This window comes from Odontesthes bonariensis, chromosome 5 (assembly GCF_027942865.1).
Source record: "Odontesthes bonariensis isolate fOdoBon6 chromosome 5, fOdoBon6.hap1, whole genome shotgun sequence".
NCBI classification, from domain to species: Eukaryota; Metazoa; Chordata; class Actinopteri; order Atheriniformes; family Atherinopsidae; genus Odontesthes; species Odontesthes bonariensis.
In genome coordinates, this window is record NC_134510.1 from 37,060,834 (window position 1) to 37,204,300 (window position 143,467).

The window sequence follows — 143,467 nt, forward strand, 5'->3', positions numbered from 1 at the left end:
CCTTTGTGGACCAGTGAATACGACATAGACTCCAACAGCAAAGCTGATAAGACTGAGGAGGGGGGAGAGATTTATTTCAGTATCACTTGTTTGCCTCACTGTGTGAAGCAACTTGTTTAGGTCAAGTTTTAAGCAGTTTTAATGTTAATTCAAGACAATGACACGTAAAAACTAGGGCTGGGCAACGATTAAAATTTTTAATCTAATTCATCACACGATTTCCCTGATTAATCACAATTAATCGCATTTGTACGCAAAATCCAAAAAATGAATCCAAAAGTAGTGTATAGCCTTTAGCATTTAGTTTTATTTTAAATGTGCTGCCATATGAATGAAAGTGCCATAACATTTGTTGTGCAAACACACTTTTAACATCAGCATCTTTCTGTAGTTTTTATGTAGAAGCCTCGCTCCACTGTCTGTTTCCTTGAATGACTTGCTGCTATCAGTTGTGTGTTTTGCCTTTAAGTGATATTTTAGACTGGAACTACTACGCTGAGAAGACAATTCAACTTGGCAGTGTTTACAGATGACTTTGGTTCTGTCGACTCCGCCGTCTGGAAGAACTTTAAAATGAAAATGGCCGAGTAAAAGTTCCATACCCTTCCGTACTCTTTTCTTGTCTTTTTTTTAACTTTCCAATCCATTAAAGGCACAAAAGCTCTCCAAAAATTAAGTTTTTTTTTTTTTTAAATAAAAAAACATGCGTTAATGCGCGATTAAATATTTATCAGCGTTAAAAAATCAATGCGTTAAAGCTGCAGTCTGCAAGATTTGTTGTTGTCATACGTAAAGTCCTAATTTTTGGCATTTTAAGAGTTTACATGATCTATCAGAACACTTGAAGTTGAAAACGGTGACCTCCGTAGTCGCAAAATGCAAGAAATGCTTATTTTTTAACCGAAAAATAAAAAGTTATTCAACTTCCTGTCCCGCCCCATCAAAACACATGAGAACTCGTACACGTAGACGTGCACGCCAGATGCGCCTACACGACTCCTCATTCATCAACTCACCTGTCATTTGCGATCATGGAAGACACAGTAAGTAGACTAGCCCGTAATGAAGTTCAATAGTCCAGATAAATAAGCGTGGGGACGAGCCTACCTTGTATCGCGCGTGCACAATCGGTGATTGACAGGCAGCAGAGCCCAGCTCGTAAACCTGATTGGTTACCTTTTACCGGTCCGGTCTGCAATTTTGTAAACAAACCTGCTGGCTTTGGAGGGACCTAGCGGGACATATAGGGGACCTAGAGAACTCTTTTTTTTTTTTTATTGGGGTATTTAATGTACTACTTTCAAGATCCCCGGACAGTTCCAGGCATTATGCTTGAAAAGGAGTTGCAGACTGCAGCTTTAACGCGATAATAACGAGTTAAAGCGATACTCCGGAGTAGATTCAACCTGGGGTCATTTGAACCGTGATATCCAGCCAAGTAGCCCACCCGCAGTTTTTTCGATATTGGCTGAACATCAGCTGAGTTACTGAGTTATTCCGAATAGCTTAGTACAAGCGCTAACAGAACCTGGCAGTGTCTCCAAAATGACCACACTAAAATCACATGCCATGACACCAAACTTCTACAGTAGTACAAATATGGTCTGTACTCACCAAACGATGCATTTGGAAGTTTGAAAATAGTCCAGGAGTTTATTATTATCAACACAAGCCTGATAGCTTCTCTGCTGCTAAAGCTGCGTCGACTTCACTTCTTTGATCTGGGAGCTTCAAAGTAAGATGAGGGTTGATCTACTACTGTAGACAACAAAGCAAGGCTGCTCAATTTCTCCATTGATAAAATAAATTCACAACTCTACAACATAAAAATTCATAAAAAGAATATGTAGAATATAGCATATACTTTGTTGTCTACAGTAGTAGATCAACCCTCATCTTACTTTGAAGCTCCCAGCTCCCTGAAGTGACGTCAACGCAGCTTTAGCAGCAGAAAAGCTATCAGGCTTGTGTTGATAATAATAAACTCCTGGACTATTTTCAAACTTCCAAATGCATCGTTTTGTGAGTACAGACCATATTTGTACTACTGTAGAAGTTTGGTGTCATGGCATGTGATTTTAGTGTGGTAATTTTGGAGATACGGACCAGGATCCATTAACCCTTGTACGAAGCTATTCGGGATAACTCAGTAACTCAGCTGATGTTCAGCCAATATCGGAAAAACTGCGGGTGGGCTACTTGGCTGGATATCACGGTTCAAATGACCCCAGGTTGAATCTACTCCGGAGTATCGCTTTAACTCGCCCAGCCCTAAAAAAAAACACACAAAAAATATCCCAAAGACATTAGAATAAAAAGAGAAAGGGGCACTGTAGAAAAAGAGAGAAATACACCACCACACATGTCTAAAGAGTCAGAAGATTCGACTCCGCCATCTGGAAGAACTTTAAAATGAAAATGGCCGAGTAAAAGTTCCGTACCCTTCTCCATGTTTGGTGGATCCGTCGATTACTTTCTTTTCCGGTTCCACAGCAGCAGACTTTTACAATAATAAAATAAATAATAAAATTTAAAAAAAACCACGTTAATGTGCGATAAAATATTTATCGGCGTTAAATAATTACGCGATAATAACGAGTTAACTTGCCCAGCCCTAATAAATACACTGTTGAACTTCAGTATCATTGAAAAATAGACACATTTACTCCTACTAAGCCCTTTAAGATGACTATTTTCTATATTGTGGAACAGTAAATACCTTTTTCATGATGTCTTTGCACACACAGATATTCCCCTGGAATGATTATCCAGGAGTCTCTGAGGAGTCCCGGGCATGAGCACTTGTTGAGTACTTGTTGGCTACTTTTTATTCAGCCTGCTGTCCAACTAATTTCAAATCATCTCAGTTCGGTTTGGGTTTAATGACTATGGAGGCAAAGTCAACATATCTGGAATATTTAATTGACCCAGCATGTCGAAGGCCGACACTTGAGGCTACCTTCATCCGTGGTGACGCTAAGGAGTCCTGACAAAAAGGCAGTATGTGATGCGTCAGAGTGAGGACGAACTGAACGGACGTAATTTGCCCTTTCCAGGCGAACAATAGGGGCTGACAGAAGAACTGACTCTTAGAGTAAATGGATTCTCACAGACATGTCTGCAGCAAACAGCAACTGTAAGATACCAAAGAGTTTTAAATGTCTACCTTTTTGACATTTTGTTCCTGCACACTGGAAAAAAATCTAAGTCTTACCAAGTATATTTGTCTCGTTTCTAGTCAAAATATCTCATTACACTTAATATAAGACACGACTGCCTAACAAGTACTATTTCAGCCAGATATAGGGACTTGTTTTAATACAATACATCTGGAATATCTTGTTAAATGAAAAAGTCTTGAAAACAAATTGTTTTGAGTCGGATTTCATATGAAACAAGCTTTTTTTTACATTTGAAGAGGTTTTTAAGCTAATTTCAAGATCACTTTTAACTCAAAAGTCCCAAATATCACATCTTATTTCAAGAAATCTTGACAAGCCGATTTTCACTAGTTCCATTGGCAGATTTTTTTGCTTATTTTAAGCAAAAACGTCTTGTATTTGTTGTTTTTCTTACTTATTTTTGGAGGAGCATTTTTTCCAGTGTAACAAGCCATGCACTGGAAAAAATCCAAGTCTTACCAAGTATATTTGTGTCATTTCTTGTCAAAATATCTCATTACACTTAATATAAGACACAACTGCCTAACAAGTACTATTTCAGCCAGATATAGGGACTTGTTCGAAGACAATACATCTGGAATATCTTGTTAAATGAAAAAGTCTTGAAAACAAATTGTTTTGAGTCGGATTTCATATAAAACAAAGTTTTTTGTTCACATTTGAAGAGGTTTTTAAGCTAATTTCAAGATCACTTTTATCTCAAAAGTCCTAAATATCACATCTTATTTCAAGAAATCTTGACAAGCCGATTTTCACTAGTTCCATTGGCAGATTTTTTTTGCTTATTTCAAGCAAAAACATCTTTTATTTGTTGTTTTTCTTACTTCTTTTTGGAGGGGCATTTTTTCCAGTGCACATGTCTAACAGTTAAAGTTGGGTTTACTCAAAGTTTCTGAGTATTGTGGGAAAAGCCTGCAGATTAGCACCTATGACCCCCCCCCCCCCCCCCCCCCCCCCCCAGTCTCCTTCCTTTAAAATCAACGGCATCAAACATCAACAAAAAAATACAGCGAGTGTAAATGTCACAGTAGAGAAACTGCAGATTTTTCTGTATATATTGCTTATATGATGATGTTTTCGTTGTTTTCTTTTGAGACTTTCTTCTTTTGTTTGTCTTATTGTTGGAATTTGAATCCTTTTTGCGTGGCATCCACCCGCGCTTTGAGGTAGAAGGAAACCCGGGACATTATTTCCCCTTCCAGAGCAGCTCTGCCTCGGAGAAGTGTTTGTGTAACGAAGATGCCCATCTGCCCATCGGCCGCCGCAGTTGAGACGCCCTTGACCCTCAGCCGCTTGGCTGGAGCTGCTCGGCAGCCCGCTCTGACAGACATTGCTTGTTCTGAACAACTCCCTGGAGTGATTGTGTGTAAATGTACAACCATGAGGTATGGGGTTGCTAAAAATAAGTGTTCGGGGGGGGGGGGGGGCACTCTCTGGATAAAGCTTGGAAAAAATATTTAACTGTAGGCCTACTCTGACAACTGACTTACCATTTCCTTTTAAGGTCCATTTGTCTAAGTACAAAACTCCACTTTCTTTTCCCCGCGTTGAACCTGTGGGATATAAATAAATCAGCTGGCAGCTGAATGTAAAAACAGCTTGCCTCCGATTTCAAAGAAGAAGGTGACGGATATTTTTGTCTTCTAAGAGAGCCGTCTAATGCATTTCTGCAGCAACAAAATCTTACTTTTGCTTATCAAACAAAAGAGAGAGCACGTACAACCGGAAGGGAGTTTGTTAATATAAATATCCAGGATTAAAAACACTTTAAACTTAAGTTGCACATAAAAATCTTTCAAATGGTAATTGCAAAGAATTTGTGTGGTGTTTAGTAAATACTTATTTAGCATGTTTAGCATATTTATGACGATCCAAACTGTTCACAAAGAGCATGAGCAGATGCAGAAGAAGAAAAAAAATCCCATTTCTCCTTCCAGTTGCTTCCAATAAGATTAGGGATGGGAGCTTACTGTAATTTCTTTTTTTTTTTTTTACAGGTGACAAAAACACAAATGTAAGTCGGGGCTCGGACGCACAGAGTGGATCGGACGTGTAATTGTTGTTATGCCATTTTACGAGCTTATCCAGTCCTAAAGCAGACCTCGCTTTGAGGGATTGGCCCGAAAGGACGTTAAACCAGATTTAAAACAAGCAAGATCCATTTAAATGCTACCGACGGGTTTTAAAGCTCCAGCCATCACCCTGCATTGCTGTCTGTCTGTCCGTCTGCCTGCCGAGCACAAGACCGAACCAGAACATTATATGTTGTGGTGACCTGTTCATGACCCCAGAGTGCATTCTGCGGTGCCCCCACGGGTGTGCCAACGGGGGGGTGGGGGTGGGGGGGTGTTTAAAGAGGTATTGCAACCTCAGACGTGTCTACTGGAGTGTTGTTATATTCACAAAATTGTTGTGTGTGTGCGTGCTTGTGCATCGGTGTGTGTGTGCAGGGCATTCCTTTAGGTCGTGTGTGTTATTTTTCTACATGATTGCAAAACCCGGTGGATTAGCATGTATCTGCTAAAAAAAAAAAAAAAAAAGCAGGGTGAAAAGGAAGGTTAGAATGCATGTTCGGAGGAATCGATGTGTGTGTGTGTGGGTGTTTTGGCGCTATTTTGTATGTGCAAATTTCACACCAGTGGAATTGTTTTAAGTGGATTTGTTTACGCTACAGTGATGATGATGGAATTATCTTTGTGTAACACGGGCAAAGTGCGCGTGCATATTGTTAGCTGTGTGTGTGTGTGTGTGTGGGCGTGCGTGTGCGTGTGTGTCGAGCATCATTTTGTGGCTAGCTGCCACAGTTTGTAGCTCCCAGGGAGATCTGTGACCGTGATCCTCAAGTTTAGGGTTCATCTTCAGTTCAGCGAGAGGTTCAACCGCCGGTCAGCAGGCCACTGTTAGAGCAGCTTCATTCTCTCCCTCTCTCTAGTCTGATTCTCTAATACCCCCCCCCCCCCCCCCCCCCCCTCCACATACACACACACACACTCATGCTCTCTCTCTCTCTCCCTTCCTTTACATACAGCTCTCTATTTTATTCACAATTTTCCCTCAGCTGATCTTTTGCCCTCGGTTTGACCCAGGTTGTGGTGCAATCAGCTGGCAAACTGAGAGTACAAAAACAAGATGCTTCCTTTCATGTTTGGTACCATCTTATCTCAGAGCAAACAAACACCCAGATAAAAACTTCATTGTTCATCAGAAGGTGATGGAAGTTAATCTGGATGTGGCCCACAATAAGATAAATGAAATAAAAAAGACCTCTGTGTTTAAATAAGTGTGAATGTTGCTGCATAAACGCAAACTTCTTGCGAGTGTCAGCCTAAATTAACTCGGCTTTAATCCTTTTTTTTTTTTTTCAGGTCATTTATCTACATCATTTGAATGAACCTGAATGCTTCTGTTTTGGTTTTATCATTGGAATTTTGATGAGGACATACAGCCTTTTTTCTGCTTCACTAGCAGGTGCCGTGAGCCCGGTGACCATTATGTCTGCGAAATCTAATCAGAAAGCCCTTTGTCTCCCATTGCAGCAGCTGACCTCGGAACAAAGTGCTGCCCGAGACTGTCAGGACTTGATTTGAGAACCTTGTTTGTGGGCAGAGACACGTGAAAGCAGCCGACCTGAGCCGCCTGTCGAGCTCCAAACCAAATGCAGCAAAAATACGATCAAATGTTGAGATGCGGCGACTTCGTTTGAGCTCGAAAACACGGATTCTGTTGCGTTTAACTGGATTTTTAATGGATTATTTGCTGTAACATTAATGTTGCTGTTGCAGAATTAAATCAAAGGCTGACTTTATGCTGAATATTTTTCAGAGTCTGGTTTCCACTTATCCAGTTAGAGAACAACTGAATTATTTTGTAAATGTTTTACACAGCCCCACACCAAGTCTGGCAAATGCAGTAAACTAATTGCTTTACGTGCAATAACACGCTTTATTGTTTCAAAGTAGCTGTTTCCTGTCTGACCTGGAACCTTTCAATAAGTCCTGTAATTTAAGAACAAAACATAGAATAAACTAGACTTTATTAAGGAGTTTTTGCTCCACCTTAAAAGAGGCTTAAATCTGATGGACGGGATCCAGTTCAATCACGTTAATTGATCAGATAAATGAGCTAACTCTGTTGGTTTGCAAAGCCGTTTGGGGATTAAGTTCTTGACATTTAACATTTTCTCCTCCACAGTTTTCTCTCAAATGGTTTTCAGCGGAAGAACTGCTCGTTAAAGAACAACCACACCTGTTACAGTACAGGAAACTTTTGTTCTGGCTTCAACCAAATCACTGCAAAGGTCACAGCCGGCTATGTCATAACCCACAGTGCATGTTTGCTTGCTGTGCTCACCCCTAACCTCACCTCCTCACTCCCCTGCCTGTCTGCTCTGATGTGGCCCAGCTTGTTAAGCCAGTCCGTTGGCTTTGATCCAAGAGGGATAATGCCAGATTGAAGGGGTGAGAGGCAGGGTAAGAGTTTACCACATGATACAGGCAGGACGTGACAATGGACAAGACAAACCAGTCGCACTTTATTGGCTTAGTTAAGATGAGAAGCCTTGACTGCTGAAGTCCAGCAATGTGCGAAAGGTTTGAGCCGCCTCTCATTTCTTCCTATGTTACCACAACAAATGGAAAAAGGTGCAGTTATTTATTGAAACATGCAAATATAACTGGAAATACAGTGTATATAAGGCAGTTTTTACAACTCTAACGAGCCTCTCAGACGAGCTTTCTGTCCTTTCTTTAAGGAGTCTTCAGGAATAGTTCTCCAGGCTTCTTGAAGGACATCCCAAAGCTCTTCTTTGGATGTGGGCTGCCTTTTGTTCCGTTCTCTGCCAACATGATCCCACACTGCTTCAGTAATGTTGAGCTCCGGGCTCTGGGGAGGATTCATCCCTCCATCAGACCTGCTGCCACTGATTTTCAGTCCACTTCTTGTGTCATTTCAACCCAGTCTCACAGCAAAATGTGTAATAGCTACGTTGGTCCACAAGTGAAAACGTGGTATTGTCACAATTTGGCCCCCCAAAATTGTGACAATACCACGTTTTATTTGGCCTATTCATTTACATTGCTCCATAGCAACCACCCCAACAACGGTATAAAACGCTTTATTGTTACATTTTTCAAGGAGATACTAAAATCTTTGGCGAAACTAATAAACAAAAGATCGTCTACATTCTTATGAAAATATTATGCATAGTTCTCGCTAGAAATGCCATTGAAATGCATACAAATGTAGATGCTTTCTTAAAATGTTGTTTTTCACAGAAAAAAGGCCAACAGTTGGCCATTTTCTTTTTTAGCTGAGGGAAACTTGATAGTTACGTGACCTGGTTGCGAAACAATGTAAATGAATCGGCCAAATAAAACAGTATTGTCACAATTTTAGGGGCCAAATTGTGACAATACCACGTTTTCCCTTGTGGACCAACGTAGCTGTTACACGTTTTTCTGTGAGACTGGGTTGGTCAATTGGCACAGCTCAGCCTTTACTCCGTTTCCTGTCATGCCCATGGGGTTTCTCCCCATGTTTTTGGTTTTGGTGTTGGTCATGTCTTGGTTTTGTAGTCCATGTTTAGTTTTTAGTTTTGCCATGTTTTAGTTTCCCTTCATTCAGTTCATTAGTTTCACTCACTCCACCTGTGTTTTTCCCCTCAGCTGCACTCACTCTCCAATCACTCCCAGCCCTCTATTTAGTTTCCAGTCTCCCATGTCACTTGGTTGGATCTTTGCTTGTCTTCCCTACATGCCTTCTTATCCATGCTACCGCTGTTTCCCATGTTACTCATCACCACCTTTAAGCTAAGTATTTATTCTATGCCATGCCAAGTCTTTTTGTTTGTGTTTCACAGTTAAATTTTTGAATCTGGCTCAGCCGTGCCTTTTGTTTGTACTTTGTTTTTTGATTCTTGTGGAAATAAACCCAGTTTTCTTTTATAAGTCCGCATCCGTGTCCTCCCTTCCCCACACCAACCTGACATTTCCCTTCCTTAAGAACGGCTTCTTGACAGCCACCCTTCCATGGAGCCCATTTCTGATGAGTCTTGGGCCAACAGCAGATGGATCAGCTGAAGGTCCAGATGCATCTCTCAGCTCCTGTGTCAGGTCTTTGCTGGATGTTTTCCTCTTTCTTAAGGACATCACTTTCAGATCCTGTTCATCTGCTGTAGATAGTTCTTTAGGCCTGACACTTCTTCTTTTGTCCTCCACTTGTCCAGTTTCCTCAAATGTTTTAAGGACACACTGCACACCATGCTGAGATATGCCAAGTTTTCAGCTAACAGCTCTTTGGGAATCCGCTTGTAGCTGCAGAAATCCTGTTTTCTGTCTGTCAAACTGTGTCATCTTGACAGAGTTGGGTGCCTCGTTTAAGCTTGAATGATTCATAGGTCAGTGTTAAGTGATTTTACAACAAAAAACATGCACAGGAACAAGGACTGGACTGATAAAGAGTGAAAAAGCAGCCAATGTCCAAAGAAAAACTTCACAAAACCTGGAGCAATATTGCTCAAGACCAGAGTAAAATATTACCAGACACAAAACATGAAGAAGTCTGGGGTGGCTGAAGATTTCTGCATCGTATTGCCATCAAAAATGTAAAGAAATAACACACATTGGATGCATTTCTTTGCATTCAGACAGAGAAGTGAAGCAATAAGTCGGGCACAAGTCCAAGTTTACCAACTAATTCAATAACATAGATTTTTGCAGCATTATTCAGTATATAGTCATTCTTTTTAATCAAGAAAACATGCATTTATATTTTTGGGGGGGATAACTTCTTGAACTACATGCTCATATAAAAACATTAGTGTGTCCACAGAGAGAGTTGTTGGAGTGACTTTATGCACAGGCAGATTAGACTTAAACTATTGGCTCAGCAAGGGCACCTGCCGATGGCATTGAAACATCTTATCAGAACCCCAGCTATGCTGCCTCTGCTCTTTGGCTTCCACTGCGATATCGTATTGCTGAGTCTCACTTTGCATGAGAAATCGAAGTGCCGTCCCGTTCTTTATGGCCACTGCCTGCGACCTTTGTCAACCCAGCGAATTAACCTAGAGGCGTATCAGCTGCGCTGGTCTTTTTCTCCCAAAGCCTGTCCTATTAACTGAGTGAGCAGCAGAGTGAGGGTCACACTTAAGTAACCTTATCTTGTAATTGGGTTCAAGGTTAAGTGACCCTAGAGCATGGAGGTCCAGGGGTTAAGGTCACAATGTCAGGCAGACGGGGGGGGAGCTTTTAATCACTGATGGGGTCCCAAATCAAGGTCTGGCTTGGGCCAGACCCTCCCATCCCCATCTCCATCACCTTCAGCCCTCAACCTCATTCACCCACATCCACATGAAGCTGTCCGTGTCAACTCGAACAAGGTCGGGTTTAGGGGGTCGGGTAAAGTAGTTGCCAAGCAACGCGTGTTCAACCAAGGTCTCGCAAGCTTTTAACCTTAGTGCAAATCGATACGGACAGCAATTGGGCTAATATTCATCGAGCAGATGGGAAAATTAGCTGTGAGTCTGCCTGCAGGAGATGCAGGGAGGCATGCTGTCGGCCTTACTCGTAGCATCACTCAGACGACTCGTACTACACAGTGTTGGAAAAGCTCGGCATTGCATCAACGGGGAAATGGCTAAGACAACTGAAGGAATGCCTTGTTGTTCCTCTTGTTGTCGTCTTTTTCTTTCATCCCGTCTTTTTGTGAGATTTCCAAAATGTTCTTTTAATCTAAAGTGCCAACCTGCATCAGTATCACATCATGTACTCATAACAAATTATTAAAATTAGCTTTTTTTTTGTCATTGAAAGTGCCACAATGGTCCCGTTGTTTGGTGAATATCAGTCCAGTTTCACACAGATCAAACCGTTAAAAAAACTAACGTTCAATACGCCGGTGAAAAAGAAACGGCAGTCTTTTAGTTCCTCTCATCTCCTTGCTTCTCTGGCTCCCTGTCTTTAAGAGAGGGAGATGGATGACCACTGGTGAAGGGGTTCAGGCAGCATGACCCACAGACCTATCCATTGCCAAGGGCGAGGAAATAGCCTAGATTAAAGAGCTTGTAAATAATGGCCCATAAACATCTGCCTGTTTGTCCGGCCAATCCATCTCAGTCTCCCATCTGGTCCTCTCTTTCTCTCACACTCCCGCTTTTGATTTCCTCGCTGCGTATGGTCCACAGGGCAAATGCATCATCAGACCAAAGTCAGTCATATTCCAGTACAAACAAACACTGAGACTGACCCGGGGGTCAGATACAGTTCAAATCCCCACCAGTCATTGCACCCATGACTCAACCCAAAGACAACAATGGAGAGCATTAGCTGTATTTTCTTTCCCTTGCTTTCCTTCCATTTATTAAGACTGTGCATTCTGTTTTGCTAGATTATTGCATATGGTAAATGCCAGTGTATGTGCGACTAATTAATTTTTAATGATTGAAGTTGTTTTTCTGTCCAGCCTCCTCTTGACCGAAGTCAAACCTTCTTTCTCCTATTAGCGGAGGCTCATTAGAACCGGGCCTGATTAGTGATTAGACGTGGCTAATGTTGGGCACACAACATCTGCTGCGAGCTCTGACCACTTGCCCTTTCTCACATCTCTGCTCACAATGTAGTCTGGCTCGAGCTGTGTGAATCAAATGCTGGCACCACTAATAACCACCTCAGATGTGGCCCGACTGCAGGTGGCAAATTAGACCAAACAAAGAGCCAACTGCGAGCAGACTGAGGCTGCTGCCAAAAAGCCTGATGCACAGAAAATGCTTTTGCTTTTATGTCGGATCCTAGCTGAAACGAGCCTCTCTGCTGGATAAAGTGTGATTCCACACTGGAAAAAATCAAAGTCTTACCAAGTATATTTGTCTCATTTCTAGTCAAAATATCTCATTACATTTAAAATAAGACACAGCTGCCTAACAAGTACTATTTCAGCCAGATATAGGGACTTGTTTTAATACAATACATCTGGAATATCTTGTTAAATGAAAAAGTCTTGAAAACAAATTGTTTTGAGTCACATATCATATGAAACAAGCTTTTTTTTTTTACATTTGAAGAGGTTTTTAAGCTAGTTTCAGGATCACATCTCAAAAGTCCTAAATATCAGTGCAGTGGACTTTGCACTGGAAAAAATGCCCCTCCTAAAATAAGTAAAAAAAACAACAAATACAAGACGTTTTGCTTGAAATAAGCAAAAAAAATCTGCCAATGGAACGAGTGAAAATCGGCATGTCAAGATTTCTTGAAATAAAATGTGATATTTAGGACTTTTGAGATAAAAGTGATCTTGAAATTAGCTTAAAAACCTCTTGTTTCATATGATATGTGACTCAAAACAATTTGTTTTCAGGACTTTTTCATTTAACAAGATATTCCAGATGTATTGTGTTCAAACAAGTCCCTATATCTGGCTGAAATAGTGCTTGTTAGGCAGTTGTGTCTTATATTAAGTGTAATGAGATATTTTGACTATAAATGACACAAATATACTTGGTAAGACTTTGATTTTTTTTCTAGTGTGATGACTTCCAGACAGACTCCCGAACAACGAAACCATTCGAATTATTTTCTCTTTCATGACAGCTGGACTGGAAATGGGTTGCTTGTGGCTCAGAGATATTCTGTAGGTCTGAGCAGACAGTGGTTGCAACCTTAAAGACATACAGTGTGAGCTGTCAACTGCAGTTACATCACAAAGAGCCATTTGATCCAGTCTACTGCCCTGCTAACGGTTGCCGAGGCCTAAATGATAACATCAGTAGCTAACATGCTCATGGGGAATTGGTTATGTTTTAAATTGGATGCACAAACTTGGAAAGATTCATCATTAACTAAAGGTCCTGGGGTCTCTCCTCAGGAAGAAAAAAATGTAATTTAAAACAAATTTCCTGCATTTATTTTTACAACATCTGACCTCTTGGAGAAGACATGTAATGAAATATGAGAAAGTTAACCTGGTATTTACAGGGGGGTCCGTTAAAAAACAAAGAATGCAACAAGAAAACAGTATAAACCTGTTTGCATTGGACCGTATTCCAACCTTTTTGCTGACGGACTGGCTACCTTCCCAGGATTTGCGCTGCTTTTTGTCTAATGGCAGCTGGGATGAAATCCAGCCCCTGAATAGAATGAAATTGAATGAACAAATTAATGAATTCGTGTTTGGTGTCTAGATGTCTGTGCATCGCGAGTTATCAATTCTAAATTTTAGTTTAAGTCCATTACTTATTAAGGCATTGGTAAGGGGTGCTGGAAAAGAGCTGATACACGGAGGCAAAGGCAGGCAATTACTGATAACATTCATCAGTGGGTATCAACTCATACGCATAAGCAAGGAGTTTTGTTCCTATTTTCGTTCCCATGGCTGAGGAAGGAAATGGAAAAAGTTCTGGGTTATCGGTAGAAAAGCTAACACGAGTAATAAATTTGTCCAAGTGCCCTCAACAATGGAATTAGATTAACTGAAAGAACACAAAACTGGATATTAAACACTCGACCAGAGCTTGAAAGTCTTTTCCAACGTCTGAGCTCATCTCTACATCAGAACGCTGTCAGTCTAACGTTAGAAGTTAGCTCGTTAGCTCGTTAGCATGGGCTGATAGTGTTAGCTAACAACAACGAATTGTTTGGGAGTCAGTAGGCCATGTCATTTCAGCAGTTAAACAAAATCTCACGTTCCTTCTCCGTACACAAACTCCACGAGGAGTTGGACTGAAACAACTGATAGTGGTTTGAATATGCTAATTAAAAATGTATAATCATAGGCTGCCTACACATAAGTCACCCGTCTCTGGAACGATGATGAAATTTGTTCCCTCTGACATCCGTGCGGCTGCCACGTGCGCGCCCTCGATGCGCACGGTTATTGTGCTTACCTTCGCAGGGCAGCTCCAGAGTGGTGTGAAAGCAACTGCTACCTGCAGCGCATGCAAAATTGAAAATGAGTGAAATGCAAGCTTGGAGAATCACTAAATAATGTATTGATCTCACGGAACTTCTTGATTGTGAAAGTAGACCTCTTCTTTTCTCAATAGCTCAGCAAACGGTGACCACTGAGATGCAACTTTGTGAGACATGTCATACAGGCGTAGGACTGACTTAGTTATTGGAAATGCACAAATATCAGCTGATCAACCTGTTTAATGTCATAGAGTTCACAGTCATAGGTCATACACTGTAGTTTTCTCTTCTATTTTCTATTTCAGTTTCTATTTCTTTCAGATTTCAAAGCTTCACAAGCACATCTTAAAGGAGAACTTTGTTTTTTTTTCATTCATTCTGGCATAAAATACGTTCATCTACTCACCGATAACAGTTTGGTGAAAGTCGGCGTCCTTCGGAAGATATTTAGATCACTGGAGATCTGCGTATATCTATATAACGGGAGAGAACAGAGACAATACAGCCTCTAAATAAGGCATTATCTGTCTTACAATAATTTCTGGAGACATCCAGACGTGTGCCTTCTGGCCTCAAATCCCACTCGGACCAACAAAGGCCTTCCCCCTCTGTTGGCATAAGACGCATTCCCACTGTAGGAACCTTCTGCAGTTCCTTTAACCTTTTCAGGAACGGGGACGTTTTTTCCCTCATTCGCGCATACAGGAACTCGGGACCACGGCCCTCAGTTCCTGGAACCATTTCAGCTCCTTCTCCTCAGCTGGGTCTGTTCTGGTTCCCATAGCAACACATCTGACGGAGGTGTTTGGTGGTCGGTAGCTCCGCTCATGTTGTCACGGCTGAAATGTTTCCTCATACGACACGGACACAACCGGCGCGTGTTTAATAAGTTAAACTTACACATCAGCCGCTTTCGGACAGAGCCGTTCTAAGAACGGTCCTCCTCGAATTTCGTTCTAATAGCTGTCCTTCCCCAGTGGAACTGTTTCAGTCTGCATTCCCACATGAGTCGGACCTTAATAGGGACTGATGCGACGCAGCCGTCTGCGACAGCGACGTGTTACTTTAGCGCCACATTCAACAACAGAACAAAACAAAACCTGGTAAAAGTAAGGAGAGAAGAAAAAAACACCACCAAGAACACTTCAAAAAGCCAGCTTTCAAAAACAAGAAAAAAAAAGGTGTATTTTGCTTTAAAAAAGCAAAATTATCTGCCAATGGAACAAGAAAATGTGGCTTGTCAAGATTTTTCAAAACAAGTAAAAATAGTTAATCTCAATTAATCCACAAATACCTTAGAATTAGTGTATTTTAACTAATAACAAGTACATTTTTTTTTATTCTAATTAAATACACGTGGCCTATTTTCTCAATATATTGAAAAATATTCTTGAATTAAGTAAATGCTAGAGCCATTATCTTGACATAGTGGTATGCAGTAGGCCTTATATTTCTTGAAACCAGCTTGGAAACTGTTGATATTCTAGCTTCAAGCATGTACTTACTCAAAACAGGTCCTAACATCTCAGTAACAAGCTGTAATATCTTATTTAGATAATTAAGGACAGAAACACTTAAAACAAGTGAAACAGTCTAACATAAAAACTGCTTACTAAGAAGAACTATCTTATCGGATATATCCCTTTGATCTAAGATATTTCTTTTTACTTAGATTTCACTTTTTGCAGTGAAGCTAACATGGAGAGCGGGGAGGCCACCGTGTTCATGGTCTGCATGATGGTGATATTAATCATGGACGATCACATCGGGCGTCTAACATGGAGGCTGGAAGAGCTCACAGAGAGAGTCAGGAGACGAAGGATGGAGCGCAGGCCATACTTATTGGTTTCATGAAGGAAGGAAGGAAGGAAGGAGCAATTAATCTTTTCAAACAGATAACTTCAGTTATGCTCAGTACAAATGTAAAGTTACCCTAACCGCCAACTTCTGCCTTAGGAAGGGGGGATTGTGGGTAACGTAGCTGTGATTGTTCTTCCGAAGGACGCCGACTTTCACCAAACTGTTATCGGTGAGTAGATGAACGTATTTTATGTCCAGGAAATAAGGTCCAGGTTTGAATAACCCAACTTCCCCTTTAACTACTGATGGCACACATTTCCCTCGGATGACTTATGTGTTTGAATGAGAGGCAGAATGTACCACGCCATCAGTAGATTTTCCAGGCAGGTGAGCTGCAACTAAAGCTTCATGATCTCGCATCACTGAGAGCGACACTGGCCTTCACGTCTTAAATGAGCCCTCTAACCTCCCGCTGTCACATTGAGTGATCTACCACCTCAGCTCTGAATCTCACTCAAGGTAAGGCGTCCAATGATGGCGTCTTCGGCGTCTTGCTTTCATGCAGCTCGAAGCCAGATTGTTTCGCTTTTTTTTTTTTAAAAAAAGTCGTCCAATTTTCACTCCTTTACCCCAAAATCCCCCTTCTCATCTCTTCTCTTTTTAGAGCTTAGCTTCAATTTATGATCTGCCATTTCTGACCTAGTGAGTGACCCCACACCTTAAATGCATTCCAATGGATCCAACAAATTTATTTGGCAGATAAATCATTGCTTACCAAATGCGTGTAGGGTCCAAGGTCACAGTTGGGGAAGAGGATAAAAATGAAATTATTGAGGCAGTGGGTCAGGCTGAGTGCTAACATTAATGCCCCCCAACCCTCCAAGCTGGTGCTTGAATATAGTTCAAACAAATTTGACACACACACCCTTTGCACTGGAAAAAATGCCCCTCCAAAATTAAGTTAAAAAGCAGCAAATACAAGACGTTTTTGCTTGAAATAAGCAAAAAATCTGCCAATGGAACTAGTGAAAATCGTCTTGTCAAGATTTCTTGAAATAAGATGTGATATTTAGGACTTTTGAGATAAAAGTGATCTTGAAATTAGCTTAAAAACCTCTTCAAATGTAAAAAAAAAAAGCTTGTTTCATATGATATGCGACTCAAAACGATTTGTTTTCAAGACTTTTTCATTTAACAAGATATTCAAGATGTATTGTCTTCAAACAAGTCCCTATATCTGGCTGAAATGGTACTTGTTAGGCAGTTGTGTCTTATATTAAGTGTAATGAGATACTCAATGAGACAAATATACTTGGTAAGACTTTGATTTTTTCCAGTGTGTATACATTTAACTAAACAAGGTGCACATTGAGCGTGTTTCCTCTTAGAATAAGAACATCAACCCCAATCTTCGTTTTAGTGCAGGAAAATATTTTGACTCAACAGATCTGGATGTTGGTGGAATAATCCTCTCATGGTTCCTGTCTTGTTTTATCAGTATTCTTTTGTTCCAAAGTAGCGCTTAATCATCACAGAAACTAATATGTGTGTTAACCCTCTGGCCCTTTTTTTTTTACACTACGTCTAAATGTGGCTGTAAATGTAAGCAGAAGTAATAAAATGTGAGCAACAGATACAGATGCGTTTAAATCTATAACTGCACTGATAATTAAGGTTGTATGCACAGTAATTATCATGCAGACCCTCTTAAAGTGTTTAATTCTCCTTGAAAAATAATGGCAGTGCTCCCAAACTGTGGTTCATATTCACCAAAGGCTAAATTCTTTCCAGCAATTTTATATTTCCGGAGCAGTCCTTTTGAAGAACTCTATGATTATGACACATTTGGTAGTAGTTGAGGGCTCGAGTACAGACTCAGGGGGTCAAAAAAAAAAAGAAAAAGGAGGCGTTCCTCTTTGGCTCCAGCCTGGACAGCCCTTCTCTTAAAAGAAATGCTCGTGTTATCCTGGCCTTCACCTCTTTATTAGCCTTCTTTCTTGGAAAGCACAAAATCCTCCCAGCTTTAGATGGATCAGAGATATTACACACTTTTTAAAAGGTGAAAAAATAAGAATATTTATATTCAATAAGGGACCCCTTCCTCGAATACTTTGACAGCTTGCAGGTGATGCTTAATAGAGCAAATAATGTTCCCTCTCATCATTTTAGCCTTGCCTCGTTTCTCTTAATAACTTTGAATATACTATTATAATATTCTTCATGTTGTATCTCCCAGGGTTAAGAGTGGTAAACTAATTGTGTGCGCTGTGCAAATACAACTGCAAGATCCGGACTTGAGGGATAAGGTGAAGGTTTGGGTGGGATGATCATGGGGGAAGCAATGGGAACCCTTTATGTAGACAGTTCTATGGTTTTGTGTATATTTTGCATGCTGCAGACAAGTTCTGTCAGGGTGTAATTAATGTGAAAAAGGAGGCAAGAAGAGGATGAAGTAGAATAAAAGAATGCATTAAACGCAGAGGTGGGTCGAGTAACCAAAAATTGTACTCAAGTAAAAGTACCGTTACTTCAGAATAATATCACTCAAGTAAAAGTAAAAAGTAGTCTTTTACTCTTACTTGAGTAATTATTTGAATAAGTGCTTGGTGAAAAAACTACTCAAGTACTGAGTAGCGTCTGATTTATTTGTTAACACAAGCATTCAATCAGACAGACAAAAATACTAAATAATCATCTTTAGGCCAATTAGAGTTCATGCAATTGATAAAATAAATTAAAATGAATTAATTAATTACAAAATAGCTTAAATTAAAATAATCCAGGTAAATTCAAGAACTTCAATAAAAAATAAAAGAGACTTAGGAAATGTTTAAAACATATGTAACCCATATGTAACCTAAAAAACAAACATTCACCTATCCATGGGGGGAAAAACGAGTTTAGGAAACTTACCGCTACATGTTTCCTCAAGTTAGATGTTGAGTTTCTGCTGAAATGTGCGTTTGTTTTGGTTGACACAGAAGACACATAATGTAGCTGCTGTTTCTCACTCTTTGTAAGGTAAACATGCTTTCAGTATGAGGCCTCGTCTGCGTCTTCATTTCCCACCGTTGGTTCTGACATTTTTCATCTGTTTCTTTGTTTGTTTGCTACGACTGCTAATGCTAAAGCTAACCCGTCCCGCCGCTGAGATTGAGTATGGTCACGTGACCAGACTGCACGGCTGCGTCTGATTGGTGGAACACAGTCAGGTGGTAGAGTCTTTGGCGGAAGTCTCTCTCTCTGTCAGAATAAAACATTAAAATGAGGCGTACGCGGGGGGATAAAAATAATGAGGCGTAGAATACCAAAGAGGTAAGAAGAAAAGTAACCAGCTCATTGTAGCCTAATGTAGCGGAGTAAGAGGACAGTTTCTGCTGCACACATCTACTCAAGGAAAAGTAAAAAGTATAGAGATTTAAAACTACTCTGAGAAGTATAATTTTTTTTTAAAACTTACTCAAGTAAATGTAACTCGTTACTACCCACCTCTGCTTAAACGCATGACACTAAATACTAAGATAACATAAAACAATATAAGACAAAGGAAACCAAGACTAAACCTAACAAAAACAGGGGGAAACCTAAGAAAAGGTAACATAACATAACATTCCTCACAGCTTCATTCATACATACCTACGACAGCCACAGACAAGAGGGAGCCTAATCATTTGATCAAATACCTGAAAGGATCTGAGTTTCCTCACAACATATTTTTATTATAAGATCATTGAACTATCTTCCATTAGGAACACAGCTGTCTTCCATGTGCTGCAAACTGGAGCTGAACATTTAAAATAAAACTAAATGCTAAAACCTCTACACTACTTTTGGATTTATTTTTGATTTTGCGTACAAATGCGATTAATCGTGATTAATCAGGGAAATCATGCGATTAATTAGATTAAACATTTTAATCGTTGCCCAGCCCTAGTTAGCATACACACAATAGCAAACAACAGGCCACTTAAATCATCTTCTGGGGCCGGACTGAGGTGAATAGTAATGCCTCGGGGTGCTTAACACACTGTACAGGTGGACAGCTTGAACATAAACTTCAATGTGATTTCTGAGCTGTAAGCCATGTTTTATACCTTCTCCTGAGTCGGAGAGATCAAATTCTACAAGGATGAGCGTTTATAATCCATCTCTTCATGGGTGGCGGTTTAAAAGGGGATCACCTGTGATTGTTAATTTGATTTGTCTGACCAGTCCCCCACCAGGGTGGCTTATCCGTGACCTCTGAACCTGCCAGTTTTCCAGTTGGCTGATCAGGACGAGAACCTTCACTTGACCCCCCTCAGCCTGTATGGTAATGTCATGTGTCAGGGGGGGGGTGGGGCGCTGATCAGACTGTGATGCTACAGAAGGAGCTCAAACTCAAAGCCACCCCCTCTGCGTCTCGTCATGTCCGAATGAAATCACGCCCAAGGAAACGCATTGATCAAAAATAGATGTGCATTAATTAAATTAAATCCACAGAGCAACAATTTATCAATGTACACGTTACTCGCCGTGCGTGGATGAATCCTTTGAAGGTGCTTTTACACTAAAGGGGGGGGGGGGCAGGTTGTGTTTCTGTGGGCCACAGATGCATATCTTACAGTTTATTTTGTCAACATTTTTGTTTCTTGAGACAAACTGGCAAAATGATTGAGTGTGAGCCTGAAGGTGCCTGTTGGATTTCAGCAAGACATGAACCTGATGAACGTGGCTATAACATCATGTTTTAATGTACTGTTTGTGAATTAGAATTAAATTAGGGCTAATTTAATCTAATTAATCACATGATTTCCCTGATTAATCACGATTAATCGCATTTGTACGCAAAATCCAAAAATGAATCCAAAAGTAGTGTATAGCTTTTAGCATTTAGCTTTATTTTAAATGTGCTGCCATATGAATAAAAGTGCCATAACATTTGTTGTGCAAACACACTTTTAACATCAGCATCTTTCTGTAGTTTTTATGTAGAAGCCTCGCTCCACTGTCTGTTTCCTTGAATGACTTGCTGCTATCAGTTGTGTGTTTTGCCTTTAAGTGATATTTTAGACTGGAACTACTACGCTGAGAAGACAATTCAACTTGGCAGTGTTTACAGATGACTTTGGTTCTGTCGACTCCGCCGTCTGGAAGAACTTTAAAATGAAAATGGCCGAGTAAAAGTTCCGTACCCTTCTCCATGTTTGGTGGATCCGCCGATTACTTTCTTTTCCGGTTCCACAGCAGACAGCAACAGACTTTTACAGAATAAAAGCCTGTGAGCAACAGACTTTTACAAAATAAAAGCCTGTGAGCAACAGACTTTTACAAAATAAAAGCCTGTGAGCGACAGACTTTTACAGAATAAAAGCCTGTGAGCAACAGGGGTGGTCCGTGGCGTAGTGGGTTGAGCAGGCGCCCCATGTACAAGACCTCTTGGATGTAGGAGACCTGTAACAAAATATAAGAAAGTTAACCTGGTATTACAGGGGGGTCCACTAAAAAAACAAAGAATGCAACAAGAAAACAGTATAAACATGTTTGCATTGGACCATATTCCAACCTTTTTGCTGCCTGGCTACCTTCCCAGGATTTGCGCTGCTTTTTGTCCGATGGGAGCTGGGATGAAATCCAGCCCCTGAATAGAATGAAATTGAATGAACAAATGAATGAATTCGTGTTTGGTATCTAAATAACAGTGCATCCCGAGTTATCAATTCTGAATTTTAGTTTTTAGTTTAAGTCCATTACTTATTAAGGCATTGGTAAGGGGTGCTGGAAAAGAGCTGATACACGGAGGCAAAGGCAGGCAATTACTGATAAGATTCATCAGTGGGTATCAACCAGAGATGGGACCAAGTCACACATGTGCAAGTCTCAAGTAAGTCTCAAGTCTTAGCTTTCAAGTCTCAAGTAAGTCCCAAGTCTTAGCTTTCAAGTCTCAAGTAATTTTTTCTTGGGCAAGTCAAAGTCAAGTCACCTTATTATTGCAATTTTACATGCAGAATCTGATCTTAATAAAGTGAAAACACAAAGATATAAGTAACTGTCAGTAAACATCATTGGCCAATGTGTCCAACCTGTCCACCCCGTATCATATCAAGCTAACGTTAGCTAACTACCGACTAGGCTAACAGGATAATATTAGCCAATTTTACAAGCACTTACTGGTCAGAATGGATCTTCAAATGACGGACAAAGTTCGAAGTTATGCTAGATGCTTAACACTCAAGTCATTCAAGTCCCGAGTCTTTAATTTCCAAGTCCGAGTCGAGTCTCAAGTCTTTTAATTTTTTGTCAAGTCAAGTCACAAGTCATCAAAATAGCGACTCGACTTGAGTCCAAGTCACAGTGACTCAAGTCCCCATCTCTGGTATCAACTCATACAGGTAAGCAAGTGGCAGCAAAGAGGTCAGGAGGGATTAGCACATTCAGTTTTCATTTTTGTGTTTATGAATCAGGAAACAAACCTGTGGTGATGCAACTAAAAAGTGAGAAACTGTCCCATCATTTGTTCATAAAGAAACATCTTAATCATGGCTGTCTAATCTACCTGAATTTAGATGCATGTGCAATTATCAAATTAAGTCAAATTTATTTGTAGCACATTTCATGTACAAAACAATTCAAAGTGCTTCACATAAAATAAAAGCATTGCAGCAGGGAGTGTAAGAAGCATTAAAAATACATAAAAGAATATAAAGAGAAACAAATAAAATAATTTAAATGAATTTAAAAACAAGCAACAGTCCAGATAAGTTCAAAGATATCGTGCAGATTTCATGCATAGACACATGAGAACAGAAATGTTTTTAACCTGGATTTAAAAATGTCTCCATTTGGTGAAAGTTTAATCTCCACTGGCAGTTTGTTCCACTTGTTTGCAGCATAACAGCTAAATGCTGCTTCTCCATGTTTAGTCTGGACTCTGGACTGGACCAGCTGGCCTGAGTCCTTGGATCTAAGAGCTCTGCTGGCTTTATATTCTCTGAACACATCACAGATGTGTTTTGGCCCTAAACCGTTCTGGGATTTGTCATTTATGTCAATTATCCTCATTATTTATTTCAGAAACTCCAAGAAGATCCCGTTTCACCTCAGCTGATGTTAAACGCTTTAATGACATTCAGCCTCTTCTCTTCTACATCAAAAGGCATAAACAGGCACGCTGTACATGTGCGGATGTGGATAATCCCCATGCCAGGTATCACTGAAGATAGCAGGTAGACAGTAAAAGGGATTTCCTGGTCAGACTCCAAAGCCCTGTGAAAGCATGCAGGGCTTTGGATGGAAGTGCAGCGATCAGAGCTCTGGAGCTCAATTAGCTACTGTTGTGGGTGGAGGCAGAGAGTGAGCAGAGGTCCAAATCCTCTCTTACAGGCCCAGCTGGGGGATTAAGAAGGGTTCCTGTCCCGTGGCTGACCTCTTCAAAGCCTGTACAGATGTCCTGATCCCCCCTCCACACACCCACCCCGTCACCACGCACACTCCAAAAAAAAAAAGCCCTCTCCTCGAACTCTCCTTCGACCTCCCAGCCGAAACAATGCACTCAGGTGACATCTGTTATCAGCAGAGCGCTAACTCCGCTATCTCATCTCCTCTGCCGTACATCGTCCTGTCTCTTTTCGGGTCTTCCTTCTGGTCCTCAGATGGCCGCCTCCTGGCGTAAGCTGTCCTTTGACACCACGCGTGATCGGATTTCTCAATGAAAAAGAATCCGTCGCTTTAAATTCTCCCCTAACCGAGGTCAAGACGCATCGTTAGAAACACAAACTGATCCGAAATACATTTTCAGTGAGGTGTAAATACAATATCAGGTTAATTTTTTAGATTATTTCATCTTGGCTACACTGAGTAAAGATTCATATTCATAGAAAATGTCTCCAAACGTCTTTCTGGCTTACTATAAAAGTGTTAGTCACGGCCCTTACTTTGGAATATTTGTACAATAATATAATAATAGGTGAAAGAAATGCTATAAAATGTGCAAATGTCGGATTATCATCATTTGACAAACATTGTCCCGTCAGGGTGAAGACCGACTTTACTCATCCAGAGCGAAGGTCTCAACCGGTGACTCATCGAGAACGGGGAAAACTGTAGAAAACTGTAAAAAAGCAAACATCCTACTTAAAGTTCTGCCCCCGGGGGCTTTTCTAATTACTAGCTATGGATGTGGCATGTGCCGGGAAGAATCTGTCGCTTTTAATTCTCCGCTAACCAAGGTCAAGACGCATCGTTAGAAACACAAACTGATCCGAAATACATTTTCAGTGAGGAGCAAATACAATATCAGCAAAATATGGGCCTTTGAAGTTGTGACCCTTCTTTTGGGGCTAATATTGGCCACCCATCTGGGGCCATAAATGCTGAACAATGAATGGATTAAATCATTCCCGGAGGCCTGATCCAAGATTACTTTTCATCAGTAGAAACCCCTTAAAAAAATTCAAAAGCATTGTTTTATTTGATGGTTTGAAATATCTCCGTGACCGTTACTTCACCAGATGTAAAGTTGTCTGAACATCCTCCACGTGGGACCTTTAAAACTACATGCAGAATGGTGAGGGTTAGCGTAAAAAAGTTGAGGGCTGTCGGACTGAAGTTGTGTTCATGTCAAAGTTTCCACTGAATTTCCAAGGTGTGCTTTAAAAAATAAAAGAAAAGTTGATTTAAAAACGTTAAAAATCCCTCAGTTTGGCCACAGAACGAACGAATAAGTCATCAACATAACTGACATGAAAGAATTATTGCACCACATTCAACTGGACAAAAAGAAAAAATCTTTAAAGGGATAGTTCGCCTCTTTTGACATGAAGCTGTATGACATCCCATATCAGCAACATCATTTATGAACATCTTCTTACCCCCTGCTGCGTCCTGTGAGCAGAGTTCCAGCCTCGTTTTGGTGTTGATGAAGGTAGTCCGGCTAGTTGGCTGGGGCTTAAAAAATAAAGCGTTTTGCTTCTCAAAACAATATGCGTTCAAAAGAGTAAAGGCTGATTTATGGTCGTCTACGGAGAGCGACCTGGAGACGCTCTCCGTTGTTTGAGACTCACAGAGACCGCAAGGGTTGTGATTGGTCGGCTAACAACATCATTTCCGGAGTCACTTTTCCGGTTTAGCTCCTTCCTCTCAGAACAACAACACCGCCATTTTTGAAAGTGAGTTTACTGTGTGCCGGTCAACATTTGGTCAAAATTATTTGCATTTCAATTAGGGCTGGGCAACGATTAAAATTTTTAATCTAATTAATCACATGATTTCCCTGATTAATCACGATTAATCGCATTTGTACGCAAATCCAAAAATGAATTCAAAAGTAGTGTATAGCTTTTAGGATTTAGTTTTATTTTAAATGTGCTGCCATATGAATGAAAGTGCCATAACATTTGTTGTGCAAACACACTTTTAACATCAGCATCTTTCTGTAGTTTATATGTAGAAGCCTCGCTCCACTGTCTGTTTCCTTGAATGACTTGCTGCTATCAGTTGTGTGTTTTGCCTTTAAGTGATATTTTAGACTGGAACTACTACGCTGAGAAGACAATTCAACTTGGCTGTAAATGCAGGAGTTTTTTTTAAATTTATTTTGAAATACGTGCTTTTATGTTGAAACGAGTAAAACAGGAAGTAGCGCCGGTTAGCTCCGTTAGCTTCACACCTGTAGCGGTGATGTTACCTGCTAGTTTATCTTTATTTTATCACTCCATGCTTCGTGGTGTTTGCTGTAACTGTGAATGTGATGCATTCAACAGACTTTTACAATAATAAAAACCTGCGTTAATGCGCGATAAAATATTTATTGGTGTTAAATAATTAGTTAGTTAACGCGATAATAACGAGTTAACTCGCCCAGCCCTAGTTTCAATGTCAACTAGCTCCAACTCCAACAACAGTCTTTCTCTCTCGGTCGTCATCGCTCACTGTGAGGAGTGGAACGAGCTGGAAGGTGAACAATCAATCAACGACTTTCACTATAGACGTCGCAAGATTGGGTCGTCTAGCGCAGCGACGCCTACTGATCGGGAGGTGAACTGCCTTGTGTATCCGACATCCCGACGGAGAACTTCGAAAGGTTTAATAGCCTCTCCGTGACCACGGAGTCAGATTGACGGATAGCGACGGAGAAGCATACCGAGGCCTCAATACATTTGCATCACAAAATTGATAGCCGCGCCTGTTTTACGGTGTCGGCAGGCGGCAGCAGGCAGTGATACGAAGGGAGAGAAAATAGCGCCAAGCGATTGTGAGGTCTGACTTTTTCCTGGAGAACGATTTTGTGATGCAAATGTATTACTCTTTTGAAGGCATATTGTTTTGAGAAGCAAAACGATTTATTTTTTAAACCCCAGCCAACTAGCCGGACTACCTTCATCAACACCAAAACGAGGCTGGAACTCTGCTCACAGGACGCAGCAGGGGGTAAGAAGATGTTCATAAATGATGTTGCTGATATGGGATGTCATACAGCTTCATGTCAAAAGAGGCAAACTATCCCTCTAAGGTCTTTCTGATAATCGCCATGGCGATTGGTGCTGTTTTTACTTCTTAAACTGTGATAATGCTGAATGCATTGGTGATATCAGCACAGCGCCATTAGCGTTCATATCTGCTCTTCGGGCACACTGAACTCACTGCAGGTTTCTTCCTAAACCGCCGGCATACCTGCTGAGAAAACGTAGCTTCATCACGGCAGGAAATGCTTTTAAATAAGCTGCAGAAGAGGCAGGACATGCACATCTAAACATAACTGCACAGTTCGAATGTCTCTGTTTCACGTTAAGGAGGTTTAATTTATTTCTAATATTTCCGATAATCGTACCTTCTTGAGTTGACGGGTCGAACAGATAACTGTAGAGACGGAACATCTCATAACGTCTTCCCTGCAGCTCTTCCTGTTTTTTCATGCCAGGCTCTCCGATCACCAGCCACAGTCACAGATTTGATACGTTCCACCGTTCAGAAGGGAGAGAACAGTAACCAAATATAAAACTCCATGCAGAATCACACAGAAAATGCTTTGACATTTGAAAAGGCTGCATCTCTCTGTGCTTGAGGTGTTGTTTCTTTTTTTAGAAAGAGTTGCCACGCACGAGGAGAGATGGAAACACCTTTAACCACTAAGTTACGAGTGTTTCGCTCACATGACCAAACTGATTAATGGTCCAATGTTTCTGCTTCTTTTGAAAAAATGTGGCCAAAGCATGCTGACATCTCTCTAATGGCGTGTTCCCACTATGCAGTCCGGTACGGGTCGGTTCAGAACGGTTCGCTTATTTCAGTGTTTCCACGACCACCAAAGCGTACCGGTCCCATGGAACCCGTTACCATGGAACCCGGTACCATGTCTGTAACCCTTCTGCTTGGGGTAGCGAGCACACAGGACCGGTTCCAGGTTCTGCTCTCCGGTGTAGGTGAGGAGGCTGTGCAGCGGGAGCTCGATGGCGCTGTGCCAAACCAAAAAGTTTTCCAGCTGATTGCCGCAAAGATGGCAGAGAGTGGTTTCAACCGGACCGCGAGCCGGTGTGGCATTAAGCTGAAGAAGCTTGGAGGTGGTTCCAAATTATGAATATTATTTGTTGTTTGCTGTTATTTGCTATTTACGCTTCGGCACACACTCCGCCCACCCCTGAGGGTCCCCTTTGTACAGTGGGGACGCAAGCTGACCCCAAAGCGAACCGACCCGTACCGGACTGCATAGTGGAAACAAAGCTTAAGAGCGGCTGCTTCAAGGTGCTTTAACATATCAGGATTTTTGTGTTTTGTTCTGTCAAATCAGCTGGTTTTCTTCAGGGTTAGTGACAGCAGCTCTGTTTGCTACGATCATACCAAACATAACCCGTACAACTACCTGCCGATGACTAATCTATTCTCTCCAAACCAGTTGGATGCCTCTGAGTTTCTTAGCAGGGTAGAAACAGGATGGACTTGTTTCACTACTGTCTGCCAGGGTTCTTTAATCCGAGATGGACGCCAACTATTGCTGGACACCCTTTAGGAAGAATAAAGCTTTTTGTTTGTTTGTTTGTCCTCAGCCAGCATGTCCATGTGGGGCCCATAAGGTTTAAAATTGGGTCCCATGTGGGTTTGTCCGCAGTCCACGGTGGCCCCACCTGTGCTTGCCCTTATGGGTTTAAAGTTGCTTTAGCTGGACTTTGCATTTAGCCAATTTGAATGTGAACATTCTTTTACTTTGTGTGATGTGTTTATCTGTATTGCCTTTGGAATAATTTAAGGCTTAGGGTAACCCCAACTCCTAACCCTTCAAGTTGCACTTTGAAACCCATATGGGCAAACACAGGTGAGGCCACCGTGGAAACTGCGGACAAACCCACATGGGACCCCAATTTTAAACCTTATGGGCCCCACATGGACATTCTGGCTGGGTCATAGTCATCAGAACAAAGCACCAAGACATGCTTGGTGGCTGCACAGTGGCCATTCTCTGAAACATCTGATCAGACATCAGCTCCATCTTCGCCTTCGATTGTCACGACTCCACTTATTCCCTCTGCTGCTCCATCCGTGTGTTCTTCCCCATTCCTTCCATCTCTCCCTCCCATCCCTCATTACCCCCCACCTCAACGCAATGCTGTCAGAGTTTTAGGGATCCGCTGAGCTGTGAAATCGCACAAATTGCTGTTGCTTTGCGTCTGTCCCAGCAACAGAGGGGGCAAACAGACAGAGAGAGAGGGTAGAGGCAGATTTTATGCTTCAACACTTCTGAACCTGAATCAAACCCCCCCACCACCCTTCTTCCTCTTAATCACTCAGACGTGGACAAGCACACGCACAGCTGCAAGAATGTGCACATGCGCCACCTCCTTACCACCACCACCTCTGAACATGTAACAGCCCCACAGCCTTTGCCACCCGCATGGTGAAGACACCTCCACCACTTTGCTTCACCGTGCGGGTCACTTGGCACAGCAATTCATCAAAAGCCTACAGCCCTCCAGAGGAATAAAACTCCTTTTCAGCCTGAGGAGAGCTGTTCCAGCCACCTCGCCCAAAAAGAGCAGAGTCCCCCCCCCCCCCGCGCTCTAAATGTGCCACACACTCACAAGCTAACACTGCCCAGAGGAACGCCCTCTCAGATATGACAAAAAAAACGGGAAAGGTCACCAACATACATGTTGGAACTGTTTTTGAACTCCTTGTGATTCGTATTTGTTCTGTTGGTCCTGAAAAACCAGCAGGTTGACAGTGATGACATCAGCCGTGACTTCTGCTGCATGGACGTTTTTCTGTGCCATCAGACGTTTGAAGACAAATTTCTAATATTGAATTTTTACAGCGTCAAAATCAGACTTTAAATTTGGAAAAAACCAACAGTGTAAAAAAAAAATCAATTTATAAAAACAAAAATCAGTGTAAAAAAATTCAACATCTAAAAAAAAATTAAACTTCAAAAAATGAAATTAAAAAAAATTCAGTGGAAAAAAAATCAACATCTAAAAATTCAATGGAATTCAACTTCAAAAAATTGAACGGAAAAAAATTAAACTTCAAAAAACTCAGTGGAAAAAGAACCAGACTCAACATCCGGGTAAACAGGGAGAAGCAATCGATCCCTGTTTCAATTCATCTGACGGCAGCCAATCAAGTTAAAAATTCAATATTAGAAATTCGTATTCAAACTCTGATGGCACAGAGAAACTTCCATACTGCTGCATTGTCCCATCAGGGTGAAGACCCACATTTTCCAAAGGTAAACCCGTTTGCCCCATGGATGTATTATGTTAACGGCTTGCCCACCCTCGTAGTGCACCAACATACAATGTGTTTTAAAGACTCTGTACCCTCTTTAGAATAATTCCATCCAGATTTGAGCAGTATAACTATTGTAGTTTCCATACAGGACCTAGTTTAGGGTGAAGAGAATACTAAAAAAAGCAGTAAAATGGCCTTGTTCTGCATTTTCACAAATCAGAAAAAGGTTTCACAAATCCCAAACAAGGTTTTAATGAATCTATAGCCTCTTTAGAATAATTCTATCCAGATTTGAGCAGTCTAACTATTGTAGTTTCCATACAGGACCTAGTTTAGGGCGATCAAAATGCAAAAATGCGGTGAAATGGCCCTTTATGCCCATCCATTTAATTCGCAAATCGGATGCCGACTTCAGCGTCGTGTCTATGGGCTCATGTGCCACCCCTGAAACACCCCCACATTTAAGTACACTGCTCCACCCCTGCAATAATATAATAATAGGTGAAAGAAATTCTGTAAAATGTGCAAATATCGGATTATCATCGTTTGACAAACAAAAAAAGCAAACATCCTACTTAAAGTTCTGCCCCCGGGAGTTTTTCTAATCACAAGCTATGGATGAGGCATGTGCCGGATGATTAAAAGGTCATGTTTGCACATCGTCCTGTCCTCGTGCACATTTCCACGCAAACTGCCTAAAACTGACTAAAGAGTCTTGACAAATATTCGCAGGCTTAAATAAATACTTAATCACTGAATTCAGCAGCAAAAAAAGAGCAAAAAAAGCAGCGCGGCGAAGCTCTCCGGAGATATAAAGTTGTCCGAAATCAGGACAAAATTAGCTTTTAACTTCGGTCGGAGTTGTTCCTTCGCACTGAAACTTTAGGTATAAGCAGAGGTGTGAGTGGTGGCTCATTAATAATAGATCACATGTCTACAAAGTACGTTTATTTATGTGGTAAATACAAAAATAGGCGGTTCAAACTGCTTTATGTCAACACAAAAATCTATTGCATCGCCCCTGAAAGCCTTTTTGTATGAGTATTAAAATGCTAATTACTAAAAAAAGTAAAGGAGAAAATTGATTGCAGCGTAAATGCAGTTTGGGCTGGTGTGAAATGTGATTTAAGAAGTCAATCAGATCATTTTAGAGTTAAAAGATAATTATGTTTTCACTGTATTTAAACCCTTAAGATGCACTTTAATGCATGATGATAAGGTGTGCTTCGTGAAGAAGTCTAAGAAAAGATTCACAAACACAGCAGTTCCATATAAACCGAATAGTTTGTCATATTTCCTGTAATCTGTATAAAGTTATTTATTTATTTTTGATACTGCCGTATGGTTTACGGCACTTACTCTGTCCTTAATCCGGCCAAAACAAACATATATTGTGATGCAGTTACGAACATTACACTTTTAAGTGTGCAGGAACTTTGTTTTTCTTCTTCTTCCTCTTTCTTGCAGTTTTGTTCTCTCCTTTAGTGCAACAGAAATCCTTCGAACGGCTCGAATTTACACGGTTTGGATCCCATTTTTTCCAGACTTAATTGACCTGTAATCTAAAATATTACGAATCAGAACTTCATTTAGTTTCTGGAGAAAATGCACATTTAGTAAAACGTCGTCTGGCCAAGTCATAAACTCTAAATCAAGTTTGTTAAATTTGTAGAGTTGTCTTAATTGAACCATAATTCTTAAACCTAACAGGGAAAATTCCTAAACCAGACTTTAATTCGGTGCTTATAACTCATATCTGCAGTCTTCTACAGATGAACGTAGAACTTGAAGTGAGTTGTTCGTTGTTATGAAACGTGTGCGAGCAGCAGATTGACTTGAATTAAACTGTTACTTTTCATGGAGTCTGCTGAAGAAATTCAAACTAAATGCTCGGCATCAAAAGCAAAACTCCACATAGGGAATTCTACGGTCATAAAGTTATTTATTATTCATTACGGGCTGCTGCCATTGAGCCGCCTCAGTTCTCTTCTTGGCCGCTTCCTTTCAGGTTAATCTCAACCATCGAGTCTAACGTTTATGATAAATTTGTTCTCTAAATTTTGTTTCTTCACGGACTTTGAGTCGGAGCAGAAAATCCAGGTGTGCTGGGATGTGAGTATTCGGCCGGTGCAACGATTCAAATGGACGCGGTATTGTTGTATTTCATTCTGATGCATCAAATAAGACGAAGATGCAGAATCTTTAAAACAATCACATCAACATTTGTAACTCTTTGTTAGGCTTTGATTCACATTTTAATTCTTGGATTAGTAGACGATAAGAGATGTTTTTTTGCATGTTTGTTTGCTTGTTTTGTGGAGTGATGAGCTGAATTCTTTCTTTTTTCCCTGTTACCGGGGAGTTTCCTCTTATCATCATCATCATTATCATCAACATTTAAACAGAAGCGGACCACAGCAGAGTGGGTTAAAGTCAGAAACCACTTCAAACCTGAATCTACGTTCAGAACAGGAGTGTTTGTAGCTGTTTTCTGAGTTTGATAAAAGCATGAAACCCTACTACAAGTTTAGATACAGAGAGAGTTTAGCATCGCGTCCAAAGTTATTTATACTGACCCCTGGTGGCGGTGCAGTTCCTCTGCAGTCAGATCTCACACATTTAATCTTTTGAAGATTGTGAAGCTGCAACGCAAATGAAAACATTTCCAGATTATGTTCTAGACTATTAGTTTTACTATTAGTTTCCTTCATTTTTCCTTCATTTTTAAGCATATTTCACACCTAAAAAGCAAATAAAAGTGCTTTACAGTAAGACGAGGGAAAAACTTTAAGATGAGGGAAGAAAAATAACGGCAGCATTATATTAAAAAAATTAACTTATTAACAGATCAGAGATGTTAAAGTGCAATAAATACAAAACAGACATGTTTTTATAAAAGCCTAAAACTAATTTATGAAATAAGTAAAGCTGTAGAAACTGTTGTAGGAAATGTAAAATTACAAAAACAGTTAATATATTCAGAGTTTTTTAATAAGATTTAGCAGAATTTCAGTGTTTGGTTTAATGCACTGACCTTTTGAGTGTTGAAGTTCACTGTACGGATAACTGTGGTTAAAATGAATGCAGCTTCGTTGTTTATTCCTTTCTGTTTCTGGTTCAAACCTGTCGGTTGTGGCTGAGAATCTAAATTAACAGCTTCAGCGTCACTTATAAGGCTTTAATTTATGCTTCGATTTACATATCCGAGTTGCACAAATGTCCATTTTCACCGGAGTTGTGCAGATTTCTCTCTGCAGCGTTGCTGCCTGCTGCGGGGGGTGAATTTGGGCCAAGTTTCAGTTTGTCACTCGCCTCCCTTTAAATGATTGGTGGAAATACTTTTTAAATTTTCCTCCTGAAGAAGACAGGAAAAAGGAAAAGCATCAAATTAAAAAAAACTACTTTTATAAACACAATGTAAGTAGGTGTGTGCACGTCAGTCTGTGTGAGCCGAGTGAAATAAATGTGAAAATGAAACGAGAGAAAGAAAACCGGACTTCCCCAGTGAGAACATGCCTGCATTTTCTGCTCATCAAATTCTATTTTAATATCATTTTAGGGGACATCTGTCAAACTCAAAAACTCCGAAAGATTCAACAAAATTAACGCCACAAAGTCACATTCCCCTAAAAAAACTCAGCAAATATTATGACTCATTGTCTTTTTTGTAATAATATAATTACAACATTTCTACCAAAATAAATTCAAGATTTCAACCTCCCATCCAGCTTTTTTTTAATTATTGTTTTCTGTCAAAACTTGTGAGGAAGTTTGCCAAATTCTAACCATCAAGATAAACTTTGCATGCTTTGACAATACCAGTTGTTAATATAGTAGGAGTGAAAGTAACGCTTGTATTTTAGCAGCTACCATAATCGCTTTCTAAGTGTACCGAGTTAGATTTTATCACTGACCTCAACCTGGTGATGATGTTGCTAAAAGCCAAGCAGGAAGCAACAGAGTTTTATGTTTGGTGATCATAAACATGTGACGATCCATGTGACAAAACGTATTACAGTCCCAAAAAAAGCGTAGTGAAATGGTTTTGTGGGACACATTTTTCACTCTAAGTGTGACACAGTAGCAGAGCAGCACATCTGCTCGCATGAATTTGTTGTTGAAGAGTAAAAAAAAAAAAAAGGAAGTGCAAAGGAGTTTCAGCTTTACATTTTCCACAGTGAAGGCAGCGGCCTCTGAAGATGTGGGTGGAGATAAAGATGGTGAAGGGAGATAGTTTTAGTCTGAGGTCTAAAACGACTCAGAATCACAGATTTGATTTATTCTTTTAGCATCTGAGACAATTTCTAGGACTGATTTTGATTTAAAAGAAACTAAAAGCTAAAAGGAGTGAGAACGGAGCTTTAATGCTTTAATCGGTCTGTGTTTAAGGTAATGGGGCCCCACTCATGGGGCTTCTCATGTGTCAGGGGTTGGACTGGAGAGGGGAGTTCTTAATTGGTCTGGATGGGGCTTAATGTATTATATTAAGGATTTACTGTAAACATCTTGATACATGTGGGCTATTTCAGAGCTCTGTGAATTCCCCGAGTAGTTTCTGCTGCACCAGATGTTTGCACTTCATCCTTGTTCTGTGTATCTGTGGAGAATGACTTTATTCTACCTGCTAAACGAGCAGTTTCACAATGTTTTAACGCATTAGGAATCAATTAAAACATTTGAACGATTTAAGTAAAACAGCAAAATGACTCAAAGAAAACAAAATGTCCCTTTTTAAATTGGGATTTTACCACAAATTGTGCTCCTAAATGCCAGTTAAAGTTCTGAATGCTCCCAAACTTCTGCTCACATTCAGCAGAAATACAGTAAATAGTGATAACTGAGGAGAAAATGGAACAAAGACAAAGACAGACACTTTCATCCCCTCAGTAGAACAGAACATTGTTTTCATGTGACTCTTACATGAGTTTTGTGGCTGTGCACAAAATATTTACTCTTATGTTATGCTGACGATGCCCAGCTCTATCTGTCATTCCCACCTGACGACCACAGCATCTGCATCCAAACTGAATCCCAATCTTTTGCTCCATCAAAGGTAGATAGAAACTTGGATGTCATGATTGATGACCAGCTGACCTTTAAAGATCACGTTGGCTCCGTTACTCGAGCGTGCCGCTTCGCATTGTTAAACATAAGAAAGATCAGGCCGTACCTAACCCAACACGCCACCCAGCTCCTGGTGCAGGCTGTGCTAACGGCCTGCTCACTGGGCTCTAAACGGGCTGTAAGACAGCTGCAGTACATCCAGAACGCTGCTGCTCGAGTCCTGACCAAAACCAGGAAATACGACCATATTAGTCCAGTGCTCAGGTCTCTGCACTGGCTTCCTGTCGCTCAGAGAATAGACTTTAAAACAGCTCTGCTCGGGTACAAGTCTCTTCATGGTCAAGCGCCAAAGTACATCTCTGACATGTTAGAGCCATATGAACCAACTCGGGCTCTGAGAACCTCAGGGAGGGGTCTCCTGCCCCAGGGAGGGGTCTCCTGCCTCAGGGAGGGGTCTCCTGCTGGTGCCCAGAGTCAGGACTAAACAAGGTGAGGCTGCGTTTCAGCTTGATGCTCCTAACATCTGGAACAGTCTTCCAGAAGATGTGAGACAGGCCTCAACTCTGACAATGTTTAAATCCAGGCTGAAAACAGTTCTATTTAGCTGTGCATATGACACCTGAAAGTGTTTGATCTGCACTCTTCAATTTTAAATTAATTAATTAATTAATGATTATTTTTTATGTATTTTTGGAATGATTTTATTGCCTGCTTGTGATTTTATGTAGCTGTAAAGCATGGTTGCCGCGTCTGCTAGCGCGAGCGGTGTTGATGACGTCACGATTTCGTGCCCGCCATGTATAGTGGTGCAAGTCGATGCACCAGTAGTTGCAATTTTCTCCGTCACAGAGGTGGCGCTGCTACGTGAAGGTTACCGCTACTGTTGAAAGAATTGATTGCAAAGCTGTTTTATTTGAGTACAAGATAAGCTCCTCACACTTTAAACACACCCATCACCTCATTTGTAAAGGATTTGGTTCCTTTTTAGATCAAAACTGTTGACTTTTAGTCATCTTGTGTCGGCGTCTAATACATCAGAATCTCTTCTGACTCTTGTTGAGACAGCAATGTGCCCATTGAGAACATATTTTCACATCATATCTGCAACATTTTGCATCATTTAATGTGATAAACTGGAATTTGGTTATGACTAAAACAGATACTGTGACATTTAGCAGGAGTCAACACACCTACATGGTGAACTAGATCCCCTCAAAGCCCACCTATTGCACAAAACACAAAGTCTGATGTTGTGCTGTTTGTTTGACAAGAAATATAGAAACAGAACAACTATTACCCAACTCCACATTTAGAACATTTACACCATATTAAGGGCTAATTTATTTCTTAAAAGAAGCCTCACAGCATGTTTGTTATGACTCACACAGCTTTTTTTCACCTTGTATGCTGCAGAAATCCACTGAAAGCCCCTAAAAAAAAACCTAAAGTAGGTGTAAAAGGAAGGCCTTTGATGTGAGATGGTGGCGCTGTTTCAGCAGTGAAACATTGGCTCTGTGTTTTGAAAAGATATTAGAACTAATAAGAGCAGAGACATTCTTCGCAGCTGGCTTTTCATGACGGTAAAATACTGATCATTCAGGGAAGATTTATTCGCTTAAACTTGAACGTCAGAGCATTTACAAAGTTTTCACAGCCGTGATATAATTTCTATAAGTGATTGTTGTTGAACAAAGATTGACACTATTTGACCAAAAGTACTGGGGATCACCTGATTGATAGCATCCCTACAGTCAAACACGGTGGTGGCAGCATCATTCTAAGGGGGTTGTTTTACAGTAATGTGATTTGTTGTACTTTTAAAAAAAGACAACAACAGGAAACACAAGGCGTAAAACTGAGTAACGCTTCACATCCAGCCTGTTGACCTCAAACGCTCTCATCACTTTTGTGTTTATGAACCAGTGAGATATGCAGTGTTGCACCCGCTGTTGGAGCCATTGATAGAGCCAATAAACTGCAGTATTACGCTGTATGGGGAAGCCATTGTAAAGCTTCTGGGCAAATGTGTAACGATGACGTTTATTCTGCTGACGGTGAAGAGAGAATGAAGTAAGATCCAAGTGCTTCATCGAATTCTGGACAATGAAAAAGAGACGCAAGGGAGAGTTTGATGTCTTTTAATTCGGGACCGAGCAGTGAAACTGCAAGGACCCTATTGTAACTCTAAGGTTTCTTATTATTCCGTCTCTTTCTTTGCAAAAGGTGCTCGAAAACTCTTGAAATTTTGCGAGCACCACCTGCCAGTCGACGACATGAAAGAATCTAAACTTTATATTTTTGAGAGTTGCTCATTGACTCTGTAGCGTCCCCTACAATACTTAAAAATGGTCCCCGCATTGGGGTTAGTTTCGTGTGGGACGACGAAATTCGGTACACTCATTCATCATGCCCAGACGCACAAAAAAGTCTCTTGCCTCCATGGTGCCACGTCCACAGGAAGGCGGCCATTTTGGATGGAAAGTACGTTTTTGTGCCATTTTTGACCGATTCCACCCCTTGCATATGATCGAACTCGTACTACAGATTTAATGCTACAGACTTCAAACTTGGCCAGGTTACTCTTAAGACATGGGAGGAAAAATTCATAGGGAAACTTTTTCAAAACTTAAAGGGCGTGGCCGTGGCGACGCCTCAAAGTTTGATGACTCGCATCACTCGCCACAAAAAATTAAGTTGCTTATAACTCCCACATACATTATCCAATCTGTCCCAAACTTCATACAGTGATTGCTGGACCCAGCCTGAATGCGCACATATAACATAGTGACATCCACCTATAGCGCCACCTGCTGGTGCTTGGAAACGTCTTTTTTTTTTCAACACCTCGCATATGATCAAACTCCTCCTACAGATTTAATGCTACAAGCTTCAAACTTGAGCAGGTTACTCTTAAGACATGGGGGGAAAAAATCGTGGAGAAAATTTCCCAAACTCTGAACGGTGGGGCCGTGGCCAGGGGGTGAAAATCGTGTGATGGCGTTTGTGATTTGAAAGCCTTATCATCATCGTAAAGTCATGAAACTTGGCACACACGTCCACCCTGATGACCTCGTACGTATGTAAAGGGAATCGTGTGTGGGCGGATCAAAATGGCTCAGTGGCGCCCCCTAGAAATTTTCAAAAACCCCTCCGCATTGGGGTTATTATGTGCTCGTACGTTCGCAGAGGGTATCGTGCGTGTGGGCAGAGCTGCGCGACTACGACGTCCAGTGCATGCCCCAACGTGCGCACATCTCGGTCCGGCATACAGCTGCTTGCAGCTTTCTAATGTCTAATTGTGTTGTTTGCAGGCTGCGTAATCTGATAAGAAAGGAAATCTATCTGAAACCAGCTGTGGAAAACTTAAAACCAACCTATAACCCAACGCCCAATAAAAAAAAATCTATTTTTGTCTTTCTTTTTTGGTAAAAGTAGGTGAGGCAGACACCATGACTGCATCATTTTGTGTGCAGCGCTTTTAGCTTCCTGTTGACTTTTTCTAAGTTTGGTTATCTGCTGCATATTCACAGCAGTAATTTGGATGTGGTGGGTAGGCACCACATCACACTGCATGCAAACCACATCCTTAGTCACGGTACTGCCAGTGACGCTCTCAGTGAGTATTCTTCCACTCGGTGCTCAGACGGCAGTTCATCAGTGACACCGTTGACTTCTTCACACACTGAGCTGTAGAATTCTTCATTCAAAAAAGGTAAGATTGCTGGGTTTTTTAACTACGAGAACAGAAAATGTTCCTTTTTAAGGGTTTAAATACCTTTTAATTCTGTGTATTAATGTAATACGATGCTAATTATGATTTAATTATTGCTGATGAGGTTCACTGGAAAAAATGCCCCTCCAAAAATAATTTATAAAACAACAAATACAAGACGTTTTTTCTTGAAATAAGCAAAAAATCTGCCATTGGAACTAGTGAAAATCGGCTTGTCAAGATTTCTTGAAATAAAATGTGATATTTAGGACTTTTGAGTTAAAAGTGATCTTGAAATTAGCTTAAAAACCTCTTCAAATAAAAAAAAAAGCTTGTTTCATGTGAAACATGAAGTTTCTGACTCAAAACAAGATGTTTTTAAGACTTTTTCACTTAACAAGATATTCAAGATGTATTGTATTAAAACAAGTCCCTATATCTGGCTGAAATGGTGCTTGTTAGGCAGTTGTGTCTTATATCAAGTGTAATGAGATACTCAATGAGAAAAATATACTTGGTAAGATTTAGATTTTTTACAGTGTTGAGGTCGTTAGCCACTTCTGGGATTGTTCAAAACTTTTGAAGCTGTCTGGTTTTAAATGCTAACCTTTGTCCCAGTGTTAGCCACAACATATAAAGGCTATTTTTCTTTTTTTTTTTGGTTTTTCCACGTAATTAAGGTGTAACAGCTGTACGTTTTTATTCACTTCCAGCTTCTGCGTTTCGCTGTGTCTGGCAGGTGGCTGATACTAGTGAGTCACCCCCATGGCTCCCACACCAGTGTCCTTATTGTTGCTGTGGGGCCTCACTCTTGCTCATGGCGGTAAGTTGGCTTATTAGCTTAGTGAGTGTTTCTCTTTTGTTTTAATATACATCTATGAAGATCATTTTCAACGACAATTCCAGATCAAATGCATTTTTAAAGCACGAAAGTGTAATTTAATCTTTAAAGCACCTTCTGTATCTGACCTCGTCCTTCTTTCCAGCAGCATTTGCATCTTTCTGCGCTGTGACCTGCTCAACTGACTACATTAAGACACTGAACTGTTCCTGCTCAGGCTCAGCGCCGACACATCCTGTCCTTCTGAACGTCAGCTGCAGGTAAAAGTTGTCGCGTCAGTGTTTATGAAGAGGAAGATGGGGTTTTTTTTAACACTCATTTCTGCAGCACCAGCTTTAACCAACAGTTGGGTCCTTTATATGGACATGAAACAGTGATGTGCTCTCTTATTTAAGGAGGCAAAACAAGTCCACATCTGTGACTCCGACTCCCATCCAGAGCAGTTCTTTTCAAGTTTAATTTCGTGTTACACCTCTTTTATTTTCACTTAGTCGAGTACTTATACCTGTGCGCGTGAACCACCCAATCGAGGCCAGGGGCCTGGCTACGGCGGGGCTTGGGGGGGGCACTGCCCCCCCAGGAACAAGTCCTGCCCCCCTGAGAAATGCCCTGTCCATCCAAAGAAAACTGGCCAGAAAAAAGGCCATGATTTATTATCTCTGTTTGTTTCTTGTATTGATAGAATAAATGCAGGTGGTGATTTTAAAAAAGCATATATCTGCAAAGTTTATAGCTTTATTTATTTTTTTGCTATCGTGTTTCCCCCCCTCCGTAACCTTAACCCCTTGCTGCTGAAAAAAAAAGGCGATTTTCACATTTTCGGATGTTTTTGTTGTATATAATGATCTGAAATGTAGACTTAATGAAGGTAATAAAAAGCTGGAGTTGGCTGGATGTCTTGCCCCAAGTATCTACTTGAATTTAAACCCTCAATGGAGAATGTGGAGCATGTTAAACAAAAGCTATTGCATCCTAAAGTCCTGGTCTAAAAACCCTCCAAAATAGGACATATTTGCAACATGCCGAAGGGGTTAAGGGGCAGAACAATCGTCAAAACTGCTTTCCAGTTGGTTCCTTTGAATAGGGGGCGTGTCTGTCAGTCCTCCTCCATTCAAATACCACAACGCTATGCGGGAGTTTACTTTAAGCTGCTAACAAAAGTGACGGTCATGATTTATGCTAGTGTGACCATATTTTCATTACCAAATTGAAATATTACTATCATTATTATTATTATTATGCTTGAAGATATAGTAGTGGTTTTCCACCGATTTTCTTTTTTTTTTTTTTTTTTTTTCAGGTATTGTTAACTGCCCACCCACAGATTACACTCTGGTCACACCTCTGATCGAGGCGTTAAATACCAATTTTCTTGAAGTTTCCATTTGCTAACTTCCGGGCGTTCGTGCAGGTGTTAAAAAGACGCCTTCCGCCGTGTTGGATGTAACAAAAACATGAATTATTTGCTTCGATCTGCACTAACGAAGTAGTTTTCCACCTGTTTTCTAACTCTGTGACATCATCAGTTCTTATTTCCCAGCGGATGAACCTTTTGTATCCCATTTGCTGTAACTGGTGTACTTTTGTTTTGTTGTTTTTTTTTATTATTAATTAATCCAAACAGGCCACTTTATGTTATATTTGGTTAATTGTTTTTAGATGTAAACGTGTGGCATGAAATCTGTACATGTTTAGTGTGAAGAAAGTATGGTGATAATTACAATTTTGCTAACAATTTTGCTAACAAATCAAACATGTTTTTGGTTTTGTATCTGAAATAACTTCTATCTCTGTGAGCTTTTAGGCGGTTTTGAGACAAACGCACTTAAAAGCTTCATTTTAAGCGATTTATTCGTTGTTTGCTGAAGGAATTTGATGCCTTTGCCTCTCTCTGAACCCACTAAGATGTCCGACAGACACCATTGCACATCTCAACTCACAGTTTGTTTGTTACAGCGACTACGAGCTTGTGGTTAGTGGCGGCTGCGCCATCAAACCGCCTCGTTCCTGGTGCACGATCCTCCAGGAGGAGCTGGACGACGTTGCCTCTGTGGGAACATCCTGCGTGGCAACAGCTTACCTGCAAGACAGTCGAGCAATGACGCAGGCCAGTGAGTCATCAAGCTGGGTTCTGGCTGATATAGGTAGGTTCAACTCATAATAACAACTCAAGCAGACATCTCGTTATTAGTAATTTCTGCTGAAGTGACGACTCTGATATATAAAAGGTGATAGAACCCAGAACTTAGTCAGAAGTTTAACCCTAATCCCTGATAGGGGACATTTTTGGCCACTTGGGGTGTACTTTCTCCTCTAATCTCACACTGGAAATAGTGATACTCATCATATTTGGTCCAGTTGTGCATTTTTGAGTATTTTTTCGAATTTCGAACACACATCATATACAATGCAATTTTTCATTGTGTAGAAAAAAAACTCCCCTTTTAAAATGACCTAAAAACATCATATATTAATATTTTTTTCCACTTTTTTTTTCATGAATCTTTTATTCCACTTCAGTTCTGATCATAAACACAAAGTTTTCAATTATTTAAAAAAAATTAACCCTTTAGATGCCAATTTGAACTTTTTAGCCCAAATTTTAAGCCTTTAGGTGCCAGTATTTTCAAAATATGGAATCCAAAGTGGAATTATTGAGTAGGGATAATTATGGTCTGGGATATGTCAATGATTAGCAACAACATTGATGGGATTTAGGGATTTTTCATTTTTTTGTTATGCCTGATTTAAAAGATAAATAAATAAAAAAACCTCTGAAAAGGGACATTTTTGTCTATAAAAGCCAGAAAAAGTGGAAAAAAATATTAACATATTGTATTTTGGGGATCATTTTAGAAGGGGACAAAAATGTCCCTTTTCAGAAATTAAGGAGTTTTTTTTAAAATCAGGAATGAATCATTGAAAACTTGGTAGCTTTGATCAGAACTGAAGTGGAATAAAAGATTTATAGAAAAAAAAGCAGAAAACAATATTAACATATGATGTTTTTAAGTTGTTTTAAAAGGAGACAAAAATGTCCCCTTTCAGAAATTAAGTTGTGTTTTAAATCAGCTATGAGGGCTAATCCATTTCTCTTTCTTTGATTATCACCAATTTATCACCAACAGTGTTAATAAAAGAAGGCTCTTTTCTTTTCATGTCACTGTTATGTTTGAAAGTATAGACCTATAAACACTTTGGGCAACTTCCTCAAAACCTCCACCCACCTGTTTTACCCTCCTCCGTCACACATGACCTAAAAACAATATCCAACTGCCACTTGTGGCATAGAGCATTGCTGTCATATGTATACTTTCATTTTCACCTTGTGTTCTTTCCCCCCCCTTCCCTGGGCCTGTTTTCACAGTGAAACCTGAGCCCCCTTTTAATGTGAGAGTGGCAAACACCGATAAGCTGTACAACGTCACCTGGAACAACAACACCACACACTGTCTCACCTACAGGGTCCGCGTGAGGACAGCTGGAGACCTGCTGCAGGTACACAAAGAGTCCTTTATTTTAAAACTCCTCTTAAAACCCGTTTTTATTCCCTGGCTTTTAATCCAGCATGAGACTCTGTTTCTGTTATTGTTTTTATTGTTTTTACATTGTTCTTATTTTTTATGCCTTCTACTTCGTGTTGTTATTCACACTCTCAGAAAATAAAGTACAGAATTGTACCTTTAGGGGTACGATGGCTTGTCACTGGGGCAGTACCCTCAGAAGGTATAGTTTTGTCCCCTTGTAGTTTGTAGCTTACAGAGACCAATCTTGTACCTCTGGTGGCAATTTTGTACCCTTATTCTGAAGTAGCCCAACACAGGCTGTCTATTATACCCCAGCATGTAGAAAAAAAAGTACATATAGGTACCTTTTGGACCCTCAAAAGGGTACCTATAGGTACTTTTTACCACTTGAGTACCTATATGTACCTTTTGGACCCTCAAAAAGGTACATTTATGTACCTTTTGGACCCTCAAAAGAGTACATATAGGTACTTTTTACCACTTGAGTACATATATGTACCTTTTGCACCCTCAAAAAGGTACATATATGTACCTTTTACCACTTGAGTACATATATGTACCTTTTGAACCCTCAAAAAAGTACATATATGTACCTCTTACCACTTGAGTACATATATTGAGTACCTTTTAGACCCTCAAAAAGGTACATATAGGTACTTTTTACCACTTGAGTACATATATGTACCTTTTGGACCCTCACAAAGGTACATACATGTACTTTTTACCACTTGAGTACATACATACATACATATATATGTACCATTAGGTCCAATAATTAACCCTTGGGGGTACATTAGTATAGATTGTACCTCAGGGGACATAAAAGGACTCGTACTGTAGCCCTATTTCTGAGAGTGTATGTACAGCGCTTTGTTTCAGCCACGGCTGTTTTTAAAGGGCTCTATAAATAAAGTTGAGTTGAGTAAAGTCCCCCTCATGGTGATTTCCACCCTCACAGAAAGCTACTCGTATGCTTCAAGTGGAAAAAGAATATCTTCTGTTGGACCGGAAAACACTGCAGCCACATGTGAACTTCGTGGTGGATGTTCAGGCCCGAATGTGTCCGGAGTATTTCCTGCAGGGTCCGTGGAGCGAGTGGACCTCCAGTGCAGAACAGAGAAGCTCAGGAGCCGCTGCGCTCGTTGAAGGTAGAGGAGCAGATTTTCAACTTGAATTACAGAATGTCTTCAAAACCAAAACAAGGCTGGAACTCAGCTCAGAAAATGTTCATAAAGGATGTTGCAAATATGGGATGTCATACAGCTTCATGTCAAAAGAGGCTAACTGTCCCTTTAACCCTCCTGTTGTCTTGCGGGTCAAAAGTGACCCACTACCATGTTTAGCTGTAGAAAAAATACCTCAAACCGCTCAAAAGGTTAAATATCCTGAAACAAGTGAATGTTTGAGTCACACCAAAAGGTTTTAATAGAATCCTTTCTGTGTTCCAGGAATGAATATATTTTGGGTGTACATCTCGCTGCCCATCATTTTTCTCCTGGGCCTCCTGTTGCTGGGATACCTACAAAAACCGTGAGTACTTTGGATAAACTTTGAGTTTCCTGCAGCCTCAACAGTGCTGCGTCAGCACTGAACAAAGCTTCTCCTTTGAGTTTCACCATATCCATCCAACATAGCCGGATTAAATGCAGCCTAGATCAGGCTTAAGGTCACCTTCATGTTGTCTTCCAGTAAACGATTAGCAAAGCGTTTCACTGCATCGATCTACACTTTCCTGGCATCACCTCCCACATGTAGAGAAACCACGGCGGCGCTGTTCGTGCAGCACAGCGTTGCACCGAAGCAGCTCAGCAGACATAGGAAGTCATGCAGAAGTGTCAGCTGTATGCTGCTGTTTGCTCTCCTATTCTTTTAGAATCTGCTGTGAGAGACACTGGCTCACGTTTTTAATTCTTATTTAAAAGCACGGCTGACATGAGAACTCCACAGTTAGTCTTATCTGTGGTGGCAGCACATGCATTCTGCCTGGTTGCTCAGTCATTTGTGAGTTTAGTTGGTTGATGTAGCTCAAAGTAAAGCAGAGAGGTGCTATACGGTGTTCAATCATGCATTCATACCGTGATGCTTCCTGTCAATTTTCGAGCTGGCTTTAGAATTCAATGTTAGTTTTAGTGCTGGGCAACGATTAAAATGTTTAATCTAATTAATCGCGATTAATCGCATTTGTACGCAAAATCCAAAAATGAATCCAAAAGTAGTGTATAACTTTTAGCATTTAGCTTTATTTTAAATGTGCTGCCATATGAATGAAAGTGCCATAACATTTGTTGTGCAAACACACTTTTAACATCAGCATCTTTCTGTAGTTTTTATGTAGAAGCCTCGCTCCACTGTCTGTTTCCTTGAATGACTTGCTGCTATCAGTTGTGTGTTTTGCCTTTAAGTGATATTTTAGACTGGAACTACTACGTTGAGAAGACAATTCAACTTGGCAGAGTTTACAGATGACTTTGGTTCTGTCGACTCCGCCGTCTGGAAGAACTTTAAAATGAAAATGGCCGAGTAAAAGTTCCGTACCCTTCTCCATGTTTGGTGGATCCGCCGATTACTTTCTTTTCCTGTTCCACAGCAGACAGCAACAGACTTATACAAAATAAAAGCCTGTGAGCAACAGACTTTTACAATAATAACATAAATAATAACTTTCCTATCCATTAAAGGCACAAAAGCCCCCAAAAATAATTACTTTTTTTTTTTTTTTTTTTAAACTGCGTTAATGCTCAATAAAATATATGTCGGCGTTAAATAATCAACGCGTTAACTCACCCAGCCCTAGTTAGTTTATAAGGTACAGTGTGATCCCACATCGGAGTACGACCTGTGAAGCCTCCATTTTATGAGCCTTTGCTGCCTGGTGGAGATGTCAAACTGCCCGAGGATGGGTGGTAGCTCCCCACTTTGTGCCAAACTGCCGGAGAATCATCAATTTGTTTCAAAAATTATATTTTTAATTTCAAAGACTGCAAAGAATTGGGATCTTTCAGCATCTGCAGAGCATATTTTTATGAAAAAGTTCAGTAGCGGGAGGAAATCTCCCTCAGGCAGCACGGCATGCATCCAGAAATGTGACCTCTCAGTTCTGTGGACACCAGCTGGTCTCAGATGGACAGAAAGACAGTGGACACGTGTTCTGTGGGCAGATGAGTCCACGTTTCAGCTGCTGCTGGGACAAACTGCTGAGAAAGAGCATCCAGGCTGTGATCAGAGAAAGGTTTAAAGCCAGCGTCTGTGATGGTGTGGGGGGGGCATCAGGGTCCATGGCAGGGAGGGCTTCATCTGGTGTGGGGGGGCATCAGGGTGCATGGCAGGGAGGGCTTCATCTGTGTGAAGGTGTGGGGGGGCATCAGGATCCATGGCAGGGAGGGCTTCATCTGTGTGACGGTGTGGGGGGGCATCAGGATCCATGGCAGGGAGGGCTTCATCTGTGTGACGGTGTGGGGGGGCATCAGGGTCCATGGCAGGGAGGGCTTCATCTGTGTGAAGGTGTGGGGGGGGCATCAGGGTCCATGGCAGGGAGGGCTTCATCTGTGTGATGGTGTGGGGGGGCATCAGGGTCCATGGCAGGGAGGGCTTCATCTGTGTGAAGGTGTGGGGGGGCATCAGGGTCCATGGCAGGGAGGGCTTCATCTGTGTGAAGGTGTGGGGGGGCATCAGGGTCCATGGCAGGGAGGGCTTCATCTGTGTGACGGTGTGGGGGGGCATCAGGGTCCATGGCAGGGAGGGCTTCATCTGTGTGAAGGTGTGGGGGGGCATCAGGGTCCATGGCAGGGAGGGCTTCATCTGTGTGAAGGTGCCACTGATGCAGAGCTGGATGTTGGAGTTCTGCAGAGACAGATGCTGCCATCCAGGTGACGTCTTTTCCCGGGAGCTCGGTGGTTATTTCAGCAGGACGACGCCAGAGCCCCTCAGAAAAGTCGTTAAAGCCGAATAAACACGTCTAAAACAACTTCAGCTTGCCTTGACAGCGTAAACGTAACTAATTTAGATCTATTGTAGGCGTAAAGATCATATTTTATGAGAGTTCAGGATACAGTTTAACAAACAGTTTTTTACCACCTCAGAAACATCAGCAGAATTAAAGGTTTCCTCTCCCAAACAGACCAGGAGAAACTCATCCATGCATTCATCTCCAGCAGACTCCATCACTGTAACGCTCTTTTAACTGGACTTCCCAAAAAGAGCATTAAACATCTGCAGCTCATCCAGAACGCTGCTGCTGGAGTTTTAACCCGGACTAAGAGATCTGAACACATCACAGCAGCTTTAAAATCTTTACTCTGGCTTCCAGTCAGTCACAGAATAGATTTTAAAAGCCTGCTGATGGTTTAAAATCTGTGATATGTTCAGAGAATATAAAGCCAGCAGAGCTCTTAGATCCAAGGACTCAGGTCAGCTGGTCCAGTCCAGAGTCCAGACTAAACATGGAGAAGCAGCATTTAGCTGTTATGCTGCAAACAAGTGGAACAAACTGCCAGTGGAGATTAAACTTTCACCAAATGGAGACATTTTTAAATCCAGGTTAAAGACATTTCTGTTCTCATGTGTCTATGCATGAAATCTGCACGATATCTTTGAACTTATCTGGACTGTTGCTTGTTTTTAAATTCATTTAAATTATTTTATTTGTTTCTCTTTATACTCTGGAAAAAATCAAAGTCTTACCAAGTATATTTGTCTCATTTCTAGTCAAAATATCTCATTACACTTAATATAAGACACAACTGCCTAACAAGTACTATTTCAGACAGATATAGGGACTTGTTTGAAGACAATACATCTGGAATATCTTGTTAAATGAAAAAGTCTTGAAAACAAATTGTTTTGAGTCACATATCATATGAAACAAGCTTTTTTTGACATTTGAAGAGGTTTTTAAGCTAATTTGAAGATCACTTTTATCTCAAAAGTCCTAAATATCACATCTTATTTCAAGAAATCTTGACAAGCCGATTTTACATGAAATGTGCTACAAATAAACTTGATTTGATTTTGATTTGATACGAGCAGCATTTCCACAGTCATGCGTAACCTGGAGAAGGAAGCGGACTTCACGAAATGATGTAAAAGGGTTTAAAACTTTGGGAAAGTCTTCGTACTTTATGAGGACATGGCTGCGTATACACAGCTCACTGTCACATATGATAAGGTTAGTTAGAAGATAACCTCTGTGTGTGTTTGGTCACTGAAGATCACTTTATTTTCAGCCACCCCCCTTTAAAACATCAAAGCAAGATGAACTTTAGTTTAACGTGGAAACCAAAGGCTGCGCTTGATGATGGAACTCTTGATGATAATGTACAGTAAAGCGGTTTTGTTGACGTTTTACTTGATAAAGAACTGTGTGGGCTGATTTATTATCAAACTCTTAAGATCTGGCTGTGACTCATGAATTCGCCGTAATCGTTCACACGAAAGCTGTTTTATGCCATCAGCATTACTGCAGTGGAAAAAATTTAAGTCTTACCAAGTATATTTGTCTCATTTCTAGTTAAAATATCTCATCACACTTAATATAAGACACAACTGCCTAACAAGTACTATTTCAGCCAGATATAGGGACTTGTTTTAATACAATACATCTGGAATATCTTGTTAAATGAAAAAGTCTTGAAAATAAATAGTTTTGAGTCACATATCATTTGAAACAAGCTTTTTTTTACATTTGAAGAGGTTTTTAAGCTAATTTCAAGATCACTTTTATCTCAAAAGTCCTTAACACATTGAATACCGGCAGTTTTTACAGAATTATGTCGTAGACTCCCAGTGTTCTAAACCATTTTTTGACGTTTTTTGTACAGTCATAGCATATTATCTGATAGGGCCACTGAAACGTGTGATGGCTCGTTTGAAAGCTGAGACTTTAAGCTCTATGTGGGTCAAAACTGCGTGTCTCTAGGTGCCGCCATTAGCGAGCTATCCTTAGCTAAACCAAGGCGGGTATCCACCAAAATCAACAACAAACTGAGATATCGGGGCTTTTGTGAAACGTGCGCTCTTTCAGCCTGTCGCACTTTAGATACTTACATATCCGGGTCAGAGGATTTGCGTCGTGTCGCATGTTGCAAAGCTAACCTGTTCATAAGACCGCCTCCTTAGACTTAGATTTTTCCATTAAAAAAAAACGTAAAAACGTATTTTTACCATGTGGGAGCCAACGCATGGGCAGTAAAAACATAGTTTTATGTGACTTGGGAGTCAATGTGTTCATATCACATCTTATTTCAAGAAATCTTGACAAGCCGATTTTTTACTAGTTCCATTGGCAGATTTTTTTGCTTATTTCAAGCAAAAACATCTTGTGTTTGTTGTTTTTCTTACTTATTTTTGGAGGGGCATTTTTTCCAGTGTAACAAGCCATGCACTGGAAAAAAATCAAAGTCTTACCAAGTATATTTGTCTCATTTCTAGTCAAAATATCTCATTACACTTAATATAAGACACAACTGCCTAACAAGTACTATTTCAGCCAGATATAGGGACTTGTTTGAAGACAATACATCTGGAATATCTTGTTAAATGAAAAAGTCTTGAAAACAAATTGTTTTGAGTCGCATATCATATGAAACAAGCTTTTTTTGACATTTGAAGAGGTTTTTAAGCTAATTTCAAGATCACTTTTATCTCATAAGTCCTAAATATCACATCTTATTTCAAGAAATCTTGACAAGCCGATTTTCACTAGTTTCATTGGCAGATTTTTTTGCTTATTTCAAGCAAAAACGTCTTGTATTTGTTGTTTTTTTTACTTATTTTTGGAGGGGCATTTTTTCCAGTGCGGTTATGATTAAGAGTTCTTCTGCTTCTGGTCTCAGCTAAGTTAAAATCAACACGGCTCCTACGTATAAGTGATATTTGTCCTTTCTTTTGTTGCAGGTGTTGGCAGAAGAAACTTAGAAGGATCACATCCTACCCCAGGCCGAATGAGTTTTTCAAGCCCCTGTACAAAAACCACGGCGGGAACTTCACGGTAAGGGAAAGCAAAATCAGCCCGTCGCACTTCCAAATCTGCCCAGCAGGTGTTGCCCAAGATGGGACTTTCAGTGCATCTGGAGTGTGTTTGCTGGGTTTTTCCCTTGACTTCACATTTAAGGGACTCCGTGATACGAATGACTCATTGTGCAGGGGCTTCAAGAGGCCTTTCATTATCCGTCTGACATGCTGTGGGCAGATATTTGTGTATGACAGTCAGACCTGTTCCACCACGGTGGAAAATACCCCCAGAATGTGTGTTTCAGCTCTTTGATTTGCCCTTGTCTCACACTAAAAACAGCCTGTTTTTTACCTGACGGGGACACAGGGAGAAAATGTTGTGGTTTCAGTTTTTTTTTTAATGTCTCACTAATGTTTTATGATTATCTTATTCTTCATCTTCCATCACCTTTTGTACTTTCCCCAAACTCTTACCCTTCAAAAGACACCTTTGACATATATGTTGCCTGAAATAGCTACAGAATAGTTAGACTTTTATCCTGTATCTTATTGTATCAGGATTATTAAAAGATTAGAAATGTAGATGTAGACTTTTTTAGAGATTCCTACTTGTGGAAAAAAGAACACAGTTATATCAACTGTTCGCACCATCCGTTGATTCTTTATATATTTCCAGAAAAACAGGAACATAACTCAGCAAAACATGTGCAAAAAGGCAAAAATAGTGTTTGTCTCCTATGTACAATTCTAATAAGCTTAAACGTGTTTTTTCTTTGTTAAGCCACTTAACTCTTACTTATGAAAACAGGAAACGGCTGCAGGGATTCACTGAAACATGTTCAAACATGGATATAAACCCAGAATCTGAGGCAGAATCAGAGTTAGTTCAGTTCTGAGCAGCGTTAAAGTGAATATCTGCAGCTGTTTCCATGGAAACATGTTCAAACATGGATATAAACCCAGAATCTGAGGCAGAATCAGAGTTAGTTCAGTTCTGAGCAGCTTTAAAGTGAATATCTGCAACTGTTTCCATGGAAACATCTTCAAACATGGATATAAACCCAGAATCTGAGGCAGAATCAGAGTTAGTTCAGTTCTGAGCAGCTTTAAAGTGAATATCTGCAGCTGTTTCCATGGAAACATCTTCAAACATGGATATAAACCCAGAATCTGAGGCAGAATCAGAGTTAGTTCAGTTCTGAGCAGCTTTAAAGTGAATATCTGCAACTGTTTCCATGGAAACATCTTCAAACATGGATATAAACCCAGAATCTGAGGCAGAATCAGAGTTAGTTCAGTTCTGAGCAGCTTTAAAGTGAATATCTGCAGCTGTTTCCATGGAAACATGTTCAAACGTGGATATAAACCCAGAATCTGAGGCAGAATCAGAGTTAGTTCAGTTCTGAGCAGCTTTAAAGTGAATATCTGCAGCTGTTTCCATGGAAACATGTTCAAACATGGATATAAACCCAGAATCTGAGGCAGAACCAGAGTTAGTTCAGTTCTGAGCAGCTTTAAAATGAATATCTGCTCTGAGCTCCTTTCTCCTCCAGCACAGCCTGAACCCTCTCAGACGAGCTTTCTGTCCTTTCTTTAAGGAGTCTTCAGGAATAGTTCTCCAGGCTTCTTGAAGGACATCCCAAAGCTCTTCTTTGGATGTGGATCTTCCTTAAGAACGGCTTCTTGACAGCCACCCTTCCATGGAGCCCATTCTATAGACATATATGTATATATATATTTATATATGTGTGTGTGTGTGTGTGTGTGTATCTTTGAGAAAGACTACAAGTATCAAAGTGCTTAAAGATAGAATTTGAAATCAGTTCATTTCTCTCTGATACGTGTAGACACAACATTGGTTCATCCCTGGTGTTGGGTGGCTCATTTATACATTTGAATTATATTTAGATAGATAGATAGATAGATAGATAGATAGATAGATAGATAGATAGATAGATAGACAGACGACTTTATTAATCCCTTTGGGAGGTTCCGTCAGGGAAATTAAAATCTCCATCTTACTTGCACAGTGGAAAACACCAGCACCCGTATAAAGATAATAATAATGATAATAATAATAATAATAATAATAATAATAATAGTAATGTTATAATATTAGTATACTAGTAATAGTAATGAAAATAATAATAATAGTAATAATGGTGATAATAATAAATAATAATATGTATATAAATTTAAGTATAAAGTAAGATTAAAATTAAAAAAGGAAGATTATTGCACTGTTGGTTAGACAATTTCAGTTATTTTTGGCTTTAAAAAAAACTAAAAACACAGGTGATCAGGTATAAGATGAAGAGGAGGGAGACATCAAGACTTTTACACTGTAAAATATTGTATCAAAGTTATAACAATAACAAAATTGCTTTCATTAGTAATACATGTGAGTTAATCGGGAGATGCGTGCACTTACACACACCATGCAGCAGGGGGTGCTGCTGCAGCAAATATCAGCTGCAGCCTGCAGTCAGAGTGGGAGGGACCGATGTGCAGTATCTCAAAACTGAAAGAAGAGGTCTTATTTTTTATTTCCACCACTGTATTTGTGTGTTTCCTAAATCTATCAGTCAAGTTTGAAGTATTGTGTTTCGGATTCAATACTCTCAGAACTTCTTAGGGCTGTTTAACTTGTAGATTTGTGATAAAAACGTAATATCACATATACATGTACTTATAAATGTGTATAAAAAACTTGGGTTGACGGAAAGTTTCCTTTGGAAAGTGACTGTACTTTCCTGTACTCTCTGTAGTGCACAATGCAGACGTCTGTGATAAAGAGATTTAGTGATATCTATGAGCTCTTTGTGTCAGGATGTGGTGGCCGTGGCGTCAAGACTGATTCATGATTATGTGGGTACTGAAATACAGAAGAATGTGCACGTGCTGCTGTTTGTGCCTTTTATTTCAGTGCATGAGTTTTACCACACTTATTCTATAACTTCTTCTTTATTTTGTGGAAGTTATCCTGCAGTTATTTTATATTTGCATTCTTAGAAGAGTGTTTTATTCAGAAGGATTCGTGAGAAAGGAACGACAATTAAAGGTCAGCGCAGTAAGAAACCCTGGTGCAAACATTAAGTTCTACATGTATTCATCAGGGTAAAGCATAGAACAAGTTCAGAGTAAGTAAGTAAGCTTTATTTGTACAGCGCCTTTCACAGACCAGGGTCACAAAGCGCTTCACAAACAAACTATTACAATAGTCTAAACGTGAAGACACAAATGCAGGAATGATCGGCTCCAAATCATTTTGTGTCACCGTTTTCCTGAGTTTGGAGATTTTCCTCAGTTGATAAAAGCAGTTTTTGGTCAGCTGTTTGACGTGTCTTTGTCAAACACAACACCCAGGTTTCTTAGGCTCGGTTTAACAGACCGGCCCAAGTCACCCAAGTACTGGTTAATCCCTGGAATGGAGTCATCAGGGGCAACAACCAGTTTTTCTGTTTTGTCCACATTTAGCTGCGAAGTGTTATCATTTAGCCATCGTTTTATCTCCACCAAATTCTATATATAAACACAAGAAACTTGTGCTAAAGAAAATAAAAAATAAAATAAAATAAAATAAAGGACCAGACTCAGTGAATAATTCCCTACACTCCGTATTATATAGATCAATGAGCAGTGCTGACCAACATATCATTGGGGTCATCAGGTGGGAACCTCCTTTCATCAGTGTACGCTGCTCAAGATCTGAATATGTATTTCTTAGATCCTCTTCCACCTCTAACTTTGTTGCCTTAAGCTGCCCTCCCTTTTCCTGGTAAAACAACCCTTTAACAAACTTGAACGGGTCCCTATAAAATGCCGTCCTTACATATTCTTTCTTCTTTCTCTTTTTCCTAAGACATTCAGCCCTTCTAAGTATTGCTAGCCTGCCTCTCAGTTCTTCCTGCAAAACATTAATTCCCTCACTCTCTTCTTCTGTAGCTTTTTTCCACCGCTTTCTTAAATTTCTTCTTTCCTTAACCAATTTCTCCATCTCTTTTTGCCGTCTAGACTTACCTAAATGTACTGTTTCAACCCTCTTTCTATCTTGCACCCCAAATCTCTCTACACCATAGGAATAAATTATATCTCCCATCTTCTCTAGCCTATCGCTTGCATTTCCTCCTAACCTACCCAATATTATTGACAAATCTTTATTGACTGCCTCCCATTCTTTGTAACTATTTGCCCTAGGCCACTTAACTCTATCTTTCTGCTCCATATTTCTCTCTCTAACTGGCCTGTTCACCTCAGTATCAGCTACATCCCTTCTTAGAACCTCCTCATCCACCTCCATAGCTGTGTTATTGATATCCTTCGGAAACAATGAACTGAGGAATTTAGCCTCTGGAGCTCAGTTGGCTTGAAAGAGCAGTAAAGCTGGATATCATCAGCAAATATGTGGTACGAGACATCAGAAAATCTCTGGTTGATTTTTCCCAAAGGGATCAAATACAGCAAAAAATAATACAGGACCCAAGACAGAACCTTGAGGCACTCCACACAACAGATCTGCTGACTCAGACCTTATTTGGTTAGCTGTGACACTTAAACTACGCCCAGAAAGGTACGACGAGAACCAGTGTAGAACTGAACCTGACAGACATCAAAGGCTGAGGACAGATCTAAGAGAACTGCCGAATCAGCAGACATCAGAATGTCACTGGACACTTTGAGCAAGGCTGACTCCGTAGAGAGACCATGGAAGTGTTACAGTAGTTACAGTTGACGCGTCGCTCACGGCGGTGGCGGACCGTGACGTCAAAATGGCGTTTCAGGCCTGGCCTTTGCCCTGAAAAGGCGGCGCAGCGCGTGGTCGTGCACCAGTCGATTTTTGTAACTTGGCTGCGCCAAGAACGACGAACCGGATGGACAAATTTGAGACCAGGCTCAGTCAGATACATTTACTCTGGCTTCCAGTCAGTCACAGAAAAGATTTTAAAAGCCTGCTGATGGTTTACAATCTGTGATGTGTTCAGAGAATATAAAGCCAGCAGAGCTCTTAGATCCAAGGACTCAGGTCAGCTGGTCCAGTCCAGAGTCCAGACTAAACATGGAGAAGCAGCATTTAGCTGTTATGCTGCAAACAAGTGGAACAAACTGCCAGTGGAGATTAAACTTTCACCAAATGGAGACATTTTTAAATCCAGGTTAAAGACATTTCTTTTCTCATGTGTCTATGCATGAAATCTGCACGATATCTTTGAACTTATCTGGACTGTTGCTGGTTTTTAATCATTTTAATTATTTTATTTGTTGTTATGTATTTTTAATGCTTCTTCCACTCCCTGCTGCAATACTTTTATTTTATGTGAAGCACTTTGAATTGTTTTGTACATGAAATGTGCTACAAATAAATTTGATTTGATTTGACGAAGCGTTCAGCTAACCTTATAACTCATAAAATAAAAATGTTTTCCATTTGCTCTGTTGTAGGAGTGGGTGAAGCCCGTATTCAACGAGTACGATTACCTGAGCATCAACGCAAGCGTTAAGATGGTGAGTGAGAAGCACGACATCCTTCACTGGAGCAGCGAGAAGCAAAGCTACGGTCAGGACGTCGAAACCAGGGAGGATGGTCAGTTCCTCTGCATGCCTCAGCATCCCAGCAGCCTGCAGCTGCACCTCCAGGACAGCGGCAGCTCCCAGGGGACCGGCCACTCCATCGGCCACATCTCCATTCACACCGTGACCCTTTCTGGAGAAGAGTTTGAGGAGGGAGTCGGGTCGCAGAGCTCCCTCAGAAGCTACCAGGATGGAGAAAGCTTCGGCTCGTTCGGAGATGCCAACAGACAGCACGCTGGATACAATCTGGAGGACTCACAGGTGGTCCGACAAAGTGGGATTCCACCTCATCACCACAACCAGATAGCTGATGACTTATTTGTGGAAAACATACATTTCCAGCCACAGGCCCAGTTTAATGAACCAGAGAGGGTGTCGCTCAACTCATTTGTGTCTAATGAGCAGTCGGAGGACGGCTACCCTAACGTGGACTTGGACACCATCGACAGCGGTTTTGGAGAGTGCGGCAGCCCCGGAGTTTCAGACTCCAACCAGGCAGAGCAGATGGACTCATTTCAGGAGCACAAAAACTCAAACTCCAACTATGTCAAGCAGTGGATGATATGTAGCCCAATCCAGGAAGACGCTGTGAGCAACGAGCTCCACGAGACGTAGTTGTTGGAGCCTCCTGCATGTATGTGGGACACGAGGTTAAAGCACGGACATCCCTGTTGATGCTTTCATAAAAAAATGCATGTGTTAAAGTTCTATGTATGTAGTCTGATTCTTTTCTTTTTAGGGCTGGGCAACGATTAAAATGTTTAATCTAATTAATCACATGATTTCCCTGATTAATTGCGATTAATCGAATTTTTACGCAAAATCCAAAAATGAATCCAAAAGTAGTGTATAGCTTTTAGCATTTAGCTTTATTTTAAATGTGCTGCCATATGAATGAAAGTGCCATAACATTTGTTGTGCAAACACACTTTTAACATCAGCATCTTTCTGTAGTTTTTATGTAGAAGCCTCGCTCCACTGTCTGTTTCCTTGAATGACTTGCTGCTATCAGTTGTGTGTTTTGCCTTTAAGTGATATTTTAGACTGGAACTACTACGCTGAGAAGACAATTCAACTTGGCAGAGTTTACAGATGACTTTGGTTCTGTCGACTCCGCCGTCTGGAAGAACTTTCAAATGAAAATGGCCGAGTAAAAGTTCCGTACACTTCTCCATGTTTGGTGGATCCGCCGATTACTTTCTTTTCCGGTTCCGCAGCAGACAGCAACAGACTTTTACAAAATAAAAGCCTGTGAGCAACAGACTTTTACAAAATAAAAGCCTGTGAGCAACAGACTTTAAATAACTTTTAATAACTAAATAAAATAAATAATAAAACCTGCGTTAATGCACGATAAAATATTTATCGGCGTTAAATAATTACTGAGCGATAATAACGAGTTAACTCACCCAGCCCTATTTCTTTTAAATGTTTTCACTGTATTCTTTAAGAACAGCTGACGGAAGCAAGTTCTTAAACCTGCAAATGTCTGTTATTTACATTTCTTCATGAATGAAGAAATGTAAATAACATCCCTGCAAATAAAACACTTAGAAAGTCTGATTATCTACATGAAGCATGTTAGTGTTGGCGAATATGAAGTGATTGCATGTGGCTTTGATTTTTAGCTCTTTTTCTGCATGCTTCAACGGCTCGAACAGCATGCTCACCTTCTTATCAAGATATGCGATGTCTGTTTCTCAGCACATGTAGTTTATCTATAAAACCACCAGTCATCCTGTTTTGTGAGTAAGTAAAAAAAAAAGAAAAATATTATCTTTTAATGTAAAAATGATCATTTCTCATGTGTATGCAGAAAGTAGATGAAGAGAAAAATGCAACAACAGCTTTTTTTTTTTTTGAGCTTCTTGCACCTCTCTGCTGGTAGTTTCCGCCACTGCAGCTTGTCTTCAAACTCTTTCAATCCCGCCAATTTTTGCAATTTCAGCTCATTTCAATGGTTTTCAATCGGTTTTAGGTCAGGATTCATTGCTTGTCAGTTTAAAACACTGTATCTGTTGGGATTTGGCACTATATTTTCTTTCCTTTCCAGCCATTTGTTTGCATTGATGAATAAAAGACTATAAAACATGGTGTTTATAGAACTTTTCTTCACAAATCTGCTTTGTTTAACATGCACAGTAACATAACAGCTGCTGCCTGTTCTGAATGCAGTGTTTGCATGAGTATAGCTTTCTTTTTTCATAGTTGGATTAATGATTCAGGTTCACATTATGTTCCCCTGTGCTACTGTGAAGTTTGTGCCGATCCAAAGCCTTTAATCCATTTCCCTTAAAACACGGAGCATTACTCAGGTTTCGTCCTCACCCCACAAAGTACGTCAAACTACGACTAAAAGCGGTGCATTAGTCAGACCAAAATCATCCAAAACGGACTGACACACCCAGATAATGTGGTCAGGGACTGAATAACTCCTGCATGTATATGCTCAGTTAGACTAAAACAAGCCTTGGTTTCATTTCAAACTTAATTCTTGAAGAATCTGAACTGTTTTATGATGATTAAACTTCTCGAAAACGCAGTAAAACAATTGAAACAGGGAATCTGAATTGCTTTTCTTTAACTGAACATTGAATGTGAAGCACAGGTGAGTCATTTATCTATTTATTTTATCCTGAGGAACTAATCCAAATGCATTAAATGGAGGCCAATGAATGTGCTCAGCTTACAATACACAGTAAATCTATGTTTTAAGGGTGAATTGTGAAAGGGCTTCTTATGTTGGCTAAGTCTAGCTTTACAACTTTAAATCACCCAACATTTACTTTACCCATGAAAATTAAATCACCAACCAGGTGTCCTCTGTAAGTACAGTGTGATGCTTTTCTTATCAGCGACTTGGTCGACTTCAGTTGTGTTTACTGTTCCTGTGGTGCATCAGCAGGCTTCTTTTTTTTCTCCAAAGCAGCAAAAGCAAACAGCTTCGGATTAACCAAGAGATAAAGAGTGGATGCAGCTTTGCTGCCATTGCACATTTTTTTGCAATCTGATGTCTGTCTGCTTCTCCTTTGTCACAACCTCCAGCTTCTTATTTAGTGCAATAAAAAGCAAATAATGTGAAAACAGTTCTGGATGCATAAACGATCACTATTGATATATATATATATTATATATATCTATATATTCTATTGTTTTTAAAGAAAAATTGTGCTAAAGGCCTGTAGTTGTGTGATATTATTTGTCCATCTTGCATGCACAGCTCACCCTTTAGGCCAGCGATCTCAAACTCCTGCTGTCGGCAGGCGGCAGCAGGCAGTGATACGAAGGGAGAGAAAATAGGGCCAAGCGATTGTGAGGTCTGACTTTTTCCTGGAGAACCATTTTGTGATGCAAATGTATTACTCTTTTGAACGCGTATTGTTTTGAGAAGCAAAACGCTTTATTTTTTAAACCCCAGCCAACTAGCCGGACTACCTTCGTCAACACCAAAACGAGGCTGGAACTCTGCTCACAGGACGCAGCAGGGGGTAAGAAGATGTTCAGAAATGATGTTGCTGATATGGGATGTCATACAGCTTCATGTCAAAAGAGGCGAACTATCCCTTTAAGGTTATGTTGGTGATTCTGTAAATGCTGAGCGAAACAACGAAAAGCTAACGGGGGATGCTTGAGGAGTTCTCCCTGCGTATTCGTGGGTTCTCTCCGGCTTCATGTTGGGTTAACTGGTGACTGACCCTAGGAGGGAGTGTGAGTTAGATCAGATGCTTTTTTTCGTCTCTGTGGCCGTGTGACGGACCTGGCGTCCAGGGTGCACCCCGCCTCTGGCCCAATGACAGCTGGGACGGGCTCCAGGCCCCCCGCCACCCTGAGCTGGATTAAGGAGATCCAGAAAATGGATGGTTGGACGGATCGGGGTTCGAGTTAACAGCAGCACTCTAGTAGCAGGTTCCTTTGTTTTCAGAGCAAACTGCAAAAAGAGATGGTTTGTGCCTGAGAATATCTTCAGAAACTACTCCCACATTTCTGCAATTGTTTTAACATTCTGGCTGAGAAAAATATAAAGAAAGGAGTTTTTTAACGTTGCACATTTTGGAAGAATTGTTTATTTTGCTTGTCAGGGAGAAGATTTCGCACTTTTTTGTATTTTTATTTTTAAATTTTGTCTTTATTTAGGATCGCTACATGTCAATCATACTATTATCACAGGTTACAGTCTGATCCTTTTACTTTTTTTATAATTAGAACAGAACATGAGGTGATATATAAAAATAAAACCACAAAGGAAAAAACAAACAAAAAAAACCCAAACAAACACTAACACATACAAGCAAGATGCTAATATGCTTCTTTCTTGTTAAACAAAGGTTGGGCGTCTCGGGAGAATATACATTTTCCATTTCTTCCAAATTTCCTCAAATTTCCAGTCCTGGAGCCTCACAGAGAAAGTGATTCTCTCCATTCGATAGATTTCATATACAATATCATACCATTCCCTAATAGATGGGGTATCTGGTTTAAGCCATTTCCTTGTAATTGCTTTCCTAGCAGCTGCACTCAGCATTCCAAACAGTTTCTTCGTTGTAATGTTTGTGTTTGTTGAAATTTGGAGTCCAAAAAAAAAAAGGTCGTCCAAGTTGAAAGTTATTTTTGTTCCGAATATGATTTCTAATTCGGAATGAATCTTACGCCAGAAAGAGTGTAGGCTACCTTTGGACAGTCCCAAAACACATGAAAGTGATTAGCATCCTGAGAACCACAATTCCTCCAGCAGCTGGAGGAACCTGAATAGTGAAATGATTGAGCAGGAGTGATTTCCCACTTTCGACTCGATCAGAAAGCATTTTTGTGTGTGAGATCAGCTGTCGTCATCATGGTCCAACAAAAGAAAAGCGAGAATAAAAGCATGTGTCTCTGTTTTGATGCAACCTTTGAAGCCCTGTGAGTCATAAAAGACTCGAGAAGCAAATGTTTGAGGTTCGAGTTTAACAGAGAGAAAACGTTTCCACGTCAACGTTAGAAAAAGTGACGCCACGCCACACAAAGACTGACTTCCTGTGATGCAACTGGTGATAAGTCGAACCTGAGCGCGGCGACTCATTCACAGTCTGAGGCATCAGCAGCACTGCAGCTCTGAGGTAATGACACTTTTCCATCATCACAGAACCATTAAAAACTGCTCGTTTCTGGTAAGTTAAGTAAACTCTGAGAGGTTTTTTTATTCTTTAGAAAAGGATAAAGTAACTGGAACTGCTACTGTGTCAGGAACGGTAACTGTAGATGCTTATTACACTAAAAAAAGACTAAGATGAGATGTTTTTATGTGTGTCCACAGAGGGAAACCTTTCATCCGGTGAGACATGAGGAGAGGGCAGCTGCTGTTTGTGCTCTGGTGCTCCGGCATCGTCTCTGTGACGGGCAGCATTGGAGGTACTGTTCAAATGTGTGGCTATAAAGACGTTAACCCCCTCGACTTTACTTGGAAATGCCATTATAAGGCAACTCGTGCTTATCTTATCTCTTGGGTTTGCATGAGTCACTGCTTTTTTTTTTTTTTATAAAACTCTTCAATGACAATTATTCCAGTCACCGATCACAGCGGGAGGTTGGAGGGGAAATCTATAACTGTTGAAATGTCAAGTTTCTCAAATTATCTCATTTCTACGTCTGTTATCTTCAATTTCCATTTGAGTAAGACTTCGTCTTGGTTTAACTGAGGTGCTTTTTGCTCGTGCAAGTGCAGTTTTACTCCTCGAAGAGAAACAGCCGTGTTCACCAGCTGTAATTACATTAAAAATAAGTCTAAACAGCGTTTAGAAGGAGCTTCTTTTCAAGTCAAAGGTGTCTGTGTGTGTGGTTTGTGGTTTTCAGAGAGGTTTACTCCTCTGTTCCTGTTTTAAAGTCTATTCAAAGTTTAAGGCACAACTGTTTTAATCACTCACCACTGATTTACTCAGATGTCCAGTTCTTCAAAGCGTGCAAATAGTCGGTATGAGACATCATGATGACGGTTTATTTGTCTTCTCTCTCCTCCTGTTCTTCTCAAGCAGATGTCAGATGTGTGAGTGACTTTGGGCAAAATATCAGCTGTGTTTTGAACCTCAGCGACGATCTCAAGTCCAACACCTACAGCCTGAAGTTCGATGAGATCAAAGATACCGAAGGGTAACTCATGCAAACTGAAACAAAGTTTGGTTTGTTTGTTTTTATTCATTCACACAGTAAACAACAAATGTGTTCAGTACACAGCTTTTTCTTAGTGTCTGAAAAGGCCTACAGGCTGAAGCGTAATGCTTATATTTAAGCCTGTCCTGCTGAACAAAATGAAGCTACCCATCAACCTATATTTTTACAAATACTGAAGTAAGAAGAAAGGTAATAGTAAAAAGAGAAAATGTCAGGTTTGGGTGGTGAGGCAGGACACGTACTCAAAGGCGTAAAAAGAAAAACTTGGTTTATTTCACAAAAAACAGGGATTAACAAAAAGAGCAGCTGAGCAAAAAACAAACAAAAAACCTAAACTGTGGAATAAATACTTGAGACAAAACAAAGAACTTGACATGAAATACTTAACTTTACTGGAAAAAATCAAAGTCTTACCAAGTATATTTGTCTCATTTCTAGTCAAAATATCTCATTACACTTAATATAAGACACAACTGCCTAACAAGTACTATTTCAGCCAGATATAGGGACTTGTTTGAAGACAATACATCTGGAATATCTTGTTAAATGAAAAAGTCTTGAAAACAAATAGTTTTGAGTCACATATCATATGAAACAAGCTTTTTTTTTAACATTTGAAGAGGTTTTTAAGCTAATTTCAAGATCACTTTTATCTCAAAAGTCCTAAATATCACATCTTATTTCAAGAAATCTTGACAAGCCGATTTTCACTACTTCCATTGGCAGATTTTTTTGCTTATTTCAAGCAAAAACGTCTTGTATTTGTTGTTTTTCTTACCTATTTTTGGAGGGGCATTTTTTTCCAGTGTTGGCATGGCATGAGGGATATTGACGGGTAGGATCTGGCAAACACTTATTTGCATTATTTTGTAATATACCAGATCATTGAACTTCATAACATATGATTTCATAAACCGTAGGGGGGATATGTGCACAGTAATCAACCTTATTAATAATCCGTAGGGCTCGTGTCAGTTATTTTTGAGTAAATGAACGTTTAAGCCACTGACATGTTGTGTTCTCGCTGCTTTTAGGGGCGTTTTCTGTCCACTCGTGATGGTGAATCAGAGTCACAGTCAGTGTGACTGTAACGTTCTGGAGACTGACGACTTCTTTACCTCGGACTATAAATATGACATTCAGCTTTGTGGTGACACTGGCTGCCATGTTGTCATGACGGGTTTTCGTCCCAAAGAAAACAGTAAGGATCAATCGTTTGTTTTTCATCCTGCTTGTACAGAACTGTGCACCCTTCATTTCTTTATATTTTCCTTCCAAGCAGCCAGACCTTCTTCTAATCTTTTAAAGTTGTCCAGGCTTTCTGAAGGTGTCTAAATTACTCTCTTTTGACATTGGCTGCTTTTTTTTTTTACTCATTTTCTGTCCTATCCTTGTCTAAGAGGGTTCAGGCTGTCAAATATTGACATTCAAGCGCCTTTAGAATTGAACAAAGTCTGTTTTTGCCTCATATTCTGCATTTCCTAATTGGTTCGCACAGGTTCCAATAAAGCACTGCACCTATTTCCAGGCTTTCTCCATCAGTGAAGGGTGGCGAAACTCTTGCCACTACAGTGCTGTATGTGTGACGATTTTTGGGATTACTTCAACTCAACTCAACTTTATTTATAGAGCCCTTTAAACCATTAAATCTGTAGGAGGAGTTCAATCAAATGCGAGGTGTGAAAAAAAAAAGACGTTTCCAACCACCAGTAGGTGGCGCTAAAGGTGGATGTCACTGTTATATGTGCGCGTTCAGGCTGGGTCCAGCATTCACCATATGGAGTTTGGGACAGATTGTATGATGTATGTGGGAGTTATAAGCGACTTAATTTTTTGTGGCGAGTGATGCGAGTCGTCGAACTTTGAGGCGTCGCCACGGCCACGCCCTTTAAGTTTTGAAAAAGTTGCCCAATTAATTCCCCCCCCCCCCATGTCTTAAAAGTAACCCGCCAAGTTTGAAGCCTGTAGCATTAAATCTGTAGGAGGAATTCGATCAAATGCAAGGCGTGGAATAAACAACAATATTAAAACAATAAAACAATAACAGAAACAGAGTCTAATGCTGGGTTAAAAGCAGGGAATAAAAAATCGGTTTTAAGACGTGTTTTAAAAACTTCATGGATGCAGCTGTGTTTGACGTTTCAAAGCACCTTTTATTTTCAAGAAAATGCGTTAAAAACTAACATATTTCTGCTGAATGTATGGGATGCATCATGAAACGTGGAAATATTTGTTTGTCCAACAGTTCAGCTGACTCCACCACCTGAACTCAATGTCCAACAAACAGAAGAGGGCGTCAACATTTCATGTAGAAGTGAAAAGTACGACGATCATTATTACCTCTGCGACGCCCTCATCTACCAACTCAACCTTCAAGAAACACAAAGCAGCGAGAAAAAGGTGAGTTTTTATTACTCTGACGACCTTTCAGAGCTGAGATGAATTGTTCGCTTGACTGTTTTCTGTTTTCGTCTTTTCCCCAGATCATGGACAACATCTCACCAGATAAACCAACGTGGATTGGAGGGTCACATCTCAAACCACGAGCTGAATACTGTATTAAAGCCAGATTTAAGGCTGACGAGAGCAAACACTACGGTGGAATCTGGAGTGAATGGTCCAAACCGATGTGTTGGATAAACCCAGCAGAAGAAGGTAAAGCGGCTCTAACTGTCAGCGCGTGTCTGTTGCAATCAAAAAGCAGCGAAAAGCTTGTTTTTGCATCGTGTGCTTTGGGCTTTTCAAATGTTTTTACAGGCAGCTGTGTGTGTAAAGTGTCATTCCATGTAAAAGAAGAACTATTCTTTCTGTAGTACGGCTAAAGCAAAAAAAAAAAAGAAGATAATGAAGTATTATTTCACATAAAAAGACTTGAAATACATTGAGTTGTGACTTTTATTGTCGTTCCGGTCGACACAAAGACTCTCAGGGGCGTTTTAAAACCAAAATTGTTCATTTGTGATGTTTTTCACGGTTTGAATGGCTGAAAAGAGTTAAATTCCCCGTTAATATTTAACACTAAACCAGCGGGATTAGAGCTGTAGTGGCCATTTGTCCATAAAAACAAATTAAACTTAAAGCAAACAAAATCAAAAGATCACTGATGCACCATGGGGGATGTGGTTTAACGCAGGCAAAAGAAGATGAATGTCCAAAAATGAATTCTTGCGTTTTCTGATGATTTATTTCCAAACAATAAAACAAACAAAAGAACAAAGAAAACCTGCTGCTCTCTCCTTTTTTCCCTGGTAAAAAAAACCATCGGCCCACCCAGGTGCATGCTGGGACTCCAGGTGCCCAGTGTGACCCAATTAGCAAAATATTCTAAACAAATAACAAGGAATATTAGCAAAAAATCTAATCTAAATAAAGCACTGAATTTAATCAAATAAAGTTATTCATAATTATAATAATTAATTAATAAATAATTAAATTTACAACTAGAACCAAACAACAAAAACTAACTTCACAAATAGCTCCTACAAGAGCTAAAGGAATTATAAGGCAGCTGCACTACGTGACTGACAGTTGTTTGTCCCTGTAAACTTGACTTGTAGTAATATGGGTACCTAATAAACTCACTTACTGTATGTCTGTCGAATGATTCAATAACTCTGAATTTCTTTCAGACACGGAACATGAAGGTTTGTTCATCCTTTTGGCCAAATCTCTGGTCCCAGCGTGCCTGTCTGTTGGAGTCCTTCTGCTGGTGTTGTACAGTCCTGCAGCGAGGTAACGCCTCTGTGACTCTCGGTCATGACTAAGTCGTCTGAGCGGTCTGAGTGAGCTGATCTTTCTGATTACAGTATTTCTGATTATGTCTGATCTGTGAGGCAGAATGAAGATAAAAACTTTGTCCTACACACCGTCACCGGCCCCGTTCTTTCAGCCCATGTTTCAACAGCGTGAAGGAAATCTGCAGGTGAGACGGACGTCTTGTTTCCTCCTTTTTTTTTTTTTTAAAGCTTTGCAATGCTGGCTTAATACAGAATGTGAAAGTAAGCAGATGCTCCTTTAGATATGACGTTTGCTAACAAAACAACAGAGAGAGTTAGTTTTACTCTCAACTTTGTGATCCCATTTCCAACATATCCCATATAAAGTAAAGTATATAAAGTATCCCACACTAAAGAATTTCCCTGTAAAATAACAGCAGCAGGGACGCCAGTTATTTTACTGTTATTTTACAGTGCAACTACTGTTATTTATCAAACAGTATTATACTTTTTGGATTACGGTACATGACGGTAGGATAACTGTGTTTTAGTCATTTTACAGCGCATCTACCGTAATTTATTTAACAGTTATAATAACGTATTTTGGATTTGGACATCAATTCATTACAAATACTGTTTTATGCTGTTAAATTACAGTTATCTACTGGTGTTGTTAAATGACTGATTTAACTGTTAATTTACATTAACAGTTACAGAAACCACTCCTTAGGCTCAGGAACACTTCTGAATATAATTCAGTTTTCTGCAGAAGTTAAAGGGATAGTTCGCCTCTTTCGACATGAAGCTGTATGACATCCCATACAAGCAACATCATTTATGAACATCTTCTTACCCCCTGCTGCGTCCTGTGAGCAGAGTTCCAGCCTCGTTTTGGTGTTGATGAAGGTAGTCCGGCTAGTTGGCTGGGGTTTAAAAAATAAAGCGTTTTGCTTCTCAAAACAATATGCGTTCAACAGAGTAATACATTTGCATCACAAAATCGTTCTCCAGGAAAAAGTCAGACCTCACAATCGCTTGGAGGTATTTCTCTCTACCTTCGTATCAAATTTAATAAATGATGTTGCTAATATGGGATGTCATACAGCTTCATGTCAAAAGAGGCGAACTATCCCTTTAAAGCCTTGAACTCATCAGCAGTCGGTTGGAACTGAAGGAGAGTTAAGGATCAGAGGTGAAAAACACAAGAATTGCTGTTGCCTTCTGATTAACATGCTGCTGTATCTCCCTCTGAATGTGCAGGAGTGGCTGGCACCCGGAGGGAAGTTCTTACTGACGTACAAAGCTGAGGAGGACTTGATAACCGACATAGTGACTGTCGTGCCAGCAACCACAAAGGATCCAGAGGAGAGCCCAGTCTTCCACAACCCTGCAGGGCTGCAGCTGACATTCCCTCAGACACACCCGACCTCCTACGTGGGCCTACCTGGGATGCACGAGGCCTCCCACCCCAGAACTGTGCTCTGTGCGGGGAACACTTCTTACACCCAGCTGCCTTGTTCCGTGTGGGAGTTTGATATGTCACAAGTCGAAGCGGCCTCCTCCCCACCTCCAGATTTCTTAGAGATCAGCCGGGCTGACTCTGGCTGCAGCTGCAAGGATCTGACCCAAAGCCCAGAGTGCAGTTTACCCAGCAGCCCTGTGGAGGAGAACCCGCCGCCGCGCTACTGCAACGACTACTGCATCCTCAACAAAACGGCCAACGGCGTCGTTCCCGTTTTAGTGTCCAAAGAAAACAAAGGAAAAGATCCGTCTCGTTCACAGCAGTCAGAGGAACTGAGTGCAGTAGCTTTAGGACGCGTTTCAGATGAGAATCTCACAAACATACCAGCTGTGTTCTCAATTTAAGTTTTTATTCATCCCTAATTCAACCGAGAAATAAAAACAGTTTTCCAAGAGTCAGTGGGGTCACATGGCACTGAAAGGATCGGATTATTGGCTCAATTACAATCAGACTGAGTTATTAAGTGCATGTAGACACCTTAATCTGACTAAGAATCGGATCGGATCGGATTCAGTCCCCGAGATAACTGGATTGAAAGTCACTCTAAACCTGCTTGTAGACGCTGAAGCACGTGGTGAATCAGACTTTGCGTTCTGCGCACGCTCCAGATGTTTTCCCGGGGTCATGACCCGGAAGTCAAAGGAGACGATATTCCTGTTGTTGTCGCCGTCAGAAAGAAACAAACAACGCGATGGAGAATGCTCCGTTGGGCATCGAGTTTGTGCAACAAGCAGCTCATCACAGACCAAATGTAGAGGGACGTAGCTACATCTGGCTCTGCGTTCTCCATCTTTCTCCAATGCCTGAGTTTGTTGTTGTTGTTGGTGGTGAAGAGGTCAACAGGAAGTGGCTCTATTAGCAACAGCTGGAATGGGTACAGCGCCACCTATCATACCGGGGTATGACACGCTTTGTGCCTCTGATCCCATTCATTCACCGCCACATATCCAAGGAGAATTACCCTTGCTCAACTCAGTCTTATTGTAATTTAGCCAATAATCTGATCCTTTCAGTGCCATGTGAGTGTCTTGACCAAGATAGGCTGCAGAGCAATCATAAAAGACACCATAAGTTAAGAGATTAAAAGCTTAATAAACCAAAATCTTAGAATCTTTAATCATCCCAGACCAACTAGAGGTAGAATGGTAAATCATAGCATTCACAACCAGACAAGTCTGCCGAATCATTCCACACGATATTTGAATTTGCATTTTTTTTTTTGCTTTTTCTGGGGCACAGACCTGACAAACACGGCACATCGTGTTTGACTGAAACTCACATCCGTAATGATAGAAACGTTTGACATCTGAGCGTGAGAATGTGTCAGACTTTCTCACCAAACTGTTTCATATATGTAAATGTAAATGTACTTTATTTCTGCAGCCCTTTACAGACAATCATTACGGTGTACCAAAGTGCTTTACTGCAGGTAATATATAAAGAGAAGAATAAGTAAAAACAAATAAAAACAATAAAAGAACAGTGAAAGCAATAAAATACAACAAAATTGAATAAGATAAGATAAAAGTGTCATCATACTACTGGGTATTAAAGCCATCCTAAATAAGCAGGTTTTTAGCCCAGATGTGAAGAGGCCCAGGTCAGAAATAAGACGCAGCTGGACGGGGGGCTTATTCCAGAGCCTGGGGGCAGCTTTGGGAAAAGGCTCGCTCACCCCAGGGTTTGTATTCTGACCTGGGCACTTCCAGCAGAAACTGATCTGCTGACCTCAGAGCTCTACCAGGACTGTTAAAAGCTCAGATAAATACGACGGGGCGAGGCCGTTAAGAGCTTTAAAAAACCAACATTAAAAGTTTAAAATCAGTTCTATAAAGGACAGGAAGCCGATGGAGGGAGTTAAGAACAGGAGTGATGTGCACACGTCTGTTGGTGTTGGTTAAAGACGGGCAGCAGCGTTCTGCACCAGCTGAAGGCGGCTGAGAGAAGACTGGGAGACGCCCACATAAAGAGCATTAAAACAGTCTGACCTTGAACTTATTAGGGCATGGATGGCTTTCTCAAGGTCATGACCACTTAAAAACATTTTAACTTTGGCCAGCAGACGCAGCTGGAAAAAACTAGTCCTGACGACATTGTTAATCTGTTTGTCCGACCTCAGATCAAAGGTCACTCCCAGATTTCTGACAGTTGAACTAAGCTTTGAATGTATGCAGGATTTAAGATTGTTTTATTTGTTTATTTTTGTTTGCAATATACTTTGTCTGAACCGACTGGAAAAAAAGAGAACGATAAAGATGTCGGAAGTTGTTTTATTCCCATAAGATTTGCACGTGGAACTCGAGACGCTTGGTTGTTTATATCCCCGTGTTCATGGCCAATTCAACCACGTGTTCAGATTACATTACGATCCAGGTTTCTATCGCAGTGTGGAACCCTACAAATTATCCAAAACGGCTGCGTTTCTGGTGTTTTATCAGCCGAATAGGACACATAGCTCCACTATCATTGACCTGCACAGGCAGCCCAAATAAAATGACTTCTGGGTCTGCAAACAGCCATCTGAACTCTGCCATGTCAGGGCTTGCTCCTTTTTCTCCTTTTGCTTGCTGCTTTCCTCTCAGGATGCCAATTTCTTGACTAATTTCTTCAGATAACACTCCTCTAACAACCCAACACATCTAACCTGCATTTATTTTGCACATCTGAACTTGTTCAACTTGCTCTCTTTAGATTAAATAGATTTAATTCAAATGGGCGCTTGATGTACAGGCCGGGGTTTCTTATTGTATTACCATTTGAATGTTGTTCCTTATACGCAAGTCGCTTTGAATAAAGACATCCAGAGAATGACAAGATTTTAATTCTTTAAAGTTTTGTCTCCTCTTCATCATTCAGGCCACCGCAATCTTTAGAAGAAGAATGTGTTCAAAAACACGGAGAAACCTTTCTTATCTTCCTCCACAGCCAACAGGCCAGCACCAAAGTTCAACTTCTGGTTGAGTTTTTCCTTCTACATTTATAAATAGATCCTTGCCGCCCTCTGCTTTGGAGACTTATGTCCCCTTACGCAGGTGTAGAGCTTAGCTGGCAGCTGGATGTGGTCTTTGTGGTGTGACCGAGTGCCTCTTGTTTGCTCAGGCATTCACAACGTCAGGAGACTCAGGAGGCCCTTTCATCACCGGAAGGCTCATTCAAAGTTCTGAGCCGAGTGAAATGACTCAGAGACACGTCACTTCTTTCAGAATGAGAGAAAGTTTCATGGATGCTCTACATTAGAATAATATTACAGAAGATCAGATACATTTCTGCCCTCATATTTATGATTCATGGTATAACTGTGTGGAAATAATCTAACATTGTTTTGAGCGTCGCAGCCTCCAGTATTTGTGGGACAGAATTACCTCCTCTCCTTTTCTAAAGGTTGGAGATCTTTTTTTCATGAGGAAACGACCCAGATAAATGACCCAGCCGGCTGAATTCTGTAAATACTAAAGACTTCATTGCTTCCTTTTAGGGCTGGGCGAGTTAACTCGTTATTATCGCGTTAACTTATACTCAGGTATAGCAAAAAGCTAATTCATTCTTAGAGAGTATAACAAATCTGAAAAATCAACTATTTGGACAAAATACTTAAAATTCCCCCAAAATGTAAAGAAGTTCATTTAAAAAATATAAACAACATCTATCCCTCAAATGAATTTTAAAAAAGAAGATTTAAATTTGTTGTAGAAAACTGTTATAATCGCAAAACAAATCTGGAAACAACAGAACACCTATGTTATGAATGTGAAACTGTCCAAAATTTGTGGAAATCTCTCCATGACTTATTATCGTCCAGTTCCATGAACACGGATTTCTGGTCCTTTCAAAACATCCAAGTAGGTGTAATCCTCAAAGATTAAAAAAACTGAGTTCTTGGTAAATAACCTCATCATCATTACTGAATATTATATTCACAAGTGTCGATATGCCAAATCCCCACCTTCATGGCTTGCTTTAAAAAATTGCATATTCTTGTTACAAAAATGTCTGAAACATATAAATAATCCCCATGCAGATAAATTATACACACTCATAGCATCTTAACCTGTCCTGACCCCTTGTAACTGTTTCTTTTCTCCTTGTTTTTTTATTATTTATTATCCCTTTTTTTATCTTGTGCATCTAAGATCTTTCAATATTTATTTTTCTATAAGAGATAGCCCACACTACAATAATTTATGTTCTTTCATTTTGTACTATATGAGGAGGTGTGAATATGTGAAGTAAAAAAAAAAAAAAAAAACTGTTTACCTTTGAGTATGTCATTGTTCTGTCAATGTGACATGTTTAAATAAGAAATTTAAAAATAAATTTAAAAAAACATATCGGAAATGGACCCACAGTTCTTCCTGTCTAACAAAGAAACAAAAAAAGAAACAAATATTAACCTACAAATAAACTCTGTAAATAACCCCCCAAAATATAAAGTAAACTAAGAATAAATTTGAACAAAATTCAAAGTAATGGGGAATACACAGCTCCAACAATGTCTATGTTCACAGCCATAGACATTATAAAGAGATAAATAAATAAATAAATAAATCTTTATATGTCTATGGGGTTCACAGCCACTCACTGGCACCAAAACCTGCAGTTCCACAGAGCGTCCAGCAGGTGTCGCCATAACCCGTAAACACGCACACATGCCGAAGAAGAAGCCCCAGCTTGTTTCAGTCAGCTGTAAATACTGTGACTGCAGACTGTAACTGTGGTTTATTTTCTCTCTGAGGCTCTCTGAGTCACTGTTTCCCACCTTTACGGCGCCCCCTCACTGGATGAGTAACAATGAGCGCAGATAATAACCACAGCCTGCACACCGCGGAGGCTGCGGCCATAGAAGAAGCCATCAGGGAGCACCAGAGGACGGTGGCCGACAGGGACCAAGAGATCCGGAGGCTGGAACGCAGGCTGGAGGAGAGTGAAGGCGAGCTGAGGATGCTGCGTGTGCGGGTGATGGAGAGGAACTTTCCTGTCTGCTCACACAGGAAATCAACTCTGGTGACGCAACAAAGCAGCGATGACAATCAGCTGGGAAACGAGTCTCAAGTCAAATTCTGTGGTAAGTTGAGTCAAATCAGAGAAAAAGCTTTTTTTTTTTTTTTTAAAGCGAAGTGGTTATTTTCTGTGTCGTTTTATCAGGTGTCGGTGCCACAGCACCCACGCAACGTGTTCCCAAACTCAGTGGAACTATGGAAGCTTTCCCCCTCCGACATGAATACGGTGCAAACCGGGATGCGTTTGGGGTTATAATAATAATAATAATTTTATATATATACCACCTTTCATACACAAAATGTAGCTCAAAGTGCTTTACAAATAAGATCAATATACAAAGTAAATAAAGTTAAAAAAAAAAAAAAACTACAAGAATAACAAAATAGAGTACAATAGAACATGTTGGGGAGGGGGGGGTATAGTGAGGAGGAAATAGATATAAATTAAAGATAAAGTACTGAAAATAGAAAAATGAATTTACCAATAAAATAGAGAAACAATAAATGTAATATATAAATAGTAATAATAATAATAATAGAATTTATAAAACTAGTAGACTAGTAAACACACATCTAGAGTTGTGTGTTTAGCTGCTTTTTAAAGTTTGTAATATCTGTTGACTGACGATATTGACAACTGACGGGTTGTTGGGCAGAAAAGTGGTCCAACTTCCCTCCAACAGGGGTCCAGCTTTTAGTCACATGGCTGGTAAAGTGGTAAACACGCCCGGTTGTGTTCAGACACGGGAGAAATGGTGAAGTCCTGAGTGTTTATAACTCAGAGCAGAGCATCTCGAGCTCTTCCTTTTACGACTTCAGACTCCAGAGATGTTGTTGTTGTCATGACGACATGAAACAAGCAGCATGGTGATGCATCCGGGTGATGACTCCCCGCCCCGCTTATGAAAGTGACCGCTCGGAAGAGGTTTAAACTGCATATTTGTTGTGATGTGGTGGATAAGACGTGCCCACAGCATCAGGTGAAAAGTGTGCTTAAAAAAAGTTGATTGTTCAAATGTAAATGTAAATGTAAACATAAATTAACTGAAAATTAACTGTAAATGACATAAATTAACTGTAAATAACATAAATTAACTAAAAATTAACTGTAAATGACATAAATTAACTGTAAATTAACTGTAAATGACATCAATTTCATCCAAGCAAAACACTGTAAAACAACTTTTGTCTTTCCAGGGTGTAAAGCTGTCGCAGGTTTTCAGATCTGCTGACATATTTATTCTTATATAAGTAGAGATATACACACATTCAGGCGATAATGACTGAATTATTTGGTGAAAGAAACTGATGTATTTATTATGACTGAGCCCGACGTCAGTAAAAGTGAATGAAGCTTAAAGCTAATTTATTAAGGCCAGAGCAGTTTTTCCAACACTGAGGGTCAGGATTTCATCAGGGAAACTGATTTTTATCACTTTTATCTTCTTAATAAAAGAGGAAAAGGAAACACGAGATGTGTAAATATCAATGTAAATGTATTTTATTTAAACAGCCCTTTACAGACAATCCTTACGGTGTACCAAAGTGCTTTACAGCAGGTAATAAATAAAGAGAAGAAGAAGTAAAAACAAATAAAAACAATAAAAGAACAGTGAGAGCAATAAAATACAACAAAATCAAATAAGATAAAAGTGTCATCATACTACTGGGTATTAAAAGCCATCCTAAATAGGTAGGTTTTTAGTCCTTCTGAAGTGAATGGCGAACAAAGAGAGGAATATCCACACAGTAATAACACGAAAGAAGCACCCAAAGCTTTAATCAGAAGGCTTTCGTATCAGGACACATTTAAAGAATCATTTAATCCTCACCAAGTCTCAAATTAGGTAAATACAATCCCAGATAAACTAAGTGAACCCCTGATCCAGCAGCTGGTAGCAGCAGTGAGTGAGAAACTAAGTGAACCCCTGATCCAGCAGCTGGTAGCAGCAGCAGTGAGAAACTAAGTGAACCCCTGATCCAGCAGCTGGTAGCAGCAGTGAGTGAGAAACTAAGTGAACCCCTGATCCAGCAGCCGGTAGCAGCAGTGAGTGAGAAACTAAGTGAACCCCTGATCCAGCAGCCGGTAGCAGCAGTGTGTGAGAAACTAAGTGAACCCCTGATCCAGCAGCCGGTAGCAGCAGTGAGTGAGAAACTAAGTGAACCCCTGATCCAGCAGCTGGTAGCAGCAGTGAGGGAGAAACTAAGTGAACCCCTGATCCAGCAGCTGGTAGCAGCAGTGTGTGAGAAACTAAGTGAACCCCTGATCCAGCAGCTGGTAGCAGCAGTGTGTGAGAAACTAAGTGAACCCCTGATCCAGCAGCTGGTAGCAGCAGTGTGTGAGAAACTAAGTGAACCCCTGATCCAGCAGCTGGTAGCAGCAGTGTGTGAGAAACTAAGTGAACCCCTGATCCAGCAGCCGGTAGCAGCAGTGTGTGAGAAACTAAGTGAACCCCTGATCCAGCAGCTGGTAGCAGCAGTGTGTGAGAAACTAAGTGAACCCCTGATCCAGCAGCTGGTAGCAGCAGTGAGTGAGAAACTAAGTGAACCCCTGATCCAGCAGCCGGTAGCAGCAGTGTGTGAGAAACTAAGTGAACCCCTGATCCAGCAGCTGGTAGCAGCAGTGAGTGAGAAACTAAGTGAACCCCTGATCCAGCAGCTGGTTTCCTGTGGGACGTCCTCAGTCTCTCTCCTGGTTGAGGAGGAATCTCGGCCCACTCTTCTCTCCGGCTGCTTCGGCTCATTGAGGTTTGCAGCTCTGGTTTCTGCAGCTCTCTGAAGGTCCCACCACAGCATCTCAGTCAGGCTGAGCTCTGGACTCTGACTGGATCGTTGAACACCTTGATTCTTCTCTTCTTCACACATTCTGCTGCAGATCTGCTGCTGTGTTTGGGATCATTGTCCTGCTGATGATGTAAACCAGCCACAGTTGGTCAGTCTTTTCCCGCTGTGCTCTCACCTGGTCGACACATAGATGTTTTATCTGATTCCTGGAGCTGATGCAGCCAGCACACGTTGCAGCGCACATGGGCCTGATCGGATCTGATAATCAAGATGAAAATGATCCGAAAGGTTTTTGTGGGCCACGTTTTTCTGAGAAGTGAAGGGCTGTGCTTTGCTTTTTTCTCTGAACTGTAACCTGATAAACCTGATAAACCTGATAAACCTGTTCCCTGTTGTGCTGACCCACAAAACTATCTCACTGATACTCTAATGTAGAGTTACAGAAACAATTCATGGCTTTATGATATTTAGACACTCATTTATTTTGACTTCATTAATGTCTTATGGACATCTATTTTTTTTTAAAAAGGCTTTCCACACGTGAAAATCCAGATTTTCTTTAGTTTAGGCTGTAGTAGCTACATTCCTGCGTATGGATAAGTGGAAACAACTCCCCTTTTAATTTTAGCTAGTTTTAACTCCCCTTTTAGCGTAAACTGAGAGAAAGTTTAAATATCTTTCTTGGAAAGATGAGTCAAAGCAGCGATTTCAGCAATCAGACCTAAACCAAAGGCTGTAGTTGTTAGTTTTAATTTGTTGTTTTTATCCATAACTTCAAAATGTAGAGAAGAAGAAGAGATATTCCTTTGTTTCTTACATTCCAACGCTCCTTTAACCTCTGACCTCGTGCTGAATGTGGTCCGAGGTTAAAGAGATCCACAGGATTTAATTCATGTAAAGTCAAAGTAAATTACTTATCCAACATAAAAGTAAAGATAACACACAGACAGTCGTTGTTTGGCTCTCCCAGCATCATGACACTATGATTAAACTCATTGATACGAGCACAGCTCCCCCTGGTGGTGAGAGGCCCAACATGTTGGAGCTGTTAAATACCGCTGGAGACATGATGGATGATGTCCTGGATCAATCATGAAGCATTTGATGATGGAGCTCTTAGACTTATTTGTCGCCCTATCTGCTAATTTGTGCTAATTTATTTAATCTTTAATATTTCAGACTCACGGGCTGAAAATGGGGCGAATCCTCAGCTGACTGCAGCGGGACGAGAACACGAGCCTCCAGCTCATCTGAAAAGGAAAGGAGGGTAAAGATTTGTACAGTTTCTGAGGATAATAGTTGCTGTTTGATTATCGAAACCCAGAATGTGTCTTTGAATGGGGGAAAAATGAAGTTTTCTTACATTAAATCCAGAGAACGGAACGGATGCTACCAGCCAGAGTGTGAAGAGGAGGAGGGCGTGGGGAAGAAAGCCTGCCTCACCCATCCACCAGCAGCTGAAGTAACTACGGCAACAGACAGTCTGGGTTCCTTCAGCTCACAGGAGCCACTGAGGCGGACTTCGAATGACTTGGTGTCATCAAACCAGCAGCAGGAGTTCCTCTCCGTGTCGGCTCCTCGGCCCACATGCGACCGTAAGAATCAAACATCAGATAAATGACACCAGGAAGTTATTCTGCTGCCACCTCGCTGTGTCAGCTGTTGTCCTCATGACCCCTTTATTTTCTACTTTTTAATCCATTCTTCTTGACGTTCTTGTTTCCCTGGAGACCATCAAACAGCAAAACGCCTCGGTTCTTAAAATGCTGCAGTCGGGAGGCTCGCTGCAGCGCTGCATTGCGATGCTCCGGATGTCGGGGCGCTTCCTCTTCCTCTGCAGGCCGTGCAGGACCTCAGAGCTCTGGAGCTCAGGCTCCAAGCGATTGTGAGGTCTGACTTTTTCCTGGAGAACGATTTTGTGATGCAAATGTATTACTCTTTTGAACGCATATTGTTTTGAGAAGCAAAACGCTTTATTTTTTAAACCCCAGCCAACTAGCCGGACTACCTTCATCAACACCAAAACGAGGCTGGAACTCTGCTCACAGGACGCAGCAGGGGGTAAGAAGATGTTCATAAATGATGTCGCTAATATGGGATGTTACACAGCTTCATGTCAAAAGAGGCGAACTATCCCTTTAACAGCAGAGAGAAGAGGAAAGCCATTTACCAAAGGTTTATAAAGTCTTTTGCACCCATCAGGCCACCATAGACTGTGCAGGGAATGTAAATCAAATCAAATTTATTTGTAGCACATTTCATGTACAGAACAGTTCAAAGTGCTTCATATAAAATAAAAGCATTGCAGCAGGGAGTGGAAGAAGCATTAAAAATACATAAAAGAATATAAAGAGAAACAAATAAAATCATTTAAATGAATTTAAAAACAAGCAACAGTCCAGATAAATTCAAAGATATCGTGCAGATTTCATGCATAGACACATGAGAACAGAAATGTTTTTAACCTGGATTTAAAAATGTCTCCATTTGGTGAAAGTTTAATCTCCACTGGCAGTTTGTTCCACTTGTTTGCAGCATAACAGCTAAATGCTGCTTCTCCATGTTTAGTCTGGACTCTGGACTGGACCAGCTGACCTGAGTCCTTGGATCTAAGAGCTCTGCTGGCTTTATATTCTCTGAACAGATCACAGATGCATTCTGGGCCTAAACCCAAAATACACATCCCATGTGTGTACATGAAGATTTGCTATAATCTTGGATACATGTAGTCAGCATTTCACATTTAAAGTGGCTAATCCTACACTGAGTGTAGAAAAACACTGTCTGGTGTTATTTGCATACAACTGCCCGCCTCGGGACAAAGGGGGAACATAATGTGGCATCAACTCCACAAGCTCCATCTGTGGTGGAGCTGAAATGAACAGTTTAGGAATTTAAATCCACAGTTTTATGTGTAAAAATTGGAATTTGTCATTTTTTTAACCCATTGAGGGCGGGAAAGCGTTGCCGCATTTCTACCTTTGAAGCCGGGGGCGCTGTTGCGTTATTCTACCTTTAAGGCCTGGAAAGCGTACATGTCTTTTTTCATGTATAAGGTTGTTTTGCACCAATTATTGACCTCTGCGCCAATTAAATGCATTATAATAGACACGTGAGAGTGTCGTCATGTTCCTCGTGTCATTGTTTTGAAGTTAAGTTATATCGAACAAGCATGGAGGACTTTCACTGGGAAGACATTTCAGACGGGAGCGATTGTGAGGAGTTTTCTTGGCTTTGATGATGCTGATGAACGTGCTGACCAATTGATGGAGATTTATGGCTAGCACATATGTTTGAGGATGATTTTGAAGGGTTTGAATGTGAGTGGAAGACTGACAATTACCACCGTAATCGACGGAGAGATTTCAACCGCACACCAGCGGTGAAAGTCGGTTTACCTGCAGATGCCACACCGTTGCAGGCATTTAATCATATTGAAAATAGTGCTGTTCCTGCACTTTACTTTTTACATTTTCTATTTTCGTGAAGGTGTATGTAAATCAACTCAATTTCCAAACAAAGCCACAGGTGTAAGCTCTCAAATACTTTTTGAATTTTCTTTCTATCTGCTACAGAGGCTGAGAAATTAATCCTTTAGTAGGCGTTGACACAATTGCTGAATTTCCAGAAAAACTTCAGGTTTTAGGGGGTCTTTCTGAAATCGCCCATAGGTTTTACAGGCATTCTTTTCCAGGCGTTTTAGGCCTAAATGGGTTAAATAAAAAGCCTTCGATAATGTTGGTGAAATGCTGCATTTAGATGAAAGTACGCTGTTCCTCTGTGCAGATCTCATACCTCGACCTGTCAGGAGGCATGACGACCAAAGAGAGCGTCTGGAGGATCGTGGCCAAGCTTTTTACCAACACCCTGGCCAAAAACGTGAACTGGAGGGGAAGAAATAACAAGCAGAAGATCGAGAGCCTCACTATCAAGAGAGTTGTCCTCAGTGAGTGTAATTAAGAACTCACTCTGAGCATACTTACCAGGTCTGTGGGACTCTTTACTCCTCTTTACGCCTTCCCTCCCCTCCTACAGATGCCGTGAGGCAGAATTCATTCTGCAAAGATGCAGCGGATGAGGAGATTGAGAGATACATGAAGCGCCGGCTGCAGCAGGCTGGAGACCGAGATGGAGGAAGCAAAAGAAGACAAGAGAAGGGCAAGGATGCGATGGGGAGCATGAGGAATTACTGCGTGGGCGAGATGTTTGCTGATGTGATCGAGTGAATGGGTTTCATCCTGTGGGCCACGTTGTGGAGACGCTATCCCTGAAATAATGGTTTATCCTTCCAGGGATGGAGCAGTGATTTTAAATGTGGGGGTGTCCCAGGGATGGCACATGAGCCCATAGACACGACGCTGAAGTTGGTATACGATTCGCGAATTAAATGGATGGGCATAAAGGGCCATTTCACTGCATTTTTGCATTTTGATCGCCCTAAACTAGGTCCTGTATGGAAGCTACAATAGTTAGACTGCTCAAATCTGGATAGAATTATTCTAAAGAGGGTGTAGATTCATTAAAACCTTGTTTGGGATTTATGAAACCTTTTTCTGATTTGTGAAAATACAGAACAGGGCCATTTTACTGCTTTTTTTGTATTCTCATCACCCTAAACTAGGTCCTGTATGGAAACTACAATAGTTAGACTGCTCAAATCTGGATGGAATTATTCTAAAGAGGGTACAGAGTCTTTAAAACACATTGTTGGTGCACTACGAGGGTGGGCAAACCGTTAATATAATACATCCATGGGGCAAACGGGTTTACCTTTGGAAAATGTGGGGGGGTGAAATCATCTTGCTGTAAAAGTGGGGGTGTCGAAACACCCACATCCCCCACGGGTGCGACGCCCATGTATCCTTCTGTTTCAGTAACATAAAGAGTTATCAGGAAAAAGACACTTTTTGACCTTTTTCCTGAGGTTTCTTGTGCTGTAATAGTAGCTCCATTTCTCCTTTTTTTTTGTTTTGAATTTATTATTGTTTTGATATCAGTTAGTAATCATATTTATTTCCACAACAGGAAATGTTTTCATTGTCTTTAGGTTTTGTAATCAGCTTTGTGAAAACATTTGTACGATGAATACTGTTTGAAAGGATCTCAAATATCTTTCTGTTGCATTTAACTTCCTGTTAATACCAATAAAACTCCATCTAAGAGTTTAGGTTCAACCACTTTAACCAGACAGCTGAACTGCGTGTTCCTGGAAGCAATCAGAACTAATATCAGCAGCACAGAGATCGTTTTTCCAACAACAATCAGGACATAAGGAGTAAAGAAGCCGTAATTTGATCATAAAGATGGATCATGATGAATGATTACATTTAGATAAAGGATCTGGTCCTGTTTGAAAATACAACAAGTGAAACACGGTAATAAACCATTTAGACTCCTTTTAGATTATTAATCGAGTACAACTGAGTTGGGATGATTTGCTCAAAATATACTAACATCTGATCAGAATCATGGTTTTTATAGAATAGAATAGAATAGAAGTACTTTATTCATCCCAGCAGGGAAATTACTTCACAGTTGCAGCATACAGACAAGTAAGAATAAGAGGGAGAGGGTGCTGTTTGTTGTCCATGATAGAGAACAGCTTCTTCCATGTCCTCCTCTCCACCACGGTTTCCAGGTACTCTAGCTTTTGTCCTAGTACAGAGCCGGCTTTCCTGATGATTTTATCCAGATTTTATCCATATTATAGATTTGACAATCAATTTAATTTAGTCAAACCAGAGTGAGCAAGTGAAAACCTAATAGCACGTCTGTGCTCAGCAATTAGAGTCTTATTTAGTACTCTGGCTTAACCACAGGAGAGTTTTACAACAAGGACAGGTATTTTCTTAAAGATCAGACGTATTTTGACAATTCCATTCAATTTAAATAGCGCCGAACCACAACAAATGTCATCTTAAGGCAGTTCAGTTTAATTGATAGTCTCCTTTAAGACAATTTTCACATGATTTAAAAAAAAAAAAAAAGATTTTTTTCAGGTCCCTCATGTTGCTTTTTCTTCATTTACACCAACCCGCCACCAGGGGGCGCCGTCGCTACCAAACCAACAAGCTCCGTTTAAACGAATAAGAAACCCTCTTAGCTGTGTTGAACGGACGGTGTCCAAACAAGCCTGTTCCAAGGTACGCTTTTAGCGATGAATTCGGTAGAAAACAAAACTCTTGACTCGTACCTGCGCGACGACGAGGCTCTGGTGGTGGAAAACGCCATCCGGTTAGCGATAGACTCCATATTAAACGTGCTGTACGCTGTAAACAGCGCGAAGACTGACGAGTACCAACGTATGGTGGCCGAGAGGGACAAAGAGATCCAGCGGCTGGAGGGCAGGGTGACGGAGATCGAGCTGCAGGCACTGAAATGCACATGTGAGCTGTTTGGATCCGAGCCCGACGGAGCCCGGATCTCCGGTGACCCACGGAGAGGCGAGCAGAGCGGGCTTGAACCTGAGATTCCGGCCGGGCCGCAGGAGCCTGAAGTGGGGCTATCCTGTGAGTAAATATGGGCTCCCACAGCTGAGCGGTTTACCCGGATTTCACAGCTTAAAGTCTGAAGTATTAACCAAGTTAATGTCATTTTATATCTTTACCAGTTCGAGTGTCTGTGGACTATATAAAATAATGTTGGGCTCCAGGAATACAAACAAGATCTCGTAGAAAATGTCCAGAAAATTACCTCGAAATGAGGCTCAGAGTCGCTGGAGACGATTAACATGAAACATTTATTCTTGCAGCAAGGAGACAAGTCTGCGGCGCAACATATCAGGAAGCTGGCCCAGAGTTGTCTGAGTTCAAAAAATGATGTTATTTATGTTCCTCACCAGCCACACAATGTTATGAGAACTAAAAGATAGGAGACATAGCCCAGTACAGCTTTTTCTCATAGTATAACTTCATGTTTTTTTAAAAGATTTGTGCAGACATGTCCAAGTTTCAAAGCTTCCCTGCATGAATGTGGCATATTTTCGCTGTTTGCCCCCCCCCCCCCAAGAGCTGTGGGATGTTTCCATCTGAACCCTGCACACGCACAGCTGTGCACTTTGATTCGTTGTCATGCTGATGCTGCTCACAAAGTGGGGTAATATTACAGGACTTAGCTGTCTTTTTCAGATTTTTGGAGGGATCTGAATGTGGCGTTGGCACATTTTATTTATCACATTTCCATGTGTTGCAAGATTGCAGAAAACACTTTGAAAGTATGCCAAATGTCAAGATTTTGGTGTGAAATTAGCTAAAAACGACTTTTACACGTTAGTCTGAAGCAGAACTGAGGAGCTAACTGAGGCTTATTTTGTGAGACAGAGGTGATAACAATAAGGTTAAAACTTATGTTCAATCTCTGATAAATATCATAACAGGGACGGACAAACTGCTGTTGAAATATTGTGCGTTTCGTGTTAATCATGATGTGAAACATTCAGCTTCGGTCTCCTGATTTACAGCAGACGGAGAAATGATCATCACGGTCGTGTTCTTTTCATCAGTTTAAGTCAGTGATACTCTATTTTTTTCACCAGAGCCACATTGGCAGCAAAATCAAGGGAAGAGCCACTTTTACGACAACATACTAAGTTCCCCTTTTGCAAATATGCATTTCTACATATAAAACGTCCCACAAAAAAGAAACAACACAGCCAATACATTTTAAATTCAGACCACATTTACCTTAATACTGGGATGAGCGGAAGCTGGCGTGCATGTCCTTGACTTTCTTCATGTTGTATTTGTAGTTTGTTGTTGTAATCATAGTGACACATTCAGGATGAGTATGGTTTTTGTGCTGGTTTTTGTCCTTTTTTAATTAAAAACTGATCCATTGTGCCTGCATCTCGCGCTGGCTAAAGGAGCTAGCTGCTCTGCGGTCAAGTGTGAGGTGGTTTAAGCGGGCTGTGTTGCCAGGTTTAACAGTTCCCCCTTTAGGAAACACCATTAAGCCTTAATTAATACTTAATGAAAATACTTAAGACTACAAAAACACAAAATTAATAAAAATACTTAATACTGTGCAGTATTCGCTGTATGTTATTTGAGAAAATGTATCGTTATTGTTACCATATTGTTATAAGCTACTATGCGAGTGCGAGCCGCCAATTAAAGCTTGAGGAGCCGCGCAATGAGTATCTCTGTTTTAACAGTATATTTAAGTGTAATTAAAATGTAGTTACCCAAACAGTAACGAAGGCTTTCCTTTTTTCTCCACAGTGGGTATTTTTGTACAACCTTCGTCTCATTTCTCCTCCGAAAGCCACGTTTCAGCTCTTCTATCTGCGCCCAGCGGACGGGGCTCAGAGGCTTCGGAGGAGGCCGGAAATCTACCGGCGTCTCCCTGCAACCTCGTTGTCAAAGAGGAGCCCTGTGACATCGAGACTTTCTCAATAAAGTTGGAGTTGAGTGAGGAAGGGTTTACAGAGCATGAGGAGAAGGAAGGCAACCCGAGTCGGGATGAAGAGAGTCCGAGTGCGGAAAGTAAGCCGGAATCATGCTTCTAAATACCTAAAGTATCAAAGCTTCATTCCTTTGGACTCTTTATTTAATATCAGAAGCATTCCTTCTTGGTTCTGCTGAGGCAGTGTTGTTTTTATGTGGAAATAATGTAGTGTGTGATACAGAAGAAAATGTTCATTCTCTCCAGATTCTGTGGAAAACCCGGAAATCAGGGAGGAACCTGAAGAAGAGCCAGACGGACCTCGGATCACCGAGGAGCTCCAGAGGTGAGTTATGGACACAGAAAACTAAAGAAATCATTAAAAAAGTAAATAAACTAAAGGCCCGGTCACACATCCCTCCACGGGCATATCGCGGCCGAATCACGGCCAAAAATTTCTGCCCGTGAAGCAGACGCTGTGGAAAATGTGCAAAATTGGCTTACCCGCGGTTTACCTGTGGTATGCCCGCGGAACAGACGCCGGCGACTGTTCCGCGTCCTTATCGCGGGTGAAGCGCGGCGGTACCGCGGCCTACCACGGGTATAATAAAGCAGCCGAACCGGGCTGTAGAAATCATAACCGCTCAAGACACAGTCCCGTGAAGATGGCACCGAAGAAGAAGCAGCGTGCGAGCAAGAAGCCTTTGGCGAAGGCAGCAAATGAAGGCAGCCCAGTGCCAGTGGAGGCCGCCAAGAAGCCCAAGGCAGGAGTCACAGTGGAGGTGCAAGCTGTCGTCCACTCTGCTGCCGAAGTTCCGAGTGTTCGTGGCGAGGTCGAGGCCAGTCCTGCTGTGAGTCCAACAGCTGCCAGTCTAGAAGAGGAGGAAGAATCTCTTGATGGTGAGTACAATTTATGTTATAATTTTTTACATTTTTAAATCTTCGTCAATGAATGGTGGACCACTGTTCGTTCAAAATTCATTCATTTAAAGAAAAAAGTTGTTATGCATTATAGAAGATAGCAGTAGGAAATATTTTTTTAAAATTATTTTGCGTACACTATTAATTTTGAGTAACGTGCAATGCATACTGCGATTAGAAACAATTTAATGGGAGGATATTTTATCTCGTGTGCCAAATTTGGAATGAAAAGCATGTCGCTGAAGAAATGATCCCCCCCAAAAAAATTATTATTTGTATGTATATTTTTTATAAACGAATATTGTTCATTAAAAAATACTTTTATTATTCTGCCTTTTCAGGTGTTACATCTGCTGCCACCACCACTGCTGCCACCACCACCCCTGTGACCACACCCGCTGCCAACACTGGGGAGGGCGCCATGCGAGTGGAGGAGGAGGATCCTGTGTCGGAAGAGCCTGGTTCTCCGAAATCCCCGGAACCCACCCCACGTCAAGAAGAGGAGGAGGAAGAGGAGGAGCAAGAGCCGGGTCGCAAAAAGCAGAAGGGCAAGGGCAAGGGCAAGAGGAAGGCTGATGGTGCTCCCAAGCAAGCTTGGAGTCTCCCAGACGAGGTACAGCAGGATCTGGTTGAGTGGCTTCAGGCCAACTCTTACCTTTGGCTCCGGAGCAGCAAGGATTACCATAAGAAGAAGTCAGCGTGGGAGATGAAGGCACAAGAGATCGGGGTCACGTTCAAGCATCTGCAGAACTGGTGGAAGAACGTTAAAGATTGGTACGTAAAGCTATCCAAGAAGACGAGTGGCCAGGCAACAAAGCTGTTGACGGATAGGGACAAGTGGGTGCTGAAGAACATTGCCTTCTACAAAAGTAAGTACATGTCATTACATTTATTTGAAAAATTTTGAAATTTCAATAAAATAGTTCAATATAGTAATTTTATTGTATACATTTTTGACAAATTTTGCCTTAATTTGTTTATTTTTGTAAAGACATTTAATATATTTCTTCGCTTCTTGCGCCCTCTAGTGTTACAACAAAAACACTGCAATATCATTCATCCTGAGGACACACAGTATATTTCTCATATATATTTTAACATAAAGTTTATTAAACTTCATTTAACTTTATTCAAAAACTACATTTCAAAACTATATTCCAAAAGTATATTCCAAAAAATTGTTGAAGTGATTAAATGTATACAATGCTTTAACATGTTTTAATGCAAACTGTCAATGCCATCATATTAAACAAACGTTTAACTTGTTTCAGGTTCCATCCCCACTGAGGCTCCAGACACCCTCGTCAGTCTGCCACGTGCCCTCTCTGCTAATGCTACTGCCTCGTCTGCTGCATCTGCTGCTGCCTCGACCTTCCATGCACTGCCCTCGCTGGAAACTCATGACTCTGTGGAAAGCCAGTTTAACATCCTGGAAGAGATGGAATTGGCAGCAGCGGAGCAGGGCTCGACCACGTCTAGTCGCCGGTGCAAGAGGAGGAGGAGGGATGAGGAGAGCCTAGAGGAGGAGAGCTGGATGCAGGAACTGCGTTCTACCATGAAGGCCAACCAGGCACTGCTGGAGAAGCTGCTGGAGGAGAGGTCTAAGGCTCAGTCAGACCGAGAGGCCTTCACCCGCTATGTGTCTGATACGCTCCGCACTGCTCCCCAGGAGCAGTACTCTGTCATGAAGGAGCTCATCACGGATATTATGCGTGAGGGAGGACAGGGTCAACGTGACAGCAGCCGTGACACTCAAGGGCCTTCTTCATCATGGGCCAGACCGGGCCCCTCAGCGTCTGCACCAGCAGCATGCACAGCCTCCTCACAACCCTACTGCAGTCAGACCTACTACAAGCAGCAGCAGTACTACCAGCCCCAGCCCAACTACGACCAGTGGAGCAACTGGCAGTATGGTGGTGGTCAGCAGCAGGTTCTCCAGCAGCAGCACCAGCAGGTTACCCAGCAACCACTACAGACTCTCAACACCCCGAACCTTTCCACAACTTCACCTGGCCAAGCAAGACCTTACGTTGCCTCATGGGACCAAGCCAGTCAGGTCCGTCAGGCTGATGAGACCTCCTCGGATGCTACGGAGTAGTGTGTGCTTTGTGACTGATTTGTGATTTTGTGACTGATTTGTGATATCTTTATATTACTGTGTTTTTATGCTGTGGTTGATTGGCTATATTTATGCCTTACTGTTAACTTCACTGTTTTTGATAACTTTGATATAATAATAAAGTTGTACTGTTGTTAAATTGTTAGCATTTGTTTGTGTTTCCTAGGTAAATAAAATAAAGTGTGTGAATTGTGTGTAATAAAAATGAAAAACTATTACAATAATAAAATATTAGTAAATTTCAAATGGCAAGAAATAAAAATTAGATTAAGACATTTATCTTCTACAAAGTACAGACGATAATAATTTTAATCCAATTTTTTTTTATTGTTTTCTTATATTTCCACCACCCCCAACACAAACAATCAAAGAAATACAGCAATTCGACAGCACCACTCCATGATGAGGTTCCTCTGAGCCTTGGCTCTCCTGAAATCTCTATTGTTTCCTGGTACTCGGTCAGGTCTCGTGTCGTCAAGGTTCCTGCCTGCACGCCAGGCACCAGGCACCAGGGCTCCATTTGGACGCTCGAAATCCACCAGTCTGTTCTGCATCACCGGGTAACGTGTTCTCATCAGGTTGTGGAGGAGTACACACGCCTTGACCAGGAGCCTCACAGTGTCAGCTTCATGCATCATGTTAGTCAGGAGAATTTGAAATCGGTTGGCAAGGATGCCAAACGAATTCTCAACTACCCTTCTGGCTCGCGACAGTCTATAGTTGAATATCCTCTGCTTCCTGGTCATGTCCTTGCTTCCATGCGGCTTCATCATGTAGGTCCGGAGTGCGAAAGCATCATCTCCCACCAGAAAGTAAGGTATATCCTCAGTGTCACCTGGGAGAGGATCAGGCTGTGGGAACCCAATAATGTCATTGTTCTGGAGACCCTCTCTGAAATCACTTGCATTGTAGATGTCGGCATCAGACGAAGACCCCTTGCCGCTTACGTCTATCCAGAGGAACTTGTAGTCAGATGTGACGACTGCCAGGAGGATGACACTGAAGAAGCCCTTGTAGTTGAAGTAGTCGGACCCAGTGTTGGCAGGAGATTTACAGGCAATGTGCTTGCCGTCTATTGCACCAATGACATGCGGAAAGTTCCAACTGTTCATCCAATTGTCACTAATCTGACGCCACTCTGCAGCAGTCTGTGGTGGCGCGAGCAGCTCATCACGGAACTCCTCGACGATGGCCGCACACACTTCGCGCAACACCAGACTGATGGTGTTGTGAGGGACCCTCCAGGCGTACTGCATCTCACGGTACTTGGCGCCAGAAGCAAGGTGCCTCAGGGTGAGGGCAACCTTCAGGCCTGGATCAAGGGGTGCTCGCCACTTTGTGGTCTTCTTGGTAAGGGCTGGTGTCAGTCTCTGCACAATTTCATCGAACATGGCAGGTGGCATTCTCATGAAATTATGGAAGGCCCTTGGATCTTCATTACGGAGCTCCACCATGAGACGATCATACAGCCCCTGCTCAGGTCTCCTGCCAATCCAGTCGCGCACCCAGATGTTCCGGACCACCATCCTCCTCCTCCTTCGTCTTCTTCGGTCAATGAGGAGCTGATGGATCTGTAACACTTGGTTCTGATGCTGCTGGAGCAGCAAGACGAGGTCATTACTGTGACGGGGATCCATGTTCACCCCTTGACGTCTGGAGCACAACTGACGAATGCTCGGCAAATCGCGGAGAAAGGCATTTTGTCCGTGCTTACACGCGGTACACACGCTAATGCACGTGATAACAACGCGGTACAGACGCGGAACAAACGTGTTATGACCGTGCTCCACCCGCGATTACCCACTGATCCTACCGCGTGTAACCACGTCTTAACCGCGGCCGTAGCACGTCCCAGCACGTTCGTTCCGCGTCTGTACCGCGTCTTTACCGCGTGTGTACAACGTGTACCGCCCGCGATAACCCGCGGTCTAAAGTTTTGGGCAGCCCAAAACTTTTTCGCGCGGCCAACCGCGTGTGAATTTCTTACCGCGTGTAACGACGGGTGAAGTACGGCTGTATCGCGTCTCAATCGCGACCTCAAAACGTCCAACAGCGTCTGCTTCACGGGCAGACAGTTTTGGCCGTGATTCGGCCGCGAAATGCCCGTGGAGGACATGTGTGACCGGGCCTTAAGTGAGAATTAGATGTTTATTAAAGAAGAAACTGCTCAGACACACTGGCTTGTGTTTAGCTCGTTTATTTTTCCTGATATTGTTTAGTTTCACATCCACTTCTAACCTTTTCTTACCCGTCGTTCTCCGCAGAAACAAGAGAAGGAATGTGCCGATGTCCCAGCTGCCGGAGGAGGCTCGGACGCTGAAGAGGGCCGCCTGGAGAGCCGCCTCCCGGCGGTATTACGCCCGGAAAATAGCCCGCCAGCAGACGCACTCCTCGCGCTCCGGCCCCTTTTTCCTGATCACAAACTCCCGGAAGTCTCAGCCCAACTGTTTTACGGACAAGAGAAGAAGAACTCTGATGTCATTGTTAACGGAGGAGTCTCAGCCCAGCTGTCTTATGGACAAAAGAAGAAGAACAACTCCAGTGTTACCTAAGGAGTCTCAGCCCAACTGTTTTACGGACAAAAGAAGAAGAAGAACTCCAGAGTTACCTGAGGAGTCTCAGCCCAGCTGTCTTATGGACAAAAGAAGAAGAAGAACTCCAGTGTTACCTGAGGAGTCTCAGCCCAGCTGTCTTATGGACAAAAGAAGAAGAAGAACTCCAGTGTTACCTGAGGAGTCTCAGCCCAGCTGTCTTATGGACAAAAGAAGAAGAAGAACTCCAGTGTTACCTGAGGAGTCTCAGCCCAGCTGTCTTATGGACAAAAGAAGAAGAAGAACTCCAGTGTTACCTGAGGAGTCTCAGCCCAACTGTTTTACAGACAAAAGAAGAAGAAGAACTCCAGTGTTACCTGAGGAGTCTCAGCCCAGCTGTCTTAAGGACAAAAGAAGAAGAAGAACTCCAGTGTTACCTGAGGAGTCTCAGCCCAGCTGTCTTATGGACAAAAGAAGAAGAAGAACTCCAGTGTTACCTGAGGAGTCTCAGCCCAGCTGTCTTATGGACAAAAGAAGAAGAACTCCAGTGTTACCTGAGGAGTCTCAGCCCAGCTGTCTTATGGACAAAAGAAGAAGCAGAACTCTGGAATCATTGTTAACGGAGGAGTCTCAGCCCAACTGTTTTGCGGACAAAAGAAGAAGAAGAAGTACTCTGATATCGGAGTTACCTGAGGAGTCTCAGACGTTACGGAGGGAGGCGTGGAGAGCCGCGTCCAGGAGGTACTACGCTCGCAAAGTTGCTCGCCAGACCGAGAGCATGCAATTTGGATTCCTGTTCGAGAACTTAAACTCATCTGGGGCCATGCGGGGGCCGAACGGGGAAGGACCCCACACTAACGGCGGAGGAATCATGTGCAGCTGATGGAATAACTGCAACTTTCTATATTTTGGGTGTCTTTGAACTGATTATGTTAATATTTCTTTCTCTACTGCTCGAACTAAAACAATAATGTGTGTTTCCTTAGAGTTTTTTTATGCAAACGGCCTCCCGGATCCCTTTGAATAAACCAAAAAAGTGAATAAAAGTGCAGTTTACCTGGCAGCTGCTGTACAGTAGTACTACAGCGCCCCCGGTGTCCAACACCTGCAACTGCAACAGTGAAACTATTTGCTTAATATCTTTGTGATGATGATGAGTATATAATAAACTGCTTATTAAATATTATTCTGGGATACATTTATCTGTGCATTTGGCTCTTTTCCAGTGTGTGAAATAAAAATATTAAATGCAGCTGTGGTATTGTCTGTTTCTGTTCAGATCCAGTGTTGTTTGGTTGGAGCTATTTTCTTTATATTAGAAGGTGTTTATATATCAAATCAAAATCAAATCAAATGTATTTATATAGCACATTTCATGTACAAAACAGTTCAAAGTGCTTCACATAAAATAAAAGCATTGCAGCAGGGAGTGTAAGAAGCATTAAAAATACATAAAAGAATATAAAGAGAAACAAATAAAATCATTTAAATGAATTTAAAAACAAGCAACAGTCTAGATAAGTTCAAAGATATCGTGCAGATTTCATGCATAGACACATGAGAACAGAAATGTTTTTAACCTTGATTTAAAAATGTCTCCATTTGGTGAAAGTTTAATCTCCACTGGCAGTTTGTTCCACTTGTTTGCAGCATAACAGCTAAATGCTGCTTCTCCATGTTTAGTCTGGACTCTGGACTGGACCAGCTGACCTGAGTCCTTGGATCTAAGAGCTCTGCTGGCTTTATATTCTCTGAACACATCACAGATGTAAACCATCAGCAGGCTTTTAAAATCTATTCTGTGACTGACTGGAAGCCAGAGTAAAGATTTCAGAACTGGTGTGATAAAACAATCATATATATATGATATATAACCACAACCGTCCAAAAACCGTTATGTGGAAATGCTTTAAAAAAAATAGAAATGTTAAGCCCAATAAAAAGACGACACAATAAATGGGTTATTTCCATTTTTCCTTTTTATTTTATAATAAAACATTGTCGGCAGTCGTACATCATGAGGTTGTGGGTCACATGCAACACAGCGAGGAACTGTATGTACATATGTAGAAAATTAGCATTTCTGGATTGGTTTCTACCCGGTTGTGGACCTGACCCACCTGACCCTTGGTTGTGGCTCTCATCAACAACGCGCCGCACCAGCTTAAGAGAAAAACAAGCACGCCTTGCCACATAGGTTGTTTGTCACCCTGAAACCTGCACATTACGCACTCTGACCGCGGGACAACTCACAGCTGATCTTGCACAAGTGTGGTCTTTACTACTGTATCATATATGACTGAGTATTCATCCCACAACGACTCCAGTGTGAAATCTGAGCCGCTCGAACAGCTGCTGCGACAAATGCACAAAGAGAACAGGCGTGCGCCCGGATGCAGCTCCGGCTGTGCTTTGGTGCTAAATAAAGGCTTTATGTGGGGCCGTGTGCGCCACAGATTTGGATCTGAGCGTTGCTGCGTTACTCGCCTTCTTCTCTGGACAGATAAGGAAGGCTTTGTCATTTCACACAGAGAATCTCCATTTTATATTTGGATGCAGCGCAAAGCGCAGGGAGGACAGCGGCGCTGTTGTGATGCTGCAGCCTGAGGCTGGGGGTTTCAGAGCGGGGATGCGGGGGTCTGTAACCTGCTGTAGGCTTACACACTGAGACGCAGACGCCATCATTATTGCCTCTATTCGCTGTTATAACTACGCAAACAGCAGCCAGGCTGAGCAGGTTGGTCCTTTAACGCCTCGCTGGAAGCCGCCATCATCATTTGCATGAGGTTTGTTTTGGGGGAAACAAGTTCAACCGTCGGCGCTGGTATTCTACTAACCCAGGATTTGAGTGTGTGCTGAAGGACTGAATTTATTTTATTTTATTTATTTCAAGCCTGAACCAGAGGACCAGCCTGTGTTTCTCTGCCGGACTTTGGCGCACTGACTGGTGAGTCTACAGCTCAGGGTTTGGTTCGCTCCTGTTGGTCAGGTAGACACAGTTTTAATCTGTAATCAGTCATACATCTTTGCTTGTATAAATAAATTAATATTTAAGACAATAATATTCTTAAATGCTAAATTAATAAACCACATTGTAAATAGTGCCGCTGCGTCTGTTGGGAGATTTTTCTGGTTCCACTTAGCTTTGTTTGGGACTTCAAATTTGACATTATTAGAGTGCATCTTGAATTTTTTTTGTATAAATGATAAAGTTCAGACAAAGTTACTATTTTTACCTTATAAAGCAAGATGGAATCTTTCTTTTTATATATCCTGGAGCTGTTGGAGAGTTCCCTGTGCCTTTGGATACACCTGCGCACTTTTGGAGAGCTCTATTTCATTCGCGGTTCTCTTTTTGGCGTCGTTGGATTTTCCTTCAATAAAATATTTCCCTTCCCGTTTTATCGTTCGAGTCCTCAAGAAAAGGGTCTTTTTTACCCTTAAATCTCCACACCAAAGCGTCTGCAGCCTCCCAGAGATGCTCCAGGGCTTGGAAACGCACAGAAGGCGGCTGAAAGTGGCTGGAAGTTCAGCTGCGCACTCGCTGACAATTGCCCTTCAGTGTCTACTGTATGACTATTGGATGGAGCAGAATAAGTTTAAATTGTAGGGGGTAAGATGGAGTATTTCTGAGGAGGGGGTTTTCCTATTTTAGTTTAATTAAATGCCATTTTATAATGCCATATTGGGTATTATGTATTTTTAAGGCCCAAATGACATTTTGTGGACTTGGGGGGCCAATTGGGCTCTTTAGAAATGGTTTTGTCCAATTTGGTCACCCCTACATATTCAACATACATGGAAGTGTCCTTTTTGCAGGGATTGCTGGGAAGAAGAAGAAGGCTGTCGAGGTTGGGACTTTGGAGAGGGAGTTATAGGCAGAGCTACTCTCAAAAGGTAAGAAATCCTCTCTTCTGCTGAGGCCAATGGTTCCCAATGTTGGCTGGGAGGCACATAGAGACTCTTTCCTCAGCATTTAGATAGAAAAATTGAGGTTTTCAGATGTATTTTAAGTGCCTTTACTTTGTTAAATTCTAGGGAGGGTCAGAGCTTATGGTGTGCACTAACAAGGAAATATGGAGCGGTGGCTAGGGGGAGCCATAGCTGGGCAGGAAGGCAGCTTTGCCGGCCTGTGCTGGAAGAAGAGGGGGATGTGCTGCTTGTTATAGCACCCACAAACAATGAAGAACTCCGGATGCAACTTCATTGTTGTGTCTTAGTTTTCATTAACAGAGTTTATGTTTAAACAGTGTTAGCCTCTGGGGTGTACTTCCTGAGAAAAGTCTCCCAACACACACACACACACACACAGCAGCTGATCTGTGTGTAGGCAACATAAACAGTCAGGAAACATCAAGAAGCACCGAGAAATGATTCAAATAAGGCTTAAAAGTGTCATCTGTGTACCTTTTTATTTAATTCAATTTAATTTGGATTAGCTTAGCATTGCTATGACCACTGAAAACATTCAAGATGGCTTCTCCCCTGCCTGGAAACAGGTGAGAGCAGCCTGGCACTTCCTGATCAGACAGACAGGGCCGCTTTAATACAGAGTTTTAAGGTTTCTGCACAGTTCTGACACACATTTTCATTCTCCTGTGAGATGCACAGTAATGCAGAGTCACTGAGACGCAGCTTCAGACTTTCTGAGGCCTGGGAGTGTTGTGCTGTCAGTCTGTAAAAGGCCATGCTGTCACAGAGTGCTGATTGGTTCACCCACAACACGCCTGAGCTGGAATTTACCCCATTATTTCCTGCTCCTTTCTATTTTTTTCATTATATTTTCATCTAATCCAATTACTGTACACTTTTAAATCTATTAGCATTTATTTATTACATTTTTAAAAGTACAACCAATCGTCAAGTTCACTCATTTAAGAATATTTTAAAGCCTCAAGTTGATTTAAGGATGATTTAATTAGCAGAAAGGGTTAATTCACTAACGCGGATGTGAATTCAGCCGCCACAGGCTGTTAGATTGGGCCCAAATCACCCAATTTGTGACAAATACTCCTCATATTATTAGTATTACATAAGAATTCTAAAAATCTGTAGAAGTTATGTTTCAGTGGAACATTTTTTGGCATAAATTTGTGATTAACCCTTTAATTACCTGCATCGCCTCCTGAAATGTGTTTGTTTTATGCTGACGGATGAAGTTTCTCCTCCTGCTGATGATCCTCTGTGAAAACAATGACACACAATAAAGAAATAAAAGACAACAAATAGCATCTTTAGTTGATTTACTCGCTATCAAACAACATTTATCAAGCAAATTTGCCCTTTTATCATCTGAATAATTGTAAAAAGGCAAAAAAAAAGAGCAAAACATCAGAATTAATGGCTCTCAGCACCAAAGCTGAACAGATTTTAGTCAAATAATGTCTACATTTCACAAATGAGACGTTAGAAAACACATCAGATGTAGATTTAGTTTCATTCTGTAAGATTTTGTTGAAATAAGTGAAGTGTTTCCTCGTGTTTTAGTGGATTAAATTCAAGGAAATGCATCGTTTAAAGTTAGCCTGAAGCTAAAGGGTTAACTTGTGCTGGAGTGCGTCAGTCCACAGATGTGGTGCTGAAATCTGATGGCGGATGTTACGGCGTCTGTGTCATTGTGGGTAAACTGCTGCCCCCTCTGGTGGTCACAGGGAGTTAAAAAAGCAAAGAAAGCAAAACAAAAAGCGGACATGGTGAGGTTTATTTGGGTGCGTGTTGGGCTCAGGGGGCTCAGGGGCCTCAGCTGTGTGGCCACCGGCTGTGTGGGTTCCCAGCGCCGTCACAGCGCCGGTGGCATGATCATCTGAGCGCCTGTACTCTGAGTGGTTTGTGTCTGGAGCTCCAGTGCACGCATGCCAAGCCCATAACTGACAGCTGCAGGAGTGCAAGAAGATAAGATTTTAAACACACACACACTTTGTTTTCCATTTCTGTGGAGGAGCTGCAGCTCCTGGCTGAAGCCACTGTCCTGTTTTAAGCTAGAAAAACACCCGTTTTTAATCTTGTTTTAATGAAAACAAGTTTTGGATGTCAACAGAGCCTTTAGTGCTCCCTTTATTCAACTTAAAACATTCACAGTTCTCTTCTAAATTAGCCTGAAGTTACTCTGCACTCTGAGGAGCAGCTCCTGTTGTCTTATAAACAGGTTTTTCAGCTCAGCCAGCTCAGCTGTGGCATGTTTGCTCCTCCACTGTCCCGTGGCTTTAAGCCTTCGTCCTTTAGCTCGCCGCCGCCGCTCAGGAGCTATCTGCTGGGTCCATAGAAACACACAGAGAGCAGCCTGGTGCTGAAAGGCTGAAGTGCTCAGTGCAGAAAGCTGTTAACTCCTTCACTGCTGCTAACTGCACCCACAGAAAGTCTGTTTACTTCCTGGTTCTCAGAGAAAAAGGAATAGAAATGTAAAAAAACTCTTTCTTTTCTTTCAGGGATCAGAGTCGGTCTCCATTCAGCCAGAGTTCCAGAGGAAATTTGATGTAAGTGATGTGTCAGCAGACTCTGAATGTTACTGTTGGATCCGTCCTGCTTGTCGTCCTTCAGCTGATTCATTGAACTAAAAACCAGAGTCAGCCGAACTTTCTCCAGTCACTAATTTATGTCACATTTAGGGCTCGCTATCTATCATGAGGCATAATTTACTGCTACTTTCCTCTGCTTATTATGTCTCTGAACACATCCAAATAGATTATTTTTCCAAGTCAAAAGGAACGTTTTAGGGCACAACTGGTTACTTAATCTTAGAGATTTAATGAGAAAATGTTAATAACATGTAATCAGTCAAATAAAGATGAGAAACTATATAGTGGAAATGATGCTAAAGTGTAATAAAAGTGAGGGGAATACGATCAGTTACCTTAACTCTTACATTTACCTGTTAAAGCAGGGGTTAGATATGAGGTGCGCGGTCAACTTTGACCCCCGTATGATGGTGACTGCGTCAGAGCGCCTCCAGAACAGGCCGTACGAGATGTTTCCAGCTGGTTCCCCCCAAACGTGATCTAAAGAAGGACAAGCAGGGAATATACAAAGGATCATGGGTACCAAAAAATTAATGTGGGGGGGTGTAAAGGTTGGTCATTGTTGCACAAACTGTTGTTTTACAGTTATACATAAATGTATATAAATGTCAGCCAGTCTGACCCGTCCACCTTTTGAAAGTGAGTTAGATGGTCTAATCCTGTTAATCTCATTCAGTCGTACTCAGATTTTTAACCGACCGTGTCCCATTACACCACTAACAGTGTTATGGAGTCAATATTTGTTGTTTTTTTTCCTCTAAATTACAGTTGGATCCTTCTTTGTTGCCGTGAAGCTGCTATAGTGAACAATCAGCTCCCTCTAGTGGCCAGAATAAGCACAGCATGACTGAAACATGAACCAGCAAATATCACTTAAATGTCCTCAAAGAGTTGAATGAGGATGCTGCGGTGAAGATTATAGAGGCTTTTCTTTAGTTCCATCTGTGAAAAAAGCGAGGCGAGGCTTCTCATCTTAAAGGGACAGTTCGCCTCTTTTGACATGAAGCTGTATGACATCCCATATCAGCAACATCATTTCTGAACATCTTCTTCCCCCTGCTGCGTCCTGTGAGCAGAGTTCCAGCCTCGTTTTGGTGTTGATGAAGGTAGTCCGGCTAGTTGGCTGGGGTTTAAAAAATAAAGCGTTTTGCTTCTCAAAACAATATGCGTTCAACAGAGTAATACATTTGCATCACAAAATGGTTCTCCAGGAAAAAGTCAGACCTCACAATCGCTTGGCGCTATTTTCTCTCCCTTCGTATCACTGCCTGCTGTGCAGACCGAGCAGCAAACACCGTAACAGGTAAAAAGTAGTCATCCAAATAATTACTTGTGTAAGAGTAAAAAAGTGCTTGGTGAAAAAACTACTCAAGTACTGAGTAACTGTTGAGTAACGTCTGATTTATTTGTTAACACAAGCATTCAATCAGACAGACAAAAATACTAAATAATCATCTTTAGGCAAATTAGAGTTCATCCAATTGATAAAATAAATTAAAATAATCCAGGTAAATTCAGCAGGCAGTGATATGAAGGGAGAGAAAGTAGCGCCAAGCGATTGTGAGGTCTGACTTTTTCCTGGAGAACGATTTTGTGATGCAAATGTATTACTCTGTTGAACGCATATTGTTCTGAGAAGCAAAACGCTTTATTTTTTAAACCCCAGCCAACTAGCCGGACTACCTTCATCAACACCAAAACGAGGCTGGAACTCTGCTCACAGGACGCAGCAGGGGGTAAGAAGATGTTCATAAACATAAATAAATATTTCTGACCTGGGCCTCTTCACATCTAGGCTAAAAACTTACTTATTTAGGATGGCTTTTAATACTCAGTAGTATGATGACACTTTTATCTTATTTTATCTTATTTGATTTTGTTACATTTTATTGCTTTTATTTGTATTTACTTCTTCTTCTCTTTATTTATTACCTGCTGTAAAGCACTTTGGTACACCGTAAGGATTGTCTGTAAATGGCTGCAGAAATAAAATACATTTACATTTACATAAACGATAGTATGGGATGTCATACAGCTTCATGTCAAAAGAGGCGGACTATCCCTTTAACTGAGCCCATAAACTGGTTTGTTTGACCTCTCTCTTCCCCTCTCTGTTACAGATCACTTCACAACATGATGGAAGAGGAGATCAACGAGGACCGAACCAAGCTGAAGCAGGGCCTGGTCAAAGTGCTGCAGTGCGTGGCCACCATCTCCTCCGCAGCAGCCGTGGTCAACCCCATCTTCGGCGTGGCCGGCTCCCTGATCCGGGTGGTGCTGCACCACGTGGACGACGAAGACATCCGCACCCTGAAGCGGGAGTTTGGCTCGGTGAACCGGGCGCTGGACGAGCTCTCCAAGCAGAACCGCAACATGCTGGTGCAGATCAAGAAGGAGACGCTGGATGGCCAGTACTGCTCCGTGGAGGAGAACCTGAAGAACCAGTTCAGGAAGTTCATGGAGATGGTGGAGGCGCGGCCGGAGCACCGCCAGCGCAAGAAGGACGACTTCGAGGAGAGCTACGGCAATGACTTGGGCGACCAGAACCTGCACACGCTGTACGACGGCGTGGTGGGCAAGCGGAAGCTGTTCAGCCGCCCCATCCTGGAGGTGTACCTGAAGCACTCGCAGGGCGACCGCCACACCATGGAGCGCCTCTGCACGCGCCTCACCTACCTGTTCTGCATCGGCCTCATCGCTCTCATGGGCTACGCCGCCGTCATCGGGGACGACGAGGAGGGCCTGAGCGAAGAGTGGGCGGAGAAGATGGAGCAGGTGCAGGAGAAGATGCAGGAAGCCCTGCGCCGCTGCACCTGAACACTTTCCTTCACCTTTACTCCAGCTCTCTGTCTGCCCGCCTCTCCTTTCACCACTTCAAAGTCGCCGTGACGACGACTCCTCGCTCCGCTTTCTTTTCCCAGCTCTCTGCGGACGGCGGCGCTCTTATTCTGTCGGTTTCACGTCACGATTCGCTCCTAAATTCAGGTTATGATGGATGTTTAAACTCTACATAATCCTTTCAAAGCACTTAAAGGGACAGTTCGCCTCTTTTGACATGAAGCTGTATGACATCCCATATCAGCAGCATCATTTATGAACATGTTCTTACCCCCTGCTGCGTCCTGTGAGCAGAGTTCCAGCCTCGTTTTGGTGTTGACGAAGGTAGTCCGGCTAGTTGGCTGGGGTTTAAAAAATAAAGCGTTTTGCTTCTCAGAACAATATGCGTTCAACAGAGTAATACATTTGCATCACAAAATGGTTCAACAGGAAAAAGTCAGACCTCACAATCGCTTGGTGCTATTTTCTCTCCCTTCGTATCACTGCCTGCTGTGCAGACCGAGCAGCAAACACCGTAACAGGCGCGGCAGGCGCAGCAGGCAGTGATATAAAGGGAGAGAAAATAGTGCCAAGCGATTGTGAGGTCTGACTTTTTCCTGGAGAACGATTTTGTGATGCAAATGTATTACTCTTTTGAACGCATATTGTTTTGAGAAGCAAAACGCTTTATTTTTTAAACCCCAGCCAACTAGCCGGACTACCTTCATCAACACCAAAACGAGGCTGGAACTCTGCTCACAGGACGCAGCAGGGGGTAAGAAGATGTTCAGAAATGATGTTGCTGATATGGGATGTCATACAGCTTCATGTCAAAAGAGGCGAACTATCCCTTTAAAGCTGGAGTTAATGTCGGTTTTGTGAACAGAGGAAGTTTCTGACATGATTTCTGAGTGAGTTTAGTCCAGCTTTACTGTGGAACTTTGCCATATTTTACCATCTTTATGCACTTTCTGAAAATATTTGCCATTTATTGCACCTTTCTCTCTAAATATTACACTACATAAGAACAGGCATGTTGGGTTGGGTAACTACAGATATATAAAACAGCTATGAAAACAGTTAAAAAGTATCCCAAAGTATGCAGAACTATGAATGTAACCATGATATAAACATGTACTCCATGCAATCATACTGACGTGTGCATATTAGACAATGCGCGCTGCATACAGTATATTCAGTTTCTGCACTAATATTTCAGATGCTGCTGAGCTGAATCCTTTATTTTCTTTATTTTCTACACTAAAATCTCATTTTTCGTCAGTTTAACATCACATGAAGTGTGGTGTTTGAGTTAAATAGTGGTGATAAAGACAGTTTTTCTCTCTGATTCTGTCACATTTTGCACGGCAGCTTTTTATTACTGTCGGATGCCTGAAATGATCTGTTGGATCTGTTGGTTTATTTCCTCTGAGGCTTTAAAAGTTTGTGGCGCTCCTCGTATGACCAACGGTGCCTGAATGTGCCAATAGTTTTCTAACATTATTCACTTCCACTACTACGATGCCGGCTGACTTATTACGTTCGCCTGTACACTACAGCTCAGATGGAAACCTGAAAGTAAATGTTGTTGTGTTTGGTTTTAGTAAACTGGGTTTGATTCTCCGCTTCAGATCCCCGTTTTTACACTTCCCGCCCAAACCGCTCACCACCTCTCAGTATATGACGGTTTTAAACTGGTTTAAACTGGTTTGTGGTTCTGTGGCAGTGTGTCAGATCTCTTGTTACTACACTAAACTGTCAAAAATGCTCTTAATATGGGGGATATATAAGTATACATATATATATATGTGGACCTCTGAAGGCTTTTTGAAATGTCATGTGAATATTTTTTGCCTTTTTTGTTATGGATGTTTGATGCTTGGTTATATGCACCATACATCATAAATAAACAAGAATAATACTGAGTCTGAGTGGTGTTTTTTTTTACTGATCTTCATTCTTTCAAAACAATAATATACATTTAAAAGTAATAATAAGATACAGTTCTGTTCCCTTAAATTCAGTTTCAGGGAACAGAGACAAACTACTGTCGACGGTTTAGAAATACGATGTTCGTCATTCACATATTACGTTAATGATGCTCATGTTACTTGTCCAAAATCTACATGTTTTCCACCTGTTTTGTTCCAAGTTCGTCTTTTTAAAAGCATAAAGCATCCGACCGGAAGCAAGGAACATGCTGGATTACAGGGACTACTTTCTCAGAGGAGGGATACAAGTGATCGTTACCCAGTGTCAAAGCAAAACGTGTAACAGCTACGTTGGTCCACGAGGGAAAACGTAGTATTGTTCCAATTCGGCCCCCAACATTGTGACGATACTACGTTTTATTTGGCCCATTCATTAAAGGGGAACTCCGGGGCATTTGAAGCGTGTTTCCATTGCTAGAGGTTGTCAAATAATGATAGTAGGACACAGAGAGGTGCAAATCTGCGCTCCCTGTGTGGAGATCGCTCTGTCCGCACAGCATGTCATGCGAGGCTAATACGTGGTGGCTAAGGGGCAACTGCTAACCCTTCCACGTAAAACAACAACTTGCACACTGCAGAAACGTCACACCACTTTATAAACCATCCGACAATAAAGTCACAAGCCTTACCATCAAAACCATATGCATGGTTCTCACATTACTGGCATGGGGACGTTACAAAACAACTTTATAAACAGCATGTAACTCACCGGCTGGTTGTAGGCTCGCGCATGTGAAAGCCCAAAAGAGTCGATGGAGAATAATCCCATATACAAAACAATTATATTCTCTAGAAAAACTGCGTTCAAGTATTTAAAACATTACAACAATATTACTGGACATGTATTGTTGTAATGTTTTAAATACTTGAACGCAGTTTTTCTAGAGAATATAATTGTTTTGTATATGGGATTATTCTCCATCGACTCTTCTGGGCTTTCACATGCGCGAGCCTACAACCAGCCGGTGAGTTACATGCTGTTTATAAAGTTGTTTTGTAACGTCCCCATGCCAGTAATGTGAGAACCATGCATATGGTTTTGATGGTAAGGCTTGTGACTTTATTGTCGGATGGGTTATAAAGTGGTGTGACGTTTCTGCAGTGTGCAAGTTGTTGTTTTACGTAGAACGGTTAGCGCTTGCCCCTTAGCCACCACGTATTAGCCTCGCATGACACGCTGTGCGGACAGAGCGATCTTCACACAGGGAGCGCAGATCTGGACCTCTCTGTGTCCTACTATCAGTATTTGACAACCTCTAGCAATGGAAACACGCTTCAAATGCCCCGGAGTTCCCCTTTAAATAGCCTTGCAACCAGGTCACGTGACTATCAAGTTTCCCTCAGCGTAAAAAAGAAAATGGCCGACTGTCGGCCTATTTTCTGTGAAAAACACAACATTTTAAGAAATCATCTGCATTTGTATGCATTTTGATGGCATTTCTAGCGAGAACTATGCATAATATTTTCATAATCTTCGTTCAGGGAATGTAGACGATCTTTCGTTTTATCAGTTTCGCCGAAGATTTTAGTATCTCCTAAAAAAAAACAAGAATAAAACGTTTTCTACTGTTGTTAAGGTGGTTGCTATGGACGCTGCAGTCTACGTCACAGACCTGCGCCGACATTCCCCGTACTTTCTGTTTAATATATATATATATATATATATATATATATATATATATATATATATATATATAAATATACATCATTAAAAAAAAATATATATATATATAAATATATATATTTTTTTAGCCATGTGCGTGGCGCTATTACACGTTTTGCTGTGAGACTGGGTTGCCAACCGGCAGTACGAGTCAGGAGCAAGCAAAAGAAAGAAAAGGTCTGAAGAAGACGAGGCTGGTGCTTCACCTGAAGGTGGGTATGTTGTTGAAATAAAAAAGAAAAACACCTCAGCTGCCAGCCTGCTAATCATGAGACAGCAGAGAGGGTCATTTTCCAGAGATTAAATTTTCAAGCGGCCCTGATCATCATTTATTGAATGTCTTGTTAACTACATTCACTTCTGTTGAAAAAGGAGTGGTTAATTGACCAGTTGGTGGTCATATGTTGGCTCAGGTTTATTGCCTATTTTCAAACTATGCTATAAATAGAAGTTTTGGGCTATTTTTATGGAGGGAAAACTCTCCCTGTTGCAGTTTCCTCTGCTGAGCAAAGCTTCTCGAAACTGAAGCTCATCGAAGGTGCAAGAACACTTGAGTGGCCTGAGTATCACAAGCATCAACTCAGAAGTGCCACAGCAGTCATATGATGACCTCATTGATGACTTTGCATCCAGAAATGCAGATGTGTGCATCTGTAAAAGGCTTGTTCCATCGTTGAAAGAGACTGTTCATTAGATTTGTTCCTACTAATAAAAGGTTTTAAACCTAAATGGCATTTTGTGATACATCACTTGGTGATCAAAGAAAGAGCTAAACTTTTCAAGAAAGTATGGGATAATAGTTTAAACCTAAAAAAAAAGGGGGTTTAATGTTTTTATTTAAATCTTGTGGGGATTTTCATCTGTAAAATCTGAGCAAATGGCACAGTAAAAAAGCACCTTAATCTAGAAAAACAGATGGAATTATATTCAGAAATAAACGCACTCTTCATTTCACTAATTACTTTGTACATATATTTTTATTATTTTATATTTTATTATATTATTATTATATATGTTTTGTTTGTTTTATTGCACCAATCAGACCAGAGCAAATTCTTTGTAATGTGAAAATTACTTGGCAATAAAATCTTTTCTGATTCTGATTCTTATTCTGAGAAAGAAAGACACTATTTGACTGTTGAACATATGAATCGTGCTTGCTTACTTAAAATAACAAAAGTCTGTTAAACTTTATAAATGTACTATAAACATTATTTAATCTACCAAACATTTTGCTTTAAAAAATCATAAAGAAATCAGTATCACACTAAAAGTGTGGATGATCTACAATGAGCAAAGAAATCAAATGCGGGATGTAAAAGTGTAGTTTACTGATTTGTACGCAAGAGGGCGCCAGAACTTTGCTTTCGTCACCACTGCACCTGTTCCGTGAATTCCCCAAAGAGCCCCGAAAACCAAAGCCTCACATCATCACACCTGCGTTTCACATCTGAGAAGCAACTCAAATCAAGATTCAAGTTTAAGGAAATCGAGTTTTAAATGAAGATTTAAGTGTAAATCTTAATTCAGATGGATCCTTTTACAGGATCCGAAGCGGGCAGGAGAGTTCACCTCAGATGCAGCAAATGGATGCATGACCGAGGTTAAGTTCCTCTGGAATGGCCCTCGTGCCTTTTTATCTAGATAAACAGGTTTGACTCAGAGTTGGGGAACCAAAACAGCAGGAAAATGTGCATTTCAGGAATTTTGTCGTGGAGACCTTTGAGCCTCTTAACCTGCTCTGCAGATTAATGAGCGTCTCTGAGCCACATCCTCCGTCACGTGACGGAGCTTTTCTTTTTCACGTCTCCTTCAGAAGAATCCCAGGAATAAATGAATAATTTAGCAGCCTTAAACTCCAGCTGGTGTATTAAATATGAATCCTGCACATTGGGTTAAATGCATATTGATTTGTGGGTTTTTATTTTAATCTTTTTTTGGAAGGTGAGGATGTTCTGGGTGGGTGCTGTCAGGGCGCGTCGTGCGCGCACAGAAGTAGCGCCACAGGGGTTAATTCGATCATCATTAAGCCCGCTCATTAAAAATATGCTTCTTCATTAAATAGATGTCTGCATACACAGCCGTGACAGAACAGATGAGCGTGACGCACGAAGGTTCAGCAGTTATAAATAAACAACGCGGGGCTGTCAGATTCCGCTCCGCGCACATTCAACATATTCATTTTCATACAGACTTATGTAACAAATGGAAACGTTTGAGGGGCGTCAGGCGGCGGCTCTGTGTTCATCACATTGTCTGATTTAAGATGTGTTTGTGGTAAAGAAAAGAAAGAAAAATGATCATTTTCAGATGCCAGACACACCAAATAAAAACAGTTTAATGGTGGTCTTACCTTCTGGTTTCAGCCCTTTGTCACATCAGTTGGAAACGTGTTGGTGATGCCTTTGCGCCAAGTGCGCAAAAAGAGCTTTAAAAAAAGGCACGCCCGAGATATTTGCAAAAAAAGTTCCCAATAAAAAGTATCTCAGCTCCGTTTGGTTGAAGAAAACGAATCCTTCTTTCATGGTGACTGGAAGAAAATGGACTCACCGCAGCTTTCAGAGCTCTTTCTTCCCCCCTCTCTCTCACTCTCTCTCTCCATTTCGCACCCTCAGTCTCCCCCTCCATTGCAGACTTCCAGTGCGCATCTCTGAATGTGGACCCCTCTCAGCTCCGCAGCAAATGAGAGAACCGTGGGAATCTTCTTAGTCTTGAAGAGGAAAAAAAAAAAACTTGTTTGCAGCTGTTGGAGCTCATCGGGCGTGAAGGAGAAGCATAGACTCTCTATTCAGGTACAGGAAAAAGCGCTCTTATTGTAGGAATGTGATGAATGCCTTTATCTTCCATCTGAAGGGGTATAACACTGTAAGGTGTGTCCGGTGCTCTCAGGGGATTTGTGCGTAAAAAGACTTCCGTTGCGCATTTGTTTTGGGTACGCATGCATGGCAGTTAAAGATTGCGCAGAAAAACAAGTTCTTCACTCATAAATGTATTCATTTATATGCTCATACATATTTTGATTATTGCTTATTATCATCAAAAAACATTTGACGGGTGTTTGTGACGCAGCATCTGGAGGACAGAAGCCTGAGCGGAGAGGGTAAGGTCATTTATCCAGACAATGTCGGAGTGAAAGGAGGCATGAAGGGTGATTTTCAGACATGGTTCGGCCTTGTTCTGCTCCTCTCTGAGATGAGTCATGCACAGACTCAAGGGCATGTGTGTCGTTTTTTTCCCGTCTAACTACATCAGGCCCCCATTTTGTTTATGTGCCGACATAACCTGCATTCTTTGGAGTTTTTTTTATCTCACATTTTACTGAATACACATTTCAAGGTGGTCATATCATCAAAGAAACTCTCACAGTGAGTGAGAAATATGCTGCATGACTTGTTAGGGGCTGGAGGTTTTCTAGTGTCGAGCTTTATGAAAATGTGTTTTTTTTTTATGAGGAAAGAAGATTTAAATCTATCTGGAAACCAACTGAAGAGAGTTTGGAAACATGCTGTTGTGCCATTTAGAAAAACTAATGATCCCAAATGATTTTATGGTATATTTAAATGGTTGTGGGGGAACAACAACAGGAATGGGATATAAATAAGAAAAATAAACACTCTGAGGTGTCCTATCTGTACACGGATGGTTGAGGACAGAGTGCCTTCGGTCGTTTTGGATCCAGGGTGGAGGCTTTATGGACTGGGCTTCATGCTGTGAATCCTTGATGATCAGATTGGGACCTGGGGACATTAGAGGCCCTTTGTCCAGTTGATCCTGAGCAGGTGTGGTTGGGTGCGATGTCCAGCTCGGTGGGGGGGGGGGGGGGGGGGGCACCATCATAAGAGAGTGATGCAGCAATATGTGTGTGCAGCAGTGTTTAGGTGGGATTGTACTCATTAATCTTTGCTTTTCTTGTGAAATGCTTCAGATGTGGATTTCCACTGGTCTATACGAGGGAAAGAAAACACTAACAAACTGTAAGAAGTGGTTGCATGTCGAGCATTTAAACCAGATCAGGTTTTAAAATGGGTGATGCTTCCTGAACCCGATGCTCATCAGCAACTTTTTAGAAAATCTATCTATAGACTTAAAGGGATAGTTCGCCTCTTTTGACATGAAGCTGTATGACATCCCATACTAGCAACATCATTTATGAACATCTTCTTACCCCCTGCTGCGTCCTGTGAGCAGAGTTCCAGCCTCGTTTTGGTGTTGACGAAGGTAGTCTGGCTAGTTGGCTGGGGTTTAAAAAATAAAGCGTCTTGCTTCTCAAAACAATATGCGTGCAACAGAGTAATACATTTGCATCACAAAATCGTTCTCCAGGAAAAAGTCAGACCTCACAATCGCTTGGCCCTATTTTCTCTCCCTTCGTATCACTGTGCAGACCGAAGTGCAGACCGAGCAGTCCCCTGCTTCCTGTCACGTTCATGTTTTTAGTTTTGTTCCATCATGTGTTAGTCATGCCTTAGTTTTTAAGTCCATGTTTAGTTAAGTTTTGCCTTTGCTTTTCCTCAGTCCCCATGTTCTGCTCATTAGTCTCACTCACGTCACCTGTGTTCATTGTCCCCAGCTGCACTCATTCAACAATCACCCAGTTCAGTATTTAGTTTCCAGTTTTCCCCTTCAGTTTTGTGAATTCCTTCTCTGCATTCACCCTCCACGCCACGGTCATAGGAAGTCTAGTCTAGTCTAGTCTAGTCTAGTCTAGTCTAGTCTAGTCTAGTCTAGTCTAGTCTAGTCTAGTCTAGTCTAGTCTAGTCTAGTCTAGTCTAGTCTAGTCTAGTCTAGTCTAGTCTAGTCTAGTCTAGTCTTTTTGTTTTCTCACAGTTTAGTTGTTGGTATCCGGCTTAGCTGCGCTTTGTTTTGAATTAATAAATCAGTTTGTTTTTCGAAAGTCCGCATCCGTGTCCTGCCAAACCCATTACTGAGACTTCCAAGCAGCAGACACCGTAACAGGCGCGGCTGTCGGCAGGCGGCAGTGATACGAAGGGAGAGAAAATAGCGCCAAGAGATTGTGAGGTCTGACTTTTTCCTGGAGAACGATTTTGTGATGCAAATGTATTACTCTGTTGAACGCTTATTGTTTTGAGAAGCAAAACGCTTTATTTTCTAAACCCCAGCCAACTAGCCGGACTACTTTTGTCAACGCCAAAACGAGGCTGGAACTCTGCTCACAGGACGCAGCAGGGGGGAAGAAGATGTTCATAAATGATGTTGCTGATATGGGATGTCATACAGCTTCATCAAAAGAGGGGAACTATCCCTTTACTGACAAGTTTTGTCTAACAAGCGATTTTTATTATTATTTATTTTTTTATTTTTATTTTTTTAGTTATTTATTTATTTTTTGTCCCTCCGTGTTCTAGAAAATGACCAGTTCACTGGAAAAAGTCGTGGCCCAGAAGAAGGAGGCCATTGAGGCAGCGATGGATATGTTTGAGAGGGGGGCCGAGGTGTTGGCCAGTGCTGTGGGGGAGCTGTTTCCCCTCTGTGAGGCAGCCGCTCCGGTTCTGCGGCTGGCCTTGGACAACGTCCAGAGCAAAGAGGTCTTTTACGTCAAAGAGCAGTTTCTGACGGTGAGGAACAAGCTTGACGTGCTCTCCAGCCAGCTGGAGGACATCGACTGCGAGATCAAGAAGGGGAGGCTGGACTCGCAGTACTTCCTGGTGGAGGAGAACGTTAGGAACCAGTTTCGGAAGTACATGGATATTCTGGAGGCAAAGCAGCAGTTCAGGGAGGTGAAGACGAAGCTTTTTTTGGAGCACTTTGCCAAAACTGGAGGAGAGAAGAACCTGTTTGTGCTCTATGACGCTCTGATGGGGACAAACAGCTTCGGACAGTCGATTTTAGAGGTGGTGGAGACGTAAGTTGGTGTTTTACATCATATTTATCTGAACACTGGGCTTGTTTGGTTTATAAGCAGAGATGGGACCAAGTCACACATGTACAAGTCTCAAGTCTTAGCTTTCAAGTTTCAAGTAAGTCCCAAGTAATTTTTTTTTGATCAAGTCGTCAAAGTCAAGTCACCTTATTTTTGCATTTTACCTGCAGAATCTGATCTTAATAAAGTGAAAAGACAAGATATAAGTAACTGTCCCCCACCCCCACCCCGTATCATATCAAGCTAACTACCGACTATGCTAACAGGATAATATTAGCTAATTTGACGAGCACTTACTGGTCAGAATGGATCTTCAAATGACGGACAAAGTTGGAAGTTGTCGTCTGGCTGTCTGAGATGTTGATGCCGCATGTCTTGCACTGTGCTGTTCGTCTTTTGCCGTCAAAATGGTAATTACGAAAGCCGAAGTCTCTCCAATAAACACGTAAGGTACGTAGAGGGGGCATGGCTGATTGACAGGGTAGGGATCCAATCATGACGCCATTCTCAGCCTGCGCTCCTACCGGGTAATCAATGTTATTTTTTAAATTAATTAATTCTATATTCAAACTGAAAACATGCACTGAATAACACTCAAGTCATCGTGTCTCAAGTCAAGTCCCGAGTCTTTAACTTCCAAGTCCGAGTCTCAAATCATCAAAACAGCGACTCGAGTCGACTCAAGTCCAAGGCTGTGTTCGAAACCGCATACTACTCCTACTACTCATACTGACATTAACTTTTTTTAAGTTCCCGGATGCATTCTAGATTCGCTGTAATGTTGGGTATGCATCATGAGGTCACTACTCATACTCAAACTACCCAAGATGCAACGTAACGTGACGTCGCCGATCGTCATTTCCTGTCAAAACGGCAGTTTCAAGCTAGCTACAACGAGGGTAGGTTCAGTTCCTGTTTTCAAAACAAAACAACCTATTGTATGGTAATGGCTTTACCTCTGATAAAAGGCAACGGGTGTTTTATTTTGTGAAAATAACCGGAAGTGCGTTACTCACTGCGGCTAGCTTTAGTAGCGCCGAATTCGTGGGAACAAAACTGTAAACAGCCGGTATTTTGTCAGGTTTTCAACACGTTGGGGATCTAAACGACTACTTTCTCACCTGAAATGTTTCAAATGTTGCTAAAGTTTACAGAGTTTAGAGCTTAAGCGAAATCAGCTTCAGGCCGGCTGATTTCGGCTCGGGCAGGAGCGAAATGCATTGTGGGTAAACGCTCTGCATACTGTCTGATCGATGAATATGTAGTAGGCGGTTTCGAACACAGCCCAGGTCACAGTGACTTGAGTCCCCATCTCTGTTTATAAGTGTCTGGATTATTGAAAATCGAAGTTACAAACGAACTGTTTTGCAGGTACGTGGCGAGGAACCGCCGTCTCCTGGAAGACTTCTGCGTGAGGATGAAGGAGCTCTTTTGCTTGGGTTTGATCGCTCTGCTGGGCCACTGCGCCTTAACCCTGCAGAGCCAAGAGGAAGAGCAGGACAAAATCCAAGAGTGGAGCGGCAAAATCGAAGAAGTGGAGTCCAGGATGAAGACGACTATAGAGTCCTGTGTGGCTGCCTTCCCAGAGCAAGCCAAGTTAGACGCCCAACGCCTCCTGAAAGAGAAGGAAGAGGAAAGCCTGCAGGGCACGACTCAGCAGCTCCTGGATTTCTTGGTGAAGAAGTACGACTGGGTCAGCTGGTCAGTGCGACTGATCAACCATTCGGGCAGCACCTACCGGAACTGGCGCGCCGGCGAGCATTTCCACCACGTGGCCGGACGGAACTGGTTCGAGGTGCTTCAGGTGAACAACATCAACCTGGTGGTCTCCTACAGCACCAAGCCCCAGCCGGTGCCCCGCGACTGCATCCAGCAGGTGATGGAGGGCCAGGGGAGGAAGGGCAACGCCCCGGCCGTGGTGGAGGCGCTGGAGAAGCAGCTGTGCGGGTTCGTCGTTCACGCCGTCAGCCGCCACAAGCAGTCTGCAGCTGCGTGGAGCTTTCCCGAAGACTGTCACTACTGGGAGAGGCACAAGAATGTGGCCATTTGTGTGCACTCAGAGTAAAGCTGAGGAGTTCAGTTCTGCAGGACTCTGCAGCAGCGGCACGCGTATAAACGTAGCTTCCACTATCAGTATTTAACTTAATTATACTGAATGTGATGTGATAAATTCATCAGGGAACACTACTTTCCATAAATCCCAACATTTATTATTCACTGCAGACACTTTATAAGTCAAATCATGAGTCAAAATGCTTGAAATTCTTCAGAAAAACTAAATAAAGCCATACAAAAGTATAAATACAAGCCGTTTATCTGAGGAATTAAAAGTGCTCATTCTCATGGAAGATAACTTACGATTGACCTCGACTTTATTAGATGATTACTGATGCCATCAAAGTGGAAGAAATGGGTAAAAAAAAAAGTGGTGTTTACTAAATGTTTCCAGCCAATGGATCATCATATGACACAGTTTAAACACAGCGATGAGATCCGGTGTTTCCCTCTGATCCTTGGAGTACTTTCTCATGACGAAGGTAGACCGGCTAGTTGGCTGGGGTTTAAAAAATAAAGCGTTTTGCTTCTCAAAACAATATGCGTTCAAAAGAGTAATACATTTGCATCACAAAATGGTTCTCCAGGAAAAAGTCAGACCTCACAATTTCTTGGCCCTATTTTCTCTCCCTTCGTATTACTGCCTGCTGCCGCCTGCCAACAGCCGCGCCTGTTTTATGGTAATTTCTGCTCGGTCTGCACTTCGGTCTGCACAGTCTACACAGCAGGCAGTGATACGAAGGGAGAGAAAATAGGGCCAAGAGATTGTGAGGTCTGACTGAAGCCCGCTTCAGAAGGGCTTTGGTCATCCTGTGATCGGCTACTTTCTATCATCATTTGTCAGTTTATCCATCCCCTGTTACAGCTGCATGCCCATTATTAGCTTAGAAAGGTTTAGACTTTATAAAAGTTATTGTTAGAACGGGTAAAACACTTAAAACTCAAAAATAAAGAATATTACTGGGCATGTATTGTTGTAATGTTTTAAATACTTGAATGCAGTTTTTCTAGAGAAAATAATTGTTTTGTATATGGGATTATTCTCCATCGACTCTTTTGGGCTTTCACATGCGCGAGCCTACAACCAGCCGGTGAGTGACATGCTGTTTATAAAGTTGTTTTGTAACGTCCCCATGCCAGTAATGTGAGAACCATGCATATGGTTTTGATGGTAAGGCTTGTGACTTTATTGTCGGATGGGTTATAAAGTGGTGTGACGTTTCTGCAGTGTGCAAGTTGTTGTTTTACGTGGAAGGGTTAGCGCTTGCCCCTTAGCCACCACGTATTAGCCTCGCATGACATGCTGTGCGGACAGAGCGATCTCCACACAGGGAGCGCAGATTTGCACCTGTCTGTGTCCTACTATCAGTATTTGACAACCTCTAGCAATGGAAACACGCTTCAAATGCCCCGGAGTTCCCCTTTAAGCTACTCCTCAGTTGGATGTAAAGTTAGCCTCACATTACTTTACAAACTGGACAAATAACAGGCTGGGACAGAAAACATCAGATACTCAAATGCACTTTTATTGACGTTCTTCATAAGTTAACATAACATTGTGACTGTTTAAATACTAACAACCTGCATATTGTGATTATTACTCATTTATAAATGACCAAATTAGGTGGAAAATGTCCCAGTGGTGTTCAGGTTTCCATCTCGGCTGTATTCCGGGATGACGCAGCCCACCGTGAGCATCAGCCTCTGCACCTCCAGCTCTAAAGAGGTTTCGCTGAGGCTGCATTTAAAGCGCTGCGCTCCCATTTTGTCTGTGCTCAGCAGGCTGGCCTACATAACTCTGACAGGGAACGGAGAGAGAGGTTACTTCTTCAGGCGTGAAAAACAAGGAGGTTGAGAGTTTGGCGCCGGGAGACAATGTGCCTTGTGTTTGAAAGAGGCCGAACCAAAGCCTGTGAACTCCTCTGTGCCTCCGACTGGTTTATGCTGCTCCGCTTTGAATTGCTCAGCCAGCCCGGATGGATTGCTTCTGTATTTTAGTAAAACTGCCATTTTATTCAGCCTTTTTGTTTGTGATGGATCATTTAAGGCTCCACACTTTGCTGATGTCTGTATGTCCCAGTTTTTATTGCATATTTCAAACAAACCTGAATGACTTTTACCTGAATCTTAACACTTTGTGCGGTCTTAACATTGTGTTTATTCTCCTTGTCCTAAAAATAAAAAATAAAGCAACTTAATTGAATTTTAAATCCAAAATCTATTTTGTATGATGAAACCACCTGTTATCTATCTATTCAACTCAATTCAATACATTTTTTATCATGTATTTTTTGTTACACAATACAAAAAGACAATCACCAGTTTTCAGGATTACACTTTTTGTTTTTACCACAAACCAACTGTCAGTCGGACCAACAGTTTTCTTGTTTTCTCAGTTTTCTTTTACATAATAAAGGTTTATTATTGCTATTATATAAATGTGAAGTAATTACTTCTGAATTAATTATATTGAAAGGGAAAAAAACAGTGAACTTTTTTCTGGTGTTTAAATCTTTTTATAATTCACGGGTCAAAAATGACCCATAAGACAATCTTTGTACCCTAGTGGTGTACAGCCCACATGGAAACATAAACAAAAATAAAGTATGACTTTTTCTAATGATGGGGTCCCTTTAGGAAAAGTCATAACATTTCAAGTTGGAAAAAGATAGTTTACGGTATTTTTTTCTACAGCTAAACATGGTGGTGGGTCACTTTTGACCCGCAGGACAACAGGAGGGTTAAGATTGTTCCATTTATCTTTGATGTTTAATATATCCCCCCTTTTAAAGGTGTTGTGCTCAGCCAACTAACTACTGACGTGAAATGTTAATAAAAGCGGTGCATGATCAATGGGCAGCATGGCTGTGAAGCTTTATTACAATTACTGACAAAACACCAACAGTAAATGGAAGTGTAAACACGTGTAATCTAATATCTGTCCCGCTTGTTCAGATGTGATTTACACGGTGCTGATAGTGCCCGTGCGCATTAAAACCAGGCAGTGCACCCTCAGCAACAGGGACTCCGGCTAATTTAATTGATATTTACACATAAGTCAGCATTTCCTGACCGCAGCTCTGGTTTGATAGTCTATGAATAACCTTTGGCTGAGCTAATATCCTGCAGAGGAGCAGCAAAGTGCTTGGCTTCGCAGGACGGCAGCAGTCATAATGCTCTGTGTGGCTCATCCTTTCATATCTCAGCAGATCTGCAGGGTTTTTAGCCGCTCGGGCCTCTCCGTCGTAAATCAAGCCTGTCAGAACAAATCCAGCGTTATTCGTTAAACACAGCGCAGTGCAGGAGGAAGCAGACTGAGTGGAAACATCTGGTTTCCATGCATTGAGTGGAAAAACAGCAGCTGGTTGAAGAGAAGATCAGAGGCATTGTTTATAAAGGGTATAAAAGTAGGGCTGGGCAACGATTAAAGTTTTTAATCTAATTAATCACATGATTTCCCTGATTAATCGCGATTAATCGCATTTGTACGCAAAATCCAAAAATGAATCCAAAAGTAGTGTATAGCCTTTAGCATTTAGCTTTATTTTAAATGTGCTGCCATATGGATGAAAGTGCCATAACATTTGTTGTGCAAACACACTTTTAACATCAGCATCTTTCTGTAGTTTTTATGTAGAAGCCTCGCTCCACTGTCTGTTTCCTTGAATGACTTGCTGCTATCAGTTGTGTGTTTTGCCTTTAAGTGATATTTTAGACTGGAACTACTACGCTGAGAAGACAATTCAACTTGGCAGTGTTTACAGATGACTTTGGTTCTGTCGACTCCGCCGTCTGGAAGAACTTTAAAATGAAAATGGCCGAGTAAAAGTTCCGTACCCTTCTCCATGTTTGGTGGATCCGCCGATTACTTTCTTTTCCTGTTCCACAGCAGACAGCAGCAGACTTTTACAAAATAAAAGCCTGTGAGCAACAGACTTTTACAAAATAAAAGCCTGTGAGCAACAGGCTTTTACAAAATAAAAGCCTGTAAGCTTTTATTTTGTGAAGCCTGTGAAAAATTAATTAAATATTAGTTAATTAGTATATGGATGCAAACGCCCTGGAAATAGCCTCAAATCAAAGAGCTCTTCACCTTCGTCATCACGAACACTTCAGCACAAAAACAAAACAATGGAAAATGTGGTGTCACTGTGGAAATACTCAGACCCGAGGACGCACCTGATACCTTTCTGGCACGAAGCCCTCCTACAATCAGAAATCCCAGACAGGTGACTAACGTGTTTACCGGCTTTCGTGCATCAGGACTTTAATCCTACGTTTAAAAAAACAGAAAATCTGAAGCCGCCAGACAGTCGGGTGCGCCAGACTGCAGCTCAGACACACATCACAGACCAGTCCCAGAAAGCAGACCACTGAAAAGCCCCAACACAATGCGACAAATAAAACCGGAAACCAGGCAAAAGCACTGTTTACTTTTGTTATTTCTGTATTTAAGTAAAACTCAGCTGTATTTTTGGTGGAAGTTTTCTTTATTTAAACAGATTTTAACACTACAATCAGGACAGCCCTGTTTTTCCTCAGCTTGCTGCCTGTGCAGGCTGTATATCTGCACTGTGAGCCAGTGGATTCATTAGTGGTTGTGTGGGCTTTGCCTAGGTAACAACTATTGATCCAAGAGGCTCTTCTCCCACATGAAAGACTCTGGGCTGCGGTAGCCCGTCAATCCTGACTGTCATTATGGGAAGACTGAAGCCTCTGTGCACTGACAAATATCTACCGCAGCCAGATATGCACAGCTTTGTGGTTTGGGAAGAAGAAAAGTAAGGTTTTCAAAATCAAAGATAGAAATCCAAGGAGAAAATGGTATTGAAGGAGGTCTGCAGACAGAGGGCGCTATCGACATGCAGAACTTAAGGAAATTGTGTTCTAAAACAAACCCCAGACTTAAATAGTCCGTCTGGTGCTCCATTTTAGACTATTTTATCATGAGGATGATTTAAAAACATCAAAACGTGCTATTAAATGGTAATTAGTAGATTTACATCTCAAAGACTTAGCTAATTTAGAAGCATTAAGTGAAAGTACATGTGGGAGCAGAGCATACAGGAAGCAGTTATAGTTATTTATCTGCTGGGATTGTTTGTGTAAAGGAGGGTTTAAATTCATAAGAAAACTTTAAATGATAAAAGAAAAAACAGTCAGAAAGCCACGATGGTGCAATTCTAGAAATAAACGGATAATACCCCCACAAGAAGAAAGTCAAATCACAAGAAAAACATCTTGCTGCATCCCCCGAATGCTCTACTTTCCATCGAGCCGAATCTCCTCATCTCCAGGAGAAGATAGCAGCCAATATCAATATTTCATAAACAAATGAAAGACTGAATGGAGGCTCGCATCAGAGAGGCCCCGGAGGGGAGAGTCGATCAATGGTAGGAGCGCTTCTGTCCGCCAACGTCTGCCAATCCCGAACCCTGCAGCATAACACTATTACCCATCAGTCGGAGTGGACGGATCGACCAGCCCGCTGCTCTGAGAGTGGACTAATTCAATAAAAAGCATTAAAACATTTGTTCAGTGACACACTGGCTGCAGGTCTCAACCCAGGACCAGTGTCTGACTGAGTTTTTTAAGTGTAAAGTGTTTATAATACACGCTTCATGTAACTACTGTATTCGACTGGTTATAAAACCAACTAAAAGGGAACTAAGAGCATTTCTTTTGCCAAGATCAATCACATATTTAACAATAAAAAAAAAATGACCCAAATCTTTGCAAAAATTTAATGGGTTGTTCCCTTGCCCAGACTTCATCTCCCCCCTGAGGTTCATGAAATTCATTTTGGGAGGTTTTTTTTTGTAATCTTGTAGAATAAAAAAGCAAACAAACAGCCCTTGCCTTGGCAGAGGATCAAGATTTGTTGTACTTACTTGATAAGGGTGTTGGTTGACTAATGAAATGCTTAAATTAAGCAATTTAGCACATACCTTTACATAATAATCTGACAGAGATGATGGCATACAGACGATGCAATCAAAACCCATATTTTGTGTCCTCTTATAATAAAGCGTAGATTAAAGAAAACTAAACCAAGTTGTAAAACCACATATCTGCAGTATCTTCAACTTTATGCTAAGATAATGTATTTTTGTGGTTGTTTTGTAGCTTTAAAAAAATCAACTACATGCAGTGTTAACTGATGTGTGTTGAGGTTAGTTTGTACTAAAGTAATCACTGTTCCATCAGTTAAGAACACACAACTATTAGCCACATCTATCATTTGTGCATTTTGGTCAGGGGTGATTAGCTTAGCTGTTAGCAGCTAGCTTACGAGCTGATTCCATCTCAAAGAAAATCTTTTACTTGTAGTCATTTTTATGTTGGAATTACTGTGTTTACCTCAGTTACCATCAGTTAAGAACACACAACTATTAGCCAAATTTAGCATTTGTGCATTTTTGTCATGGATGATTAGCTTAGCTGTTAGCAGCTAGCTTACGAGCTGATACCATCTCAAAGAAAATCTTTTACTTGGACTCATTTTTATGATGGATTTACCGGATTAACCTTTTGAAATGCTATAGAAGTTTGTCATGTGGTTAAACATTGTAACATTAGTTTGTTGTCACCACTACAAATGTGCAAAACATCTTCTCCACACCAACTGACTTACCGCAAAAGACTACAACTGGTTGTTCAAACACAACACCAGCATGGTTTACAGACTGCTTAAACTGATGCCTATTTATAGTCCTCCAAGATGGCTGACTCTCCCTTTACAGTCCATGAAATGCTGCTACAACCCGAAACAGAAGAAAAATCACTCTACAACTGTCCAACAAATTGTCACTACAGATTTCCAAATAGTAACAAAACAAAAGTGTTAGAAATAAGGATTGATTGTGTGCACAAATGGTGATAGAAAATGTTTCGAAACTTTATGTCTGAAGGTCGACTGCTGTAGCTGCTGATTTACAACCCATCCCAAATCTGTTGTTTTTCTTTACTTAATGCCTAAAAGGTGCCCTCAATTCATCAGGTAAAGGTAAATATATTAATAAGATATTGCCCTACTTATTAGAAATGTTAAAGTTACTTATGTATTCATGTATCTGAATGAGGAATCCATCTGTCTGTAAAGCACACATGTCTGGGCCATCTGTGGTGCCTGAACATTTCCCTCAGGTTTTCCAACACTTTCTTTTCTCCTCTGATGCCCTTTCAGTCTGGCCCCCTCTTCAAGGCCCCATGAAATCTCCTCCAAACCTCCCGCGCAGACACTCAGATTCCTCTCTCCTTCATTTCCTGCAGGTCATTTGCCTGATAATGAATGTGTTCTAGTTTTTTCCCCTGAATTTCAGCTACTACATCATCTCATACCTTCTCGGTAGGATGTAAAATCTCCCAAAAGATCTACAAACTGTCAGAACTCCCACATATTTAAGTGATTAGGAAATCATTTGTAAAAGTTCTCAGACTGTCAGCAAGTTGCACAGAATGTGTTTTGTGGTACAAAAGAAAATCAGAATTATTAGATAAGAAATCTTTGGTTAATCAGTGACAGTCCCCAGAGGAGTCTGACTGTGCAACATTAACATAATGGGAGAGGTGGAGCTGTGCACAGTTATCCCAGAGGGAGAAGGAGGTAAATGAGTGAAAGCATGAGAAAGAGGAAGTGAGGGCGGGTAAAAAACCAGGAAATACCACGTCACAGAGCCATTCCCTTCAGTTGTGTAATCCCTCCCAGTCTAACACAAATCCTCAGGAGAACATCAACAAATATGAGTAAAGACTTAATTATTCAACCTTTGTGCGGTCTTAACATTCTGTTTACTCCCTTTGTCCTAAGCCCCAAAATAAAGCAACTTAATTGAATTTTAAATCCAAAATCTATTTTGTATGATGAAACCACCTGTTATTTATCTATTCAATACATTTTTTATCATGTATTTTTTGTTACACAATACAAAAAGACAATCACCAGTTTTCAGGTTTACACAGTTTTTTTTTTTTTTTTACCACAAACCAACTGTCAGTTGGACCAACAGTTTTCTTGTTTTCTCAGTTTTCTTTTACATAATAGAGGTTTATTATTGCTATTATATAAATGTGAAGTAATTATTTCTGAATTAATTATATTAAAAGAGAAAAAAACAGTGAACTTTTTTCTGGTGTTTAAATCTTTTTATAATTCACGGGTCAAAAATTACCCATAAGACAATCTTTGTACCCTAGTGGTGTACAGCCCACATGGAAACATAAACAAAAATAAAGTGTGACTTTTTCTAATGATGGGGTCCCTTTAGGAAAAGTCATAACATTTCAAGTTGGAAAAAGATAGTTTAAGGTATTTTTTCTACAGCTAAACATGGTAGTGGCTCACTTTTGACCCGCAGGACAACAGGAGGGTTAAATCACGTTTTCACCTGCTAGTTTCACCCAAAATATTTCTGAAAAATGATTTCAAGCACAGGCTTTGAAGAGGAAGAAGCATTCTGAGGCTGATTGTCCTGTTCAAAGGTCGAGAAAAGTGCAGCTCAACAATCTGCAGTAATGTCCAACCTGTTTGTGAGGCTGAATATGGAAATGCTGCCCAGCTGATGTGCATTGCATCATTTTCTGACAGTGGGAGGCGGACTGGGTGGATAATGGCTGGACAAAGTTCAGGGTGAGCACTTTGGTTGAGGTTTAAGAGCATTCTTTAACCAAATGTTCGTACGTTATGTCTAACTGAACCACACGATCATCAAAACATTGGACTTAAACACATCGGACCAGGTTCTCCGTCCCATTTCCTACCAAACGATCAATGTTGATTAATTTTAGCAAATGCAGTTTATTATCACGGTCAGCTTTATCTTATCGTGCTGGAAACACTTCTTGCAATAAATGTGTCCCAAAACCTGCAGTTTTATCTGCTGGGAGGATCAGACCATCGGACAGTGGGTTCACATGGCACTGAAAGGATCAGATAATTGGCTAAATGACAATAAGAACGAGTTGAGTAAGGGTAATTATCCTTGGATATATGGCTTGTCATACCCATACCATGAAACAACTGACACAGAAATCATGGAAAACGTCTGGTGCATGACCTCTAATTGAACTGGTAACAATTTTAAGGTATTAAATTCAACTCCAGAGAGCGTTAGCACTGTGATTGTAAAAGGTCAACCAGATTTTAGTTTCCAGGCTGATCACCGGTGTGAAGAATTAACTCTACAAAATGTTGGACAGTTCCTTTTATTTTATTTTATCTTATTTGACACAGCTAACCTGTAACTGCATTGTTTTAATGTAAAAACATAGAGAAACTGTGTTGAAATTATGCAAAATCTACACTTCTCGTTAAATATGGACGCAAACGCCCTGGAAATAGCCTCAAATCCAAAAGCTCTTCACCTTCTTTTTTTTTCCCCCTTGTCCTGTCCAGCATTATGGCAGCAGAATTGTAATCTGAATACCGTTTGTGCTAAACACATTTGCTGTGCCAAGGGAAGCTTTATGGATGTAAAGCTCCCCTTGATGCCCATCAACTCCTCATTTTTATTTATTTATTTTTGTTACAATGTTTAACATGATATGATAATAGTAAAGCTCTTCACCTTCATCATCACTCAGTGGGGTCACATGGCACTGAAAGGATCAGATTATTGGCTAAATTGAGTTATTAAGTGCATGTAGACACCTTAATCTGACTAAGAATTGGATCGGATCGGATTAAGACCTCGAGATAACTCGGTTGAAAGTCAAACTAAACGTGCTTTTAGACGCTGAAGCACGTGGTGAATCAGACTGAGTTGAGCAAGGGTAATTCTCCTTGGATATATGGCGGTGAATGAATGTGATCAGAGGCACAAAGCGTGTCATACCCCGGTATGATAGGTGGCGCTTTACCCATTCCAGCTGTTGCTAATAGAGCCACTTCCTGTTGACCTCTTCACCACCAACAACAACAACAAACTCAGGCATTGGAGAAAGATGGAGAACGCAGAGCCAGATGAAGCTACGTCCCTCTACATTTGGTCTGTGATGAGCTGCTTGTTGCACAAACGCGATGCCCAACGGAGCATTCTCCATCGCGTTGTTTGTTTCTTTCTGACGGCGACAACAACAGGAATATCGTCTCCTTTGACTTCCGGGTCACGACCCCGGGAAAACATCTGGAGCATGCGCAGAACGCAAAGTCTGATTCACCACGTCTACAAGCAGGTTTAGAGTGACTTTCAACCCAGTTATCTCGAGGTCTTAATCCGATCCGATCCAATTCTTAGTCAGATTAAGGTGTCTACATGCACTTAATAACTCAGTCTGGTTGTAATTTAGCCAATAATCCGATCCTTTCAGTGCCATGTGACCCCACTGACAGCCCAGCAGTAAGGAGACGTTTTGTTGTGGATCGTTGTGCGAGCTGGACCTGCAGCTGTAGTAATTGTTAGCATAATATAGCTAATGACGCTCTAAAAGATTCAGTTTACTGGAACTGCTTTCAGTTCAGTTCAGTTTTATTCACAGAGCACATCTCAAGGCACTTCAAAGATACGATCCAATTCAAGCCAATTAGAATCGATTTCATAAGAATACAATCACAGTTTCCTGAACTCACCTGTGTCCAACACAAGGGGCGATACATTTCACAGCTTTTCTGACTGCATGTTGTTAGATAAGTGTCGAATTTTGAGTAAATTAAGGTTAGCTAGAGCAATGACACGATGCTTTTCCAACATGGTGCAGTGGGATCTTGTATTTTCTATTTCCTATTTTCAGATCTGAATAATATTTAGAGGGATACCCATGTTGTAAGTCTCAAAAATGAAGCAAATAAAGAAGAAAAAGCTTAAAAGATGAACATGTGTTTGCAGTGTGTGCGATCATCGTAAAAGACACTGAGTTACTATCAAGAATTAGGGAGGAAGAGACCCGAATGCAAGACTAAAGGAGACAAATGCAGCCGGTTAGATGATCTGGAAGGTCTTTAATAAATCCCAAAAACACAGAGAAACCACAGGAGGCTCAGGACATGGCCGACAGAAATAGGAACAACAGAAAACCAGGAGTCTGTATGCTGAGGGAGTGATGAGGGGGTGAAAACAGGTGAGTGTAACCAGGTCTAAAACAAGCAATAGGGAGTTCTTACAAAATAAAACAGGATATATCCAGGATCAGTTACAGCTGATGTTTCATTAGAAGGTTTTTATTTATTTATGTGGGAGTCGAAGGATGATGATGATGTGTTCCTCCTGCAGCTGGACTGTAAATAAACTCCAGTAAATTACCATGGTAACAGCTGTATTGATCCACATTTTAAAACAATGGACAGAATAGTGACAGATATCTTTAAATGTATTTACATGTACGTTCATCATTGTGAATTCACATTCATTTGAAATGACATTAAGGTTATAAATGTATAAAGTTCTGAACATTCAAAGCTAATAGCATGTGCACATGCACGTGCGCAGTGTGAGCAGGTGTGTGGGTGACGCCCTGTCCAGGGTGTGCCCGTCCTCTCACCCAGTGCCAGCAGCGACAGACTCCAGCCCTCCCACGACCTTTGAAACGATTAAAGGGATAGTTCGCCTCTTTTGACATGAAGCTGTATGACATCCCATATCAGCAACATCATTTATGAACATCTTCTTACCCCCTGCTGCGTCCTGTGAGCCGAGTTCCAGCCTCGTTTTGGCGTTGACGAAAGTAGTCCGGCTAGTTGGCTGGGGCAAATACATTTGCATTTGCAGTGATACGAAGGGAGAGAAAATAGGGCCAAGCGATTGTGAGGTCTGACTTTTTCCTGGAGAACGATTTTGTGATGCAAATGTATTACTCTTTTGAACGCATATTGTTTTGAGAAGCAAAACGCTTTATTTTTTAAACCTCAGCCAACTAGCCGGGACTAGTTTCTTCAACACCAAAACGAGGCTGGAACTCTGCTCACAGGACGCAGCAGGGGGTAAGAAGATGTTCATAAATGATGTTGCTAATATGGGATGTCATACAGCTTCATGTCAAAAGAGGCGAACTATCCCCTTTAAGCAGGAATGTAAAATGAATGAATTCATGTATGTGAGTCTGAAAGTAGAGCCGTTTTGGGGGCTTTCAGTGAATGACAGCTACAAATGTATGATTAAACTAAATGTAGTAATTAGATTTCCAATTCAGCCTGATCTTGAAGGTGGTTTGGGTCGCCTGTGTAAGGTTAAAGGATTCGCCTGCGATCGATACACCAGCTCCTCCAGCCTCTGAAGCTTTATCCGTTTCCTCAGATCTAACTCGAGTTTGTATTGATCTGCCTGAGTGACAGACGGGCTCGTATCGAGGTGGACTATCGGCCTTCTGCTGCCACTGATGAGCATACGGATCAGGCTGTCTGATATGCAACTCAAATGAGGCAACATTCAGCCGTGTGAGGCGGGAATCAGGAGGAAATTGTGCACGGCAACTCTATAAAACAGAAACATGGAGTCATTTAGATGAGGACTTCATACCCACAGCATGAGATAACAAGTGAGCAATCAGCAAAGCCAGTTTCCATGAAACTGCAACTCAAACGGAGCTGAGGAAGCACTCTCCCTCTGTCCCTGCTCTGCCATGACTTCTATGAAAGAAGTGATCCTGAAATCTGGCTTTAGACGCCCTGTTCTCTGTGACCTGGAAACATCTGGAGAGGGAGAGGGAGAGGGTGGGGGGGGCATACTCAAAGCATAAACACCACTTTTTAAAACCCAAACTACAATCATTCTGTCAGGGTTGGGTGTAGGGAAGGACACGGATGCGGACTTTTCATGAGAAAACTGGATTTATTATACAAAAAAAACAAAGTACCAACAGACAGCACGGCTGAGCCGGATATCAAAAACTTAACTGTGGATAAACAAACAAAAAGACTTGGCATGGGTTAGAATAAATAAATATTTAACTTGGCAGGTAACGTAGAACATGGGTAAGTACGACATGTAAGGCAAGAAACGAAAGCAAAGATCTGACAAACAGACAGAGGAGACAGGAGACTAAATAAATTTTATTAAAAAATAAAAAAAAAATGGGGGGGGGCTTTTGTGCCTTTAATGGATAGGAAAGTTCAGAGAGACAGGAAGCAGTGGGCAGAGAGAGGGGGAACAACATGCAGCACAGGGCCAGCTGCAGCGAGGACTATAGCCTCTGTACATGGGGCGCCTGCTCAACCCACTACGCCACGGACCCCCCCTGTTTTATTATTTATTTTATTTTGTAAAAGTCTGTTGCTCACAGGCTTTTATTTTGTAAAAGTCTGTTGCTGTCTGCTGTGGAACAGGAAAAGAAAGTAATCGGCGGATCCACCAAACATGGAGAAGGGTACGGAACTTTTACTCGGCCATTTTCATCTTAAAGTTCTTCCAGACGGCGGAGTCGACAGAACCAAAGTCATCTGTAAACACTGCCAAGTTGAATTGTCTTCTCAGCGTAGTAGTTCCAGTCTAAAATATCACTTAAAGGCAAAACACACAACTGATAGCAGCAAGTCATTCAAGGAAACAGACAGTGGAGCGAGGCTTCTACATAAAAACTACAGAAAGATGCTGATGTTAAAAGTGTGTTTGCACAACAAATGTTATGGCACTTTCATTCATATGGCAGCACATTTAAAATAAAGCTAAATGCTAAAAGCTATACACTACTTTTGGATTCTTTTTTGGGATTTTGCGTACAACTGCGATTAATCGTGATTAATCAGGGAAATCATGTGATTAATTAGATTAAAGATTTTAATCGTTGCCCAGCCCTATTGTATATATAAAAGATCCCCGGAGGTCATTTAGACACAAACAGGAGCATACATCTCTGAGAAATCCCTCTCATTATCATGGAGTACATCAGGTGTGTGTGTAGCCACACATTGATTGGAAACTTTTTACAGGCTGATATATCTCAGCAGCTGACCGGAAGGACGAAACCTGCTGACTCTGGTTTGGACTTTGAAGCTTCTTGCTCGCCGAGGACTTTTACTGTAGGCTAGTAAAGTGTTTATGACATTTTAAGTGTCTTATTTTTTTTCATATGAAGCCCCATTTACGTCTGGTATCAACATGAGATCTAAATCTGGGCAATAAAGTATGAAAGTTACCTGCCTGTTTTCTGTTCAGGTTACTCATTATTAGCCATAGCCATCTGATTTATCTTTACATACCAGAGCCATCGAGATTGGGGTGGTTGAGACTACATTTGAGGCACAATTGCCTCTGTCATGGCAGTGATTAAGCAGTGACTGAACTCAAGATTTTGACCAGTTTGGGCTGAGAGATTAGATATTTAGACAAACTCAGTTCCCTGAGTTTTAATGTTCAAAAGAAGGAAAAAAGGTCATTAAAACAGCCAAATACTATGGCATCGACTTATAGGTCTGACTCACTTTCAGAACCAAGTTTCTGGTCAGTGATTGGACCAGTTCTGAGACTTTTCATAGGTGATTGCATCAGTCCAAGTCAGGTAAACCAAGTCACTCTGTGGGGTTACATGGCACTGAAAGGATCGGATTATTGGCTGAATTACAATCAGACTGAGTTATTAAGTGTATGTCGACACCTTAATCTGACTATAAATCGGATCGGATCGGATTAAGACCCCGAGGTAACTCGGTTGACTTTGCGTTCTGCGCATGCTCGAGACTTTTTCCCGGGGTCGTGACCTGGAAGTCAAAGGAGACGATATTCCTGTTGTTGTCGCCGTCAGAAAGAAAGAAACAACGCGATGGAGAATGCTCCGTTGGGCATCGAGTTTGTGCAACAAGCAGCTCATCACAGACCAAATGTAGAGGGACGTAGCTTCATCTGGCTCTGCGTTCTCCATCTTTCTCCAATGCCTGAGTTTGTTGTTGTTGTTGGTGGTGAAGAGGTCAACAGGAAGTGGCTCTATTAGCAATAGCTGGAATGGGTACAGCGCCACCTATCATACCGGGGTATGACACGCTTTGTGCCTCTGATCCCATTCATTTACCGCCATGTATTCAAGGAGAATTACCCTCGCTCAACTCATTCTTATTGTAATTTAGCCAATAATCCGATCCTTTCAGTGCTATGTGACCCCACTGAGTGTTAAAGCATTCTGTAATCTAATCTCAAAAGGACGGTTTGATACAGCTGAACGACCACAGGTTACACTAACATGAGGAGTACCAGCAGTTCAACACCCAGCCTCTCTGACTCCTCCTCCTCTCTGCTACTCATCATGAAACATGGTCACATTACAGCATCCAAAATCAATGACACAGAAGCCATCGAAATGCTGGAACACTGAGCGTCCTCCTTATCTGTGCTCTCCTTATATAATAATGATAATAAATTTATTTGTATAGCACCTTTCACAGAAAATAAAATTCACAAAGTGCTTCACAATACGATGCAAGTCAACATTTCATATACACATCATATACACACATAAGAAAACACAGTAAATGTAGAAAAGCATGAGGCTACAGAGCAGATGGGCACTTTAAGAACAGATAAAAGCTATTTTAAATAGGTGGGTCTTCAGATTCTTTTTGAAAATGTCTAAAGAAGTTGCAGACCGTAGACAGAGGGGAAGAGAGTTCCAAAGAGTTGGAGCCACTACCTCAAAGGCACGATCACCCTTTGTCTTTAGACAAGAGCGGGGGACAGTCAATAAGCTCTCCTTATAAATAAATAAAAACCTTCCAGGATCAGCTGTAACTGATCCTGGATATATACTGTTTTATTTTGTAGGAACTCCCTCTTGCTTGTTTTAGACCTGGTGACACTCACCTGTTTTCACCTCCCTCAGCATACAGACTCCTGGTTTTCTGTTGTTCCTGTTTCTGTCGGCCATGTCCTGAGCCTCCTGTGGTTTCTAGTGTTCTCTGTGTTTTTGGAAGATATTAAAGACCTTCCAGATCATCTAACCGGCTGCATTTGTCTCCTTCAGTCTTGCATTCGGGTCTCTTCCTCCCTAATTCTTGATAGTAACTCAAGATAGTGTATTTTAAGATGATTGCACACACTGCAAACACATGTTCATCTTTTAAGCTTTTTCTTCTTTATTTACTTCATTTTTGAGACTTACAACATAGGTATCCCTCTAAATATTATTCAGATCTGAAAATAGGAAATAGAAAATACAAGATCCCACTGCACCATGTTGGAAAAGCATCGTGTCATTGCTCTAGCTAACCTTAATTTATTCAAAATTCGACACTTATCTAACAACATGCAGTCAGAAAAGCTGTGAACTGTATCGCCCCTTGTGTTGGACACAGGTGAGTTCAGGAAACTGTGATTGTTTTCTAATGAAATCGATTCTAATTGGCTTGAATTGGATCGTATCTTTGAAGTGCCTTGAGATGTGCTCTGTGAATAAAACTGAATTGAACTGAAAGCAGTTCCAGTGAACTGAATCTTTTAGAGCGTCATTAGCTATATTATGCTAACAATTACTACAGCTGCAGGTCCAGCTCGCACCACGATCCACAACAGAACGTCTCCTTACTGCTGGTCTGTCAATGGGGTCACATGGCACTGAAAGGATCGGATTATTGGCTAAATTACAATCAGACTGAGTTATTAACCCTTTAGGCGCCAAGATTGTTTTTTGAAAATACTGGATTTTGACATTAATATTTCCAAAGGTGGTGGCTGAAAGGGTGTTAAAGGGGCACTAGGTAGCATTTTCACCTAAAATTATAGCCTTCAGGAGTTTACCAAAGGTTAAACAAGTCAATAGTAAGCGAATGAAGCCTGTCTCGCTCCCAACAGGGGTCTGTATGCTGAAAATCCCATATGTAACTTCGGCAGGAGCGACCCGCTTCTGAAGTGTCGTGATGCGTGAGAAGAGTCGTTTGTGTTTACGGCACTTAGCTAGGTACTGTATGCTAGCTGTAGTTGTAGGCTATGTGTTCGCTTGCGTTGAAGCGCCAACACCAAGCGTTTCATATTCTGCCTTTCACAGTCTGAAAATGAAACGTTCGATGTCGGCACTTCCCATCTTTGTGAAATTTCTCCAAGCGTGATCTTGTTCATCTACCATAGTGACCTGCGTTTTAGATCGTAAAGAGACAGGTGATGACGGTGCTCTAATTCCTCCTGAGTTCGAGACGTAGCCTAGCTTCAGAAATACACGGACTGACTTGATTAGAATAAGAATAGCGTTTTGATCCGAACAAGAATTGTTATCTACAAATGAAAATTGATTAATTTGTGATTGTAATCGGAATAGTGTAGAGCTAGTCTGCGTTTATTGCGGCGTGTGTTGGTAGTGCCTGCGCGCATCTGTCTAAGATGTAACTTTTGTAAGTGTCTGCTAATACAAAGGAATCACTCCACGAATACACCATGATGAGGGAAGAATCCCATTCAAGATCAGCAAAAGTCCATCCAGACATCCATACATCCATTATCTTCCGCTTGTCCGGGGTCGGGTCGCGGGGGCAGCAGCCTGAGCAGAGAAACCCAGACGAGCTGTCCCCGGCCACTTCCTCCAGCAACAGGATTATAGCATATTATCTTGAGTTCTCTCTACAGAAAATCTCTGATTATAGTATCTTACGTGGGCAGTCTACACTTGTGAATCAGATGACCTAACTGCACTGACTAAATAACACAACGGCAGCATTCGCCACGATGTTTAGTTAGTGGGTGTGTACAGGTGGGGATTTTTACGACAGTGTAGAATTTCAGTTTGACCAATAGAGATCGCTATACTGCCGCTAAACTACCTTGTATCCCTTTAAAGATAGATGCCTACTGTACGTTAGAAAAATGTTGCCCATGATCCATAGTTTATGTGGGGTATGAAATAATTGATCTAATTTGCATATTATGACGTCATCAGGTGGCAGCCATTTTGAATCTCATTATGTTCAGGAAATATTGGATTAAGTGATTATGAACTTGTTTTTTTAAAACTTTTTTTTCTTTTTGTCTATTTATCATCATCTATAATGATCAGGGAACAGGAAAGCAACAATAAAACAGAATAATGTAGTAAAATATTACTATATCATCATTACCATATAGTAGGAAAACACATGCGAAAAGTTGCCTATATTTTTTCAGGAAATGGTGGATATTGACTTGATGTTTGAACTTATTTTCATTTTTCTGTCTTTTACCATCATTCATAAGGAGGAAACCAACAATAAAACAGGAGAAAGTGGTAAAATACTGTCATCATTAGGCTACCATAGAGTAGGAAAACACATGCAAGAAGTGGAAGACATTGAATTGATTTTTTTTTTTAACCTGTTCAACCTTATTCATAATGATCAGGAATGAGGAATACAATAATAAAACAAGTGGTAAAATGTCAGGATCATTGCGCTGGCGGATAGGCGCGCCGCGGCACCGGGGGCTGGATGAAGAGAGCGCATGCTAAAGATACCAGACCCACTTCTCCCACCCCTGATTCCTCGACCACCACCTCTACGGACACTGCGACCGCGTTCCCCACTACCACCCACTCCATTGAGGTTGGATAACGGCACCGAATAAGTTGGAGTTTGTGTGTGTGCTTGGAGAACAGCCTCGCTTCGCATGCCGGCACCATTGCCTTCGGAAGTTTCACCGTGGGAAGCATGAGCGCTCGTCCGATCCTCCTCCTCACGAGGTAAAAACTCTCCTTCGGAGTCGGAATCGGCAAATAACATGCTCAATACTTCCGCACGGTTCAACTTCTTACAAGCCATGGTGTTAAAAACTCACTAATAGTTCGCTGACAACAAAAATTCAACTCGCACGTCTCTACAGAAAAGCTCTGAATAACTGCTTCCGTGTCTGAGCTAGCGCAGCTTTTTTGCATTGCCTTATAAAAACACTGTGAACTACAAAATGACTACAAAATGACGAGAGTTTGGTCTTGTTTGAAAGGGTAACATGTTTGCCAACTAGTGGTAGGAGGACTGAACACCTTAAAGCCCGTTTATTTTATCTACAGACTGTTTTGTTTATGCTGACGTCATGTCACAATTCTGCGACTTTGGCGGTTAGAGGGTTAAGTGCATGTAGACACCTTAATCTGACTAAGAATCGGATCGGATCGGATTAAGACCCCGAGATAACTCGGTTGAAAGTCAAACTAAACGTGCTTGTAGACGCTGAAGCACGTGGTGAATCAGACTTTGCGTTCTGCGCATGCTCCAGATGTTTTCCCGGGGTCGTGACCCGGAAGTCAAAGGAGACGATATTCCTGTTGTTGTCGCCATCAGAAAGAAACAAACAACGCGATGGAGAACGCTCCGTTGGGCATCGAGTTTGTGCAACAAGCAGCTCATCACAGACCAAATGTAGAGGGACGTAGCTTCATCTGGCTCTGCGTTCTCCATCTTTCTCCAATGCCTGAGTTTGTTGTTGTTGTTGGTGGTGAAGAGGTCAACAGGAAGTGGCTCTATTAGCAACAGCTGGAATGGGTACAGCGCCACCTATCATACCGGGGTATGACACGCTTTGTGCCTCTGATCCCATTCATTCACCGCCATATATCCAAGGAGAATTACCCTTGCTCAACTCAGTATTATTGTAATTTAGCTAATTATCCGATCCTTTCAGTGCCATGTGACCCCACTGAGTGTTAAAGACTCACATAACATAACAATGGACTCGTCTCCGTCTCCCTGTTAGCATTAGCATTAGCGTCGGAGGTGCTGAAGTGGACAGCTTCGTTATCAGCCTGAATCCCGCCTTCACTACCTGCTCCTCATTCCTCCGCCGCTGGAGCAACATTGGACCCCTTTTTTTGGCGATAAATAAATATAAAGTTTTCTGCTTCCTTTTCATATTTTACATTAATTAGCAAACAACAAATCCCGCTAATAACATCAGCTTTGACCTCCAGGCTCCGTCATCTCGTGGGAGGAAGGGGGGGGCTGGGAGATACCACATTTCAAAACGGGATACAAGTGATGGGGAAGATGATACTTAGATGAATTGATTGTGTTGTTCAGAATTTCAATTGTAGTTCATTTATATGTATTGAATAATAGAATAATCAATACAAATTGACACAGAGTAATTCCATAAATTCATTTTAAAAAAAGAAAAAAGAAAAACGAACATTTCCATTTTCCCCTGGAGCCAAGGTGTGGCAGCTGCCATACCCAATTTGAGACTGGCCAACATTTAGCCTAACATGAACAATACAGAACAGAGGAGGATTGACCCCGTTTTTCCCCCCCGACTCCAGTCAAATGATAAATGAGCGAATAGTAGAGCTGAGATAAAATAAAATGCAGAACTAATGCGTCAGTCAGCTGAGACGACGTTTCCAGCCCTTCGACCTAATGTTAGCTCACGAGTCAGACAGAATTCCCCCGTGGAGAAGAGACGCTGTCCTGAGGTTTTTATGTGTTATAAAATATCTCTCCCAACGAATCTGAGTCACACAGAACACAACTGACAACTTCTGATGCTCGGGAAAGTGAAACATACCCTGATATCTGTAAAACTTGTCCCTGCACACTGCGCAGATTTAGTCCTCAGACGCCTACAATGCTGAGTCTTCCTCACCTGTAGCTACAGGGATGCTCATTCCCAAGAACAACTTTCTGGGTTACTCACGAATGATGGGGCACCTGATTATGCTGTAAAATAAGGGAGAAAACTTGGGAAGATACCTTGTACTGATGTGAGAATCGGCTCTCAACATTAAACTGGTTTTAACAGCACAAGAGTGTGTTTGCCCTGCAGGGCAAATGTCACCCCCGCTTCGTAATGCGTGAATCCATCAAATGATCCGACTCGGAGGGAAGTAGGTCAAACATTTCTAAAAATCATCCCTAAAGGCCGTGTTTTGTCGGAGTTTAGAGTTTTTAAAGGATTTAAAAGCGTGCACGGCTTCAGATGGGTCGGAGGGGCCGGTGCAGTTACCGTGGCAACTTGTTGGAGCCACAACAAGAAGGGTTTTGTCCTGATGGGGGCACTTGGTTGAGCTCTGCTGTGACTGGTCTCTGTTTCATTCTTTGCCTTTCTGCATCACAGACACACACAAACCAGTCTCCCTTTTCTTTTTCTTTTTTTTTTTTTTTTATTTTTCCCAGGGTGCATGGTGTCCCTGCATGGGGGAGTGTTTACAGGATGTTATCTGTGTCAGTGCCGGCCCCTCATCCCTCTCTCTCGAGTAGGTTTTGGTGGAATGCTGGAACAGGATGGAGGAGTTTCAAAGGGGGAGTGACGAGATACAGACACTGAGGAAAAAAGTGAGAGACAGAAGGGAGAGAGGGAGCCAGAGTATATATATATATATATATATATATATATATATATATATATATATATATATATCCCAAGAAGGCTGGTGCTCACAGGCAGAGCTGGACTACAGGGTAATTGGACTGCAGCCCATTGGATTTTTGTCTAAAAAAAAAGGTGAGTTCTTGTCATTTTTCCCTCTACTCAGCATCTCCATCCACTCATTTATTAGTGCTTTTGCATCATTTTCATATTCTGTAAGAGAAAGAAAGAAAGAATAAGACTTTAAGCCTCAGTTTTAGACTGCTGATTAGTAACTTTTAGGGTATTTTGATCCTTCAATTCCTTCAATTTCAAGTTGCTTAAAATGAAGAACTGCCCCTGATAATTCAGAGTTGGGGATAAGTCCTGTGGGGGATGTGGAGTCTTGTGAAACACTCACATACGCAGGAGCGCCGATAGGGGGGGACAAACGGGTATTTTGTCCCGGGCCCAGGAATGGGGGGGGGGGGGGGGGCAAAAAATTAAAAATTAAATTAAATTAGAAAAAAAATAAAAATAAAAAATAGGAATATGCGCATTACTCCGCAAATATGTCCAAATGTTTCAGGCACGCACGCCAATCAGGCTGAATTTGATTTGAGAATCATCCCCGGTTCAGCCCATTCAGAGAATTTTGTCCCGGGCCCAGCCAAACCTTTCAGCGGCCCTGCACATACGTGGTCTTTGTCAAACCTACGTAGGAGAGCATTTCACACGCTGTGCGAGACTCGCCTTTTTTCTCTCCCTCTCACTAAATCATTTTTGCTGTGAAAAGAAGACTCTAATTTTTTCTTTTTTTTTTTGCATTTCTTTGTCTGACAAAGTGTGATTTTTTTTTTTTACCAGGATAGTTACCCAGTTAGTGTTTTTCTCCCTGTTTCTTAGAATGGAACTCTGTTATGTCGTTTTAAATTCAAATTTTGAAATATAAAGGCTGTAATGAGGAGGAAAGTGTGATTAATTTAATGAACAGGTGCATCGGTGGAGATTTCCTTCTCTCAGACCTGGGTGTGCCTTTTTTTCTGAACTGGATATGGACTCAGGGGGAACATTAAATAAGTTAGGTCATCTCTCGTGAGCATTTTAAATAGAAAAACATACGATCGGGACTGAAGTAAAAGCCCCTTTTGCCCATGTTGTGAACATCTGTGTTTGCTTTGGTTCTTGGCTATTGTTAGTGCGTTAAAATGTCATCCCAACAGGCCAGTGCTGCAGTGTTGTGCAATAAGTGTACACAAACCATGTTTGATATTTGTTCTGTATTTGGTGTCTGCGAGGGCCTCATGGGCTTTTTTTTTTTTTTTTACATGTGCCAGTGCCACCAAAGCTTAAAAAAGGCCCTGTCATTAGCTGAAGCTGTGGGGGTACGGCATGAAACTGGAGGCCTACATGTGCTGACATGACCTACCGTTGGCTTTATTGTAGGCTTTGTTTGTCAGGAGTACGTCAGGAGTCAGCTGATTGCTTTAACTTTGCCAAATGCAGCTGAGAACCAAAAAGCAGAGCCATACCTTTGACTGAAATTTGACAAAAAAAAAAAAATCACACTATAATGAACTTTACAAGGATTTTTTCCCGTGTATCTTCTGCTTTCAGGCATCAGCAAAAGGCTCTTTCTCTGGGGAACATTAGAGTAGTTACTGTGAAACACTTAACACCAAGATGATTAGTGTGGCAGACTGGCTCATACAAAACAGGGACAAGATCGAGAAGGGTGTGGAGATCATGGGGCAAGCCTCCGAGGTGCTGGCGTCCACCGTGGGCCAGCTCCACCCCGTGCTGGAGGCCGTGTTCGTGGCCTCGGCCGAGCTGCTCAGCAACCCGGACAGCAAAGAGGCTCGCTACCTGACCCAGCAGTTCGAAATCGTCAATCAAAAACTCGAGGGAATCCAAGATGAGATCGATAAAATCGCCCTGGAGCTGCAGAAGACTTCCATGAACAAGCAGAACTTCGACCGAGAGGCTCAGATGCTCAGTCAGTACGATAAGTTCCAGACGTTTGTCACCACCAAGCCCGAGTTCAAGGAGAAGGGGAAGAAGAAGTTTCTCAGCCACTACGAGAACACCGACGGCGACCTGAACTTGGATGCCCTCTACAATGCCGTCACTGGGGAGAACGCCTCCGGAGACCCGATGCTGGAGACGGTACTCGCCACCGAGCAGAGAAGCAGAAGGGCGGTGGAGGACTTCTGCGCTCGGCTGAAGAAGCTTTTCGTGGTGGGAATCATCGCCGTCATGGGCTACACCGCCCTTCAGGATGGCTCTGTCGGGGAGGAGATAGTGAAGAAGTGGCAAGACCGAATGGAGGACGTGGAGAATCGAATGAAGGCGGCTGTGGACGACTGCACGCAGAACTTTGCCGAGCAGGCCAAGGAGGACATGGAGCACCTGCTCCTGGAGAGTCCCGGCACGGTGGATCCCGACTTCACCAAATCCCTCTTGGATTCGCTCGTCAAGAAGTACGACTGGGTGAGCTGGTCCATCAGGGCCTTCGCCGACAGGGAGCGCATTTTCTTTTTCAACTGGCTGGCGGGGAAGAATTACCACGGGAGCGGAGGAGCCAATAGGTTCGAAGTTCTGGCCAAGAACAAAATCATAGTGGTGGTCTCATTCTGCGTCGACCCCAAACCCATCAACAAGAGTGAGATCCAGGAGCAGATCGAGCAGCAGAAGCTGAAGGGGAACATGATGGCGGCGGCTCTGTCTCTGAACAAGAGCTTCCCCAACTGCCTGGTCCACGCTGTCAGCCATTACAAGGCTGTGGTGGAGACCAACAACTTCCGTGAGGATTGTTACTACTACGGGAAACAAAAAGGAGCTTACCTGTGCATCCACGCTGAGTAGGCTCAACACGGATGAATTTGAGAATGTCTTTCCAGAGACTTTAAACATCTCTATTAAATTTAGATCTATATATTCCTAAATATCCTCTCTGTTGTTGTGTAATCTGCTCTGTCCGGGTTCTGCTAAGTAATTCTTTGTGTCACAGCCATTTTAAATCTTCTTCAGTCTTCAGACTTCAGGGTGTTCCAGAGGTTTCAGAGCCATAGATCTCCATGCCAGCTTTGTCTTTAATGTCGGGATAATGATCATGACCAGCCAACCTTTGGCATTATTATACCTTTATGTGGTTTTAGCATCTCAGATTTGACAGTCTGTCAGTTTTGTCAGTTATTTACTTGCTTATACTCTCATATGGGAGCCATTTTGCACTGAAAACGATCATTTAGGTTTCTCTTCACTCCAACCCACGAGGTTCTCCTGCGCACTGCTGCCCCTACAGGCGGTGAGAGGAAACGTGACTCAGATAAGCACTGCAGGGAAACTATCAGTCCCAAGTGTTTCCTTTAACAACCCGCTGAGTCCTTTTTAAGGAAGGAAGGATTACTCACAGCGATGGAGTTCAGCACCCAGAAACAGCAACAGTTTTTTCACCCCTTGGATTTACGTTCAGTGATCACTTTACTGAAAAGCTTTTGCACTTCCTGGTTGGGTAACATCACTTTTTAAGAGTTTAAGAGATCAAAATTACTTGGGTTAGGTTTAGAAACACCATTATTTGTACTACACCTCCCTCTAACGACCTCTCACGCAGTGTTTGAACACAGTTATAACCTTATTATAAGGTTATTTGTTTTATAATACTCTGGCTTGGAGCAGTGACTTCAGAAAGGAACCACCACTTGTCATTTGGTACATGTTTGCCTTTGCATGGCTTAAACAAACAATAGCCTCTTAGCTGGAAAGCTTTAGATGTTCTGAAGAAGGCTGTTTCCTCTTTGTTTCCACCCGTCCATCCTAGAGCACATGGTTCATATTAAGAATAAACATCTGAGGAGTGCTGACAGCAAAAACTAATGTTATTCTCAGTTGTTTTTTACAGGAAATGTACAATATTATAACTGAATTAGAAGATTGGAAATAATAGCAGAGGATTTTGTGTTCATGTGTTCCAATCCTGGGAATAATTGTATATGAAAAAGGTGCAATAAGGCGCTTTGGGGGCCATAAGGTGCTGTGGGGGCAATAAGGCGCTGTGGGGGCAATAAGGCGCTTTGGGGTAAACTTGTGAAATCAACTACAATCATCAGAATGCTTCTGTGTATTTTACATTTATTTGTAATAAAAAGCTAAATACAGATGCTCTTGTCATCATTGGTCATAGTAAATCGAAAGTTACGGATGTACTACGGTTCTATGAATTCTGGATGACCGCCAGAGGGCGGTGCTTTCAGAACTGGATATCTCCATCTCACATATGTGCAGGTCGAGTTATTATACCAACAAAGTCACCTGTGACCATGTGATGACGTAGGGTGCACGCCACAGTATAAGACCACCACGTCATCACGCAACCTGTTCCTACAGAATCTTCTCGCCCAGATTCCGAGTGACAGACAGCTCTGGTGGTCATCCAGAATTCATAGAACCGTAGTTACATCCGTAACTTCCGTTCTATTTCATTCTTCCTGACCGCCAGAGGGCGGTGCTTTCAGCACTGGATGACTTATGCCAACAAGGTCACGAGGAATGCTTACCGCATTCAGGGCTGGAAGCTGTTGATAGAACAGCCGTTGCCACAGCAGGTAGAGCAGCCACATTGACGCGATAATAGCGAGCAAAGGTACATGAGGATTCCCAGGTCGCTGCAGCACAGATGTCCTGCAAAGAGACCCCTTTCAAGGCTGCCCATGATGTAGACACACTCCGAGTAGAGTGGCACCGCACGTTACTAGGCGCAGGTAGGCTCTGCAAACTATAAGCATGCAAAATCACATTGACAATCCACTTAGAAAGTCTCTGTTTTGACAGAGGTTGACCTCTCCTACAGCCCCCATAGCAAACAAACAGTTTGTCCGTTTTACGAAAACCGGCCGTAGCCCCCACATACGCCTCAAGTGCCCGAACAGGGCAAAGCTGCTCTGACAGCTCCGTTCCCGGCTGTGACGAGCTTGGTGGACGGAATGCAGCCAACTCAATTGCTTGGTTTACATGTGAGAGAGGCACCCTCTTTGGCAGGAAGGAGGGATTGGGTAGGAGAGTAACCCCCGGCCAATCCGGATACCAACGCATACACATCTCGCTCACTGACAGGGCGTGGAGCTCACCCACTCGCTTTGCTGATGTGATTGCCAGCAGAAATGCTGTATTTGCAGACAGCCACCTGAGTTCTGCGTCTTCTGTGGGTTCAAATGGGGGCCGACACACTGACCTCAAAACCAAGGTCAAGTCCCATGACGGTACCACAGTGACCCTTGACGGCTTACGCCTCAGTGCGCCCCTCAAGAACTGACTAACCAGATAGTGTGACCCCACTGTCTGGTTGTTCATTCTGGCATGTCCCACCGAAATGGCCGCCACATATACCTTTAAGGTTGATGCGCATCTGCCTGCGTCCAATAATGACTGCAGGAAACGTAGAATGATGGCCACTGAGCAGTTCTCTGGCACCTCCCCCTGTGACTGCCACCACTGAGAGAAAAGCTTCCACCGATTAGCATAGAGTGATCTAGTGGAGGGAGCCCCGGAACGTAATACTGTGTCGATCACCGACTGGTCACACGACGCAAGGAGTGGGTCCTGGCTCCCAATGGCTAGACCCAAAGCTGAAGGCGATCCGGATTTGGATGCCATATGCTTCCCCCCAGCTGAGAGAGGAGGTCCGGTCTCCTTGGGAGGCGCCATGGTTCCCCCTTGAGTAGTTTCAGCAGCACTGGAAACCATGGCCGCCCTGGCCAGTTGGGGGCCACCAGTAGCAGTCTGTGGCCCTTCTGTCGCACTCTTTCCAGCGTCACACGAATGAGTGGAATTGGAGGAAAGGCATAAAGAAGGCGGGGTGGCCAAACATGAGCCAAGGCATCCTGTCCCAGAGGGCTGGTCCCCCCCATCACTGAGTACCAAAGGGGACAATGTGTGGATGTTTCTGTGGCAAAAACATCCACCTCTGCTCTGCCATATCGGCTCCAAATCAGCTCCACCACTTCTGGGTGGAGTCTCCAGTCGCCCTGTGTCAGCCCTTGGCAGGAGAGAGAATCCGCCACACTGTTCTGTACGCCTGGAAGGTGTGCGGCCCTGAGGCTGAGGAAGTGGGGAAATGCCCACGTTAGGAGCTGTTTTGACACCTGCAGCCCCTGCTTGGACCTGGTGCCACCCTGATGATTTTTGTGATACACTGCTGATGTGCTGTCTGTGCGGACGAGAACATGCCGCCCCTTCAATACAGGAAGAAAATGTTGCAGTGCGAGATATATTGCCCTGAGCTCGAGCACATTTATGTGTTCCCACCTGTCCTGTGCATCCCATCTGCCGTTAATGGTCCTGCGCTGCCAGACGGCACTCCAACCTAACAGAGAGCCATCCGTCTCCACAACCTCTCGGCGGGCAGGGATTACGCCTAGGGGAACCCCCCTGGCCAGATATTCCCGTCTCCTCCAAGGCCGCAGAGCTCGACAGCAAGGACTGGATACCCTTACGTTCCTGCCCCTGTGCCACTTGGGATCCAAGTGAAGTGTGTTGACCCAGATTTGAAGGGGCCGTAAGGAAAGGAGACCCAGGGGAATCGCCATGTAGTCTGAGAGACTACATGGCGAAAACAGACATGTTTGATAAAAGATGGTCATTATTAGTACAGGCAATGCTCTATGGACTCTAGTTACCTCTATATTCTTGTTTTTCTTATTTTTTTTATTTTTATTTATTTATTTTTATTAATTACAGGAGAGTAGGTTCTTTCTTTTTCTTTTTGTATTGTTGTTTCTCTCACCTGTAAATGACTCGTACTCTGTATGGTTGTTTTTCTCACCTGTAAAGTACTCATATTAACGCAGAATGCTGGTTAGGGCATATAGAGCGAAGAAGAGGATTGGATTAGCGGAAATATGACGTAAAGGTGCAAAACAGTGAGTGAAATTTACAAAGATCTAGTCAGTGGAAGAAAAAAAAAAGAGAGAAAGGACTTTTAAAGAACTTTAAGCAAGTATAACTGCATATAATATACATACCCTCTGTGTTTGCTGAGTTTGTGTTTGTATGTATGCATTTCAACCTGGAGAGACTCACACGGAGAGATAGGGAGACAATTGTAAAGTTTTATTAACAAGATTTCTTTGGCGCTCGGGCCCCGGCTGCGGACATGCAAGCTGAACCGCTGTGAGCTTGACAGTCCGGCATAGGGAGATAGATGCTGGATATCATCCCCCCCGGGACCCGAACCTGGTGGCGGAGTCGTACGAAGGAAGGAGATGCCGAGGACCTGGAGACAACGGGTGGAGATGGGGAGGTGGTGGGATGCAGCTGCTGGTGAACAGGGAGAGCCCAGGCAGGACAGCCTTATATCTGGACCTGGACGGTTGATGAGCGATTGGAGACAGCTGGTGAGTCTGCCATGTTGAATTTGCGGCTTCGCCTTCATTTCAACCTGGAGAGACTCACACGGAGAGATAGGGAGACAATTGTAAAGTTTTATTAACAAGATTTCTTTGGCGCTCGGGCCCCGGCTGCGGACATGCAAGCTGAACCGCTGTGAGCTTGACAGTCCGGCATAGGGAGATAGATGCTGGATATCATCCCCCCAAAAAGGTAGCCGGGGCCGAGCTGACGAGGGTCAGGCTGGAAGGTGAGACAGGAGCCCGTGAGAAGGTTTGCCCCCCCCAAAAAAGAACCCTCACGACAGGCATCCGCTCTGAAGTATCCATTTCCATTTCATGGAAGAGGGGGAGAGAAGGGGAGTGTGAGCCCGCCTGGGCTGCAATGGAATTGAGCCCGCTTGGGCTGCCAGAGGAGAGAGAAAAGGGGAGAAAGAGCCCGCTTGGCCGCGGAGGGATAGCCAGCTTGGCTGCGTGCAATTAGGCCTGCTTGTGCCGAAGAGGGATGGCCAGCTTGGCTGCGTGCAATTCGGCCTGCTTGTGCCGAAGAGGGATCGCCAGCTTGCTGCGTGCCATTCGGCCTGCTTGTGCCGAAGAGGGATGGCCAGCTTGGCTGCGTGCAATTCGGCCTGCTTGTGCCGAAGAGGGATGGCCAGCTTGGCTGCGTGCCATTCGGCCTGCTTGTGCCGAAGAGGGATGGCCAGCTTGGCTGCGTGCCATTCGGCCTGCTTGTGCCGAAGAGGGATGGCCAGCTTGGCTGCGTGCCATTCGGCCTGCTTGTGCCGAAGAGGGATGGCCAGCTTGGCTGCGTGCAATTCGGCCTGCTTGTGCCGAAGAGGGATGGCCAGCTTGGCTGCGTGCAATTCGGCCTGCTTGTGCCGAAGAGGGATGGCCAGCTTGGCTGCGTGCAATTCGGCCTGCTTGTGCCGAAGAGGGATGGCCAGCTTGGCTGCGTGCAATTCGGCCTGCTTGTGCCGAAGAGGGATGGCCAGCTTGGCTGCGTGCCATTTGGCCTGCTTGTGCCGAAGAGAGATGGCCAGCTTGGCTGCGTGCAATTCGGCCTGCTTGTGCCGAAGAGGGATGGCCAGCTTGGCTGCGTGCAATTCGGCCTGCTTGTGCCGAAGAGGGATGGCCAGCTTGGCTGCGTGCAATTCGGCCTGCTTGTGCCGGGGAGGGATAGCCAGCTTGGCTGCGTGCACTTCGGCCTGCATGTGCCGGGGAGGGATAGCCAGCTTGGCTGCGTGCACTTCGGCCTGCATGTGCCGGGGAGGGATAGCCAGCTTGGCTGCGTGCAAAGGATCGTGCTGCCAGAGAGAGAGAGACAATGGACAGTTAGGGCTGAAGGACTCCACCACCAGTAGTTGTGCGAGCTTACCGATGAACTGAACAAACGCTGAGCAGCGAGCACGGATTGAAGGTCCGGACGTGTGTAGGGGGAGTAGCCTGCCGAAGGCCAGCGACCAAGCTGTTGGAGGGATGCATCGAGAACGCCCTGCTGTCTGCAGCCATGATCCTAACAACGATAACAGCAGCCCCAGTGACGGCTATTCCATCTCGAGGCTGCACTCACAATCGCGGCTAGCTGTTCAAGGAGCTGCTTTTTTTTTTTTTTTTTTTTCTTGGCGTCACTGACACCTTTTACATGCTGAGCATGTGTCAACAACTCCTTACCCTAATGGTTTGGTCAGATGTTGCTGCTTCAGGCTGCAACATCATTACGTTAGGCTAAGAAAGAAATCATGGTTCATAAACACATCTTGGATTGTGATCATTCAAAGAGGCACCACTGAAGACACTGTGATGGTGGTAACAGAGCTGAACTTGATTTTAAGTGCTGGATCAAACATCAAACTGCTACGCCCAACGTAGGGCGCGAACCCACGACCCTGAGGTTACCAGTCTCGTGGTCTACCGACCGAGCTAGCCGGGCTTAGTGACCTGCTGGTCGACCACGGGAGACGTGAGCAATCAGGAAGAACCAAGTTAACATACTGCCCCTGCGGGATCTTGGAGCTTAGACGAGGCGAGAGACCTGAGCGTGAGCAGGCAGATACGCTGGCCTAGGTGAGAGAAACAAGCGTGAGACCGGGCATAAACATTAACACACTGAGACAGAGAACCACATGTTACCCTGCGATGCTGGGGCGGGTGACGAGGGAAAACGCTCCCTGGAAGCTGAGAAGCCGTCTGGGTCAGCTGAACCGCAGGAGTCGAAGCAGAGGCTGCGCGTGGGCCCCGGAGCCGGAGCGGAGGACGGCCCGGGCGCCTCTTGGCCGGAGGCGGGGATCGTTTCCTGGACCTTTTACCAGCGGTGGATTGGGAAGGAGTCGATGAATCGCCGGTTTGTAGAAGCTCTGTCAGGGAAGCGAGCTGATCGGGGCCGAGGCCCTCGGCTGGCGGATGCCCCAGGACCGGAGAGCGGATGCCGAGAAGCCGGTAGCAGAACGAGGGGCGAGCCGGGCGCTCCAACGGGAGGGAGCGGGTGAAGCAGGCCTGGAAACGCCAGAATGGCGGATCGGGGGCCTCAGAGGCGACAGGATCCGAATCAGACATAGTAATCCTGCGGAGTAAGACCAACGGGCGAGAGCTATCGCATGCAGCTGCTGGTGAACAGGGAGAGCCCAGGCAGGACAGCCTTATATCTGGACCTGGACGGTTGATGAGCGATTGGAGACAGCTGGTGAGTCTGCCATGTTGAATTTGCGGCTTCGCCTTCATATGTTAAATAAAAAAATCAGTTATAAAAAAAAAAACAGCCGTGGCTGAAACAAAGTGCTGTACATGAATAACAACACGAAGTATAAGGCATAAAACATAAGAACAATATTAAAACAATAAAAACAATAACAGAAACAGAGTCTCATGCTGGGTTAAAAGCCAGGGAATAAAAATGGGTTTTAAGACAGGTTTTAAGAATGGACAGTGAAGGGGTTTGTCTGATGTGCAATGGGAGGTCGTTCCACAGTTTACACTGGGAAAAAATCAAATTCTTACCAAGTATATTTGTCTCATTTCTAGTCAAAATATCTCATTACACTTAATATAAGACACAAATGCCTAACAAGCACTATTTCAGCCAGATATAGGGACTTGTTTGAAGACAATACATCTGGAATATCTTGTTAAATGAAAAAGTCTTGAAAACAAATTGTTTTGAGTCACATATCATATGAAACAAGTAGGGCTGTGACTCGATTAAAATTTTTAATCGAGTTAACTACAGGCTTTGAAATTAATTAATTGAAATTAATCGCATTTTAATCGCATATACTTTATCCTTTAGAAAACTAACATTTTCAACAATATTTCAACAAACACAGAACATATCCCTATTTGAAATCTGAATGTAGCATGCATGAAAACACAGTATATAGAATCTTGGATGTTAAGCTGCGTTTGGCCCCCGTTAGCTTCCACGCTAGCTGCTACATGTTTAGCGTTGAGGTGATATTTGAGGCTTGATACGCTGCGGTGATACGCGAATTCCTTGTTGCATAATCTGCACACAACCACGCTTTTGTCGACGCTTCCATCCGTCTGTATTTAAAAAAAAATAATAATAATTATAGTGTGCGATTAAAATGCGTTATTTTTTTTAACGCGCTAATATGTGTGTAGATAATTAATCGAAATTAACGTGCTAAAGTCCCAGCCCTAGAAACAAGCTTTTTTTTTTACATTTGAAGAGGTTTTTAAACTAATTTCAAAATCACTTTTATCTCAAAAGTCCTAAATATCTCATTTTATTTCAAGAAATCTTGACAAGCCGATTTTCACTAGTTCCATTGGCAGATTTTTTTGCTTATTTCAAGCAAAAACGTCTTGTATTTGTTGGGGTTTTTTACTTATTTTTGGAGGGGCATATTTTTCCAGTGTACGACCAGCAGCGGAAAAGGCTCCATCTCCTCTGAACTTCCGTTTAGCCCTGAGTACCTACAGGAGCAAGCTGATCAGCTGACCTGAGGCACCGGGCAGGAGCATAAGAATGGAGCAGCTCAGAGAGGTAAGGCAGGGCCCAGAGTCCGTTTAAAGATTTAAAAACAAATAAAATAATCTTAAAATGGACTCTAAAATGCACAGGCAGCCAGGAGGGAGGCTGAAATGGGAGTGATGTGCTCCCTCTTACGTGTTCCAGTTAGGAGGCGAAAAATAAGGGAGAAAACTTGGGAAGATACCTTGTACTGATGTGAGAATCAGCTCTCAACATTAAACTGTTTTTAACAGCACAAGAGTGTGTTAAAAACAGTTTAATGTGCAGATCTGGGCAATGATTAGCAGAAGAATCTCTGTTTCCTTTGCAGGCTGCTGCTGTAGATCACCTTCAAGTTCAAACAACACTATCAGTATAAAGTAAATCGGTCTGATTTGGATAAATTGTATAAATTAAAAGTTAAACCTGAGGCTTTGTTTTAAAACAACTATAAAATTCAACATATTTCCCGTTCATATTTACACTCCCTGCTGCTCGACTTTCCTCATGAATTTCTTGAGAGAGAAACAACGTCTCTGAGCACGGAGATGCCTCGAATATGAGCTGTTGAGGTTTCATAAAATATCATACAACTTTATTTATAAAGCGCTTTTAAAAAAAACCCAATGCTGAGCAAAGTGCTGCACAATAAAACATGAAATATTGTTGCTATTACGTTTAAAAGCACAACGTGTAGTTTATCCAAAGCAGTAATACTTTGACTCAAAGCCTGAAAACTTCAACTTTTATTTATGACACAACAATGGAATTTCAACACAAATGTTAATGGATGGTTATACACTTCTTATCCATCTTTTAAGTCCTCTTTGTCCTCATCATTGGACTTTCTATTGTTTGCTGTGTGATAGAACGACAGAAAAACACAGAGGATCCTTCAGGAGAAAACAAACTGGATTCTGTGGAACTAAAACTAAAAAAGGACAGAGATGCCCATGTGTTTCTCTTACCATTGTCTCATCTCCACAGTGGAATACTGTCTGACTTAGTGAGCTAACATTAACCTGGAGGTTTGGAAAAGTGAGCTCAGTCGATTGACACATCAGTTCTTCATTTCAGTTCGGTTCCACTTTTAGCTCACTTGTAATTTGACTTATTTTTAATGGCTGGGCGAGTTAACTCGTTTATTATCGCGTTAACGTGTTAATTATTTAACGCCGATAAATATTTTATCGCGCATTAATGCAGGTTTTATTGTTGTAAAAATCTGTTGAATGCATCACATTCACACAGTTACAGCAAAATAAAAATAAACTAGCAGGTAACATCACCGCTACAGGTGTGACGCTCACGGAGCTAACCGGCGCTACTTCCTGTTTTACTTGTTTCAACATAAAAGCACGTATTTCAAAATAAATTTGAAAAATTACTCCTGCATTTACAGCCAAGTTGAATTGTCTTCTCAGCGTAGTAGTTCCAGTCTAAAATATCACTTAAAGGCAAAACACACAACTGATAGCAGCAAGTCATTCAAGGAAACAGACAGTGGAGCGAGGCTTCTACATAAAAACTACAGAAAGATGCTGATGTTAAAAGTGTGTTTGCACAACAAATGTTATGGCACTTTCATTCATATGGCAGCACATTTAAAATAAAGCTAAATGCTAAAAGCTATACACTACTTTTGGATTCATTTTTGGATTTTGCGTACAAATGCGATTAA

The 143,467-nt window shown here is 41.9% G+C and overlaps 7 protein-coding genes across 8 annotated transcripts; all 7 read left to right on the forward strand.

Annotated features, from left to right (window-relative positions):
- The first annotated feature begins 38,299 nt into the window (after positions 1–38,299).
- il21r.1 (interleukin 21 receptor, tandem duplicate 1) lies at positions 38,300–56,183 on the forward strand. Its single transcript, XM_075466832.1, has 9 exons — positions 38,300–38,357; positions 39,071–39,180; positions 39,347–39,458; positions 41,155–41,342; positions 42,566–42,696; positions 43,684–43,873; positions 44,174–44,255; positions 49,617–49,710; positions 55,113–56,183. The coding sequence occupies exons 2-9, from the start codon at positions 39,123–39,125 to the stop codon at positions 55,854–55,856; spliced, it is 1,599 nt and encodes a 532-aa protein (XP_075322947.1). The 5' UTR covers positions 38,300–38,357; positions 39,071–39,122; the 3' UTR covers positions 55,857–56,183.
- A 4,060-nt stretch (positions 56,184–60,243) lies between these two features.
- Positions 60,244–70,784, forward strand: LOC142380430 (interleukin-21 receptor-like). The gene is made up of 9 exons (XM_075466286.1): positions 60,244–60,337; positions 60,535–60,629; positions 61,250–61,364; positions 62,420–62,586; positions 63,631–63,785; positions 63,869–64,040; positions 65,015–65,117; positions 65,223–65,307; positions 66,362–70,784. Exons 2-9 carry the CDS (start codon positions 60,560–60,562, stop codon positions 66,965–66,967), a joined length of 1,473 nt encoding a protein of 490 aa, XP_075322401.1. The 5' UTR covers positions 60,244–60,337; positions 60,535–60,559; the 3' UTR covers positions 66,968–70,784.
- A 539-nt stretch (positions 70,785–71,323) lies between these two features.
- On the forward strand, positions 71,324–80,550 carry LOC142380610 (uncharacterized). The gene is made up of 7 exons (XM_075466522.1): positions 71,324–71,685; positions 75,584–75,671; positions 75,779–75,999; positions 76,177–76,294; positions 76,396–76,465; positions 78,191–78,350; positions 78,440–80,550. Exons 1-7 carry the CDS (start codon positions 71,412–71,414, stop codon positions 78,628–78,630), a joined length of 1,122 nt encoding a protein of 373 aa, XP_075322637.1. The 5' UTR covers positions 71,324–71,411; the 3' UTR covers positions 78,631–80,550.
- A 2,328-nt stretch (positions 80,551–82,878) lies between these two features.
- Positions 82,879–85,965, forward strand: LOC142380432 (uncharacterized). Its single transcript, XM_075466289.1, has 5 exons — positions 82,879–82,887; positions 83,054–83,132; positions 83,324–83,686; positions 84,049–84,576; positions 84,979–85,965. The coding sequence occupies exons 3-5, from the start codon at positions 83,452–83,454 to the stop codon at positions 85,803–85,805; spliced, it is 1,590 nt and encodes a 529-aa protein (XP_075322404.1). The 5' UTR covers positions 82,879–82,887; positions 83,054–83,132; positions 83,324–83,451; the 3' UTR covers positions 85,806–85,965.
- A 4,879-nt stretch (positions 85,966–90,844) lies between these two features.
- Positions 90,845–98,017, forward strand: rpz (rapunzel). The gene is made up of 5 exons (XM_075466291.1): positions 90,845–91,143; positions 91,251–91,304; positions 92,177–92,254; positions 94,783–94,830; positions 96,993–98,017. Exons 1-5 carry the CDS (start codon positions 91,139–91,141, stop codon positions 97,687–97,689), a joined length of 882 nt encoding a protein of 293 aa, XP_075322406.1. The 5' UTR covers positions 90,845–91,138; the 3' UTR covers positions 97,690–98,017.
- Positions 98,018–103,858: 5,841 nt separating this feature from the next.
- On the forward strand, positions 103,859–109,927 carry rpz6 (rapunzel 6). 2 transcript variants are annotated; one of them, XM_075466287.1, is made up of 3 exons: positions 103,859–104,135; positions 106,710–107,206; positions 108,596–109,927. In XM_075466287.1, exons 1-3 carry the CDS (start codon positions 103,998–104,000, stop codon positions 109,287–109,289), a joined length of 1,329 nt encoding a protein of 442 aa, XP_075322402.1. In that variant the 5' UTR covers positions 103,859–103,997; the 3' UTR covers positions 109,290–109,927. The 2 variants fall into 2 exon arrangements, with proteins under 2 accessions (XP_075322402.1, XP_075322403.1); XM_075466288.1 differs by lacking the exon at positions 103,859–104,135 and adding an exon at positions 104,338–104,443.
- Positions 109,928–130,390: 20,463 nt separating this feature from the next.
- LOC142380435 (protein rapunzel-like) lies at positions 130,391–134,555 on the forward strand. Its single transcript, XM_075466292.1, has 2 exons — positions 130,391–130,587; positions 132,049–134,555. Exon 2 carries the CDS (start codon positions 132,115–132,117, stop codon positions 133,294–133,296), a length of 1,182 nt encoding a protein of 393 aa, XP_075322407.1. The 5' UTR covers positions 130,391–130,587; positions 132,049–132,114; the 3' UTR covers positions 133,297–134,555.
- Positions 134,556–143,467: the final 8,912 nt, after the last annotated feature.

Excerpts from the sequence above, each read along its gene's own strand:
- LOC142380432 (XM_075466289.1), top strand. The coding sequence starts at position 83,452 with ATGGCACCGAAGAAGAAGCAGCGTGCGAGCAAGAAGCCTTTGGCGAAG. Across the intron at positions 83,687-84,048 it reads GGAGGAAGAATCTCTTGATG|GTGTTACATCTGCTGCCACC; the intron begins GTGAGTACAATT and ends CTGCCTTTTCAG. Across the intron at positions 84,577-84,978 it reads GAACATTGCCTTCTACAAAA|GTTCCATCCCCACTGAGGCT; the intron begins GTAAGTACATGT and ends AACTTGTTTCAG.
- rpz (XM_075466291.1), top strand. Across the intron at positions 91,305-92,176 it reads GGACTTTGGCGCACTGACTG|GGATTGCTGGGAAGAAGAAG; the intron begins GTGAGTCTACAG and ends TCCTTTTTGCAG. Across the intron at positions 94,831-96,992 it reads AGTTCCAGAGGAAATTTGAT|ATCACTTCACAACATGATGG; the intron begins GTAAGTGATGTG and ends TCTCTGTTACAG.
- il21r.1 (XM_075466832.1), top strand. The coding sequence starts at position 39,123 with ATGGCTCCCACACCAGTGTCCTTATTGTTGCTGTGGGGCCTCACTCTT. Across the intron at positions 41,343-42,565 it reads CTGGGTTCTGGCTGATATAG|TGAAACCTGAGCCCCCTTTT; the intron begins GTAGGTTCAACT and ends CTGTTTTCACAG. Across the intron at positions 44,256-49,616 it reads CTGGGATACCTACAAAAACC|GTGTTGGCAGAAGAAACTTA; the intron begins GTGAGTACTTTG and ends CTTTTGTTGCAG.
- rpz6 (XM_075466287.1), top strand. The coding sequence starts at position 103,998 with ATGTGGACCCCTCTCAGCTCCGCAGCAAATGAGAGAACCGTGGGAATC. Across the intron at positions 104,136-106,709 it reads AGCATAGACTCTCTATTCAG|AAAATGACCAGTTCACTGGA; the intron begins GTACAGGAAAAA and ends TCCGTGTTCTAG. Across the intron at positions 107,207-108,595 it reads ATTTTAGAGGTGGTGGAGAC|GTACGTGGCGAGGAACCGCC; the intron begins GTAAGTTGGTGT and ends ACTGTTTTGCAG.
- LOC142380430 (XM_075466286.1), top strand. The coding sequence starts at position 60,560 with ATGAGGAGAGGGCAGCTGCTGTTTGTGCTCTGGTGCTCCGGCATCGTC. Across the intron at positions 60,630-61,249 it reads TGTGACGGGCAGCATTGGAG|ATGTCAGATGTGTGAGTGAC; the intron begins GTACTGTTCAAA and ends CTTCTCAAGCAG. Across the intron at positions 65,118-65,222 it reads TTGTACAGTCCTGCAGCGAG|AATGAAGATAAAAACTTTGT; the intron begins GTAACGCCTCTG and ends TCTGTGAGGCAG.
- LOC142380610 (XM_075466522.1), top strand. The coding sequence starts at position 71,412 with ATGAGCGCAGATAATAACCACAGCCTGCACACCGCGGAGGCTGCGGCC. Across the intron at positions 75,672-75,778 it reads CATCTGAAAAGGAAAGGAGG|AGAACGGAACGGATGCTACC; the intron begins GTAAAGATTTGT and ends CATTAAATCCAG. Across the intron at positions 76,000-76,176 it reads TCCTCGGCCCACATGCGACC|TCGGGAGGCTCGCTGCAGCG; the intron begins GTAAGAATCAAA and ends AAAATGCTGCAG.
- LOC142380435 (XM_075466292.1), top strand. The coding sequence starts at position 132,115 with ATGATTAGTGTGGCAGACTGGCTCATACAAAACAGGGACAAGATCGAG.